Below are 144,179 nucleotides of genomic sequence, written 5' to 3'. Positions count from 1 at the left end.
GCTAGACAGGCGAGGAGGTTTCGAGTACTGTTTTCTATATAGTTATTCGGGGTACAATCAAATCTCAATCGCCCCGGAAGACCAAGAGAAAACCACTTTTACTTGCCCCTACGGTACTTTTGCATTTCGTATGATGCCTTTCGGTTTGTGTAATGCACCTGCTACCTTTCAACGATGTATGTCTATTTTTCATGATATGGTAGAAGAATTTCTTGAGGTGTTTATGGATGATTTTTCTGTGTTAGGATCGTCTTTCGATCATTTTGTGCACAATCTAGAACTTGTTTTGAAAAGATGTACAAAAGCGAACCTTGTTTTAAATTGGGAAAAATGTCATTTTAAGGTTCGTGAAGGTATTGTTCTAGGTCACAAGGTCTCGAAAAAAGGTCTTGAGGTGGATAGGGGAAAAATCGAAACTATTGAAAAATTGCCTCCACCGAAAGATGTCAAGGGGGTTAGAAGTTTTTTGCGGCATGCTGGGTTTTTTTCGTAGATTCATTAAAGATTTTTCGAAAATAGTGAAACCATTATGTCATTTGCTTGAGAAGGAAGCCATTTTTTATTTCGATTCTGCTTGTTTGCAGGATTTCACGTTTCTCAATGAGATTATGATTACTCCCAATTGGGAAGAACCATTCGAGATCATGTGCGATGCGAGCGACTATGCTGTATGTGCAGTATTGGGACAAAGGAGTGACAAAATCTTCAAAGCCATCTACTATTCCAGTCGTACACTTGACCAGGCACAAAGAACTATTCAACGACCGAAAAAGAAATGCTTGCAGTTGTTTATGCCGTTGACATGTTCAGACCATATATTTTGGGCTCTCAGGTGATCATTTACACCGACCACGCTGCTATTCGATATTTGTTCGCCAAGAAGGACGCCAAGTCCTGACTCATCAAATGGGTACTACTACTCCAGGAGTTCGACTTGGAAATCAGAGACAAAAAGGGGATCGAGAATGTGGTAGCAGATCATTTTTCCAGACTCATACTTGACGAAGTTCCAGCCGAAGAAAATATTCAGGATTCATCCCTGACGAGCAACTGCTCGCCATTAGCACTCACACTCCGTTGTATGCTGATGCGGCCAACTTCTTGGCCAGTGGAATCATTCCTGACGGTCTATCTTATCACCAAAAGAAAACATTCCTTCACGACAGTCGTTTCTTTCTATGGGACGAGCCATTGCTTTTCAGAACTGGCGCCGATCGAGTCATCCGAAGATGTGTTCTGGAAACCGAAATACGCGAAATACTCACACATTGCCACTCTTCACCTTGTGGCGGGCATCACGGGGAATCTCGCACAGCCGCCAAAGTTCTACAGTCAGGCTTCTTTTGGCCAACCCTATTCCGAGATAGTTACGAGTCGTGAAACGGTGTGATCGATGCCAATGGAACCAGAATCTATCCAATATAAGACAAATGCCATTGAACAACATGCAAGAAGTGGAGCTTTTCGATGTTTGCGGCATAGATTTCATGGGACCATTCCCTCATTCGAATCGAAAGTTGTACATTCTGCTTACCGTGGACTACGTGTCCAAATGGGTCGAAGCAATTGCACCACTGCCAATGATGTTCTTACGATCCTCAAATTCTTCCCCAAGAACATATTCTCAAGGTTCGGGACACCGAGGGCAATCATTAGGGATGAAGGATCCCACTTATGCAACAAACTGCTCACTAATCTCACGAACAAATTGGGAATCTGGCACAAAATTGCGCTAGCTTATCATCCGCAAATGAATGGCCTTGCTAAGTTATAAAACCGAGAAATCAAACAGATTCTAGAGAAGACCGTGAGCACGAACCAAAAAGATTGAGCGTTGAAGCTCGATGATGCACTTTGGGCCTATCGAACCGCATTTAAGACACCGATTGGGATGTCTCCGTACAAACGTGTGTTTGGGAAAGCGTGCCACCTGCCAGTGGAATTGGAGCACCGAGCTTATTGGGCCGTCAAAAATCTCAATTTCGATCAAACAGCTACCGGCGATCGCCGATTGCTTCAAATCAACGAATTGGAGGAGTTCAGAAACGATGCTTGCGAGAACGCCAAGGTTCACAAAGAAAAGACGAAAAAGTGACATGACAAAAGAATTACAAAGCGAGAGTTCCGGGTAGGAGACCAAGTCCTACTATTCAACTCTCGGCTACGACTATTTCCGGGAAAGCGCAACCCCACAAGAAGTTATCGAGATCCGAGGACGAGACGGTCCATCGTTCAAAGTGAATGGGCAACGAGTCAAGAATTACTACGTGAATGGTGCTCCCGAGGAAGTGGAGCGTGTTGCACTGATTTTCTCCTAGTAAATCCAAACGAAGTCGAACCGTCAACTGTAAAACAGGCACCAAACGGGAGGCACCCCATTGTTGCTCATTTTCTGTCATTTTTCTTTTGTTCATGCTTTCGTCTTTGTTTTTTAGCCTCTTTTACATTTTTATATAGGGTTCAATATCTCAATCTCACCCGTTTAAATTTCAAATTTTTTGGCAAATTACAGGACCCAAATCGCGATCCAGCCTTGTGTATCGCGATCCTAAGGGTCTTACAGTGGAAAAATTGGAGAGGACCCAGATCGCGATCCCGATATCCGTATCGCGATATGGGGGGTCTCACAGAAGCTAGAAGTTGTAGACCCAGATCGCGATCCAGATACCCGTATCGCGATCTGGGGGGTTTCACAGTAAGTAAAAAAGGGCAGACCCAGATCGCGATCCAACCTTTTCGTATCGCGATCTGGGGACGGGCACAGTTACAAATTCAAAACTCTTTTTTTTTCTCACTTCTATCTTTTCCAAACTCCAATTCCTCTTCCCCAAAACCCTAGAGCTTCAATTTTCTATCAATTTTCTCATCAAACTTGCATACTTTTAGAATTTCATCAACTATTAACGATTATTTCTTGTTGTTATTGAGAATTGTGGACGAATCTTCAAGAAAGGTATGTTCTTGACCTAAATTTTTTAGTTTTGCTTCAAAGTTCGAATTTCTTCCAATTTCTTTGTCCCTTGATTCTTCATTGTTTATGATTGTACGTATTTTTTTGCTTGATTTTGTGATTTAAAAGCTTGATTAATTGGTTGAACCAATGTTTAGACATAGGAATGGCCCTATTATGCTTAATTTCGAAAATCTTGTGGAAATTTGAGTGGGTTGAATTCTTTTATGCCTTTTTTTGTTAGTTGATATTTATTGATTGTTGTTGTTGTGTTGATCGATGTAGGAGGGTTATATTTCGAAAGAAACTAACATTCAAAGAATTTAAAGAACTTGCGCACGCCAAGTATTCGACGAACTGTCTGAACCAATCTCAAGCCTTATTTGCATCCTTCATTCACACCATGACTTCATCAGCAAACAAACTCTAAAGAACGGGTGAGAACTTCAAGAAAGCCCAACCAAAGGGCAAGGGAAAACCTCCGGAAAAGAAGTAGGGCAAGCTCCAACGCAAAAAGGGGGAAGAAGGCACTTCAACTTTGCCTTCACATTCGGATGGACCAACCGAGCAAGCCATCCCAAGAACCGGTGACGTGCCACTCAACACAGGCGCCCGTGCCATTCAACGCACACTCGTGAATGAAGTTGTACGATGAAGAGATCTATGTGAATTTCGAAGCCAAGAGCGAGTATATCGACCGCCTCCCTCGATCGATCGTCCCAGAATGTGAGTTGGATGTGCGCACGATTGGATGTCCTTCGGTTGTCAAAAACATACAGGAAAGGCATTGGAGAATCCTTGTTGACAAACCGGGCACCTACAACGAGAATTTGGTGTGGCTTTTCTACGCCAATGCCGGTCAATACAAGGGTTCAGTGGTTTTCATCCAGGGCGTGGAAGTTCGCTATGACGCAGACGCCATCAATCAAGTCTACAAGATATCCCCCAGTTATCCGAACATTCCGTCTGAGACGTTCTAAGCATTGAAGATGGAAACAACCTACCAGCATCTCATTCAGGCCCTGTGCCCCAGAGGATCTTATTGGGCACCAGGAGATAAGTGGTTCTATCGAGCAGAGCTGTCGACGGAGGCCAAGATCTGGATGTACTTCGTTTGCTCCCAACTCATGGCGACAGTTTCAAAGGCCGGACCTATGCCACTCGCCTCAAGTTGATGTACACAATCATGAAGGGCACCCTTCAGAACGTGGGTGCCATTATTCTCTCGGAGATTCGACGGTGCATGAGCGACACCTCATTGGACCCGATGTTCCATTCCCTCATCACGGCTCTGTGCAAAGCGGCTAATGTCGCGATGTTTGCTGATGACAAAGTGACAAAGGCTCTGAAGCCGATCTTCCCGTTCGATCAAGGTGATGGCAGCAACACTACAGTGCAGGACGGACGACATAGTCGAGCCACTACCGTTCCCACCACGGCCTCGATTTGATGGAGCATCTTCCTCCAACGCAGCTGCAAAAGAAGCAGCAGGAGCGGCAACCACCACACTGGTGAGGCCAGTCTGGGAGGAGCACGAGCGTGGCCTTCGGGAGGACGAGGGATGAGCTATCGAAGAAGACCATGACATCTAAGGACGTTGTGTTTTCTATGCATTTTATTTTTTATTCTGCTTTTGAGCATATGGACTATGCTAGATTTTAAGTTTGAGGGTGGTGTTTGATTAACATGTTTGTTTTGTTTTGTTTTTATTTCGTTTGTTTTGGATAAGTCTTTGGATTGGTATTTCGTTTACGATTTATCTTTGCTAGACTTTGATTTGATTTTATTTTATTTATCTTATTTTGATTTGGTCTTTTGCATGCATATCATATAATTTAGTTTCATTTATGTATTTCGATTTCCGTCATTCTGTTATGTTTGTCATATATATTTCATATAGGATCGAGTGTAAGTTGCATTTCCAGATTCTATAGAAGCAAAGCAATTAATGAATTAGTAGACTGGCTAGTTGATTTTAAAATTGAAATTGTGTATAATCGGCTATTAATAGATGAACCTTCCGACTGCGTTTCTACAACTTGTGTGGAGAGCCTTTCGAATCCTTTCCGATTAAGCATGAACGCACTTTTCTGAGGGGTATAATAGTCTGAGGTTTGGGGGGCGAGTTAGAATTGAATTATGTGTTCACAATTCAAGTTGTTGGCTAAAAGTTCAATCAATGGTCTTTACGTTTTTATTTTACGTTATCGTGTTGTTAAAAAAAACGAAAAAGAAAACAAAATGGTATTGTTGTGATTCACGCTCTGATTTCCCAGCTTTTCTGACTCGAGTTTAACCCGTTGGGTGCACTTCGTCGCCTAGTGGTATCGAGCCTTGCACGAGTCGCGAGAGATAACATGGATCAGAGAGATAACATAGTGGTATCGAGCCTTGCACGAGTCACGATTATTCCCGTTTCAAAAAAATGGAGAAAGAAAAAGTTTTGATGAAAATCACCAAAAAAATTGTTGATGTCATTTTTTTTTCTATTCAATAAATAGACCTACTTATATCCAACTCGAGTTTTTGAATTTCAGAATCAAAACTTACTTTTCATCTACATTTCTACTCAAAACTCGAGTTTCTGAATTTATTGTTTAATTACGGATTCTTGAGTTTATCTATCATTTTGGTGTAGCAACAACTAATTGCGTCGGTGGGAAAGTCGATTATCTTAAGCCGTATGTCATTCTGAGATTTTAGGTTATCTAGCTCGTTTTATCTTTGAAATTAATTGCAATGTTTTGACCAATCCGGCAACTTTGTGGGTGTGTTGTCTGAAAACCCTCACGAGACACAACTCATCCTTTGGGGGTACCCAGGGGTTCAAAGGCTTGTTGCATACGCTAAATGCAATCGTGATTCCCTACGTTAGTGGCCTAGAGTTAGTCTGTTGTTTTTTATTTTCGTTTTGATTTACTCGGGACGAGTAAAGATCTAAGTTTGGGGGTGTGATAAGTGTTCATTTTGCACGATTTTTGCTTATCGAATCTTCGAGTTTTGGTTTTCGTTCGTCCGAGTTTCGGCTTTATTTGTATATATTATTGCGTTTCTTGTTTTGTTTCTATTTTTAGGTTTTTTTAGATATTTTTGCCGAGTCGAAGCCATTTGAAAGCGAAACCGAATTTTCAAGCCAAATTTGGGGCCAAGAAGACCCAGATCGCGATACAGGAACTGCGTATCGCGATCTGGGTGATGTCGCAGAAAGAAACAGGATCAAGACCCAAATCGCGATCTGATATTCCGTATCGCGATCTGAGGGTTTCTACAAATGACTTTTTGACCAAGATTCAGATCGCGATCCAGCACTCCGTATCGGGATCTCGGGGGTCTCATAGTGCAGATTTGTTTCGGACCCAAGTCGCGATACACATCTCTGGATCACGATCTGGCATGGCGGTGGGCAGTTCCCATAGGCTGCCAGATCGCGATCCAGCCAAACCAGATCGCGATCTGGGCACGACTTTTGAGAAAAGATATTTATTTGCAAAGCTTCTTGAGGAAGCTTTCCATTTAACTATATATAAATAGGAAGGCCCTTCCATTCTTCATTTCTTGTTCGACTTTTTACGGTGTTTGACAGTTGATCGCGGGAATCGTCAACGGGGGTTTCGACTTGGGTTTTTCTAACGCAATTTTTTTAAGTTTTGTTCTTCATTTCTTGTGTACATTCTTTTGACTCTATGTTTGTTATGAACTAAGAACATTTTCTTCTAGCGTAATGAAACCTTGTAAATATTGATTTCGATCGTCATTTCTGTTATCTATTTGTCGTGTTTTGATTCCGTTTATGTTTTCTTGTATTAAATTCTTTCTCGGATACATATTAAATAGGAATGAACTCGAGAGAGAATTTCTTGTTTGAAGTTAGGAAAACATAGCTCGGGGTGTGGAAACGGATACGTGATGCACTTCAGGTAGCCCTTAAGGACTTGACTTGAATGCCCTTTTAATAGCAGGTTCCGAACGGAGACGTCGGACCTGTGGGTAGACTCTAACTACACTGGAGACTAGTGTTAGAGTACTTTAGCGTCTAGGTTAAGGAATAGGAATGTGACTTTAGATTACGGATTTGTAGATCGTTGTTGATTATGCATAGATGGATTTTACCCTAGAAGTCCCTTTAAATGGAAACCCTCATGTGTTAAGTTGTCGCTATTCTATGTACGTATATTCTATATTTGCATGTTTACGATCTTGTTATTAAACTAGGGTTTATCACTATTTCAATTATTTAAGATCGGCTAGAAAATGTAACGATAATATAATTATATCTATTCATCATGTGAATCTATAGGTCCATGTGGATAGATATCCGGAACCACTGTTCTGCAAAATGCGATACCGTATACTTGCGGTAATTTATATGTGAGGAAAATGCGTATCAGACATCACTAGCATGTAAAATTTATAAATTTGCTTAAATTTAGAAGCAAGATGCTTCGTCAAAACAAAATAAATAAATAAAGGAAGATGCATGTATTTTGAATTAGCTAAATAGCCAGAAGCTGGTCTGCGAGATTGGCATTTGTTGCAAACAAAAAAGTCTTTTTTTATAAATTCAATACGTTATTCCCTTAATTGTGTTGGCTCCAAGATTCCCTTCTTAATTCCTATGGTTCAAATCTATCCAGTGTAAATAACTACGGTTCAAAAAATTATTAAAATGGGGTTAATGTGATATATATTACTTATTTGTCATTTTTTGGCTGGCAGATAATCTGGCCAAGTAGCTTTATTCTAATTTGAAAGACTGAGCGTAGAGGGAGACACAAATCTTTAATTATAGGAATACTATATGATCTAGTTCATGTATTAGGAAGTGGTCGTGTAATAATTAACAATAAAAAAATTTAGACATCTTCTCCCCCAAAACCTTAATAAATACATGGCCAATTATGTACGCATAAAATGAAGACTGATAAAATAAATAAATTAATTAATGGCTCCGCCACCTCCAAAGAAACAAACGGTGCGGCATTTCACGGATCCGAAACACCCGCTCCACCTCGTCACCATCTCCGATGAATTCCTATGCAACGGGTGCCGTGAGCTAGGTCACGGCACCAGGTTCCGTTGCGAGGCCTGCGATGTTAACCTCCACGAGTTCTGCGCCACCTGTCCGGCCACCATCCGATCATCGGTTCTCCAGACCGAATACCCCCTAACCCTAGTCAACGAGCATCCGTTGACCGAGCGGATATGCGACCTCTGCAGGGACCCCATCGAAGGGCTCCACTACTCGTGCCCACCGTGCGCCGTCGAGCTACACCCGCTCTGCACCCAGCTGCCGCTGCACGCGCGGCTCTCGCAGCACCCGGAGCATCTTATGAAACTACAGACTGGGGAGCTTGCCACTTGTACCATGTGCTTGATAAGTTGTACGTCTTGGAGGTACCGATGCGATGTGTGCTGCATTGATATCCATCTGGAGTGCGTTTCCGGAGATCGAGCTCATGAAGCCCCGGCTGTGGCGCCGCTGATGAGTCGGAAGCATAGCTCCTCTGTTACGCCGCCACCGCCTCTTGGGATCCCGATATCCGGTGATGGTGGTGACGGTGGTGACGGTGATGGTGGTGACGGTGGTGATTGTGATGGTGACGGTGGTGACGATGATGGTGACGAGATGGAAATTCCGGAAGATGAGGTTGATGCGCTGACAAGCAGCGGAAAGAAAAAAGGGAGAAAACGGAAGATTTTTGGTATTTTGGCTAGGGTTACTTTTGCAGCGGCGACAACTGCCGTTATTGGAGTTCCTTTGACACTTTAATTCAGAGTTTAAGTATGTTCGTTCAAGGTACGTAAATAAGGATGCGATGTATTCCAATATTCATCCATGATCCATCGTTTAAATTGCGTACGTGTATAATTATATTGTGTGGTGTATGCGCTCATGGCCATACAATGGTATATAGTAAGAGCTGATGATGGAGTTAATTCCCCGCAGATTCGAACCCCGTGTGGGATTCGTACCTAAGAATCTTCTCATTCGGTGCACATCCATCGATTGGCAAATCTTCCTTTAAGGATTGATCTTTAAAAAGAAAATGATAAGTGTGTATTAATTGTGTGGTGTATTGATCATTTGTGTAACCGAATATGTTTCTCGTCCTCAATGCGGAATTTTCGTACGTATGTATACATGATTAAGCGTCCCGAAATTCTCAAATTCATCAAAGTTTTAGTATATTTGTGCGCATTTAATGAATTGATAAAACACAAATTTATTTTGAGTAAGTATTGAACGAACACTTCAACTAAAAAAGAAACGAAAAAAGTAAAATGAATAATTTAGTAGTATTTAATTATATTTTTAACACATCCCTCTCTAACTGCAAGAAAGTTTGTATTTGGCAGCGACATAAATTGTAGGTAAAAGAGTATATTTTGTTGCCAATGCAAAGCGCTACAAAAATATTTCATTGGCGTTTCACAAAGCGTTTTACATTTTAAAATCTAATATGCGGATTTTTTTTGAGATTGGCGTCAATGAGACTCTTATATATACCTGCATATCAAAATCATATGGTGGACTAAATATTTACAGGGATTCGGGGGCAGTGCTTCCGAGATTTTTCTTTTTTTTTTTATTCATTGACATAAAATATTACAAAATAACTACAAATTTATAAAATTTAATTAATAACACAAATATTTTTCTGGGTGGGCTAAACTAAATTACTTGATGGGCTAAATTAAATTATTTGGGTGGACTAATTACACATAAATATAATATGTAGTATAAATGTATAAGAATCCACTGGAGCCCACCCTTGCCAAAGGATGGCTCCTCCACTGGATGTAGGCTTATGAGATCTTACACCTGTTAAAATACACCATGTGATTTTAAATCGTAAATCTACATAAATAACTATCTACTGAGCACACATATACACATGGCTGAGTGTGTATTAATTGTGTAAAACTACATATTATATTTCACCAGGTGTAAGTTCTACAAAACCTAATATAAGAAAGGTTGGGGGATGAAAGTTGAAACCCTCTTCCTACTCCTGTACGCCTCAAGCGCTAAAATGCTGCCAATCTTCACTTTCTTTTCTATTTTCTTTTTCTTTTTTCCTTTTTTTCTTTTCCCTCATCTTTTGGTTGCTGTTTGCCTTGTTTTTTTTCTTTGTTTTTTTTTTTTGTTTTGTTTTGTGGTTTTATCTTCCGTTTTTATGGGTTTTATTTTACTCTTTTTCTTTCTTTCTTTTTTAATTTATTTTTTACGTGTTTGTCTAATATCGTTAAAATTTAAATATAAGCAACAAACATGATTTTGTTTAATTTGTTGCATTTTAATTTAAATTTTATACAACAAGATTTTAATAAAACTAAAACATTTAAAATTCATAAATAAAAATTTAAAGTAAAATAACTATTTCGTGACTTTAATTAAAAATTGTATTATTATTATTACAATTGTTCTAACTATTATTATTAAAATGAGAGTGGGGATTAAGAAAAATATAATGAAAATTTGGACGGTTGGAGGCAAGGTAGTACTTGGGGAAAGAGAGGGGATAACTAATGACAAAAATTAGAGATGCTCTTAGGGCGATGACTAATTTTTATGTACCCTTAGATATTGTCAAGTGGTGCTCCTTTTCGATTAATGACAAAAATTCTCTTTTGTTCTTCAATAACAAATAGGCTGCGGCTATATGCAAGACTAAACCTACTTGTGCAAGACCAAATTAAATTTTTCAATGTATAAATACTATAATACCCTTACTTGTTAAAAAAAATAAAAAATTCAAAATGTGCAAGACCAAAAATTCAAAAACACAAAAAACCCTATCACAAGACCACAAAACCACAAGACCAACTTTCATCTTCTCCATCTTCCAAAAACCATAAGACCTTTCTCCTTCCTCCTCCATAAACCCACAAAACCTAAACATTCAAAATCATCAAAACTCAACAAATCTAACAAAGATGGAAAGTATGGAGTCAGAAGACATCAAAATAGAAGATTCTATGGTGGAAGAACCCAAGCAAATATGCATTTATGGGTTTTTTAGCTAAAATATCGTTTTTCCAAAAAAAATCCCGCGCAAACGAATTCAACATGCACAGGTCGAATTTTATGGGTAAAAATCGACATCTAGATGTCGATTTTGAGGTATCAAATTCGACATTTGGACATGTCGAATTTGTGCTCTAAATTCGACATGTCAATGTCGATTTCTTCTTATAAAATTTGACGCTTAAATGTCGATTTGTAGCGTATTTTTTCGACACCTTGGTGTCGATTTTTACCAGTTTCAAATTTAATTTGTTTTTCCTCTTTTTTTGTAAGGTTGAACAAAATGAGGAATTAGCAATTGACTACTCTAGTGAATTCATCAACCACGATACATTTGCAACGAGGGATGAATTGCTGAAATGGGTGAGAGAAGTGGGTAGACGTCTCGGAATGGTCTTTACAATCATGTCATCAAATTCTGGACTCAATAGACGTAGAACACCTTATATGGTGCTTGTGTGTGAGCGTGCGGGTGAGTATAGTAGCACTAAGGTACCTGGTAAATTTGAAACAGCGAAACGAAAAAGAAGTACGAGGTCAAAAAAATGTAATTGCCTTTTTAAATTAAAATGCACTAAATTGGGCATGGATGATGACAATGTTGGATGGAAGCTCGAAGTTGTTTTTGGCGTTCATAATCACCCATGTTTTCCAAATTTGGAGGGCCACGCATATACGGCAAGATTAACAAGCGAAGAGATGAAAACTGTAGAAGAAATGTCAAATGCGTTGGTGCAACCAAAGGCAATACTTACAACATTGAAGAAGAGGGATGAAACAAATGTAGCTGAAATGAAGACAATTTACAATGCTCGTCATAGGCTTCAAGCGATAGAGAAAGCCGGTAGATCTCAAATGCAACCTTTGATGACGAAATTGTCCGAACATAATTACCTTGAGGATCATAGGTCGAACGAAGATGGTGAAGTCACTGATTTGTTTTGGAACAACCCTACTTGCTTGGCCTTAGGGCGTAGCTTTCCCTACGTGTTACTTATGGATTGCACATACAAAACTAACCGATACGGATTCCCATTACTGGAGATGGTGGGCATTACTTCTACGAACAAAACATTCTCCATTTCCTTTGCATACTTGCAATGTGAGAAGGCATACAACTACGAATGGGCATTGAGGACCTTGGTGAAGAAGATGGGAGGGAGTCATAGTCCTAATTGTATCGTCACTGATCGAGATTTGGCTTTGATGAAAGCTATAGCTCTTGTGTATCCAACCAGTCATCATTTGCTATGTAGGTGGCATGTTAGCAAGAATATTCTTGCTAAATGTAAAAAAATGTTCAAAAAGGAGAAAGAAAAATGGAAGCGGTTTGAGACAAGTTGGGCAAATCTTGTTGAGCAAGAATCGGAGGAGTTGTTTTATGTGGAATGGGATTTAATGAAACGAAACTTCGTTGATTTTCCGAAGGCTCTATCTTACGTAGCTGACTCGTGGTTGGACCCGTACAAACATAGGATTGTATCGGCATGGACAGACAAATGTATGCACCTCGGAACATACACTTCTAACACGTAATATTTTTATTATATGACTTGACATACACGTTTTTATTATATAATAACTCATTATATATTTATACATCTTGTAATATATGATAGGGTGGAGCTTGGCCGGCGGAGCTTAGGTGGCGGAGCTTGGGCGGCGGAATTTAACGGCGGAGAAGGTGGGTGGGTAGGGTTTGAAGGAGGGGTTGTTTTTTCAATTCACGCAAAGTTTTCTTTCTTTGTTTTTTTGTTTTTTTTTTTTTTTTTTTTTAGTTTTTTCTTTTTGTTTTTTTTTTTTTTTTGTTTTTTTTCCTCATTATTTGTATTTGGTCTTGTATGAGAAAAAAAAAAGCAATTTAACTTATGGGTATATTTGTCATTTCATCTTAATAAAATAGAATCTTTTGGAATCTTTCTTTAATTTGGTCTTGCACAAGTGGAATTAGTATTGCATATAGCCGCGGCCTAACAAATATTAGGTGGAAGATATAAATAAAACAATAAATATTGGTACAACCTTTTTTTTTTCCAAAAGAAATCCACAATCAATTGAAGCTAAGTGTATTGGATAATTTGCGATCTTGTTCGTAAATAGCATACAAATTATATGTGCTACCTGAATCAAACTAGACGAATCATATGTTTGACCTGTTCAACATGTAAAACATTGATAAGTGGATTCGAACTAAGGTCAAATAAAGGATTCGTGACACTTCTTCCATATCAGAAAATATGGGATTCCGAGTGACCTAATAATTGGAAGCCTCCTACAACTATTGGGCACCAATATATTCCATGGATTTTTAGGGTGGGCATGTGGTAGGCCCGGTGTTGTTCTGGTGCCGAGTGGGTCAGTAGGTTGGGTAGCTGATCGGATTAAAAAGTCCGGAATGTTACAAATGGTATCGAACTCTTGATACCTGTGTTTCGGACACTTTTTGTGTCCGACACTCAAGGACACCTGCCGAACACACACCTTATGGGTCATTTTGCAATTTCTAAAAAGTTAGAAACATGTTCGAATAGCAAATTTTCAAATATTTTTGTTACTTCCTTAATTATTTACATGGTTTAATAATCAATTGCAAATAGATACTTGATAATAATATTTATTTTGGATATATTAGTATGGAAATATATATATAAAATGAATTTATATATACATAAAATCTTATACATGTTTATAAAGCATAAAAATATATCCATATACTTTCAATATTAACGTGTTCCACCAAGTTTTTGTATTCTTATTTTTGGGACATGCGGTTTGTCCATTTCTGTTTTTCGTTTTACTGTATCGTCGTTACCGTGTTCGTGCTACATAGATTGTGGGTAATATTGAATAGAGTTATTAATACATTTTGTATCCTTAAAGTACTTCATATTGTCAATAATTACCTCTAAAAGTATTATTTGTATTCAATTTGTATATTAAATTTTAAAATAAACTAATACCCTTAAAATAAACTTTTCTTATTGGAGGAAATATTAAAGTAAAAATACACGACTTAGAGCAATTGGCCATTTCAATTATTTGTTTCCAATAAGTAATCTAAGGTGAATTGAGTTGAGTCGACTTGACATTTTAAATAATGGAGTGTAATTCCAAGATATTGCATTGCCCATTTCAATATATATATTTTTTAATATGTTAGTTAGGTTGATATTTTTTTAACAATTCGATTCGATGCCTTTAAAATTTAGTATAAAATTAATATACAATTTAAACGGTAGTTAAAGGATCAGTAGTGGTGAGAGTCGAAACCGAATTTTAGGTATAAAGGGTTAGGGGTAATTTTGTCATATACATGAATGTTTTATTTATTTATAATAAATATTAAAGGGATGGGTTTATTGGTGAAAGAGATATAGCCCCTAAACCTAGAATAATAAAGATGCTTGGTTAGGGACCTATGCACAAAAACTCTTATTTTATTTTTCGCAATCAGTATTTTGTTTTATGCCAATACGGCTTGGTTTCACTTTGCACCGTTATAATATGATCTTTTGACGCTTTGCACCCCAAAAATAATTAATACCACTTTGTACCTTCAAAATATATAGAGTAAAAAGCAGTTGGCCCCCTAAACAAATGCCCGTTTTCCACTTTACCCCCCAAACAAAAAAAGTTTGCACGTTCTTACCTAAACTTTTGTTTTTGTTGCACGGTGCCTCAAAATTGGAATTTTCCAGCCATTTTGACCGGAATCTTACGCACATGCTTTTCACATGAGTTTTAAAGGGGCAAAAGAGTCTATTCACTTACATTCTTCACATAATAAATAAATAAAAAAAACCCAAAAAAAAAAAGAAAGAAACATAAGGGCTGCTGATCCGCCACTTCTACACTCAAATCGGCCATTTTGGAACCGGCTTCTTCTTCATCTAGATAAACCACGGCGGCGCCGACGAGATCCCTCTACCCACATAATCGATTTTGTCTCCCCGTTCGCCGATTGTCTCTTTTCAGGAGTTTGAGAACGACTCGTTCTCTGAATTGTGGTATCGAAAGAACCCATTTTTTATGGGAACAAGAGCAAAAGATCCGATCTTGAAGCGAGGGTTGATCAATAGAAGAGCCTGAGGAACAGTTTCAACTCGTTAGGTGTGAGCCACGACGATAAATTTGAATCCGAAGAGGAAGATAGTAAAGAAGAGGGTTCATCGGGTCATGAAGAGAGGTTTCAACTCACAGTGCAGATTTATTTCGGACCCAGATCGCGATACACATCTCTTGATCGCGATCTGGCATGGCGGTAAGCAGTTCCCATAGGCTGCCAGATCGCGATCCAGCCATACCAGATCGCGATCTGGGCACGACTTTTGAGAAAATATATTTATTTGCAAAGGTTCTTGAGGAAGCTTTGCATTTAACTTTAGATAGAAAGGCCCTTTCATTCTTTATTTCTTCTTCGACTTTTTACAGTTTTCGACAGTTTTTCGCGGGAATCGTCAACGGGGGTTTCGACTTGGGTTTTTCTTACGCAATTTCTTTTTACGTTTTGTTCTTCATTTCTTGTGTGCATTCTTTTGACTCTATGTTTGTTATGAACTAAGAACATTTTCTTCTAGGGCAATGAAACCTTGTATAAATTGATTTCAATCGTCATTTATGTTATCTATTTGTCATGTTTTGATTTCGTTTATGTTTTCCTGTATTAAATGCTTCTGATTGTTTGATAAGCTCTCGGATCGATATTAAATAGGAATGAACTCGAGACAGGATTTCTTGTTTGAAGTTAGGAAAACATAGCTCGGGGTGTGGAAACGGAGACGTGATGCACTTCGGGTAGCCCTTAAGGACTTGACCTAAATGCTCTGTTAATAACAGGTTCTGAACGGAGACGTCGGACCTGTGGGTAGACTCTAACTATACCAGAGACGGGGGTTAGAGTACTTTAGCGTCTGGGTTAACGAATAGGAATGTGACTTTAGATAACGGACTTGTAGATCGTTGTTGATTATACATAGGTGGATTTTGCCTTAGAAGTCCCTTTTAAATCGAAACCCTCCCGTGTTGAGTTGTCGCTATTCTATTTACGTATATTCTATATTTGCATGTATACGATCTTGCATGTTATTAAACTAGGGTTTATTACCATTCTAATTATTTACGATCGGCTAGATAATATAACACTAATATAATTACATTATTCAGCATGTGAATTTATAGGTCCCTGTGGATCCATATTCGGAACCACTGTTATGCAAAATGCGATATTGTATGCTTAGAGTAATTTATATGTGAGGAAAACGCGTATCAGACGTCACTAGCATGTAAGAGTTATAAATTTAGAAGCAAGATGCTTCGTCAAAACAAAATAAATAAATAAAGGAAGATGCATGTATTTTGAATTAGCTAAATGGCCAGAAGCTGGTCTGCGAGATTGGCATTTGTTGTTAATCCGACTGGATTCGGGGTGGGTTAATCTAGAGAATAAGGTAGTCCTGATCTTGGACCGGAGCCCACTGATGAACCTACAAAAAAGGAAAGAACCGGACTTAGGCCGGAGTTAGCACTCTGATGGCTAAGTCAGTAGCTTCCTGAAGAAGATATTATGTTTTTATATGTAATTGATATAGAAGATTTCGTGTCTTCAAACATGTATTTACTGCCCCTATTTATACTAGAAAGGACACGGACGTGAAATATTCTCCAATTTAATTTACCTGTCCAATCGCGGTAATTAGGCATCCGGACCCCAAATTACCTTCAATGCAGTTTAATATGTCATTTCATTGGCGGCTGCAGGTGCAAAAAGTAGGGGACCGAAACGACATTCCTCTGCGCCTGTCAGTGGATTGGACATGCATTAAATACCTCCACGTGCAGCTAGCATCAACTCCCGGGCTGGTCTGGCGAGTAGTAGTGCGAGAGAGTGAGATAGCGAGAGAGCTTCTCGTTCTCGCGGGTCGCTTGGTCCCTCTCGCCTAATAAGGCGTTAGTTTAATGGGCCCTCCTCTCTTGGTGGGCTTATTGGTGCCTTTTGACCCTAGTTGGGCCTTTGGTCTTTACTGGATCTGCCAAACGATAATGGGCTGGATCATCGACTATTTTAATTTCCAAAAATTCAGAATTTATGAATACTTTTCTGCCATATATTACATAATGGGGTCATTACAAATAAGTCCATCAATGTGTACTTATTCATAAAGAGATCCAGACAAAAGACTCATTTACTTTATTAGTCCACACATGGTCCAGATTTTTGTAAATGACTAAAATAACCCCTCATACTTTAATATGCTCCAATTTTATCCTTAACTTAATTTCACCTCAATTTGACGCCAAATTTCACAAATCATTCAATTTTGACCCAAAACTTTTTTTTTCAAAAAAAAATTATTTTCAAATTTTGTTTTTCCCGCCGGATTCCGGCGTTGACTTTTCATTTTGTTTTCTTCCGGATTTTTTTGCCGGATTCCGGCGTTGACTTTTCGATTTTCTTTTTCTTTTCTTTCTTTCTGTAACTTTTTTTTTCGTTTAAACAACAATATTGCTGTGATTGACAGTAATATTAACTATATTACTGTTAAACACAGTAAAATCAACTAAACTACAGTTTAACACAGTAATATTGCTATATTAATCTCTAGCACAGTAATATTAACACAACAAAACTCATTGTTATTGTGTAATAGAGTAATATTACATATTGACCGTTCAACAAATGTAGACATAATAAAAAGCCAAAAAAATTAATATTACTGTGAGTGACAGTAATATTACTATAACAACAGTAATATTACCGTCAACCACAGTAATATTACAATAATATAAAGTAATATTATTACGTTACTCCGTGAATAACTCAAACAACAAAATATTGCAAACAAAATAATAATATTGATGTGGTTGACAACAATATTACTATAACAACAGTAATATTACCGTCAACCACAGTAATATTATTGTGTTTATAGTAATATTACAATAATAGACAGTAATATTATTACGTTACTACGTGAATAACTCAAACAAAACAAAAAACCCAAAAAAATAATAATATTGATGTTGTTGACAGTAATATTATTGTGTTTACAGTTATTTTACTGTCAACGATAGTAATATAATTACGTTGACTTGTCAACTAATCAAACAAAATAAAAAAAAAATAACAAAAAATAAAAAATAATAATATTACGTTAATTTACTGTCAACGGCAGAACAATTACATAAATGCATTGTCAACGGCAGTACAATTACGTTAATTAACTGTCATTGACAGTATAATTACTTTAATTTACTGTCAGTGACAGCACAATTACGGTCAATGTTTAGTGGCGGACGTAAAAAAAAAAAAAAAAAAAAAAAAAAAAAAAAAAAAAAAAACCCATAAAAGAACACTTAAAAAAAGTCAACGCCGGAAACCGCGGAAAAAATCCTAAAAAAAGAAAAATAAAATAATAAAAATTGAAAAGTCAACGCCGCAATCCGGCGGCAAAAAAAAAATTGGAATAAAAAGTTTTGGGTCAAAATTGAATAATTTGTGAAATTTGGGGTCAAATTGAGATTAAATTAAGTTAGGGATGAAATTGGAGCATATTAATGTATACTCCAATTTTGAAAAGTCAATGTCGAAGACCGGCGTTAACCGCCGGATTCCAGCGGCAAAACTTTTTTTTTGAAAAAAAAAGTCAAAATTGAGTTTTTATGGTCAAAATTGAATTTTTATGGACAAAATTGATTAAATTGGGGTTAAAATTAAGAATTGGGTATAAATGGTTGAGGGTAATATAGGCATTTACATGAATGTTTCCTTTATTTATAATAAATATTAAAGAGATGAGCTTATTGGTGAAAGATATATAGCCCATAAACCTAGAATAATAAAGATGTTTGGTTAGGGACTTACATATAATTGACCTTGGTGGAAAACTCATTACTCGATCGTTACTCGTGATATAATTTGGATAAAATATATTGTTTGATTTCTTTCACCACATAATTATTAGCTCAAGTCAACATAAAATCTGGAGGTTTATAGTGCCCCCAAAACATTTCGTTCGCCAAGGGTTATCGACTCCCTGGAAGCTTACCTCTGCCCCCAAAATATTTCGTTCGCCATGGGTTATCGACTCAATGGGGGCCTACCTCCATCCCCCCTCGAACGGTTCAGATAACCGAAGAGGACCTTCAGCGTATGATCGCCGAACCTTCAACAAAATCAACTTCTACTTGCTCCTCTAACGGTTCAGATAACCGAAGAGGACCTTCAGCGTATGATCGCCGAACCTTCAACAAAATCAACTTCTACTTGCTCCTCTAACGGTTCAGATAACCGATGAGGACCTTCAGAGTATGATCGCAGAAGCTTCAACTCGTGCTGCCACTGTCACTGAAGCAGTGGCACCATACATCACCATAGCAGGAGTCAACGCCCCTCATGCGGCTCCAGCCGTAGCACAACCACCACTATAAGGTAACACCCACCAAGCGAGTGTGTCGTAGGCATCTACTTCGAACCTTCAATTCTGAATACAACAACTCACTCAACCCGGAGAAGCGCGAACTGTGCAACATCGCCGAGAAGCGCAAACTGCGCAATATCGCCCATGTTCACCTCGGAGAGCCAACGCCTCTCCCTTACGAGCTCCCCATTCCAATGATGTCAAAGACACTGGAAGTTCTTCAAAACCATAACAGGGTTCATGATCGCCTCACCTAAGATGGGGGGCTATCCCACCTCAAGGTTTGGCATCTCATCCAAAGGGTTGGACATCTCGTCACAAGGGTGGTACATCCTCCCTACCTTTGAACTCCAACAAATTCACATCTCATCTCAAGAGTTGGGTATGTTCTCTCCACTCCAAGGATAACACATCCCCAACGTCGCGCCCCAAGCGACGAGCGCGCAATCCGCATCCACATTCGCATCCGCGCATGTGCTCCACATCCGCGCGCTCAGCATCCGCGCGGTCTACATCCGCATGCGCATAAGTGCTCCGCTTTCGTGTGCTCTACATCTGCATCCGCGCATGTGTTCCGCTTCCGTCCGGACGAGCTCCACATCCACGCGTTCCACTCCGCATCCGAGCATGCGTTCCCCATCCGTGCTCTTTGCATTCGCGCATGCGCTCCACATCCGCGCACTCAACATCCGCGCGGTCCACATTTGTATCTGCACATCCGCATCTGCTATGCTATGCTATGATATGCTATGCTACGATATGCTATGCTACGATATGCTATGCTATGCTATGATATGCTAGGCTACGATATGCTATGATATGCTATGCTATGCTACGATATGCTATGCTATGCTATGATATGCTATGCTTCCGCATCTGCTATGCTATGCTATGCTACGATATGCTATGCTATGCTATGATATGCTATGCTTCCGCATCTGCTATGCTATGCTACGATATGCTATGCTATGCTATGATATGCTATGCTACGATATGCTATGATATGCTATGCTTCCGCATCTGCTATGCTATGCTATGCTATGCTATGATATGCTATGCTTCCGCGCGCTCCGCATCCGCATCTGCGCATGCGTTCCAAATCCGCGCTCTCCGCATCCGCATCTGTGCATGCACTCCAAATCCGTGCGATCCGCATCCGCTTCCGCGCACGCACTCTGCATCCGCGCTCTCTACATCCGCGTGCTCAGCATTCCATTGGTTGGATATCTCATCTTAAGGGTGATACACCCTCTTACATTTCTACCCAAAAGAGTTAGACATTCCAACCTAAGAGTAGCGTATATATCATCTCTCTACCCCAAAGATAAGAAATCTCTAAATGGGGTGGATATCAACAAGCTCAAAAAAAAAAAAACGAGAAGAAACGCGCGTGCACAGCACGCACGCATGGCGTACACGCGCGCCCAGAATCGCGCGCGCGCGTCAACAGAGAAAAAAAAAAAATAAATAAATAAAAATAAAAAGTTGAAGAGCGCAACTGAAGCAATGGCACAACCGTGCGCATCCACCTCGGACCATAGGTCTCTAATATAACATCCCATCCGAAGGTTGGACATCTCATCCAAAGGTTTCGTGATCGCCTCATCCGCGTTCGCTATCAAATGGATAAATAAAATAAAATAAATTATTTCTCCACGCCATGCCAACGATTAACGCAAGACTACAGCACCGATCTACTCTCGACACGATCCGGTACCCTTTTCGACTTGGCTCCCACATCGTCTCGAAAGTGGGGGGCTTGCGAGACAACTCCCACGAGGAGCCAACTCGCTCGGAACTACTACCCACAGCGGGACAACTCCCACGAGGAGACCACTCGCTCCGTCCTATAACCCGTTGCGAGGCAACTCCCACGAGGAGCCAACTCTCTCGGGTCTCAAAATCACAGCGAGATAACTCCCACGAGGAGACCACTCGCTCCGTACTACAACCCGCAGCGAGACAACTCCCACGAGGAGCCAACTCGCTCGGTACTACGAACCCGCAGCGAGACAACTCCCACAAGGAGCCAACTCGCTCAGTACCCCAACCCGCAGCAGGACAACTCCCACGAAGAGTCAACTCGCTCGGCACGTTGCAAGGCAACTCCCACGTGCAGCCACCTCGCTCGATAATAAGACTCGCTGCGAGACAACTCCCACGAGGAGATAACTCGCTCAGAGCGACCTCAATCCGTACGCTCCTCAATCGCGCGTCATCCAATGCTCCTACAACTTCGCTGTAAGACAACTCTCTCGAGGAGACAACTCGCTTGCAATTCACTACACAATCGCAAACTCGAGTTAGCACGATTACAACCTTAGAAATACTTAGAGATATTATGGGAATCTATATAGCCTGGCCAGCTTGATTACTCAAATTTCTCTACTTGTTTTCGACGGGTCCTTCATTCAAACGTGGCCACGGTCCAAACATACTTACAACCTACGAGGTCTAACAAGGGGCACGATCCCCATAAAAAAAAATCTTGAGAGCTTGATCCCCTCCTCAAGTACATCACGCACAAGGCTATATGTAAACACATACGAGCAACGCGTCGAAACATTGACAATGTCAATAAATAACAACTCCCACGAAGAGATTACTTGATCCGTGCTACTACATTATTGCGAGACAACTCCCACGAGGAGATAACTCGATCAACTATATTACCCCGCGACGAGACAACTCCCACGAGGAGATAATTCGCTACTACATCATCGCGGAACAACATCGACGACTCAAGTAACTTTCATCGCGACAACTTGGCCGCGCAACGCGCCAACGCGCCATCACGCCCCTCCGACACACGCTCCAACACGTTTTCGCACACCATCAGGCCATATGCCAAAGAGCGACCACTACAATTTTTACTCTCGACACGATCGAGAACCCATTTCAACGTGGCTCCCACATCGACTCGAGAGTGGGGGGCTTAATGATATGCCTAATTGGCCCAACCCAATGGGCCTACAAATTATTTACCTACTGGGCCACGAGCCCAATATCGAAGACCACTATCACCGAGGCCCAATCACCTTCAAGTAAGGTTTGGGCCCGACAATCTCAACTAAGCTATAAATAAAGGTTTGAACTCATTCCTTAATGTACGCCCTATTAACTGAACAATACTATTAACTGTATTCTCTGGACTATTTCCACTATCAGCACGTCTGACTTGAGCGTCGGAGGGGTTTCCGCTGGATCAACCCCCGGCCTAGTTTACGTGTTCTGTGATCGCAGGTATCTCAATGTCATCAAGCTCGTGAGCCAGTGATTCACTCTGCTCTTCCAGCTCATCCTGATTCAACTCACTAAGGTGATCCAACTTTAGCATCATCACTTTTCTTTTAATTTTCTTTTTTAACTTTCTTTTTCATTGAGATTCACAATGAATCATTTGTGAAATTTATGCTATGATACTTATAAAAGTAGTTCTTATAATTTTCTCAAAAACCTTATGGAATGTCCAACAGATTTAAAAAATATCCGAAATTTTAAAAGTTGTGTGATTTTTTAAAATTTCAAAATATTTGATAGTTATGATGCTTATGGAATTAAAATGTATTTCTACATTCAAAAATTTTGGGAATTGAAATTGTAATTGAAAATACTGGTTTTGTAATTCCAAAAAGAAAATTAGAAAATTTTCAAAAATATCGACTATAATCTGTTATGTCCAACTATCACTCACTTTTATATATATATATATATATATATATATATATATATATATATATATATATATATATATATATATATATATATATATATATATATATATATATATATATATATATATATATATATATATATATAAGTGGTACAATATTAGTTTAGGGATGTTAGTGTTACAAAATAGGGGTTGTCTAGGGTCCGAGAGAGGTTGTACTACTCGGACCCAAACGATTGAAAATCAACCAATAAAAATGTGACACGTATGATTTGTACGAACCCCATAAAAAAAGTACGATACCTACCTTATAGGTGAAATTACATAAAAACCCCTATAACTAAAACTTAAGTAACAATTAATAATAATTAATAATTAGGGTCATCATGACAATGGACTTAAATGCACATTGGTCCCACATAAACAACAATCTTTCAAATTAACCCATCACCATGTATTTACTCTAAAATACCCTCCATAATATATTTTTTATCAATTTCATCCATTATACTCTAACTTCCTTAATATTACACATTGACCCCGAATTTAAACAAATATATCACATTAACCCCCATTTTAATATTTTTTTGAAAAAATATTTTTTTTTGAGAAAATAATTTTTTTTCTGAATTTTTTTTTCGGCCAGATTCCGGCGTTGACCGGGGGGCGGTATCCGGCGTTGACTTATTTTTTTTGAAAACATTTTTTTTATGAATTTTTTTTTCAGCCGGTCAACCGTAGTTGACTGCCGCTCTCTCGGATTGACTTTTTTTTTCGTTTTTGAAAAAAATATTCTTAGAAAAATATATTTTAATTAATATTACTATCTTGCCTACTAAATTACTGTCTCATACAATAATATTACTATTTCAGACAATAATATTATTGTTTCAAACAGTAATATTATGAATATTATTTTCCTGAACCGTAATATTACTAATATTACTGTCCCAAACAGTGATATTATTGCTTGAGACAGTAATATTACGGTCGAAGACAATAATATTACAGTCGAAAACAACAATAATGCAGGTCAAGACGATAAAATTAATTAATACAATAATATTATTGTCTCAGACAGTTAAATTACTGTTGGAGACAATAATTTTGAGCCAAGACAGTAATATTAATTAATAATTTTTTTTTAGAAAAAAAAATTCAAAAAAGAAAGTCAATTAACATTTAAATTATTGTATCCGACAGTTAAATTACTGTTGAAGACAGTTATTTAGCAGCTAAGACAGTAATATTAATTAAAATATTTTTTTAAGAAAAAAAAGTCAATTAACAGTTAAATAATTGTGGAGACGGTAATTTAGCAGTCAAGATAGTAATATTAATTAATATATTTTTTTTAAGAAAAAAAAGGTTAATTAACATTAAATTACTCTCTCCGACAGTTAAATAACTGTTGGAGACAGTAATTTAACAGTTAATACATTAATATTAGTTAAAATAGTTTTTTTTAGAAAAAACAAAATTTAAAAGAAAAAAAAAATCAAAGCCGGAGACCCTGCGATTGAGCTACCGGAAAAAAAATTCAGACAAAAAAAAAGTTTTGAAAAAAAAACGAGTCAACGCCGGAGATCGTGGTCTCTGGCGGTCTCCGGTGGTGGCGAGTCAAAATTGGGGTCAAACTTGAAATTATGGTCAAAAATTGGTTAATTGGTGAAATTTGGCTAAATTAGTTAGTCGATGTATGATCGTGCAATTTTTTTTTATTTGGGGGGCAAAGAGCAAAAATGACCAAAGTTAGGGGCAAAGTACAGTTAACCCTACTTTTAATTCTCTGGTTTAATAATGTAAGGTTAATAAAGTAATTTTACATGAAGTACGATGGAGTACGACCTTTGTACGATCTATTTTTACTGGGTTCGTACTTTAATTTATAAATTCATAGGTTCGTACTGGATCGTACTAGTTCGTACTTTAAATCAACGACTATAAATTTTTACTAAATATTTTCTACGCACCAGATTAAATCCTTTGGGTCCGAGTAGTACAACCCCTCTCGGACCCTATACAACCCCTACAAAATATAGTTTAGGAGATAGTTGTTACGCTATACATTAGGGGTGTATTTAACAGTATTGAATAATTATATATGCCTTGTGGGTTTCAAGTTCTAACCCACTCATGAGCGTCATGGATGAAATGATCTGTCATGAAAAAAACAAGGGGCCGTGATTTGCATTCGAATTTATCTGGTAAATGAATCAGAGGAAGACCTCGTACACCCAAAATTAGTCTGACAAAACTTGAACATCTAGGTTAAAAAGAAAAAGAAAAAGAAAAAAAAGTTTATCTTGTAAACGATAAACGCTATAAATTCACAAGTGAGGTGCATATAATTATGAGAGGTGCTGGAGAGAAACATTTTTTTTAGGTAAAAAATGATCAACAACGCACTAGATTAATCATGTGTGACAAGATCGATCTAGTAATAATTGTCAATCGAATTTTAACCTGGGTCAACTAATGTATGTAAGCTCATTTAGTCAAATCAGTAGACCATCCCTTACAGGATGACGTGGGAGAAAAAGATTCTCGAACGATACTCAAGTGGGAGTATACTGGAGGAAGCCGTCTAATTGTAATCAAGCTTAGAAAATATGAAAGGAGGAATTGGTCGATTGGCTAATAAATAACAATGAATTACTTACTTTATTATTCCTCCCAAAACCCTTAAATACGTGCCGAAGCCCATGTATAATTTGAAGAGCAAGAGAGAGAAAGTAATTAATCAATGGCTCCATCTCCATCAAAACCGACGACCGTACACCATTCCGCCGACCCCAAACACCCCCTCCACCTCCTCCTCAACACCCCCACCGAGTTCCTCTGCAGTGGGTGCAGTGCGCCAGGTTTCAGCACCAGGTACCGCTGCGACGACTGCGACATCGACCTCCACGACTTCTGCGCCACGTGTCCGGCCACAACCGAATCGGACCTCCACCCCACCCACCCACTAACCCTAGTCAGCAACCCGGTCGACGACCGGATATGCGACCTCTGCGGCGACACCGTCGAGGGCCTATTCCACTCGTGCGGCGACTGCGGCTTCGACGTGCACCCGATCTGCACCCAGCTGCCGCTGCACGCGCACCTCCCGCAGCACGGCCACCATCTCCTGAAGCTCCAGCCCGGAAAATCCGCCGCTTGTGCCCTCTGCTTTAAAGTTTGTATGTCCTGGAGGTACCGATACGATGCGTGCTGCCTGGATGTCCACGTGGAGTGTGTCCTCGCCGTGGATGTTTCGTCGATCGCTGTGGCGTCGCCGTATCTGAAACGTAGCGAATCTATGCCGCCGCATATTATTGGGATCCCGATAGATGAGATGGCGGTATCTCCGGCGCAGGCGGGCAAGGTAGAAGAAGGGGAGGGGAGTGGGAAAGGAAGCAAGAAAAAGAAAAATATATATTCAACTTTGGGTAGGATAACTGTGGCAGCAGTGTCAACTTCGCTTATTGGAGTTCCCATTGTCCTCAAGGATCCAAGAAAATCATGAACTTATTTATATATATATATATATATATATATATATATATATATATATATATATATATATATATATATATATATATATATATATATATATATATATATATATATATATATTCATCCATCTATATCTAAAGTGTACGTGTATTTTTGTGGTGTATTGAAGTGTGTAACAGAATAAAACTACGTGTGGCAAATTTGTAACTTTTTATCTTTTACGTCGGTGTGTGTGGGTGTGTGCATTTACAAATGCAGCAAATTTAAATTTTGTGCTCATTTTATCTATCGACAGTTTACTTCAGCAATACGTGCGCTTTGATTTTTTTCAGTTGGTTTGTTCTGGCATGTTTATCAGAATTCGGGGCCTTAGGCGAGTTTATAAGGATGCCCCATAATGGTTTTGTAGATGTTATATCCGGTAGGATACACCGAATGATTTTGCACCATTAATCGACCAGAAAAAAAAGGAAAAAAGTGGGTAGTAAAATAAAAAAAAAAAATAGTTTGGCACTTTGCACTTTAAGAGATACTACTAGTAGGACAAAAATTTCTAATTTCCACCGGTTTCTATTCGAAACCTTCCGACTCTAGAACAACTCTTTTCATTCCGATTCAAAAATTACGATTTCCGATATTTTTTGATATTTTTAAATTGGAATTATGTAAAAAATATTTGGAATTTCCAATTTACGATCCGATTTACTTTCCGAAATAATTATAAAAATTCCGAAAAAAAAATTCCGAAAAATATGCCAATAATATCTTATTTATTTTACTTAGTGTAAAATAAATGATATATTTACATATTTTTACTATAATATGCTCCATGTTGGAGAGCCAAAGTATTTTATTTGCTAGTTTCTTCATAGTTTTAACTTTTATTATTTCAAGAGGGCTTAGAATTTATGTCGTATTTGAAAATAGGTGTCTACAAACAAAAGAAAATAGATGCTTATTGCAATTGGAGTCATTATAGTTATATATTTATCATATGACTAATTTTAGATTTATAATTTTATGAAAGTAGGTGTCTTTAAATATTTATGAAAGTTTTCGAAAGTTTTAAAAATGTTAATATTCATATGATTTTCGAAAATCCAAAATTCCGATCAATATATATATATATATATATATATATATATATATATATATATATATATATATATATATATATATATATATATATATATATATAATTAGAGAAAACCCCCGATCTAGGAAATATAGTTAAGGAAACACCCCCTTCCAAAAATAACTACAGAACCCCTTAGCTGATATTCCACCCATGTGATATTTTCATAATTCCAAAACTATCATTAATTGTCTATTATACTCTTTTAAAATCATAATCTTATTTTTAAATTTATTGCGCCGCTTCTCTTCTTCTCTGCGTTTCTCTCTTCTCTTTTTCTCTGTTTTCTCTCTTCTCTGTTTTCTTTTTTTTTTCTTCGTTTTCTCCGGCAATCTTCTCCACGTCGCTGCCGTCGCCACCACCGGAAGATGGAGAAAGAAATAAGAGGAATCACTCGTCGTCGGCATGTGGTGGAGAAACACACTTCTTTCTCAACAGCATGTTCCACCCCGTCGACGTGTGGAAGAAGAAGAGGAACAAACTGTTGAGATAGAAGAAGAAGCACTCGTCGGAGGAGGAGAATCAACAGAAATTGTTGATGAAGGTATTTTTTTTTTACTTTTATTATTTTTATAGTGTTGGTTTTGTCATGTGCTCAAAAATTGTTTATGGATCTTGACCAACAATGGTTGACAAATATCTTTGAAACGTTTCTGTTTTGTTTTTGTTTTTTTTTTTTTTTTTTTTTGGACATTGAAATGCTAATTTGTGTTTTTTTTGTATGAATTATTTATTTTATTTATTTTATTCTTGTTAGGGATTGGTTGAATAGTGTGTTGTAGCGGCGGTGTGGTGACGATGGGGAGACAGATTTATGGTTCTTTGGTGGATCGGGCGAAGAACGGTGCGTGTAGAGAATTTTGCGCTGGCTAACCTTAATCGACTATATATGTACATGCTCATAGTCGATTAAGCTAATCGACTATGCTCTGGTAGTCGATTAAGGTTGATCGACTCCAAATTTTTCTTTTTTTGATTTTTTATTTATTGATTCCAATTGTATAAATTGTTTATAATATTTGTATATTTTTCGTTTTTGTGATATATAGTTGATTTTTAGCAGTTGTGATTTGTTATTTAATTTTTAGTAGCAGATTCTTAATCGACTATGTTTCACATCATAGTCGACTAATATGCTTCACTGAATCCAATTTTTTTTTTTTTTGGATTTTTTGTTTATTGATGCCAATTGTATAAATCAGTTATAATGTTTGTATATTGTTTGTTTTTGTAAAATATAATTGAGTTTGCATTTTTGAACTTGTGAGTATTTTTAGTAGACGGTTCATTAATCGACTATAGTTCATCACAGTCGATTTAATATGCTTCATAGTCGATTAATATACATGATGGGGAAAAAAAGTTTAAAAAAACAAAAATTAAAAAATTAAAAAAAAAATTAAAATTAAAAAAAAAAATTAATTACTTATAATAAATTAATAAAAATGAAAAAAAAATGAAAAAAGAAAGACACAGCTGATGGGTCATAGGGATAGTGTATTAGGTGGAGGGACATAAATGGAAAAATTGATAGCTGAAATTTGGAGTGGGTTTTTTCTCAAATGATGCAAAATAGTTTGGGCCTTTCTCATTAAAATAAATATATATATATATATATATATATATATATATATATATATATATATATATATATATATATATATATATATATATATATATATATATATATAACTTTACAATTATTTATATATACATGGACACGATCAGATTGAAATATACATACGTATTTGAACTTCGTCATCCATGTGACGCAAATTAATAATTAGTCAAATTAATTATTCATCAAACTTTTCATTGTTTAATATTTCATTCAGCCCCTCCATGAATTAAATAATTTTCATTTATTTCTTATATTCCAAAATCTGTCTCAGAGTTAAATAAGAAGAAAAAATAAATATGAGCATTTTCGTTTTTTGTGTTTTCATTTTTTTTAATTCACACTCCAAAATAGTTATGATAATTTAAAAAAAAAAAAAAAAAAAAAAAAAAAAAAAAAAAAAGACGAGCGGTGATTAAAAACGTCCAAATAACTGCAACAGTAAAAAAACAATATAAATAAGAAAGACAACATGACACGTTCACAAACAAATTAAAATATTAAAAAAAAAAAAAAAATAGCATATTTTGTATACTTTAGGGGTGTGTATTCAAAACACCCTACAAATTGATAAAAGTGATAAAACTGCGATAAACCGTGCATGAGACTTTCATCTCACACGGCTTCTAAGTGATAAAAGAAAGAAGAAATCATTTTCTTTCCCTTTTGATTACCTTCCTCGCGTATGTGTAAGGCCGGATTCGTTCTCGATTTCTACAAAAAAATACTAATTGTTGGCGCCAAATTTCAGTTAGTGAAGATTGAGGAAATTTGTCATGCTTTGGAATTAAAAGATCGGCAAAGATTTGTTTCTATATTTATTTTGAAATTAATTAGAGTCCTATTATTGTAATATTTTTATTAGGACTTAGATTTATTAACATGTATTATTTTCTAGTTAGGTATCTTTTATACTTACCTAGAATAGAAGTAGAAATCGACTAGGATTTTATTACCTAGTTAAATCGTTTTTTTAGGGTTTAAGCTAAGTTTAGGAGGCTTATTTTCGTCCCTATATAAGACAGAAGAACCAGTGAAGAACCTTGGAACTTTAATCGAAACTATCCCAGCTTGAAGGCTTTGAAGGGTACCATGTCTGCACGTCAGGTGTCAGGTGTGGCAACATGACGAGCTTCTTCTACCAGGTTATAATGAAGATCCACCGTCTGAAGGGAGTTCAGCATTGGAGGGAGTCCAAGATTGCGGATGGAGGAATTGCTTTGAATATCAACAAGTTCGACTCGTGTGCAAGAACAATATATAACATAAAGAGGGAGTCTTTAGTGTTTTTATTAATTCCAATATTGTACGTTTAAATCTGAACTAGTTTGCAAGTCATCGTGGATGTATGGTACATTTGCATCCAAACCACATTAAATTCTTGTGTTCTTTTATTCGATTTTTAGTAGATTAATTATGTATCCACACAAGATTAATTATATTACTACACCTAATGTTGTAACAAGTAATCTGTCTCAACAGAGCAAGTAGATTTTCATAAGCATATAAATCAACACGAATCCTTAATTTTTCGAGGAATCCTTCATCAGTGATTGTGAATAATGACTTATTTTATCAATCTTTTCGGCCTTGGTTCCGTAGGAGCAAGTCATAAATTTGAGATATAGAAACATCTGATGTAATCCGCTCTCAATAGCCATGAAATGATCATTTTAGGACAGCCCATGAAAATTAAAATTAGTACAATGTTTTAAAACTTGAAAAATGATTTGAAAATACATTAACGAAACCTGAAAAAATGAGATTGGATCTCTCTCTTAGAAGTTAGATGGATAAAATATAGTCTAATCCTCTATGCTTGTCCGAACACGTTAAGATTGCTTGTTCCTGGAATAATGCAAGTGACACAACATAAAACAAAAAAAAATACAATCAACTTGCTCTTCTTACAATAAGAAAAGGAAAAATAAAAAAGAAAAAAGAAGATAGGTGGTTGGATTAACTAACAAGGTCAACTGATTGTTGCATAGACAATTCATACAAATAATTATTTGTGTCTTTTTGTAAGAGATCGTGTAATAAATAAATGCAAACTTCATTGTAGCTAGCAGCTTCATGTAAGTTGACATGGACTTGGTCAGCACTCTTGACCATGTACACATTTTTATAATAATGATTATTAAATAAAGGGTAAATTACAAACACCCCTGAGGTATGGTCAAATTACAAAAACACCCCTCTTGTTTGCATAATTACAACCACCCCCTCAGCTCTTCAAATTTAGTGGAATCTTCGAGATTATATGAAATATTATCACTTTTGTACCCGTTTTATACCATTCAAACTCTACATTATGAAGTAAGATGATCATAATATGTGATTTTTAGCTTGTGTATATCAGTTTGTAGTGCATCGGAAATTGTATTTTTACACAAAACGAATACAAACTAGAGCACATTCCACGGAATCTAGATGATTATATTGAATTTGGCACAATAGGGGTGGAGGTGTAAGAAAAAAATCATAGTTGAGGGGTAGATGTAATTATCCAAACAAGAGGGGGGTTTTTGTAATTTGACCATACCTTATGGGGTGTTTGTAATTTACCCTTAAATAAATGAGATATGGATATTTATCACATCATTAAATAAATCAATATTTTTGCAACTAGTCTCAATCTTATTATACCAAATTATTAATGCATACAAATGAAATAGTAATCACATACTCCTTCCTCTCGAAATTAACATTTGCTTTGTGGATTTTTTTCTTGTTTCAAATTATATTATCTGTCATTTTAGAATTTCAATGATGCATTAATTACTATTTTCTCAATTTTACCTTTATTATTATTCATTAATTGACTGAGAATTAATAGAAATATCTATATTTTTCTCTAAAATTGACGCACATTTATTAGTTTTTTTAATATGTGCGCAACAACTCAAATCGACAAAATATATACTTTGGCATGGAGGGAGTATAAATCTATTTTTTTTAAATAAAAGTATTTATAATGTAATTAAAAAAAAATACTAATAGAAAATATGAAAGGGTGGTTGATTCTGATTGGGTATAATGAAAAAGTCAAAAAACCCTAATAAAATACATGCCCAAGTGTGCATTTTGTGTAATTTGATTTGAGGAGTTAAGAGCAGATGAGAGAGAGAGTAGAGAGAGAAACTAATTATAACAATGGCTCCACTGAACAGATCTGCTTCTTCACCGAAACCCACAATCATACGACATTTCACAGACCCCAAACACCCCCTCTACCTTGTCGACATCCCCAGCGAGTTCCTCTGCAACGGGTGCAGTGCGCTGGGGTTCGGCGCAAGGTACCGCTGCCACGCCTGCGACGTTGACCTCCACGAGTTCTGCGCCACGTGTCCCTCCGTCGCCCAATCGGCGCTCCACCCCAAACACCCCCTAACCCTGGTCAACCTTCCGGTCAACGACCGCTTCTGCGACCTCTGCGGCGACCTCGTCAACGGCCTCTTCTACGCGTGCGAGGCGTGCGAGTTCGACGTCCACCCGCTCTGCACGCAGCTGCCGCTGCACGTGCGTCTCACGCAGCACCCTCAACACCTCCTGAAGCTCCAGCCCGGAAACCCCGCCGCGTGTGCTCTCTGCCGTCAGAGCTGTACGGCCTGGAGGTACCGCTGCGATGCGTGCTCCCTTGATATCCACCTCGAGTGTGTTCTCGCCGGAGATGATGGTGATCAAACCCCGTCAGCTGCGCCGCCGGCGCCGCCATCGCATATGAACCGTAGCTCCTCCATGCTTCCGCCGCCGCCGCCGCCGCCGCAGCAGCAGCATCAGCAGTATCTGAATCATAGTGTCTCCATGCCGTCACCATCGCATCAGTACCAGCAGCAACCAATGGGTTATAGTGGTTGTGCGGTTGGGTTTCCGATGGTTGGTGGTGGTGGCGGTGGTGGTGGTTATAATATGAACGGGATGCCATCTCCAGAGATGATGATGATGATGAACAATTATCAGCAGCAGCAGCAGCAGCAACAGAAGATGATGATGATGATGAACAATCATCAACAGAATGCGACGGCGGCACCGCCACCTGAGGCGGCGGCACCTGAAGGGAAGAAGAGCGGCAGAAGCAGAAAGAGAAAGATATATTCAATCGTGGCTAGGGTTGCCATCTCAGCAGTGACTACTTCCCTCATCGGAGTTCCTCTCACCTTGTGAGTCGTTGATGCTCGGATATATCATATATATATATATATATATATATATATATATATATATATATATATATATATATATATATATTATATATTGATCCATCAATAATCTAAAGTACTAATTAAGAGATCGTTATGTTTAACGATATCCGAGTTTAATTTGATTCTCGGTATTGTGAATGTTTTTAAATCGAATTTGTCGCGCGTGACTTACTATAAGTGCATTTTACACGTCTCGTGGTGTAATTTGTGGATAGTTATACGGGAGAGTGGAGTTTTAATTGCACGTATACCGTTGCACAATTCTTTTGTTAGGAAAAAAGGGTGTGAATTGTGAGTAATAGAACATGTTATTCTTTCTCGTGTGGAAATTGGAACTTTTATGTTTTATTGTTAACTGCGTAGCACATATATTTACATTCTGAAATACTAAATCCCACACAAATTTTACCAAATCTTGCAAACAACTGAAAATATTTGTCTCTCTAAAATCTTCTCTTCTCATTCTCCACCATTCTTTTTCCATAACATTTTTTCACAAAATCACACACTAAAAACATCTCTAGCATTCCAAGTTCAAATTTGAGAAAAATCTTCACATGTTCAAACTAAAATAAAGTTAGAATTTGAGGAAAAAAATTGAATTGATATGAAATTGAATAATTAAGAAGGGGTGTTTTGCAAAAATCACCCCTGGGTAATCTAAAATTGCTGAAAAAACCTTCGTGTTAAAAAAATTAGCAATAATCCCCCTATGAAAATTAGTCAAAGGCAACAAGGGCCCTGCTAGCTTATCGTGTGCTCCACACGCGGATTGTGCGACTGTGGGTGTATTTTTTAGGGGTGAGTTCGGGACGGGATTTCGGGAATTCGGGATTTTCGGGATCGGGATTTCGGGATTCGGGATAGAAATTTTAAATCCCAATCCCGTCCCATAATATTAAATCCCGGTAATATCGGTATCCCTAAATATTTCGGGAATTCGGGATTGGGATCGGGAATCCCATATTTTGGCTAAAAACTAAGAAATATATATATTTTTTTTCATTAATATTATTTTATACATTAAACCAACTTGAATATATTATATAAATACTATTATTATTGCACTATTTATTTTTACCACAAAACTTGGAACAAATGAAATTTGAAAATTTTAAAAATAAGTTGAAACGATGTTTTATATTGTATTTCTCTATCTCCTTGACAAATATATATATATATATATATATATATATATATATATATATATATGTGTGTGTGTGTGTGTGTGTGTGTGTGTGTGTGTGTGTGTTTATTAGTTTTTTTTTCTTTTTTTTCTAATTCGGGATTAAAATATCCCGATCGGGATTGAACCAATTCCCGAATCCCGATCCCGTATTTGTTCCTAATCCGAATCCCGAATCCCGTAATCCCGAATTCCCGAAGTTTTAATCCCAAATAGTAAAATTCTAATCGGGACGGGACGGGATCCCGAATCCCGATCCCAAAGTCCCAGCCCTAGTATTTTTGACTCAAAAGGACCAAAATGCCCTTTAAATTATAAATTTCAAAAATTACAGATTCACCCCAAAATTCAATACAGCCGAAACTGAAGTTCTCAAAAAAATTCAATTCAATCCTTAAACTTTTCAAAAAAGCCATCTTCTCCAAAATAAACAAAAAATTTCACTCAACGAGCTTCACACCATCTCAGACGTCTTCCTCATAAGAAAAAATCAATCTCGATTTCTACTCCGAAACGGCATCGTCGAGCCCACTTCTGACCCGCACTCGAACTCCGAAACGGCGTCGTTTGGAAGTCGGCAACACAAAATAGATCTAAACCGGCTCCAATTCGTTCTCGGGTTCGAGGGTCGGCAGCTTACCTCCCAAACCTCGATTCTAAATTCTCTAAACCTTGATTCGTACAAGAGTGAGGTCGACTCCAAAACAACTCCACCAAAACCACCGTCATAACCACCTCCACCACAGCCGCCGCCATAACCACCGTATCTCCCTCACAATGTCAAGATCCACCGCACGCCGCCGCAATTGCAGGTAGACGATAGTTCCCGGACGTGTACGACGGTTGATGCACCATTAGAGAGCTTTCATGGATAATAGTTGTCTGGGTTCGAATTTGGGTTGGGGGTGTGGTGGTTTTACGGAGAAGAGCAATTATATTGTACAATATTTTGATTTTTTTTTAATTATTTTTTTCTTTTGATACCTTTTTTATTTTCTTTTCAACTTTTTATTTTTGGGTTGGATATTTTTATTTTGTTTAATTTTTTATTCAGGTTAAATTTGTCATTTCCTTTAAGTCAACAACTAAAAACGAAATAAGGGGCAGTGTGCTATATATAAGATAACATAAGGGGGTTTGTGTTAATTTTTTTAACACGAGAGCTTTTTTTGTCATTCGAGATTACACAGGGGGTTATATGCAATTAGCTCAATTAAGAAGACTTAATAAAATTGAATAAATATTAAATAAATAAATAAAACTAAACTCATTTTTTATGTTATTCATGTCAAAATTTAATGAATTTTGAGTGACTTGGATAAAATCATCATATGAAGAAGTAGAAAGAGATTGTTTTTTATTTATTTGTGGGATTTAGTAAATTTTAGTGTGGGATTTAGCACGCGCCCACATACAATTTGTAAGCACATTTCATGAATTGATAGAACATAATTTACTTGAGAAATATCAAATATGTGCCCTTTTATTTGGTCATGGGAAAATTTGCACGTCGAAATAATGGGAATAAACAAAATTAACTAAACTAATTAACTAGGGATAAAAATTGAACGAAATGGGTGTGAATTAGCTAAATTAATGAGTTATAAGCTCTTAATTTGTCTTATGAACATCTATAGAAATTCTAATCCTTGCACGTAAAAAAATTAGGGGCAAGTTGCTATAGGTCCTTTTACAGGACTTGATTAGGGTGAGACCACCTGTGTTCTAAACTTATATGAGATATGTGTTAATTACCATTAATTTTCTAAGATTAAATCTGGACCCTAGGAAAATAACATGGCTTATGTTCCAAAAAATGAAGTATTTTACCAAATTATCCTTCGATTATTATTTTTTTATTAAATTAATATAAAATAGATTAACATTGAATTGTCTAATTTACCTCCTACTATATTTTAATTAAATAATTAATTTAAATTCATTGTGACCGAGTCTTATTTGATAAATAATTCAAAAAAATGCATTCATTAGGGATAAAATTTGTGACATCTTAGTACAACACCCTTAACCATCCATGCACATTAACTTATTATGATATTTTTAACCATTATTGTATAACTACTGTTAAATAAAATATTAATTGCGTTATTCATTATTATTAAATGATATTAAATAATTATTAACAAATTTAATATAATAAAGTTTAAAAAATATAAAGAATTGCAGTTCAATACGCCAAACATCTATCATTAATTATATAGTATTAAAAATATTAATAAACTTCACCATTTAAAAATGTAAAGAATGCTCAATTAAATATATAAAAATGCATAATTTAATCCAAACTCACTTATGTTATTAAATTGATAGTGTGACAAATCCAAATTAAAATTAAAAATAATATGTTTATTTAGAAGAAGAAAAAATTATAACTCATTCCAATTAGTAGTTTTCTTACTTTAAAATAAAATTATATACTACAAATACTATATTACGAATTTTCTTTTAATATTTAATTTATTCAAATAGTAAGATTTGAATCGACTAAGCTCAAATCCTTTCAATTAGTAAACATTATTCAAATATTTGAATAGATTGCTTAACTATTGACATAACGTGTTACATAATTGATTTAACTATTTATAAGTAATGTATAATATCTTTTTAATTCAATTTTGTCATAAACAATAATAAATTTAATTCCTAACACATGTAAGAACCTAATCGTAAATCGTAATATTTTATCAAAACGTAATATTTGAACCAATTAAGCTCAAGTCCTTTCAATTCGTAAACATTATTCAAATATTTGAACCGATTAAGCGCGCTCAACTATTGACAAGAACGTCTTAATCAAATTAACTATTATTAATTAAAGTGGAACACATTTTTAATTCAATTTTATCATAAAACAATAATTCCTAAATTACGTAATAAGAATCAAATCATAATATTAATTAAAGCGTATTATTTGAATCAATTAAGCGCAAGTCCTCTTAATTTGTAAATATTATTCAAAATTTTGAATCAATTAAGTTCAACCACTAACAAGAACGTATTAATCGAGTTAACTATTTATAATTAAAGTCTACTATCCTTTTAATTCAATTTTAACAAAAAATAATAATTTAATTCGTAAAATCGTAAGAATCAAATTGTAAATCGTAAGATTGAATCTAACCATGAACCAATTAAATCTTACGATTTTTACTAATTAAATTTTATTATTTTTTATGATAAAATTCGATAAAAAAAAGATACTAAACTTTAACTATACATAGTTTGATTAATACGCTATTGTAAATTATGGAGTTTAACCGATTCAAGTATTTGAATATTGTCTACGAATTGAAATAAGTTGAGCTTAATCGATCAAATCTTTGAATATTGTTTTTTAATTGAAAACACACGAGTTTAATTGATTCAAATATTACGATTTATTTAAATCTTACAATTTACGATTCAATTCAAACTTCAAATTCTTTTGAAATTCATATTTAAATTACACGAGTTGATTAGCATTTCCTTAGATTTTTAAATTATATTATATAAAGATTTGTTAGTATGGGATATTTTTAATATAAAATAGTAATTATATGAGAATTAATAATTTATTTAACATTATTTATATAAGTTTTATAATCATTATACATTGTGATATATATCCGCATTGTTAGTTTATTGTCAATTATGTGTTGTGTCTTATTGGTATGTATTCTTATATGCTATTAGATGGTCACAAGTTCGATTTCTTGGGATCTCATGGTAGAAACACCCCCTTTTATATTAGATTTTATGTGAATAAAAATTCAAATCAAATTCACTTTTTAATAAATTAATTCTAGTTATTCTGGAAAAAATACCCAAGATAATATATGGAATTAATAAATTCCAATATAATTGTCCATCTTGTCGGAACCATAAATCCCTCAATTATCTCCCAAAAAATCAATGATAATAATAATTATACGTCAATCTTCTACCCGAAATATTTGTCCTCCTCCCAGAAATTTTTGCGAATTGCTAACCATGTTAACGAATTTGCAATTCGTCTTCCATAGCAAGAAGCTTCAAATGTTTTGATGTTAGTTTAGTTTCCATCTGTTGTTTGGTGTTAATCGATCTGTATATGGGATTTATTGTTTGATTTGTATGTTGTTTGGTGTTAATCGATCTGAATCTGGGATTTGTTGTTTGATTTGTACATTATCTCGTACCCGCATTACTAGAGAACATCATTTGCCAGAAAAATAGTGCAAAATCGTAACGGCCTTGGTAATTAATATTCTCGCATTTAATCCATATATTTAAAAAAAAATTGATAATGATTTAATCGTCCATTTTTATGAGCCTTTTTGTCTCAGAGAAATCGATGTCAGGTACAATTTCCCTCCACTTTTAAGGTATCGATGGGTCTTTTTTTCTTAATCATGCATGTGATCTGCATTTTGAGTTTCTTGAGTTAAAACAGCAGTGCAAATTTGGTCTACAAATTGTTATAGTTCGTATTGTTTGGCAAGTATTGTTAGTTTTTTTGAAATTCGATATAGATTGAAATCGCCGTTTGCAAAATTCTTAGTTATTAGAGTGCAACAATGTGCAAAGTGTAAAATGAAATTCCTCATATATTAGTCGATTTGGCAATTTTCTTTGTTTATTTTTCGTAATGTTTTTTTTAATGCACTTTTAATTTTGAAATCTTAATTTGTATTTACATATGACGTTTGCTACTGTCAATTAGTACCATTTTGTTTAGTTACTTCACGTGTCGTTTATTTACATATAATGCTTTTATTAGCTGTTAGCATTTCGGAGGATGCATCACTTGCATAAGTTGTTTGATATTTGATACTTGTAATAAAATTATCTGGATTATTCTTTAGTTATGCATTATATTTTCTTTTTTTCGCTTCCAACGGTCAAGCCATAAAACAGAAAAAAAAAATCACTAAATGACTTTTCAACATCATTAAAAAAGGAAGAAAAAGGAAACCAACTCACACTACAGTGGAGGCCTCGTTTTGTTATCCATGTACTGCAGTTTGCAATTATAATTTATGTTTGTTCATAAAAAGAATTCATGTTTTACACTCACGTTACAAATTCCAAGTTTGTAATTGCTAATGTAACTCCAAGTTCGTAATTGCTAATGAAAATGTTTGTTTTGCTATTACATTCTTGTTTTGTTATTGCCTTTTGCAATATTATTTCTCTCGGACTGTTGCAAATCAAAAAAAAAATTTTGATGCTTTAATGTTTGCAATTATACAACTAATATTATATAACAGTATTATACAACTAACAAAAAAGAAGAAGAAAAAAAGCATCCTGAAAAATACAAAATAAAGCATAAACGTTAATTTTCTTTTTTTTTTTTTGTCTCAAATGAATAGTAAAAGAGAGGTAAAAGATATATATGAGATTAGAGAGAGACGAGAAAGACATGAGAAAGAGGGGAAAGAGAGAGGAGAGTAACACGATAGAGAGAGAAAGAAGGAGAGATATACACGTGACAAAAGAAAGATATTTGTGATTTGTTCTGTAAGTTTCAAGAAATGACTATTTTTATATAAAATTAATTGATAGTATTTATTTCTACATACTGATAATTTAATTAAATTTATATTAAGTTTATTCGTCAAATATATATATATATATATATATATATATATATATATATATATATATATATATATATATATATATATATATATATATATATATATATATATATATATATATATATATAAAAGGTTTCATTTCCCTAAAAGAAAATGCTTAGTTCATTACAAACATAGCATCCAAATGAAGAACAAGAGAAATCATAAACTAAATGTAAAGAAAAAGCTTATGGAAAAACTCGAGTCGAAACCCTCGTCGAAGCTTCCTGCGAAGAACTGGCGAAAACCGAAGAAAATGTCGAGATAAGAGGTCTTGATATTGTCGAGATCATGAAAAATGAATAAGAGACCTTCTATTTATAGTAAGAAATCAAAGAAAAATATCTCGTCTCGAATTATGTGCCCAGATCGCGATCTGGGCTTCTTGGATCTGTCGCGAACATTGACGCACACAACGACGATACTTTTTCGATACATAACATATACTTTATATAACAATCGACGAAACTTTTTCAGTACTCTAGGCATACGTTATTTGTGCAGAATGTTTAGAATTTTTTAATTTATCAATAATTAGTAGCCATTACATGGCTCTAAAACCTGCGTAAAAACATCAATAAACTAAATATATACGAATTTATATGGTTAATAAATATGTAGAAAATTGATATATATATATATATATATATATATATATATATATATATATATATATATATATATATATATATATATATATATATATATATATATATATATATATATATATATATATATATATATATATATATATATTGAAATAATAATTGTATTAGAGTTACATAGAATTGTATGACTAGAGCACTCTAAGTGTCTATCGTACGTTCATAAATCGAGTGGTTTGGAGTCTAAAATGATCAAATAATACGATTTTAGACGTCAATGCGTCATAATGTGCGAAAATATATATATTGGGTTTATCGAATATACAGCCTTGTGCGAACATTGACACACACAACGACGATACTTTTGGGTACATAACATATGTATTATTATTATTTTTTTCGTTATTTTTTTTATTTTGTTTGATTTGTTGACAGGTCAACGTAATTATATTACTACTGCTGACAATAAAATAACTGTAAACACAATAATATTACTATCAACTACATCAATATTATTATTTTTTTGGGGTTTTTTTTTTGTTTTGTTTGAGTTATTCACGGAATAACATAATAATATTATTGTCTATTATTGTAATATTACTGTAAACACGATAATATAACTGTAGTTGACGGTAATATTATTGTTGTTACAGTAATATTACCGTCACCCACAGTAATATTAATTCTTTTGGCTTTTTATTATGTTTACCTTTGTTGAACGGTCAACGTATTAATATTACTGTATTACACAATAATAGTGACTTTTGTTGTGTTAATATTACTTTGCTAGAGATTAATATAGCAATATTACTGTGTTACATTGTAGTATAATTAATTTTACTGTGTTTAACAGTAATATAATTAATAGTACTGTCAACCACAGCAATATCGCTGTTTAAACGCAGTGGGGGGTGGGGGGCAAAAAGATGTTAAAGAAAAAACAATCGAAAAAGTCAACGCCGGACGGGCTATTTTGGGGTCAAATTGAGGTTAAATTAAAATAAATGATGCAATTGGAGCATATTAAAATGTGATGGGCTATTTTAGTCTTTTACAAACCCTCTAGGCCATGTGTGAACTTTTTTGTAAAAGAGTTTATTGTCTGAACCCCTTTATGAATAAGCACCAATTGATGAGCTTATTTGTGAAGTGCCCAAAATACAAATACCACTAAATTATTCATTTTACTATTTTTCGTTTCTTTTTTAGTTGAAGTGTTTCGTTCAATACTTGTCAAAATAATTTGCGTTTTATGAATTCATTAAATGCGCACAAATATTAAAACTTGATGAATTTATTAATTTCGGGACGCTTAATCATATATGCACACGTACAAATTTTCTGCAGTGACGACGAGAAACATATTGGGTTACACAAATGATCAATACAACACACAATACACACTTATTATTTTTTTTAAAGATCAATCCTTAAAAAGAAAAATTCCCTTACCCGTGTCAAGTGGCCGGCCCCCTTGATCGGCCAGGAAGATTGCAAATCGATGGATGTGCACCGAATGAGAAGATTCATAGGTACAAATCCCACACGGGTTCGAATCTGTGGGGAATTAACCTCCATCAGCTCTTACCATAATATACTATTCTATGGCCATGAGCGGATGCATGCGCCACACAATATAATTATACACGCAATTTAAACGATGGATCATGGATGAATGGAATACATATATCCGCATCCTTATTTACTTGAATAACTCTGAATTAACAATATGTCAAAGGAACTCCAATAACGGCAGTTGTCGCCGCTGCTAAAGCAACATTAGCCAAAATACCAAATATATACCGTTTTTTAATTCTTTCGCTTCCGCTGGTTGTCTGCATATCAACCTCATCTGCCGGAGTTTTCATAATATGCTCAGGGTGCTGCGAAAGCCGCGCGTGCAGCGGCGACTGGGTGCAGAGCGGGTGTACCTCGACGGCGCACGGGGGGCACGAGTAGTGGAGCCCTTTGACGGGGTCCCTGCAGATGTCGCATATCCGCTCGGTCGCCGGTCGCTCGTTGACTAGGGTTAAGGGGTATTTGATCTGGAGAACCGATGATCGGATGGTGGCCGGACAGGTGGCGCAGAACTCGTGGAGGTTAACATCGCAGGCCTTGCAACGGAACCTGGTGCCGGAACCTAGCTCACGGCACCCGTTGCATTGAAATTCATCGGAGATGGTGACGAGGTGGAGTGGGTGTTTCGGATCGGTGAAATGCCGCACCGTTTGTTTCTTTGAAGGTGGCGGAGCCATTACTAATTTATTTTATCAGTCTTCATTCGCCTAGTATTTATAATTAAGGTTTTGGGAAGAAGATGTCTAATTTTTTTTATTGTTAATTATTAGTTATTACACGACCACTTCCTAATACATAAACTAGATATAATATTCCTATAATTAAAGATTTGTGTCTCCCTCTACACTCAGTCTTTCAAATTAGAATAAAGCTACTTGGCCCCAGCCAAAAAATTGACAAATAAGTAATATTGGAAAAATGATAAATAAGTAACATAATTTTCATTTTAGAACATGGCTTCTAAACCATCATCATAGACTTTAAATTTCTCTAAGAAATAGAAAATCAATTATTGCATCATAAAAGAAATAAAAAATAGAACACGGGTGGTGTAAATTATATTATGAGGGATATATTTGACAAAAGACATAGGAATGGGTAAAATAATAATAATAACAATAAAACAACATCAACAACAACAATTATTATTATTATTATTATTATTATTATTATTATTATTATTGTTGTTGTTGTTGTTGTTGTTGTTGTTGTTGTTGTTGTTGTTGTTGTTGTTGTTGTTGTTGTTGTTGTTGTTGTTGTTGTTGTTGTTGTTGTTGTTGTTGTTGTTGTTGTTGTTGTTGTTGTTGTTGTTGTTGTTGTTGTTGTTGTTGTTGTTGTTGTTGTTGTTGTTGTTGTTGTTGTTGTTGTTGTTGTTGTTGTTGTTGTTGTTGTTGTTGTTGTTGTTGTTGTTGTTGTTGTTGTTGTTGTTGTTGTTGTTGTTGTTGTTGTTGTTGTTGTTGTTGTTGTTGTTGTTGTTGTTGTTGTTGTTGTTGTTGTTGTTGTTGTTGTTGTTGTTGTTGTTGTTGTTGTTGTTGTTGTTGTTGTTGTTGTTGTTGTTGTTGTTGTTGTTGTTGTTGTTGTTGTTGTTGTTGTTGTTGTTGTTGTTGTTGTTGTTGTTGTTGTTGTTGTTGTTGTTGTTGTTGTTGTTGTTGTTGTTGTTGTTGTTGTTGTTGTTGTTGTTGTTGTTGTTGTTGTTGTTGTTGTTGTTGTTGTTGTTGTTGTTGTTGTTGTTGTTGTTGTTGTTGTTGTTGTTGTTGTTGTTGTTGTTGTTGTTGTTGTTGTTGTTGTTGTTGTTGTTGTTGTTGTTGTTGTTGTTGTTGTTGTTGTTGTTGTTATTAGGGATGGCAATGGGTACGGGTTTGACGGGTCTTGGATCCGGAACCGACCCGTTTGGGGCGGGTCTGGGTCAGCTAAATGGTTCTGGGTCGGGTAATGGGTTTAAGTTTCTAGAAACGGATGGTTTTTGTTCGGGTTACGGGTCTTATTGGAACCGACCCAGGACCGACCCGTATATATATATATATATATATATATATATATATATATATATATATATATATATATTATATATATATATATATATATATATATATATATATATATATATATATATATATATATATATATATATATATATATATATCAAACTATCAATGTCCATCTTGTCTATTCTCATTTACCTACTTCACTGTTTTATTTTTCAAATCTCATTTCTCGTGAGTAATATTTATCACTTGTCGACCACCGCTAATTATCTTACATTTTGAATTTTACTTATTATCGAAGTTAAATATAATTAATTGTAATTTTATTGTTCATGTTATATCACTTGTAGAGATTTTTTAAAATATTGTATTTTAGTATTGAGATTATATCGTGAAAATACACAAGCAAAATGTTATGAAAGTTAAAAAAAATGAAACTTTTTGTATGTTAATGGGTCTAGCGGGTCTGGCGGGTCAGAACCATTTAGTTAGGGTCTGAGTTGGGGGCGGGTCTGGGTCTAAGCTAAAGCGGGTTGGGGCGGATCTTGGGTTTATATTTTTTTCGTGGATCGGGTCTTGGGTTTAGACGAACCCGGCCCATAACCGACCCGTTGCCATCCCTAATTGTTATTGAAACTTGTAGAGTTAATATTATTTTCTTGTTTTCTGTGCGTGTAGGTCTACTTTTTAGGAGGGAAAATTAGGGTGAGAATTAAGAGGGAATCTTAGAGCCAACACAATTAAGGGCATACAGTATTGAATATATAAAAAAAAAAGAATTTAGCATGCCAGATTCCGGCTATTTAGCAGCTTTCCTTCAAATTAATTCAAAATACATGTATCTTCCTTTATTTATTTATTTTGTTTTGACGAAGCATCTTGCTTTTAAATTTTGAGTTTTTGTGCATAAGTTCCCAACCAAACATTTTATTATTCTAGGTTTAGGGAAATATCTCTATCACCAATAAGCTCATCCCTTTAATATTTATTATAAGTAAGGAAACATTCATGTACATGACAATATTATACCCCCAACCCTTGATACCCAATTCTTAATTGTAACCCTAATTTAGTCAATTTTGTCCACAAAAATCCAATTTTGACCACAAAAATTTAATTTGACTTTTTCTTTTCTAAAAAAAAAAATTTTCAAAAAAATGTTTTTTGCCGCCGGTCTCCGGCGTTGACTGACCGACTTTTTTTTTTCTTCTTCCGGGTTTTCTCGCCGGTTTCCGGCATTGACTTTTTTTTTCTGGTCTGTTTTTTTCGGCCGCCGGACTCCGGCCTTGACTTTTTTCAATGTGTTTCTTTTATTTATTATTTTTTTTTACGTCAGCTGCTAAACGTTGATGTAATTGTGCTGTCACTGACAGTAAATTAACGTAATTATACTGTCAATGACAGTTAATTAACGTAATTGTACTGCCGTTGACAATACATTTATGTAATTGTTTTATCGTTGATAGTAAATTAACGTAATATTATTATTTTTTACTTTTTTGTTATTTTTTTTAATTTTTTTTGATTTGTTGAGAAGTCAACATAATTATATTACTGTCGTTGGCAGTAAAATAACTGTAAACACAATAATATTACTATCAACTACATCAATATTATTACTTTTTAACGTAATAATATTACTGTCTATTATTGTAATATTACTGTAAACACAATAATATTACTGTGGTTGACGGTAATATTGCTGTAGTTATAGTAATATTGTTGTCAACCACATCAATATTATTATTTTGTTTGAATTTTTTGTTTGTTTGAGTTATTCACGGAACGTAATAATATTACTGTCTATTATTGTCATATTACTGTTGTTATAGTAAATATTATTGTCACACACAGTAATATTAATTCTTTTGGCCTTTTATTATGTTTACATTTGTTGAACGGTCAACATAGTAATATTACTCTATTACACAATAATAATGAGTTTTGTTGTGTTTATATAAATGTTCTAGAGATTAATATAACAATATTACTATGTTAAACTGTAGTTTAGTTTATTTTACTGTGTTTAACACTAATATAGTTAATATTACTGTCAATCACAGCAATATTACTGTTTAAACGAAAAAAATTGTTACAGAAAGAAAAAAAAATTCGAAAAAGTCAACACTAGAAACCGGAGAAAAAATCCGGAAGAAAAAAAATTAAAAAGTCAACGCCGGAATCCGGCGGCAAAAAAGATTTTTTGAAAAAAAAAAATTTTGTGTCAAAATTGAATAATCTGCGAAATTTGGGGTCAAATTGAGGTTAAAATAAATTAATGATGAAATTGAAGTATATTAAAGAATGAGGGGCTATTTAAGTCTTTTACAAAAATCTGGACCATGGGTGGACTTATTTGCAAATGAGTTTATTGTCTGAATTTCTTTACGAATAATTACCCATTGATAGGCTTATTTGTAAAGACCCCTACAAGAAAATGTAAAATAGGCAACAATTTCTTTGTGGACGAAATTAATTTCGTTGCCAATAATTATATTTTAGCAACAAAATATAGTATTTGTGGCTAAAAAATAACCTTTTTGTAACAAGAAATGTTTGTTGCCTTTGAATCTCATAGGCAACGAAAACTATTGTTGTGAATAGTATCATATATATTTTGCAACGAATTTAATGTAAGACAACAATTTCATTTGTTGCAAAAGAGTGTTTCTTTTTGCTACGATATAAAATTGTCGTAGATACATATACAACGACAACAAATTTATTTTGTTGCCAATAAGTAATAAATGACAACGAAATATTTTGTTGTAAATGCTCCAAGTGATTTGGCAACAAAATATAATCGTTGCCAATTTATAAACCAACTATTTTTTCTTGATTTTAATTTATTGAATATATTATTATTATTATTATTATTATTATTATTATTATTATTATTATTATATATATATATATATATATATATATATATATATATATATATATATATATATATATATATATATATATATATATATATATATATATATATATATATATATATATATATATATATATATATATATATATATTAAAATATGATAAAAAAATATTATTTATTTATATAACTATATTAAACATTTTTCCTTGTCTATTCAGTTTTTATAAATTTATTTTCAGCCAATTTGCAGAATATAATGTTGCCCCACTGGTTTGAAGGGGCTCAAACTTCAAATTAACCAAGGTTCAATTCCTACCATTGTCATATTTTCATATATTTAACATTTATCAGCCCGTTGGGCCGGTCGTGAGTTTGACCCAACTATTCATATTCCGAAGTAGCTCGGTGGTCCAATGGATGTGGGTCGGGTTGGCGGACGTGGGTCCGGCTTCGATAAAAATCCGGACCATAATTTTGCAATGAAATAAATTCGTTGGCAGCGAAAATAAATTCGTTGTGTATAGTATTGGCGACGAAAATAAATTCGTTGTGTATACATAATACATTGGCAACGATATTTAATTGCCAACAAAGTATATTCATTGTGCATTCTAAATGTATAGGCAACGAAAAATATTTGCCAACGACATGAATTCGTTGCGCAAACTAAATGTATTGGCAACAACTTTTACTTCGTTGCCCCGAACTTTCCGTAACAAATAATAGACAACGAAGCTAGCAACGACTTATTTTCGTTGCGAATGGAATTAGCAACGAAATTATATACTTTCCTCAACGAAATTTGTTGTAGCCAAATGCAAACTTATATAACTTTTATATGCTAGTGATGTCGACGACTTATGTGGTGTATGAGGGGTAAAAAAAAAATTTTGTGCCCCCAATTTTGTTGTTTTAGTTTCTTTTTAGGGTTTCTAACTAACCCTATTTCCAATCATAATGTTGTATATATATATTAAATTTATATCACATATAATATATACATATTATGTATACATCATTGATTCTAAATACATAGAGATTGTAAAAAAAAAAAAAATTGGTGAGTTGCAAAAAACCAATTTATTTCATTAAAAAATGTTTTTGATATATGAGACTAAATTAAAAATGGATTCCCTATTTGTTGATGTTAAATGGATTCAACAAATAAACTGACATGTGGGCATCTTGTATATTGAGAGGGAAATAGCTGAAACATTGAGTATGAATTTATCATCGATAGATTTCGTGAGACATGAAAGAACGTCGTGTGCTCTTTTCAATAAAAAAAATATATTTAAGAATTTAGGGTTTTTTTTATCAAATAACAAATTTACGAATTGTGGCTTAATTCGAACAATCATTGTTGTCACTAATTGCCATTACACTACTAAAGTTAAGTAATTTAGATAATTTATTAAATATGTTGGTGTATAATATGGGCCCCATCGATGAAATCCTAGTTCCAATATTGATTCATGAATCAATCCACTAGCTCAGGAAAATGTTGCATGACCTCGATGTTTCCGTACTTCAGTATTAGGCAAAAGAAGAAAGAGAGTCTCCGAAGTTACATTAATTCGTGGCTTACGAGATGGAGAAGTTTTTTAGGTTTTGGCTCTAAAATTAATCTTCAGATAAATTCAACGACTAGTTGACAAGATCAGAGAAATTCATAAACCTCGAGGAAGCTAAACAACAAAAGTTCGAAGGGTTTGGAACACCTTCGTCTGGTCGTCCTGCCAGCTAATGATCGCCTTTCGTAGCTGTGGAAGAATTCAAGAAAAAAAAATAATGAATGACTTTAGTTAAAATAAAAATAAATTATGCTGGTTCAACTAACTACGAAAGTCAATTGATACCTGCAGATAGAGATTTCATATAAATCTTTTGCTTTATGTTTTATTTTTTTAAATGGTCATATAAATAAATAAATAATTAAAACTTCATTGTAGCTATCACCTTCATATTATAAGTTGACATGCACTTGGCCGATCACCCTTGACCACGACTTGTTATTGCAAAAGCTAGTACGATTTGCAAGTTATTATATGAGCTTGTGAGTTTATCCATATATTTATATGGTTGGCTGTGGATTCCTTCATTACCAGAAAAAAAAATAAAAAGAAAAAGCTACAGTCATGAAATATTATATGAAGTCATTAAATAAATTATATTTGACAATTCATGTGAATCGTGTAGTATATATGTTATATTTGCTACCTGCTTATTCTCCCATTACCGATTTATCAAGAGTACGTACAAAATGATAGTATTTAATTTTGGTGTTATTGCTCGAAATCTAGTATTTTGACACAGTTTGGACCTCCTATAAAAATAATAGCACTGTCAACCTCGAAAAGTAATAAATCATTCACATCGCATCCCAATTGAAATTTTAAGTTTAATGAGAATAATTTCATTTTTTAGTAGTATCTCCAAATGAAAATTTTCTTTTGTGTGATAATATCTTATATATAATAAAAAGGAGCGCAAGGACAACCTAAGAAACTCTAATGACATATTTGTAAAAAATATTATATATATATATATATATATATATATATATATATATATATATATATATATATATATATATATATATATTTTGCAATGACTTTTTTTTCTAGTTACTTCATACCAAATCTCGACTAGCACAGTCCTAATCCACAACACTATTTTTTTATAATTGTTATTATTATTTTATCTTCTATTATCCGGTCTATTTTCACTAATTCTTCTTTCCTTCATTTATTTAATGATCAACATCATATTATCACAATTAATTATATATTGTTTCGGAATGAGTTTGTATTATTCAACTTGTATAAATATTAATGTTATTACCGATGTCACTAATAAATTTTATTATAATTTTTATTGTCATGTATTAAACTAATCATTATTTTCACTTTTGAAATGTTATCTCGTGCATCGCACGGGGAAACAATGCTAGTATATATAATTCCAATAATAGAATTCTCAAAAAAAAAAAAACTCACGAAATTTATTGGATAGGTATGTCTTTTATCCGAATTGGTAACTATGATCATTATTTCATCTAATTTGGTCGTACTAGACGAATCTAGTGCAATTTATTAAAAAAAAATGTAATTTGGTGGAATAATAGTCGAAGGGTGGAAAATTTAAAAGTTCGAATACTTTGCACTAATAAGAGAAATATCTTTATATTGGTTTATTAATCAAGGGTATTTTCATCTTTACAAATATTTATTTTTTGTTGTGGAAAGTATCAATGTTCCCTAATATATAAAAAATTGCAAATTTTTTTTTTCTTTTATCAAAAAACCTACCAAACCAATATGTTACTAAGATAAAATCATTTTATTAAAATATCAACATCGGGAGTACTGCAATATGAATAATTTATAACCTTTTGGGGGTACAAAGTGCTATTAATTATTTTTGGGGTGCAAAGTCTCAAAACACTACATTCCAAGGGTGCAAAGTAAAACTAAGCCGTATTGGCATAAAACAAAATACTGATTGCGAAAAATGAAATAAATAAATAAAATTTATTTCAAATATATTATAGGAAACCAAATAGTCACAGTTAAAAAATCTATGACAATACATGATATTAGCGTATATATTATATATATTACGTATATTATTATTATTCCTATTTATTCTAGTTACATTGTATAATAGGTTACCTTGTGTAGTTAGGATTAGGGTTTCCTACATAATAACTATATATATGATCAATATACGTGAGAGATAATTCATTCTCTCTTTTCTCCAAAACCTAATTCTCCTATATGGTATCAGACACCAGGTAAAGCTAGCCGTCACCACCTCTTCTTCTCTTCTTCTCTTCTTCTTCATAGCCGTCGCCGTCGCCCCCCTTCTTCTCCATGGCCGGCGAAGCTTCTTCTCCCTCCACCGCCCCTCTCAATCCTTTTCACCTTGCTCATGCCATCTCTAATATTAAATCTCTCATCCCCGTTACTCTAGATCTAAAAAATCCTAATTATCAAAAGTGGAGCCATTTTTTCACGATTACCGTCGGTCGTTTCTGCCTCTCCGACTTTCTACATGGAAAACCCCGACCAGATTCGATTTCCGCCGACGAATGGCAATGCGCCGACTATCTCCTCCAATCTTGGATCTACGGTACCATCTCCGACGATCTGTCCAGCATGGTTCTCTAAAAAACCTCCACCGCCAGTGACCTATGGACCGCCATCTCTTCTCTCTTCACCGATAACAAAGATTATCGAGCCATTCAACTTGAAGAAAAATTCAAGTCCCTCAAGAAAGGCGCTCTCTCCATTCACGATTCTTGCCAAATAATCAAAACCACGGCGGACAACTTGGCCGATGTCGGAAATCCAATCTCCGACAAACAACTCGTCCTACAAACCCTACACGGCCTTTCGAAAAATTACGGGACCGTCGCCAACCTAATCTCCTTTCAGAATCCCCTTCCCACTTTTCTACAGACTCGATCTCTTCTTCAGATGGAAGAAACAAGAATTGCTGAACCGGAGCAGACCGCTGCTGTTCTCTACGCCTCCAACGCGAACTGTCCATCCAACAGTTGCAACGGTTCCTGCAACAGTTCCCGCGGAGGTAGTTCTTCGCGTTATCAGCGCAGGGGTGGCCGATCCAACCGTCGTGGAGGTCGCAGCACTAACCGTCACCCCATGCAGCACTACGGCTACCATAGTGCCCATGGCGCATCTCAACTCTGGCGCGCACCTTACCGACAACCGTCAATTCTGGGATCCGTTCCAAATACATCGGGCCACTCATCCACTCCAGCGGATCAAGCCTACTTTATTGGACCACCTGTACCCTACACCGGTCACTCGGCTCCTACTCAGGTTCATCCGCAGCAACAACCATGCCACAACTCTAACAGTTTCATCAACAATTGCAACAGTTCCTGCAACAGTGCCAACACACCCTCCCTGTTCCTCCTCCCTCAGACTTCGTCTTACTGTTGCAACAGTTCATCCAACTGTTCCAACAGTGAACCACCCTCTTCCAACAGTTCGTCCAATAGTCCTATAACACAGCCAACACCTGTTTCTCATGCAGCACCACCTCTCGACCACGGCCAACTCACAACCCCTTCTACTACTTCCACATATCCTTCCCCTACTCCCACACCTCCCCCACCTCCCCCTGCTCACCCTATGGTGACTCGCACTAAAGTGGGCATCCACAAACCCAAAGTCCCTTTCTCTCTCGTTGCGTCCTCTACCTCTTCCATTCCCACCAACTATCGCCAAGCTCTTCTTGACCAAAACTGGCGAAACGCCATGATTGAGGAATATACTGCTTTAATTAAAAACAATACTTGGAATGTTGTGCCCCGCCCCCCGTTCACTAATGTTATTTCTGGTAAGTGGATATACAAACAGAAACTCAAGTCTGATGGCTCTCTTGAGCGATACAAAGCACGGTGGGTTGTTCGTGGGTTTCACCAGCAGGCTGGCATCGACTTTGACGAGGTTTTTAGCCCAGTTGTCAAACCAGCCACTGTTCGAACAGTTCTCAGTATTGCTCTCTCACGATCATGGCCAATCCAGCAGCTTGATGTGAAAAATGCCTTCTTACATGGCGATCTCTCTGAAACTGTCTACTGCGAGCAACCTCCCGGATTCGTCGATCCATCTCGCCCCACCCACGTGTGTCGTCTCAACAAAGCACTCTACGGTCTCAAGCAGACACCACGTGCTTGGTACAAGCGTTTTGCATCTCACATTACTACCATGGGGTTCAGAGAATGCAAGTCCGACACTTCACTCTTTGTGTACTGTCGCAACAGTTCACGCGACTGTCGCAACAGTTGACGCCACTGTCGCAACAGTTCATGCGCCTACCTCCTGTTGTATGTCGATGACATTGTACTTACGGCCTCCACACCTGAATTGCTCCGCTCTATCATCGCTGCCCTTAATCAAGAGTTCGCAATGAAGGATCTTGGCGATCTTCACTACTTTCTCGGCATCTCAGTTACTCGCTCGTCGAATAGGCTATTTCTCTCTCAATGCAAGTACGCCGACGAGATACTAGAGCGTGCACACATGGCTTCCTGCAACCCTTGTCTTACGCCGGCTGACACAAAGAGCAAGTTGTCTTCGACCACTGGACCCCCGTTGCTGACCCTACTCTTTATCGCAGCCTCGCCGGTGCACTGCAATACCTCACGTTTACTCGTCCCGAGATCTGCTATGCTGTGTAACAAATATGTCTATTCATGCATGATCCGAGGGAACCTCATATGGCTGCTCTCAAGCGTATCATTCGCTACATTCGTGGCACTCTCGATCACGGTCTTCAGTTCTCCCCCAATCCGGACCTCTCCCTTATCGCTTAATCCGACGCCGATTGGGGTGACTGCCCTGACACTCATCGTTCGACATCGGGCTATTGTGTTTTCCTCGGCAACAACCTCATCTCTTGGTCCTCCAAACGACAGGTCAGTACTTCTCGATCGAGTGCGGAGGCCGAATATCGAGCAGTCGCAAATGCCGTCGCCGAAACGACTTGGTTACGCAACCTACTTTCTGAGTTGCTCTGCCCACTTCGAAAGCCACTATTGTCTACTGTGACAACGTCAGTGCCGTCTACCTATCCAGCAATCCTATTCAACACTCTCGTACGAAACATGTGGAGATCGATATCCACTTTGTCCGAGACAAAGTTGCTTTGGGACACGTTCGAGTTCTTCACGTCCCATCCGCCTACCAGTTTGCCGATATCTTCACGAAAGGACTCCCTACTCAACTGTTCCCACAGTTTGTCTCCAGTCTCCATGTCCTCTCCTTTCCCGTTTCGACTGTGGGGGTGTATTAGCGTATATATTATATATATTACGTATATTATTATTATTCCTATTTATTCTAGTTACCTTGTATAATAGGTTACCTTGTGTAGTTAGGATTAGGGTTTCTTACATAATAACTATATATATGATCAATATACGTGAGAGATAATTCATTCTCTCTTTTCTCCAAAACCTAATTCTCCTATACATGAAGATATATTCTTATAATAAATAAATAAAATTAGTTTTTTTCTATAGAATACTAACATTTAAGAATTTAAGACATTATTAGGGATGGATATTAGAGTCAAAATTTTGAATTACACTGATTCCGCGGTGAACATTTACAATATTGAAACAATATTTTATATTCCGAATTCCAAATTAAAGTTTTGATTATCGAGTTTTTTGAAACGAATTTGGAATATACACAGCATATTCTGATTTTTGTGATCTGCTGTTAATAATGGATTATCTGTTCGTTTGAATTTGTGTACACGTCATCAACTCGTCAAGGTTGCTTCTATGGAAGAATTCAGACGAGGAATGAAATAGTGAACTGGCTTTTGTTCGAAAATAAATAAATAAAAACAATATAATTGTTCAATTTACTATGATGGTCAATTGATTGTTGCAGATATATTTCATATAAATATTTTATTTATGTTTTTTTATTATAATATCAGAAACTAAGTTAAACTTCGTTGTAACGATCAACTTCATATATGACGTGGAGTTGATTACTCTTTCACCATGAATTTGTATTCAAAACCTATTATCATAAAATAAATTAAATGAAATGCATACATATTATCAAATACATTATTTTTTGCAACTCATGTAATCTTCTTGTAATTGTTACGTCGTCATCGTCTTCTTCTTTTCCTTCTTCTATATATTATTATTATTATTATTATTATTATTATTATTATTATTATTATTATTATTATTATTATTATTATTATTATTATTATTATTATTATTATTATTATTATTATTAAAATGAGAGTGGGGATTAAGAAAAATATAATGAAAATTTGGACGGTTGGAGGCATGGTAGTAGTACATAGGGAAAGGGAGGGGATGAGGAAGGGGAGCCCCCTCCGGATTAGAGATGCTCTTAGGGCGATGACTAATTTTCCATATCAGAAAATATGGTATTCCGTGTGACCTAATAATTGGAAGCCTCCTACAAGTATTGCGCACCAATATATTTCATGGATTTTTTGGGTGAGCATATGGTAGGCCTGTTGTTGTCCCAGTGCCGAGTGGGCCAATATGTTGGGTAACGGATCGGATTAAAAAGTCCGGAATGTTACAAATGGTATCGAACTCTTGATACCTGTGTGTCGGACACTTTTTGTGTCCGACACTCGAGGATACCTGCCGAACACACACTTTATGGGTCATTTTGTAATTTCTGAAAAGTAAGAAACATGTCCGAATAGCGAATTTCCAAATATTGTTGTTACTTCCCTAATTATTTACATGGGTTAATAATCAATTGCAAATTGATACTTGATAATAATATTTATTTGGATGTATTTGTAAGAATATATAAAATGAATTTATATATACATAAAATCTTTTATATGTTTATAAAGCATAAAAATATATCTATATACTTTCAATATCTGTTTTTCTGTTTACCGTGTTCGTGCTCTGAAAGTATTATGTGTATTCAATTTGTATATTAAATTTTAAAATAAACTAATACCCTCAAAATAAACTTTTCTTATTGGAGGAAATATTAAAGGAAAAATACATGACTTAGAGCAATTGGCCACTTCAATTATTTGTTTCTAATAAGTAATCTAAGGTGGGTCGAGTTGAGTTGAGTTGACTTTTTAAACAATGGAGTGTAATTCCAAGATATTGCATTGCCCATTTCAATATATATATTTTTAATATGTTAGTTAGATTGATATTTTTTTAACAATTCGATTCGATGCCTTTAAAATTTAGTATAAAATTAGGGGAAATTTGCTAGACACCCCTTATTTTGGACTTATATGCCTAGAGATCTTAGTTGCTAGATGAATATAGGCATAGGTCTCTTGATCCAATAAATTAATATAAATAAATTAAAACAATTAGTATATAGACCATAACACCCTCAACTAATAAGAAATCAAATCTCATATATCCTCTCTCCCCAATCTCTCGTTACTCTCTCCCTATATAATTCCTCATCTCTCTCCTTCTGCATCTCAATTTTCACGCCTCTCTCTCTCGTGCTTCTCTCTTTTTTCTTTCTTTTCTTTTTCTTTTTCGTTTTCTTTTTTTTAATGAAGAAATATTATAGAGATGAAAGAAAACAAGGATTTTTTAGATTATGAGAGGATTCCTTTGTGAGAATTAAAGAGGACGACAAACATCCCCTCCCAAAAAAATCAAAAATCCAAAATCCTAGCCAAATTCGCATTGTGTTTTCCGTATGTAGAACCTTCCATTGTTTGTTTTTAGCAATTTTCGTTTGATGTTGAGATTCGATTCCTCCGGTTTACAATTTGCAAGGTATGTCTTAAGTTACATTTTACAAACATTTTGTTTAATGTTTTTGTTGTTTGCAAATTGTTCTATAAACAATTTTTTGATTGATGTTTTTAATGATGCTGATTTTTTTTATTTTTTTTTCAGTTTGCTGTTTGCATTTGGCCGAGTCATAGGTAGTTTATTGCTTGCAATTCAATAATGCAAGTTTTGCTGAATGTTTTTCTTTAGTTTGCTGTTTGCATTTGGCGAAGTCATAGGTAATTTTTTGTTTGTAATTTAGTAATACAAATTATGAATTTTGTTTTTACAGTTTGCTGTTTGCATTTGGCGAAATCATAGTATTTTGTTGTTTGCAATTCAATAATATAAAATCTAATTGTCGCACTTCCCGGATCGTAGGCGGTGATGGGGCTGCGGTGACGTTTTTAGAGTATGAGTTTGTAAAATAAATTGTATATTTTTGTTATGAATTAATTTATTTGTTTTAGTTAATATTTGGAAGAGAGATGTTTGAGAATTTATTTTGATAAAGAGATTTTTTAGGGTTTGATTTGATTTAATTATGGGTATTTTTGCCATAATAAATATTATTAATTTATTAAAATATTAAATTTTGACTTGGATTTACACACATAAATTATAATATAAAGGGACCTATAGCAAATTGCCCCATAAAATTAATTACATGTTTGCCCTTCGATAATTGATTTTGTATTTCTTTTTTCTTCTATATATTACTATACTTGTAACCAAATACTTCATATTCCTACTTCAATCAATTATTTTAGTTCCCAAACAACTCCAAAGTTTATCCAAAAAATAAAATTTAAAAAACGCAAGCAAAAAACGAATTGTTTTTTCTCAGATTCTCATCATCTGTGCTTCTCTTCATTGCATTCTTCTTTCTCTTCCTCTTCTTCTTCCTCCAATTCCCTCCGTCCAATTACTTCCGTCCAATTCCCTTCGATCCGTCAGGAACATTGACGCACACAGCGACAATACTTTTTCGATACATAACATATACGTTATATAACAATCGACGAAACTTTTTCGGTACTCTAGGCATACGTTTGTGCAGAATGTTTAGAATTTTTTAATTTATCAATAATTAGTAGCCATTACATGGCTCTAAAACCTGTGTAAAAACATCAATAAACTCAATATATACGGATTTATATGGTTAATAAATATGTAGAAAATTGTTATAAATAGAAATATATATATATATATAGAAAATTGTTATAAATAGAAATATATATATATATATATATATATATATATATATATATATATATATATATATATATATATATATATATATATATATTGAAATAATAATTGTATTAGAGTTACAAATAATCATATGACTAGAGCACTCTAAGTGTCTATCGTACGTTCATATATAAATCGAGTGATTTGGAGTCTAAAATGATCAAATAATACGATTTTAGACGTCCATGCATCATAATGTGCGAAAATATATATATATTGGGTTTATCGAATAAATAACCTTGTGCGAACATTGACACACACAGCGACGATATTTTTTTGGTATATAGCACTTGACGATACATTTTCGGTATTCTTGGCATGCATTTGTGTAAAATGCATAATACGGCGATTTTCAGTATTTCAATTTTAAGATATTTTTTATTATGTTTAAAAACGTTAATAAACTAAATATATACGGATTTATATGGTTAACAAATACGTAGAAAATTGATATATATATATATATATATTGAGTATATAAATATGTATATATGAGTATTGGCATCATTTTGAGTCCAAGATGCTACCAAATTGAATGATTTATTCATATTGAGTTGAATGTGTTGAAGTAGGAATGGCATTGTAGATAGAAATGATCATTCTCTAAAGAACACGCAATTCGATGAACCAAATATACATATTTTTGCACATTATAAGTCATGGACGTCTAATATGATAGTTTTTTATCATTTTACACTCCAAACCATTCGATTTATGAATGTAGTATATGTAAGCGCATTGTCTACGTTTACGTGGACCAGAGGTATACAGCGTTTTCGTATCAAACCATATACATTCACATATAAACTGCGATACTGTTGTTATTTTAACATTTTAATTTATTTTGTATAATAATAACCGTAATGACCGTAACACGTGTTTCTAATGATGTTTGAATAAATTATATAAGTATTTGAATCATTTGGAGCCAGAGATACTACTAAATTGAATGATTTACTTATATTGAGTAGAAGGTGTTAAAGTAGAAGTGACATTAAAGGTAAAGTGATAAGAACCACGCCAACCATGTGACGAGACCCGATATCAATACTTCGGATTTCAAATCCCGGACCGTCCAAAGAAGGAATCAAAGGGTGGAACCGCGACCCATTGCCTATAAAGAGGCAAGAACCTTGGTATGTGAAGACGCCACAATCGATTGCGGAAGATCGATTGATAAGTCAGGGTGAACAAACGGAATCCACCGTAATGTTCGAACAGTTCTTAAAGAACCAAACGAGAATACTCTCAATTAAACCATTAAAATTCGTCCCTTAAAATCAGCCAAATTGGCTACATATTTATAAGATCTAAAAAGACTCCTTTTTCACAAGGAAAAGGACTCTTACCTAATCTATAATAAGGAAACTAATAAATAAGAAAATCCTAGCCATAACTAACTCTAAAATAATATAAATATTATAAACCTAATATAAAAACGTAATATAATAAAATCTAAACTCCAAATATCAAGTCGACGACACGAACATTCTTCATAACTCGAGTAGACATTTGGCTGTGCACGTGTCCTCACTTCAAGCTCGATTTCTGACCTCTTCCACTCCGAATCTCTCTCGGATCAAAACAGAAAAGTTTTAGATTTTTAAGTTGGCTTTCCGTAGCAATTTGAATCACCTTAATTGGACTTCAGATGAGAAAGTTATAAGCCAAATAGTGTACTCTGCCAGAATTATACGGGACTTTTCGGGATGCATGAAATTCGACTTGTCCAACGAATTTCCCTCTTCCTTGTCTTCCAATTCTTCGTCTTGGATGTAGTTAGGATCATATCATTCTCCCTTTCTTCAAAAGAATTCGTCCTCGAATTCGAATCCTTTGAATGAGCGTGTAGTATTGAAAGCGAATCCATGAGGCAGAAAGTTCTTCACTGTATTTGGAACTTTTTTTTTTTTCTTTTTTACGAACAATTAATAATGAAATTCCCCATCAAATAAACAAGATTAAATTTTCCTTGTTAGCACTCCGACCTAACGTTTATATAGAAACGCAAACCAAAAGTATGGAACAACCAACTTGACCCAATGGCTATATAGAACCACGAACCAAAGTTATAATGTTGACGCCACAAGAAACAAACTTAATAGAGTTCACGAGATTAACGAATAACAAAACTCACTCGTTCTTCCGTTTTTTTTTCTTTTTTTTTTATTCGATTTTTTTTTCTGGACTCTAGACAAAACCTAACTTAGACTCAAAGAAACTTCAAAAAAAATTTCGATTTTTTTTGTTTTTTTTTTTTTTTCTTTTTTATTTGTTTACGGACTGACTCTAAATAAACAAAACGAAAGACTAGAAGACTCAACAACAATAGACACCAAACAAAAACAAAACAAAGACACGAAAACAAAGATTGACTCAAAAATAAAGATAAAGGATAGGCGAAACCTTCTTAGGAAGATGGCTCTGAGTACCAAATGATACGAACCACGCCAACATCGTGACGAGACCCGGTATCAATACTTCGGATATCAAATCCCGGACCGTCCTGAAGAAGGAATCAAAGGGTGGAACCGCGACCCATTGCCTATAAAGAGGCAAGAACCTTGGTATGTGAAGACGCCACAATCGATTGCGGAAGATCGATTGATAAGTCGGGGTGAACAAACGGAATCCACCGAAATGTTCGAACAGTTCTTAAAGAACCAAAGAGAATAAACTCCATTAAATCATCAAAATTCGTCCCTTAAAATCAGCCAAATTGGCTACATATTTATAAGATCTAAAAAGACTCCTTTTTCACAAGGAAAAGGACTCTTACCTAATCTATAATAAGGAAACTAATAAATAAGAAAATCCTAGCCATAACTAACTCTAAAATAATATAAATATTATAAACCTAATATAAAAACGTAATATAATAAAATCTAAACTCCAAATATCAAGTCGACGACACGAACATTCTTCATAACTCGAGTAGACATTTGGCTGTGCACGTGTCCTCACTTCAAGCTCGATTTCTGACCTCTTCCACTCCGAATCTCTCTCGGATCAAAACAGAAAAGTTTTAGATTTTTAAGTTGGCTTTCCGTAGCAATTTGAATCACCTTAATTGGACTTCAGATGAGAAAGTTATAAGCCAAATAGTGTACTCTGCCAGAATTATACGGGACTTTTCGGGATGCATGAAATTCGACTTGTCCAACGAATTTCCCTCTTCCTTGTCTTCCAATTCTTCGTCTTGGATGTAGTTAGGATCATTTTTTTTTTTTTTTTTTAAACTATTAAAATTCGTCCCTTAAAATCAGCCAAATTGGCTACATAATTATAAGATCTAAAAAGACTCCTTTTTCACAAGGAAAAGGACTCTTACCTAATCTATAATAAGGAAACTAATAAATAAGAAAATCCTAGCCATAACTAACTCTAAAATAATATAAATATTATAAACCTAATATAAAAACGTAATATAATAAAATCTAAACTCCAAATATCAAGTCGACGACACGAACATTCTTCATAACTCGAGTAGACATTTGGCTGTGCACGTGTCCTCACTTCAAGCTCGATTTCTGACCTCTTCCACTCCGAATCTCTCTCGGATCAAAACAGAAAAGTTTTAGATTTTTAAGTTGGCTTTCCGTAGCAATTTGAATCACCTTAATTGGACTTCAGATGAGAAAGTTATAAGCCAAATAGTGTACTCTGCCAGAATTATACGGGACTTTTCGGGATGCATGAAATTCGACTTGTCCAACGAATTTCCCTCTTCCTTGTCTTCCAATTCTTCGTCTTGGATGTAGTTAGGATCATATCATAAAGTGACCATTCTCTAGTGATATATATATATATATATATATATATATATATATATATATATATATATATATATATATATATATATATATATATATATATATATATATATCAATTTTCTACATATTTATTAACCATATAAAAACGTATACATTTATTTTGTTGATGTTTTAAACATGTTTAAAAGCCATGTAATGGCTACTAAGTATTTATAAATTAAAAAATTCTTAAAGTTTAAATATTGAAAATCATCGTATTATATATTCTATACAAATGCATGTCTAGAGTACCGAAAAAAGTATGGTCGATATCTATATAACGTATATGCTATGTACCAAAAAATTATCGTCGTTGTGTGTGTCAATGTTCGCACAGTGTTATATATTCAATGAACCCAATATATATATATATATATTCGCACATTATGACGCATGGACGTCTAAAATCGTATTATTTGATCCTTTTAGACTTCAAACCACTCGATTTTATGAACGTCAGAAGACATTTACAGTGCTCTAATCATACGATTCTTTGAAACTCTCATACAATTATTATTTTAATATATATATATATATATATATATATATATATATATATATATATATATATATATATATATATATATATATATATATATATATATATATATATATATATATATATATATATGATTTAGGGATAATTTGACAAAACTCCCCCATTACACAAGTCTCATTACAATGAGTCCAATTTTATTTTACATTTTTAAGATAAATCCAAAACAATTTTTATTAATTAATAACACTTTATTATCACCATTGTACTCATAACTAAGAAATAATGTATATTTAAATTATAATTAAAAGATATATAATATATTTTACATATATTATATACGTTTTTCTCTCTCTTGCACACACACACAACACAGGTGCACACACACATTGCCATTATATTTCGCAAATTTCTCCATTGTTGTGGGGTCGCAAAAAACAGAGATTCAAATACGCAATTGATAAAATAGAGTGAGATTTAAATACACAATTAATAAAATAGAGAGATTCAAATATATAATTCAAAAGCACAAGTTTCTCTATTATTGTGGCGTCAAAAAACAGAGATTTCAACCCGAGGGGCAGGAGCATTGTGGACTATTTAACGGAAACGCCAATAGTACATAAACCAATCTTCTCACAAATGAATGGAATTCGACATGTATTGATTGGTCAAACAAACTCGTGTTTTTTAGTATCCCCTGAGAAGCTACTAATGATGAGTCCCCATTTATCAAGAAGTCAAAATTGTAATTAAAAAGTGGTTTTCATTAATTACATGGTGGATTTTCGTAATCGAATTAGTTAATTATACAGTATTTTCGTTAATTACAGAGTGGTTTTCATTAATTATTAAGTGATTTTTGTTAATTGATAGTGAATTTTTGTAATGGAATTTGTTAACTACATAGTGATTTTCGTTAATTACATAGTGGTTTTCATTAATTACAGAGTGAATTACGTGAATATTAATGTGAATCATGCTTATTTTATAGTAATTTTTACTCTAATTTCATAGTAGTTTTCGATAAATTTAGTGGTTTTCGATGTGTATGTAGTGGATTTCAATTTTTATTTTTAAATATAAACCATTAAAAAGGTGAAATAAAAAAAACATTTTTTTGTTTTAAATTGATATAAAAAAACTATTTAAAAAATAAAAAAGATAATAAAACTTAAACCCAAGTGGGTGACTGGGAGATAATTGGTGGATTGTGTGAGGGAGAAAATCAGGGAATTTGCATAACTACCAAAAAAATAATGGATTTTTTAAAATAATATAATATGGTAATTTTTAGTAATATTAAATTAGGGCATTTTGGATAATTCCACACATTTGGATTTATAACAAATATCAATTAAAAAAAATAGATTTATTAAGAAATAAAAATTGAATGAGGGGTGTTTGTCATATATATATATATATATAATTAAATAAAAGTGTTTTATCTAGACATTAATATTTTTAAATTTCTATTTATGAGGTTTATGATAATAAATAATTTAATTATATTATTAAAATCCGGACGTCACCCCCGAACTACCGAACAATTATATTCTCGCCCTCGACCCCCAAATACGTCGGACTGGCCCCGGCAGCGAGTGTGGCTTCGACGTGCACCCGCTCAGCACCCAGCTGCCGCTGCACGCGCAGCTCTGCTCCCGCAGCACAGCCACTATCTTATCTCCAGCCCGGAAAACCCGCCGCTTGTGCCCTCTGCTTTAAAGGTTGTATGTCTTGGAGGTACCGATGCGATGCGTGCTGCCTGGATGTCCACCTGGAGTGTGTCCTCGCTGTGGATGTTTCATCGATCACTGTAGCGGCGACGTATCTGAAGCGTAGCGAATCGATACCGCCGCATATTGGATATCCGATAGATGAGATGGCGGGCGGTATCTCCGGCGGCGGGCAAGGTTGAAGGAGGGGAGGCGAGAGTAGCAAAGGAAGCAAGAAAAAGAAAAATATGTATTCAACTTTGGGTAAGATAACTGTGGCAGCAGTGTCAACTTCGCTTATTGGAATTCTCATTGTCCTTAAGGATCTAAGAAAATCATGACCTTATATATACCTTATATATATATATATATATATATATATATATATATATATATATATATATATATATATATATATATATATATATATATATATATATATATATAGTGGCGGTACTAGGGGGGGGGCAAGGGGGGGGCAGTTGACCCCCCAAGAAAAAAAAAAAAATTTTTTTAGCTATTTTGACCTAATATTTTTTGAATATTACTTTTGGCCCCCCAAAGATTTTGTAAATATGTGTCTTAACCTTAAATTTTTTGTTTATTCTCCATAATTTTATATAAATTATAGATATATATGATATTATAGATATGTTTCGTAATTTTTTTCGCAGTATAAACATATTTTTTCAATGTCTTGTGAACCTAAAATTTTTTTCGGGCCGTTGCCCTGAACCCCAAAATTTTAGTTAGCCCCCCCTACTTTCTAATCCTGGTTCCGCCCCTGTATATATATATATATATATATATATATATATATATATATATATATATATATATATATATATATATATATATATATATTCATCCATTATATTTAAAGTGTACGTGTATTTTGTGTTGGATATATTTTGCAGAAGTATATTGATATACCTAATTGGGCCGGCCTAATGGGCCCACAAGTTTATCTAATAATTTGGCCCACTACACGAAAGCCCAAGCACCTTCAAAGTAAGGTTTGGGCCTAACACAGTAAGCCCAACTCAATCAACGACATATAAATAGATGTTTTACTCATTTTGTTAAGGTATGTTCTATTCATTCACAATCAAGCTAGAGTATTATTCTCTCTACCATATCCACTATCCGTATATCTGACTTGAGCGTCGGAGGGGTTTCCGCCGGATCAACCCCCGGTTTAGTTAACGTGTGCTCATTCCGCAGGGACCTCAGGATCTTTAAGTTGACAAGCTACGGATCCGCTTTGCTCTCCAAACTTGTTTTTTACAATACCCCAGGTGATCTACATTTTAGCATCATCATTTTGGCGCCGTCTGTAGGAACGATGCAAACCAGATCACGTAGCCAACAAGATCCTCCTGAGGCGTCTGCTCGGAGAGAAAATGACACAGCTAATAACTCCCAGTCCGTGGAGGACCTGTCTTGCCACCTCCTCCACGTGCCGCGGATCCACCTCGCGAGGTTCAGGTGATCCCTCCTCGGGACCCACCACTCGCCGATCCACCACTCCCTGCTCCTCGAACGGTTCAAATAACCGAGGATGCGCTTTAACGCATGATAGCAGAAGCCTCAACTCGCGCCGCCACGGAGGCCATAACACAGTATATCGCCACGATGGGAGCAAACGCTCCCAATGCGATACCAGTGCCAGCTCCACCTGTGGTGCAACCTATGGCACCACCACCAATCCAGAATCAAATAAGTGTCTCCTCCTCCACCTCGGACCCACAGTCCCGAGTGCAGCTATCCACAAATCACAGGGGGGCACAACCCAGACATCAACGTCAACGCTCACCCCCACGGGGGAGCGCATCCCCACAGAGTCCCTCTCTTAAATGAAGGAGAAGGCGAGGTAAACAGCAGAGTATCCCGCCATCTACTAAACAATCCAATTGGTGAAAGAATGCCCGTCCCAATAAGACGCAGTCCTTTCACCATAGACATCCTCAACGAGGTATTACCTCAAGGAGTGAAGATCTCGGGATTACCTCAATTTGAAGGGACCACCGACCCACATGAACATATAGAGAAATTCAGCGCCATGGCGGATTTATATGCCAGACGGATGCTGCGATGTGCAAAATGTTCCGCACCACTCTCTCCAAGAGGGCAATGAATTGGTTCAACTCTCTACCGATAGGGTCGATTGACACCTTCGCTCGGTTGTCAACTCGGTTCACCAACCAATTCGCCATCAACAAGCAGTATGCCAAGACCCCAGCTCACCTTTTCTCTGTAGTACAGAGAGATAACGAAACGCTCCACAACTACATCAAGCATTTTGTAGAAGCCGTCCATGAAGTTCCCAGTGTAGGGCAAGACATGCTCTCCGGGATTATGCAACAGAACCTGAAGCCGGGTAGATTCAAAGAATCTATCGCCGGAAGGCCCCCAGGCAACCTAGAGGAGTTGCTGAACCGAGCCGAAAAATACGTTCGGATAGAGGAAGCCTCTACCCATGCTCCTCCTAAAAGGAAAAGGGAAGATGATCGTCAGGACAATAGGAGGCGGGATGATCGACGTCCACCACTTCCACCTCAAAGTCAACCCTCTTCCTCCTACAATAGATTCACTCCGCTAAACACTCGCCTCACTGAAATCCTTCACGTGATAGAACAAAAAGTTTTAGCAGAGCCTCCACGTCCTATGCAGCCAAATGCAAAGCGAGAAAAGTCGGATCGCTATTGTCGATTCCATAAGGAAAGAGGACATACTACGGAGGAATGTGCACAACTCAAAGTGGCGATTGAGAGGCTGATCAAGCAGGGCCACTTAGGCGAATACGTTGATAAGTCTCGAAATAAGCGCCGTGATGATCTTCCACGCCGAGATAACAATCGAGATCAACAACAACGACGAGAGGAGGGGGGTCATCGACGAGACCCAGATAACAATGATAACCAACCTACCCGGGGCATCATCTCCTTTATCTCCGGAGGACCGACAGGTGGCGATTCACAAAATGCAAGACGCACCCTCGCTCGATCAGCACGTATGAATCAAGAACGTGCTTCTCCATCCGCGCGTATCTATCAAATACGAAGACCTGATCATAGCATAGTCTTCAACTCCTCAGACCTTGAAGGCGCAGACGAAGATCATGTCGATGCGTTGGTAGTAACAACAACGGTGGCCAACTTCTTGGTTAAGAAGATATTAGTGGACGGTGGGAGCTCAGCTGACATTATGTACCTCCACGCTTTCAAGCAACTGGGCATAGATAATGCCCGGTTTAGTCCCATCTCCACGTCCCTGAAAGGATTCACAGGAGAGGGCAGTTTGTCCATGGGAGAAGTGGAGCTGCCCGTCTCTTTAGAGGAAGACCCTTGTCGAATCACCAAGCTAATCAAATTCATCGTCGTCGACTAGCCATCCCCCTACAACATCATCCTAGGGAGGCCAGCAATCCATACATTCAAATCAGTACCTTCCTCCTACCATCAGAAGTGGTAATTCCCTACTCCCTACGGAATGGGGGAAGTACTTGGGTATAACCAGATCTTACTTGCACCAGAAGATCAAGAGAGGGCTAGTTTCATCATTAACAAAGCAATCTATTGCTATCAAGTCATGCCCTTCTGCTTAAAAAACGCAGGAGCCACCTACCAGCGTCTAGTGAACACAATGTTCGCAGATCAGATCGGTAAATATATGGAAGTGTACATCGACGACATGCTCATCAAAAGTGTCAAGGTATCAGACCACTTAACCGATTTGGATCAATGTTTCATCATCTTACGAAGATATAAGATGAAACTCAACCCCCTCAAATGTTCGTTCGGAGTTCGGGGAGGTAAATTTTTGGGATATATGATCTCACAGCGGGGAATCGAAGCTAATCCTGCTAAAATCAAAGCGATCACCTCAATGGCTCCACCAACATCCATCAAGAAAGTCCAACAGCTTAATGGCTGTTTGGCATCTCTGAATAGGTTCATTTCTAGGTCAGCAGGCAAAGCTCTCCCCTTCTTAAAGATTTTAAGGAGAGGAAAAAAGTTCGAGTGGGATGAGGCATGTCAAAAAACCTTCACTGAGCTAAAAGTCATATCTCGCATCCCCACCCTTACTCACAAAACCTCAGCCCGGAGACACCCTCCTACTATACTTAGCTACCTCAGCCGATGCCATCAGCGCAGTCCTCATCCGAGATGTAGAAAAAGGTCACCAACCCATATACTACATAAGTCGCGCTCTTCAAGGAGCCGAGCAGCGCTATTCCAATATGGAGAAACTCGCCCTCGCCCTCATCAACGCAGCCCGGAGGCTTCGACCTTACTTCCAGTCACATCAAGTGGTAGTTCACACCAATTATTCGTTGAAACAAATACTAAGGAAACCCGAAACATTCGGGCGATTAGCAAAATGGGCGATAGAGCTAAGTGAATATGGAGTGGAATTCCAACCCCGCCTAGCTATCAAAGCGCAAGTATTGGCTGGCTTTCTAGTCGAAATGACCTTAGTAGAAGAAAGCACCTCTTTACCTACTTGGTCCGTCAGCGTCGATGAATCTTCCACTGCCACAGGAGGTGGAGTGGGCATCGTATCAACGAACCCCGACGGAGACGAATTCGAGTATGCTCAACGATTCGAATTCACAGCCTCGAAAAACGTCGCTGAATATGAAACACTGATAGCCGGAATCCGCCTCGCCCTAGCTGCCGGAGCCCGTAAGCTCCTAATCCAATGTGACTCTCAGCTCGTCGTCAACCAAGTACTCGGAGCTTACGAGGCTAAAGAAGACACCATGGCCAAATACTTAGCTCTCGCGCACACTCTCTAATCTAAATTCGAGAGCTACGAGATAAGACAAGTACCTCGCTCCAATAACATCCACGCTGACAAATTAGCTAGGCTTGGAAGTTCCATGGCTAGCATCGGAAGTCGGAAGGTGATGCTCCTCACCTCACCTCAGCCGGAGATAACTTCACCCACTGAAGTACAGTACACCGAGGAGGGTGAACCATGCTCGTTCACTCCAATCCTGAAGTATCTCAAGAAGGGAGAACTTCCAACGGATCCCACCGAAGCACGAAAGCTAAAAACGAGAGCCGCTCGCTTCGTCATATTGGGAGAAGAATTGTACAAACGAGGGTTCTCATTCCCCTATCTCAAGTGCCTTGACCCGACCACAGCGGATTACGTACTTAGAGAAGTACACGAAGGCATCTAAGGGAATCACTTGGGCGGGAGAACCTTAGCTCTCAAACTATTGAGGCAAGGCTACTATTGGCCAACGATGCATGAAGACGCGAAGAGATTAATCCGGAGGTGTAAGCCTTGCCAAGAGCATGCCAATATTCCTCACCTGCCAGCAGTATCAATGCAACCAATTGACAGCCCCATCCCTTTCGCCCAATTGGGAATGGATTTAGTTGGACCATTCCCGCCCGCCACAGGAGGACGTAAATACCTCATTGTAGCAGTGGACTACTTCACCAAATGGGTGGAGGCTGAACCCTTAGCACGCATCCGAGAAGAAGAAGTCATCCAATTTCTATGGAAAAACATCGTGTGTCGCTTTGGAATCCCACGTTCCATTATCTCAGATAATGGAACCCAATTTTGTGGTGACAAAGTAAAAAATTGGTGCCTCGGCTTGGACATCAAACAGTTCTTCAAATCGGTAGCAAATCCACAAGCTAACGGCCAGACAGAGGTTACAAATCGCACCATCCTCCAACACCTTAAGACAATGCTTGGAAGTGCCAAAGCGAAATGGGTGGAAGAATTGCCTAACGCCCTATGGGCTTATCGCACAACCCCACGCGCAGCAACCGGAGAGTCGCCTTTCGATCTAACTTTCGGCACAGAGGCTATAGCACCCGTTGAAATAGGTGAACCATCTTGGAGAATCACCAATTATGATGCAGCAGCTAATGAAGAAGCTATGCGAGGAAGCCTAGACCTTGTAGATGAGTTACGAGAAATCACATACATCCGGCAACAGATGTACAAATCACGCATGGCCAAGGCATATAACTCAAAGGTTCGTCCTCGGTCCTTTCAAGTTGGAGATTTAGTCCTCTGGAAAGCTGAAGCCTCTCACCCCATTGGTAAACTCGATCCAAAGTGGGAAGGACCATATAAAATCACAAAAGTGGTCAACACTGGAGCATATCGCCTCGAGAACACTGACGAGCACCCTATACCCAGAACATGGAATATAGGGAACCTCAAACGGTTCTACGCTTAAGGTATACATTCACCTTACTTCAGATCAGTTGGAGTCACCACCCATACCCCTCATATATGAAAGTCACTCACAAATTGTCACCCCTGCAGGCTCCGCGACCTTCCACGTCACTCGTCTTGTAAAGCTGTTTCTACATGGTTGGAAATTTTCTACTACATAACTAGGTGTGTTAACATCCTACCTAGACTGGGGGGCTAGCGAATTTATTTACATTTGCAATTCATAATCACATCTCACCATCTTATTACAGATTGAGAACCAATTACGAGGGGATGCATATTACTCAATCAATGGCACAAAGAGCGAGGACCCTCCATACCACATCGCCAAGGGTAACAATACTTCCACTAGAATACACCATACGCGCGTTCTTGAGTATTCGTACTAACGTGAAAAAATAAATCCACTAGCAGGCATGATCACATAGCAACTCACAGCAACTCACGAGTCGATTTTATATCTCGGAGTGCGAGAGAGAAAAAACAACCCCCGTAGTAGGGTACGTGAAAGTGCAACACACATCACCACAGCTTCAACTACTAAATCTTCAATACAAGTGTTTAAACAAATTTTTTTTTTATCAATTATACTTGACATGCATAGAGACGCCAAAAGAAGTCAATGTACCATCAGCACAGTGAAACGAACGAGTACAAGGAAGACGTGGAAGAAGAACAAGTGTAACACAATCACTTACAAAAAAATTTATCGACAAGTTATTTGTTTTACCAGTACTTAATTACCTTCGCCTTGCGTAGACCTATCGCATTAGCTAGTTATTCACATTCGCCTCACATAGGCTTGTATCAATGCACTTTTGCTACCATTGAATTAATCAAATTTATTTTTGCTTTACTCTTTGGGATGTTACATCTACACGAATCACCTATTACCATGAGTTCAATTCAATAACCTTACAAACACTTAGAGAGATTTAGATAATCCGTATAGCCTGGCCAGCTGGATTATCTAAGTCCCTTTAGCTGTTTCACGAGGTGCTACATTTAAAACGTGGCCATAGACAAATATATTTTAGACCCAAGTGGTCCAAACAAAGGGCACGACCCTTAACAAAAACCTTGGAAGACTGATCCCCTCCTCAAGTACATCGCATACAACGCTAAATGTTAATACGCACAAGCGACGCAAAAAAAAAAATCTTGACAATGTAAAAATAAATAACTAAGTATCAAAACTTCAAATGTCAAACAAGGAAGAAATTCAAACGAAACAGTAGTGGACATACCCATCTACATCAGCGATAAAAATAAATTAAGAAATCCATAGCAACAATGAATAAAAAATGGGAGTTTCACTATCCTAGCAAATAAATCTAAACTCCCCCACCACGGGCGGAAGACGCCCCTACAGTCGGGTCATCAGCAACCATGTCATCCACGAGTTCTGTGCCCGTCTCGTTGACATCTACCTCATCCTCATCTTCATCAGATATGCCGGCTTCCATCCCACGAATAACCTCCTCAGTGATACCACCCGCCTCGCGAAGATATTTGCGACAGGCACGAACTAAGGGCTTATAGACCACAACCAAAGCATGCTCCTCAATCATAGTAGCACACTCAACACTACCTCGGAAGCTGAGCTTGGTTTCCTCCACGATAGACTCCTTATAAGGAGCAGCACCTGACGTCGTGAGAAACCTCTTCCCCGTCACCTTCTCAACCTCATATTTCTCTTTCAGTTGGTCATAGCACACGTTCAACTTCTGAACATCATCTTTATACGCCTCCACATCACCTCGGGAAACATCGAGCTCCTCTGTCCTCTGAGCAAGCTATTTGGTCCGTTAAGCAAGATCGGATCGCGCTATCTCCAACTGGCTTAGAAGTTCGTCCTCACGCGCCTGACTTCGAGCCCTCTCCTCTTCCTTCCTAGCTTCCACATTCCCATTCTGCTCCATGAGATATCTCCAAGTCGCTACCAACTATACAAAAAAAAAATTATTAAATTCATATTCCATTCAAGAAAGAGAGGAATAAACATAAAACCTTGATTTAACATAGACAAGTACTCACCCGGCATATGTCCCCACCAGCCAACTCCAACATGTGAGAAGGACCCTTACCAAACATCCGAGCACGGTCATACTCCCGAACGAATCCCTCGGTACACAACATCGGTAGATCATGGTCCGACACATCCCAATACGACTCTTTTCCTTCACGGTTCACGCCAAAGGTAAACAACTGTTTCCCTGCCCCACCATGGAAAGCATAAGTCTCCTCTGGATCTACCCGTGGACGCTTAGGCACAGCCACATACTCGGTATCTACCCTCTTTCCCTTGCCAAGGTCTCTCGTAAGTGGACGCCCCTCCACTTCACCTGCACTGCTACGGTCATCTTCGATCACTCGAGGAGTTTCTACATGGGCCGTCTCACGAGGCAAACCACCCGAAGAACCTCCCAACGTAGAGGGAACCTTCTTCGATGCCTTCTTCGACGTCCCATTCGCCTTAGCTCGAAGTGCCGCGAAGGTGATACCCCCATCTACAAAAGCAAACAACCACATAAGAGACATGAGATATATACAACCAAAGAACTACATAAAAAAAAAAAAAGACCCAACAATTCATCAAAAGGATATACAGTGCTGACCCTTCGCCTTTGGTATCAAACACCTCGGATCAAACTCCACATCACACAATCCAGACTCTTCAATCCTCTTCGCCATATTGGCGGTAATCTTGAAACTCTCACACGTAGGTCTCCACACTAGAGGGACATCGAAAGAGGGGGCCCTCACATAAAAGAAAAGCGACTTCCATTCACCCAAGGATACCTTCACACTCTTCAAAAATTGATAGGGAACGCGAGGATGAAAACAAAAGAAAGGCCACTTATTGGGCCGATGTAACGTAAATAACGCCTTGAACAAACTCACAGTAATAGGCAAACCTACTCGAGACACTCTATGGTGAAACGCCTCGAACATCAGAACTGCAGAGGGAGTTAGCTGACTATACCCTATCTTGAATTCCTCGCAAATCTTCAACAAGGTCGGATGCGGAGTAATCTGAGATGTGCACGTCACATGCGCCAAGAATACCGTATGAAACCCATCGGGTGGCGAATACAACCGGTCGCCCTTCTGAGGCAACAACAACTCGATATTTCTAGGCGCTCCAACTAGACGACGAATAGACTGCAGATGCTCTTACGTCAGTTTACTATCAAAATTAACCAAGTCCAAATTAATTGACCTAAGTTTCTTTTGCCTCCTAGAATCAATCTCAACATCACCCGGCGGAATATCATCTTCCTCCTCCTCTTCGACCATCGGCTCAACTTCACTACTTGGCACCGCATGATCACTCGCCAAAGGTGCTTGATTCGAATCATCGCTATCACTCCCAAAATCCACGACTTGACGCCCATAACGACGTCTACTAGAATCCACTTCATCAACAGTAGGGTAAATATCAACATTATTACTCGCTTCTACATCGTCACTACAAGATTCAATGATTTCTCGTCGTCCAAACTCACCCCATTTAAAGCACCAAGTGCCTCGGCGATTCGCCCATCGATTTCACCCGACCCAGCCCGAAAACGGCCTTCAAACGCGCCCTTACCCGCGCGCGTCCCCCCAAGAGGGGCTGCCTCACGCGCGCGCGCGTCACAAGCCGCAACAGGGCCACGTGCCCCCAATCCAGTCGAACACGCGCCATCACGCGCCCCGGGATAGGGCAGCGCGCGCGCGTCACCTCGGCACAGCCCCTTAGATGCACGCGCGCATCGCTCGGGAGGCGCGCCAACCACCCGGCAGTCAACGTCCACGCGCGCGCGTCCTTCGATCTCCGTACCCGAGACGCGCGCGCGTCTAACGATCTCTGCGCCCGACGCGCCTGCTACACTGAACCTCCTCTCCTCGGATGCCGTGCGAGCCTCCAGCTCAGCGGCTTCAAGGGGCTCAGCCGCCTTCTCGAGGCGCGCGCCCTCACTCAGATTAACCACTCGGCTCGAGCCTATCCCCCCAGCCGAGACCCCTCTTTTCTTCTCACATCGTGCACTGCCTACTGCGGATTCAATTTCCGCACCCAATACTAGTACCTTCTCGCGTTCCATACCCACGGAACCAAAAGTTTTCCCGCCCCCTCCAACCGGATCTCAAAGTTTAATACGCAAAGATTTCGACTTACCCGGGTTCGACATGATAAAAAAATTTTATCCGGACAAACAACCAATGAAAAACCAAAAAATAAAAATTTCTACTCTACCACAAAAAAAATTTCAAGAGAAGAAATAGCACAGAAGAAGACCTAAAGTTAAAAATACATACCCATATTTATTACCCAAGAGTTGAAGTTTAAATCTTTCCACCGCAAAAGGAGTCTATTTATGTGGCCCTGGTATATAATTGAAAACCCTTAAATATATACCTCGCTGCCAAATAATTTGATTATCCCTTATTTAATTGAGGAGATCAATTCAACGCCAACGGAAACTATTCAATCCACGACACAGTTAACTCTCGACACGAGCCGGATTCCTCTACACAAGTCTCCCGTCTCGACTCGAGCGTTGGGGGGCTTAATGATATACCTAATTGGGCCGGCCCAATGGGCCCACAAGTTTATCTAATAATTTGGCCCACTACACGAAAACCCAAGCACCTTCAAAGTAAGGTTTGGGCCCAACACAGTAAGCTCAACCCAATCAACGACATATAAATAGATGTTTTACTCATTTTGTTAAGGTACGTTCTATTCATTCACAATCAAGCTAGAGTATTATTCTCTCTACCATATCCACTATTCGTATATCTGACTTGAGCGTCGGAGGGGTTTCCGCAGGATCAACCCCCGACTTAGTTCACGTGTGCTCATTCCGCAGGGACCTCAGGATCATTAAGTTGACAAGCAACTGATCCGCTTTGCTCTCTCAGCTCGTTTTTTACAATACCCTAGGTGATCTACATTTTAGCATCATCATATATGAACAAGATTAATAAGGAAATAATCGAGGAGCACGTATCTCCCGCTATACATATTTTACTCTTTCTAATACTCTTGCTAATACATGTTGAATTACAAGTACAAACTCAAGACCTATTTATACGAGTCTAGACATATGTAATACATGTATCATATTAAATATATTCATCATGAATCCTATATATACATGTATCTAAGTGTTCATGTATTAGCTTATTCATGTATCCTATACATTGTACATGCATTTGGATAATCTAGAAAGTACATTAATATTTCAACACTCCTCCTTAATGTGCTTTCTTCTTCAGCTCAATATTCTTCGAATTTGCAGTCTTCTTCTTCTTCTTCTTCAGGAAATTGACCAGCAAAAAAAAAAAAAATCGTTTTCTTCGGAGTAATTTTCTTGGTGTTTTGTTTCTTTTAATCGACAATACTTCTCCACTTGTCCAAACCTTTTTTCTTTGTTGTACATTGGGGGTTGCCTTTGTAGTTGCAATCCTTCTCCAAGTGTTTTGACTTGCAAATACTACATGGGAGATATTTGTGTTTTTACTACTTCTCATGGAAGTTTCTTCGCTCTTTCTACTCAATCATTGCTCAAAGTTTTTATCGGCAAAGATGGGAAAGATGATGAGGGATTCCGGAACATGCCATTGAAATCTCCTTCTTTGATTCAACGAAGGATTTCGGAACTTGCCATGCAATCTCTTTCTTGATTTGATTTGGGATACGTATTCCCTTTGGATTTTTTTATTTAATCTTCCATCAATTGAATGCGTGACCAACTGATTCAATGATTTTTTTTTTTAAGTTTGGAAAGGAATTGCATTCCTTTTCTTTTTTTTGCTCGGATTTGTTTTTTCTTTTTTTTTTTTTTTTGTTTATGCCCGAGTTGATTATGATCAAACGGGCTCTGATACCATGTTGGATATATTTTGCGGAAGTATATGAACAAGAGCAACAAGGAAATAATCGAGGAGCATGTATCTCCCGCTTCATATTTCACTCTTGCTACATGTTAAATCACAAGTACAAACTCAAGACCTATTTATACTAGTCTAGGCATATGTAATACATGCATCATATTAAATATATTCATCATGAATCCTATATATACATGTATCTAAATATTCATGCATTTGCATATTCACGTATCCTATACATTGTACATGCATTTCGATAATCTAGAAAGTACATTAATATTTCAACACTCCTCTTCAATGTGCTTTCTTCTTCAGCTCAAGATTCTTCGAATTTGCAGTATTCTTCTTCTTCTTCAGGAAATTAACTAGCAAAATACAAAAACTTTTCGTTTTCTTCGGAGTAATTTTCTTGGTGTTTTGTTTTTTTTAATCGACAATACTTCTCCAAATGTCCAAATCCTTTTTTGTTTTTGTTTGTACATTGGGGTTGCCTTTGTAGTTGCAATCCTTCTCCAAGTCTTTTGACTTGCAAATACTACATGGGGGATATTTTTGTTTTACTATTCCTGATGGAAGTTTCTTCGCTCTTTCTACTCAATCCTTGCTCAAAGTTTTTACCGGCAAAGATAGGAAAGATGATGAGGGATTCCGGAACATGCCATTGAAATCTTCTTCTTTGATTCAACGAGGGATTTTGGAACTTGCCATGAAATCTCCTTCTTGGTTTGATTTGGGATACGTATTCCCTTTGGGTTTTTTCTTTAATCTTCAATCAATTGAATGCGTGATCAACTGATTCAACGATTTTTTTTTTAAGTTTTGAAAAGATTTTCATTCCTTTTCTTTCTTTTTTTTCTCTGATTTTTTTTCTTTTTTTTTTTTGTTAACGCCCCAGTCGATTATGATCAACCGGGCTCTGATACCATGTTGGATATATTTTGAGGAAGTATATGAAAAAGATTAATAAGGAAATAATCGAGTAGCACATATCTCCAGCTTCATATTTTACTCTTCATAATATATGTTGAATTACAAGTACAAACTCAAGACCTATTTAAACTAGTCTAGGCATATGTAATACATGCATCATATTAAATATATTCATCATGAATCCTATATATACATGTATCTAAGTATTCATGTATTTGCCTATTCATCTATCCTATACATTGTACATGCATTTGGATAATCTAGAAAGTACATTAATATTTCAACATTTTGGTGGTGTACGTATTGATGTGTGTAACAGAATTAAACTATGTGTGGCAAATGTGTAATTTTTTTATCTTTTACGATATGTAGGTTGGTGTGTATAGGTGTGCCTGTATCATGTATGATCGTCCTAAATTTTACAAATGCAGCAAATATGGTGTTGATTTTATCAATTGATAGAACACAGTTTATTTCAGAAATACATGTGCCCTTCGATTTTGTCAGTTGGTTTCAATAGATAACAGCTAATTTAGAGCTAATCTCAATGCTAAATATCAAAATTTAATTATCAAATATTTATTTGACATTTGAGATAATATTTTTATATTGATTAAAGTTCATCTATTACAATCATGGTTATTAAACTAATTATCAATTGAAAGTTTATGGGTGATTTTATTTGTAATTGCCACATGTCAACTTGTGATTAGAAATTTAGATAGTTACATTTTTTATAACTCAATTTTCAACACGTATATTTACATGCCAAGAATTGAATTATCAAAATAGAACCTTCATTTGATAACCCATTGGAGTTAAAAAAAATTCTATTTTTTAGTGTGGAAATGGTGGTTAATACTTAATAGTTTGAAACATGGTATTCAACTATTAGCCGATAAAAAAAATTTAGTTCGGCACTTTGCACTTTAAAGAGATACTAGTAGAAGGACAAATATGCCCCCCCATTGACCTCGAGGTGAAAGTTGGAACGAAATTTCTAATTTCCGCCGGTTTCGATCCGAAAACTTCTGACTATGGGACAACTTTTTTCATTCTAATTCAATAATTACGATTTCCAATATTTTTTGATTTTTTTAAATTGGAATTGGAATTATATAAAAAGTGTTTGGAATTTGGAATTTCTAATTTCCGAACAGATTTACTTTCCCAAATAATTCTAAAAAATCCGATTTTTTTTCCAAAAAATATGCCAATAATATCTTATTTATTTTACTTTGTGTTAATTAAATGTTATATTTACATATTTTTACTTCATGCTCCATGTTGGAGAGCCAAAGTGGTTTCTTTCATATTTTTCACTTTTATTATTTGGAGAGGGTTTAGAATTTATATTGTATTTGAAAATAGGTGTCTACAAACAAAAGAAAATAGATGTTTAGTGCAATTGGACTCATTATAATTATATAGTTATCATGAGTTGTTTTAGTTTTATGATGTTATGAAAGTATGTGTCTTTAAATATTCATGAAAGTTTAAAAAATGTTAATACTCATGATTTCCGAAACTGAAATGATTTGTGCAGGCACATATTAAACAGTCAGGCACATTTTTTACCATTCTTCAAAAAACAAAAAGTGAAAAAAATCAAAAACTCTCTTAACCTTTCGATTTTCTTTCACAAGCCCGTGCAAATCGTCAACAGATCGGAGGTAATTTTTACGTTTTTACGATCCTCTTGTTATGTAGATTACGAATCCGAAAAAAAAAACGAAAAAAATCGGACTTTGGCCTGCTCGTGTGAATTTACACGAGCGCATCCACTGCGCTCGTGTTAATCCACACGAGCAGGCCCGGATATTTTTTTTTTTAATTGCTCGTGTAAAAACACACGAGCGGTTGAAAAGGGCTCGTGTGATTTCACACGAACGCTTTTCAACCGCTCGCGTGTTTTTACACGAGCATTTTAATTTTTTTTTTTTTTTTTTTTTTTTTTTTGAATTATAAGATGCTCGTGCAAAAACATGCGAGCATTTCAACAGTGCTCGTGTGAAATCAGACGAGCACTGTTGAAATGCTCGCATGTTTTTGCACGAGCACAACAATTTAATTTTTTTTTTTTCATTTCATTATTTAAATGCTTTTTTTTATTATATGAAATATTAATAAAGTGCTTATTTTCAATTGTAGATGGCAGGAGGCCGGGGGAAAAGTCTTATGAGTCAAGTTGCCGGTAAAGGCAAGAGCATAATGAAAGCCTTGAGCGGGAAGGGGAACAATCCGGAAGATCCGGATCGCATTGGAGACCGAGATGTCCTTGCTTCCGCCCGTAGAAGAAAGCAGTTAGCTCGAGAAGCAGCGTTACAACGGGAAGAAGAGAGACTGAGACGAGAAGCTGTTGCAGCTGGAGCCGGACCCTATGGACCTACACGCGACCTCCAGCTAGCTCGTAGTACATTGCCACATGCCGACGACGATGATTACCACAACAACAATCCCGATAATGTGGATACTGACGAGGAGACGGAGGAAGATGATGAGCCAGATGTATATCAGGGTCGTAGAGGTGGTCGTGCCTTACCCTTTCCGCAGCTGCCTGGTCCGGCGTAATTGGAGGGTCCGCGCGAGGGAGGGCCACAAAATTACGAGTTTATGCGATGGTTCAAGTCGCATATAGCGATGTACATTTGGGAAGGATATGTAAGTTTTCTGTCAACACGTGCTTTACATAATTCTTATATTATTCATTTTTTTTAGCTAACAATACATGCAATATTTTTCAGGAGCGCCGTGAAACTACACGGTGCGAGTCGAGGAGCAAAGCACTCGAGGACTACAGCGGCCCGCAGGATAACACGATGATTGCGAGGCTGGAGGCAACATGTCTTTACCACTTACGAGACTGTTTTTTGAAGAGGATGAACAAGAACCTCACTGTTTTCTGAAGAGGATGAACAAGAACCTCATGCTAGCTTTCGTAGAGAGGTGGCAGCCGGAGACGAACAATTTCCACATGCCATGGGGCGAGAGGACGATCACGCTCCACGATGTCGCTTTCATCCTGACGTTGCGGCTGGACGGACTGCCAGTGTCTGAAATTCGCCCGGTAGAAGAGTGCTCACAGAGTCTTGCATCTCTATTGGGTGTCGGTCTGATGGACACCAATGAGATGTTTCGAAACAAGGGAGTTGGTTGGGTTAAGGTGAGAGATCAGTTGACCCTTCCCTCCACCACATACGAGAAGAAGATGAAGGGCTACTTGATGTTTCTGCTTGGGTATGTTTTGTTTGTAGACAAAACAGCGTGTAACATGAAGCCGTGGTGGATCCATTTTACCAACGATCTCGATAATTTCGGCAAGTATTCGTGGGCTTCGGCATGCTTAGCAAACATGTACCGCCAATTGGGTATTGCCACCCGCGCTGGGATGAACAGTCTCTGGGGATGTGTTATTCTCCTTCTAGTACGTGTACCTTTATTAGTAATTATTTATTTATTTAAACTTCGATGTAGGTAATATCAACAACGTTTCATTGGTTTTTGTTTGCAGTGCTGGATCTTTGAGTATTTCCCATGCTTTCGACCACCTCTTTCCCGTTCATATGTCGAGTTTGAGTATTTCCCCTGCTTTCGACCACCTCTTTCCGAAAATCCACACTATCCATAGCTATTGGAATTGGAATTAATGAATTTATAGATTCCGAAAATTTTGAAATTGGAATAAGTTTTGTGCTTCCAAACAAAATTGGCAATTTTCCGAAAATGTGAATTCTGAATCGTTTAAACAACAATATTACTGTGATTGACAGTAATATTAACTATATTACTGTTAAACACAGTAAAATTAACTAAACTACAGTTTAACACAAGAATATTACTATATTAATCTCTAGCACAGTAATATTAACACAACAAAACTCATTATTATTGTGTAATAGAGTCATATTACTATGTTGATCGTTCAACAAATGTAAACATAATAAAAAACCAAAAGAATTAATATTACTGTGAGTGACAGTAATATTACTATAACAACAATAATATTACCGTCAACCACAATAATATTACAATTATAGGCAGTAATATTATTACGTTACTCCGTGAATAACTCAAACAAAAAAAAAATCCAAACAAAATAATAATATTGATGTGGTTGACAGCAATATTACTATAACAACAGTAATATTACCGTCAACCACAGTAATATTATTGTGTTTACAGTAATATTACAATAATAGACAGTAATATTATTACGTTACTCCGTGAATAACTCAAACAAAACAAAAAAACCCAAAAAAATAATAATATTGATGTTGTTGACAATAATATTATTGTGTTTACAGTTATTTTACCGTCAACGACAGTAATATAATTACGTTGACTTGTCAACAAATCAAACAAAATAAAAAAAAAGAACGGAAAATTAAAAATAATAATATTAATTTAATTTACTCTCAACGGCAGAACAAATTACATAAATGTATTGTCAACTGCAGTACAATTACGTTAATTAATTGTCAGTGATAGTATTATTACGTTAATTTACTGTAGTGACAGCACAATTATGGTCAACGTTTAGCGGCGGACGTACAAAAAAAACTTATAAAGACACTAAAAAAAGTCAACGTCGGAGACCGCCGGTCAACGCCGGAAACCGGAGAAAAAAAAAAAAAATCAACGCCGAAGACCGGCGTTGACCGCTTGTCAATGCCTGAAACCGGCAAAAAATCCGGAAGAAATAAAAAAGAAGAAAACCGAAAAGTCAACGCCGGAATCCGGCGGCAAAAAAATTTTTTGTTGAAAAAAAAAGTCAAAATTAGATTTTTGTGATCAAAATTGATTTTTTGTGGACAAAATTGATTAAGTTAGGGTTACAATTAAGAATTTGGTATAAAGGGTTGGGGGTAATATTCGCATATACATGAATGCTTCCTTTATTTATAATAAATATTAATGGGATGGTATTATTGGTGAAAGAGATATAGCCCATAAACCTACAATAATAAAGATGTTTGGTTGGGGAGTTATGCACAAAAACCTCTATTTGGGCACCAGGTCCGGGTCCGCTACCTTAACGGGCCGTTGAGTTACCATGATTTACATCCTCCACCAATCCTTGTCGGGCCAAGGGATGGGGGCCCTGGGGGCGAGGGATTCGCCTTTTGGTGCAACAATTAAAAAAAAATGGCATCTATCTATATCTATCTATATATAATTATCTATATAATATATAAATTGAAACCCTCATGGTCTAGAATTACGACATGTGTCATCCATGTCATCATCCACGTAGGCATCCTAACCATGCTTCATGTGTCACTACATATTACATATATAATGTCCATTTAATTATAACTTTCCATCATAAGATATTAGAATATATTAAATATATGAGTATATATTTCCGTAATTATATAATATATAAATTACATTATTTATGAAAAATACATATTTCCTTAATATTATATAGATTATTATGGTAATCATTAATTTTGTCATCTAATACCAATTAAAATCCGTAATATATATGTAATTATATATTATAATTTGTAAACATCACACTATTTTAGTAACAATATATTTCTCAATCCATAATATATTCAATTATTATTCTTACATTCTAAAATGAAATAATTTTAATTGTATCAATTTAATGAATATAATTGATTTCCTTAAATATGTATACTATTTACCTTTTATTACATAAAACATAAGTATAAATACCTCACTCCACATCCATTATTTCTCATTCATATAACAAAGCACACGGCAAGAAAAAAGGCTGTATACCCTAATTTCATTCTTTCATTATTTTAGTTAATATTCGATTAGTTTATATCGTAATTTTCGATTGTTTATACCCTATATATATATATATATATATATATATATATATATATATATATATATATATATATATATATATATATATATATATATATATATATATATATATATATATATATATATATATATATATATATATATTTATATTGTATGGTTTTCCGTTGAATAGTTATCAATTTCCTTTATTTTTCATACTTAATTGTTAATTTTATTTTTTATTAGATGTTCGAATTAGGTCGTTTGCGGAAAGATTTATCTTCCGAAATTTATGAAGGAATACAAGATGTGGTACTACAAGGAGACATGAAAAAGTCTCATATCGAAAAACACATCAAATTGCCTTCTTCGTTTTTTGGGAACAATGTGTATGTTTTACATTTTTTTCATTATTTTGTATTCCAATTTATGAGAAAATAAAATAACACCGATATTAAATATGTTTGTTTACTCGGTACTTTTATAGATCCACGGATAGCAAGGTATGTGTCGTATGCGGCGACGTCGGCTTCAAAGTAGGATTGCGTAGTTGTATACATTGCAAGGATATGATGCACATATATTGTATGGACGGAATGTGGAATTTTTTTAATTCTAATAGTCAATCTGAAGATTATACATGTGATGATTGTAACCACATTGGTGAAGTACAAGAGATTGATGTTAATGAATTTGAGCATGTCCCATTTAATCAAGGTTTTGTTATATTTTTTTATTTTATATTTTTCGCGTTTATATTCATCTTTTATACATATTATTTAGCGTTAATCAACTTCTAAGTTTTTGTTTTTATTTTTTTGTGGTTTTGTAGCTACAGACGGATGCAATCCATGCGTTGTATGCGATGAGGTTGGTTTAAAGGAATTTCTCATAAGTTGTGTGGATTACGAGGAGTTCATGCATATTTTTTGTGTATTTAACTTTGATACAATAGATTGGAACGACTCTACCATATCTTCATGGCGGTGTTGTGAGTGTATCAAACGAGTTAGACCCAGTGATGAACTCCTATATGTTATACATATAAGTTATATGATGTTATACATATGAACTAAAGATTTATATTCTTATTTATTTTACAGTCAGCATATTATTAAATTTAAGTTCTTATTTATTTTACTATGTATTTCATGTAATCAAATTTAAGTCATATTAATATTAGTTTTTTTTTATTATCGATATAAACAAGATAGCATAAAATTAATTTTTATCCAATTTAAGAACATAACTATGTTTTTTAATTGCATTAATGACACATAACTTTGTAGAAATTATAATACAACCCCTATATAGTATTGCTAATTCAAAGAAAAGGCCCACGTAGCAGAACTGTATTTAGTTTTGCTTCATAGGTCTTAATTTGTATTCAGAGAAATATTGTAATTTTGTATTTAGCATAACTGTATTTCGATTTTTTTGGTAATTCGTATTTAGAGACACAATAGGTTTTTCTATTTGAGACAATATCCTTAATACATTTGCATACAACTTATTCAATAAAGTTACTTATGTTTTTTAACGCGGCAAACGAATTTATTCATTTATGCCAAAAATATTATCCGGATCATTAATTGGTAATTTAACATGGAAATAATATCTTATGTCATAACAATTTACCAAAATATTTAAAATATTTTCCATATTCCATGGTACCAACTTTAATCATAATCAATTAATATCAATTAAAATATTTATCATATTAATTTAATATGTAAAATATTCAATTTTTATTTTCATAGAATGTGTTTAAATAATAATTGTCATTGTTTTCGATTTATAGATTGCCGCCCATTATAGAATTTGATTTTTTTAACTATATTTTCGGATTAAAAATCCTACAATTTCAATTCAAATATAATTGAAAAATTAACCCAAAATAAAATAAATAATCCGGATTTGTGTATTAAGTGGTGTCAATTATTTCTATAGATAATTTGAATCAAATCAATTTACATTGGTTTTAAATATTTAGTAACCTCTTCAATGCACATTTCCATAATTACTAAAAATTTAAAATATTTCCTTATAAAATGAAAATCAATGAATATTTATGTATTCATACCTAATTTGGACGTTTGTAGATAATTGTAAATTATAATAATGAAATGAATGAGTGATTTAAAATTAATTAACCTCATTTTTCATAATGTTATTTATATCCTATATATTATAAATATCAAAATCAAATCTTTTTTATTACAATCAAATCTACGGAAATTATTTATTTTCAGAATGAATATCAAAGGAATTGATTATTTTGTCAATTAGTCACTATTCACTAAGTGTAATTTAAATTAATTTCCTCAATTATCTTCTAAATATATGCCATTAAATCTCTCTTTCCTTCATAACATTTTTCTTTTACTTTTTTATTCTCCGAAAATTAGTATAAAAACCCTCCATCCTAACACATTCAATCACATTCATACTCTACACCCCACTTTTTGGAATCACACGAAAACACTATAGTCAACACATTCTTTTTTAATATTTTTATTCAATTATGGAGATTTACGTTAATTTTTGTGTAATTAATATTTTAGTTTGTTCGATGCATATTGTTTTTTCTATATTATTTTTTTCTCAAAATGTTCCGTTATAAATACCAATATAATTATTTTATTTTGGTTATAATAGGAGGAACATGTTGATCAAATTTATCAACAAAATTAAATATTCCACATGCAATAGATGAGAGCGAGCGCACGACGCTTGCTATTAAATCTTCTTCTTTTGTTTTCTATTTTTTTTTTCTTACTCATTTAAGGGGACACTTTATTGATACACTTTGTTCTTATCCATTGCTAGAATTGTTTGTATTTTAGAATGCAGTGTTAGCATATGTTAATAAGGTAGAATACATTTGTAAATTGATATAAACATTTCAAAGGTATTTAATTTTAAGGTAGAATACATTTATAAATTGATATAATCAGTATTAGTATCAGTATCAGTATTAGTATAGGTATTAGTATCAATATCAGTATCATTATTATCATTACCAATATCAGTATCATTATCAGTATTAGTATCAGTATTAGTATGAGTAACAGTATGAGTATTAGTATGAGTATGAGTATGAGTATCAGTATTAGTATGAGTGTTAGTATGAGTGTCAGTATGCGTATCAGTATCAGTATTAATATTATATTAGTATTACTATTAATATGAATATTAATATTATTATAAGTATCAGTATCAGTATTAGTATCAATACGAGTATTATTATTAATATTAGCATTAGTATCAGTATGAATATGAGTATTAGTATTAGTATTAGTATTAACATTAATATTAATATCAGTATGAGTATTAGTACAAGTATCAGTATTAGTATTAGTATCACTACCAGTATCAGTATTAATATTATTATCAGTATCAGTAGCTTTATTAGTACCAATATCAGTATTAGTATTAGTATCAGTAACAATATTAATATTAGTATTAATATTAGTATTTGTATTAGTATTAGTATTAGTATTAGTATTAGTATTAGTATTAGTATTAGTATTAGTATTAGTATTAGTATTAGTATTAGTATTAGTATTAGTATTAGTATTAGTATTAGTTAGGGGCGGCAATTTTGCAACTTGGCCCGGATCCGATTCGGATCAATATGAATTGGATCCAAATGGAACTGGATCCTAAATCAACCTATATGAATGGATCTAATGTGGATCAAATTTAGACCGATCCGGATTGGATCCACATGGATCCATTCCATCTTTAATTCAACTTGTGAAGTTGAATATCTCAACTTTCACAATTACACATAATATTCACAGATTTTTCACACACACACATTTCAAACACACGCACACACTTTTTTACACACACACACTCACATACACATAGATATACATACAGATAGATATATATATGTCTAACTGTATCTATATATATATATGTGCGTGTATATATATATATATATATATATATATATATATATATATATATATATATATATATATATATATATATCCCTCTCTAGTTAGGGTTGAAAATGTTTGATCTTTTAAACTTACAATTAAAATAATATTTGATATTTTTTTAGAAAATTATTTTAGTATTTAATTTGGTTTTAGTTGGATCCAATATGACCCACTTTATTTTTAGTTCAACTTTGAATGGATGTAAAGTGGATCCAATATGACCCACTTCATTTTTAGTTGAACTTTCAATGCATCTTAAGTGGATCCACGTGGATCTAGTTTTAAAAAATATTCAACTAGATCCGGTCCGGTTTGTTTCAAGTAGATTTAATCTAAACTAGATCCTTATGGACCGAACAGGATCTAATCGGATCCATGGAACCGGATCCAAATTGCCACCCCTAGTATTAGTATTGGTATTAGTATTGGTATTGGTATTGGTATTGGTATTGGTATTGGTATTGGTATTGGTATTGGTATTGGTATTGGTATTGGTATTGGTATTGGTATTGGTATTAGTATTAGTATTATTATTCGTATTAGTAATAGTAATAGTATTAATATTAGTATTCTGTTAGCATTAATATTAGCATTAGCATTAGCATATTATGATTAATATCAATATGCATATTATTATTAGGGTTAGTTTTATGATTATAATTAGTATTAGTATTAGTATTATCATTATCATTAGAATTAGGATTAGGATTAGCAGTACCATTAGCATATTAGGATTGGTATTAAGAATAGCGTTATCATTAGCATATTTCGATTTTTATTAGGATAATAGATTAGGATCAATATTATTATTATTAGGATTATGATTTGAATTAGTATTAGGATTAAGATTAGTATTAGCATTATGATTATAATTATGATCCGGATTGTGATTAGGATTATAGTTATAATTAGAATGGGTATTAGGAGTATGATTAGGGTTAGGAGTAACATTAGCATTATGATTAGCATTAGTATATTAGCTTTGGTAATGGTAATAGTAATGGTAATAGTAATGGTAGTGGTAATGGTAATGGTAGTGGTAATGGTAATGGTAATGGTTATGATAATGGTAATGATAATGGTAATGGTAATGGTAATGGTATTGATAATGACATTAGTACTATTGGTATTGATATTCTTATTATTATTAGTATTAGTAGTAGTATTAGTATTATCATTAGCATTAGCATTAGTATTATGACTATGATTAGAATAATGATTAGTATTATGATTAACATTAGTATTACGAATAGGATTATGATTAGAATTTCAATTAGGAGTAGGATTAAGATTATTAGTAATGGTAATGGTAATAATAATTGTAATGGTATTGTAATGGTATTGTTATTGTTATTGATATTTCTATTGGTATTGGTATTAATATTGATATAACTGGTATTGACATCGGTATTAGTATTGGTATTGATATTGGTATTAACATTGGTATTGGTATTTGTGTTGATATTGGTATTGGTATTGATATTAGTATTAGTATTGATATTAGTATTAATATGTTTATTGGTATTGATAATGGTAATAGTAATGGCAATAATAATGGCAATTTTAACGGGAATGGTAAGGGATATGGTAACGGTAATGGTAATGTGATTGGTAATGATAATGGTAATGGTGTTGGTGTTGGTGTTGGTGTTGGTGTTGGTGATGGTGTTGGTTTTGGTTTTGGTTTTGGTATTGGTACTGGTATTAGTATTGATATTGGTAGTAGTATTGTTTTTGTTATTGGTATATTAATATTAGTATTAGTATTGACATTAGTATATTAAAGTTAGCATTATCATATGATATATGTAATAATATTATTAGTATTAGTATTAGTATGAGGATTATGGGTTATTTCTCTGCTACAGCCGATGAAGACTACATTGGGTGATTTTTTTACCTTGGATCCACACACCAATGTATGTGTTTGTATATTTGTGCGCATATGAATGGTAAATATCTACCTGGTGTATTTTATAGGGTGTACCATAAAATAAATTGAGAATTGTGATTAAGATTGATATTAATAAAACAGTACTGGGCTTGAAATTCCCGATGACATGCCGATTCATGATTCTTTCGATTCGTTTATCCAAATCTGGTGTGCAACCTGTTTAATTAAATAACCCATATGTTAGATTTTTATCAAGTAGGAATCTGGGGATTCGACCAACGTTACAAATAATACACCTGGAAACTTTTCATCATATATTAAGGTAACTACGTAAAGTTGTATACATTATTAAATAACAACCTTTATTTTTTTATTAATTATATGTATGGTTATTCGTAATTTGTATTGTACTATGAACTTACTATCGATTCCACTCGAGATTTTTTATCAAGATATATTTAGTGTAAAATGATTTTATTTCATTAAACATTTATATTGTTGTTGTTTTGGTAATTGTTTGTTATTTCGTATGACCACTGTACAAAATATATAGGTTACTCACACTGTTTTAGATACATGCGTTAGGGTTGTTGTTATCAAACGCAATAACAATAATTGTTTGGATCAAATTAAGAATTTGAATTAATTGGTCGTTATGGTTGTACAGTTTTGGGACCAACGGTGTATTCACTCTTTGTATACGGTAAATAAACCTTTGATTTTTATCTTTTCCACTTATTTTGGCTTAATTGATCACTTATACTATACGAAATAGTTTTTTATTTAATAGTTTTCTACTGCTTTGTATTGATATCAACCATTCATTTTATTATTTGGAGAAATTTTTTCTTATCAAATATTTGTTAGAACTCAATGGAGCAAACTATTTATTAAAAAGTGTTCGATTATATCATGGATGTTGTTACAGATGACATAGGTGGACTGTTCTTTCTTTATAGGCATAAAGGAACACGAAAGACTTTCGTATGGAAAACTTTATCGGCTGCTATCCGTTCAAAAGGCGAAATAGTTATAAATGTTGCTTCCAGTGGTTTTGCTTCGCTTCTACTTCCAGGTGGCAGAACTGCTCATTCGAGATTCGGACTGCCAATAATTGTACATGACAACTCCACATGCAGCATCAAACAACAGAGCCCACAGGAAGAATTGTTGCCTAGAGCAAAGCTAATCATATGGGACGAGGCACCGATTATGCATAGGTACTGTTTCGAAGCAGTCGACAAAACAATGAAATCTATACTTGATTAAGATATGCCATTCGGAGGCAAGGTTGTAGTGCTTGGAGGGGACTTTCGGCAAATTCTACCAGTTGTGTTGAAAGCGTTGAGACAAGACATTGTTCATGATACAATCAATTCATCACCGTTGTTGATACAATGTAACGTTATGAAGTTGAACAAGAACATGAGACTTGAGTTGTCCTCCTCTTCCGCCAATGCAGATGAAATAAGAGAATTTGCGAAATGGATATTGAGAATCGGCAATGGCGATGGTGGCGTGGTAAATGACGGTGATGCCACATTTGAAATTCCCGATGACATGCTGATTCGGAATTCTTCAGATCCCTTTTTGGATCTAATAGAATTTGTCTATCCCGATCTGGTGACCAACCTTTTCACTACCGAGTATTTCGAAGGCAGAGCAATTCTTGCACCCACTAATGAAAGTGTCGGTTTTGTGAACGATCATTTTTTTGTCTATCATAACTGGAGAGGAGAAGGTCTATTTAAGCTCTGATAGTATGTGCAAGGAGGAGTTATTGTCGGATGTCAACGCAGATATATACTCACCTGAGTTTCTCCACACCATATCATACTCCGGAATTCCACCGCATAAGTTGACATTGGAAAGAGGTATTCCCGTTATGCTCATCAGAAATATTGATCAGGCCAGAGGATTGTGCAACGGAACAAGGCTTCAGATTGTTAATATGGGAAAACACATTTTCAACTGCAGGTTCCTATCCGGTAAACATATTGGTGATTTGGTGTTCATTCCTAGAATGACTTTGGTACCGTCCAACTCTACATTGCCTATTAAATTCCAGCAACGTCAGTTTCCGCTGATGGTATCATTCGCAATGACAATCAATAAAAGTCTAGGACAGACTCTTTCTCACGTGGGTCTGTATTTGCCGAGACCTGTTTTCAGTCACATGTAACTCTATGTTGCACTCTCGAGAATTAAGAGTCGAAGTGGCATATAGATTTTGTTTAACTCGGAATCGGGTGATAGGACCAATGTTACAAATAATGTTGTATACAAGAAAGTTTTTCAGCGTATATGAAGGTAATTCTATATGCAAAAAATTACAATATTCATTGACCACCTTTATATTCTATTATTTATATGTTTTGTTATTCCTTATTTGTAGGTTTATTTTAATTGTACTAGGAACTTTCTATGGACTCCGCCACTATATATCATGAAGATAATTTTATTACAATGATTTTATGCCATTAAACAGTGATATTGGTATTGTTTTGATAACAATTTACATATTTCGTGTCACCATTGTACAACATATGCAGGTCAGTTCTATTGGTATTGTTTTGGTAATTTTTGTACAATGATTTTATATCATTAAACAGTTGCATTGTATCGGATTTGTTGCATGGGTTTAGGACGGTTGGTATCAAACAATTCAAGTTTTCAACTTTCATGTGATTATGGTTGTACAAGTTTGGGACCTACTATATATTCGCTCTTTTGTACATGGAAATTAAAACCTTCGATGTTTAGTTTTTTCACTTATATCGACTTATTTCATTACTTACACCATACAAATTAGTTTTATTTTTAATATTTTCTATTTATTTCTTTTACTTATTAACAATTAATATTATTATTTCGAGAACTTTTTTAATTATTCAATATTTGTTTTACGATGAATACCCCGTGCATAGTATTAGCGTATATATTATATATATATTACGTATATTATTATTATTCCTATTTATTCTAGTTACCTTGTATAATAGGTTACCTTGTGTAGTTAGGATTAGGGTTTCCTACATAATAACTATATATATGATTAATATACGTGAGAGATAATTCATTCTCTCTTTTCTCCAAAACCTAATTCTCCTATATGGTATCAGACACTAGGTTAACCTAGCCGTCACCACATCTTCTTCTCTTCTTCTCTTCTTCTTCATAGCCGTTTCCCCCCTTCTTCTCCATGGCCGGCGAAGCTTCTTCTCCCTCCACCGTCCCTCTCAATACTTTTCACCTTGCTCATGCCATCTCTAATATTAAATCTCTCATCCCCGTTACCCTAGATCTAAAAAATCCTAATTATCAAAAGTGGAGCCACTTTTTCACAATTACCGTCGGTCGTTTCTGCCTCTCCGACCTTCTACATGGAAAACCCCGACCGGATTCGATTTCCGCCGACGAATGGCAACGCGCCGACTATCTCCTCCAATCTTGGATCTACGGCACCATCTCCGACGATCTGTCCAGCATGGTTCTCTCAAAAACCTCCACCGCTAGTGACCTATGGACCGCCATCTCTTCTCTCTTCACCGATAACAAAGATTATCGAGCCATTCAACTTGAAGAAAAATTCAAGTCCCTCAAGAAAGGCGCTCTCTCCATTCACGATTATTGCCAAAAAATCAAAACCACGGCGGACAACTTGGCCGATGTCGGAAATCCAATCTCCGACAAACAACTCGTCCTACAAACCCTACACGGCCTTCCGAAACATTACGGGACCGTCGCCAACCTAATCTCCTTTCAGAATCCCCTTCCCACTTTTCTACAGACTCGATCTCTTCTTTAGATGGAAGAAACAAGAATCGCTGAACCGGAGCAGACCGCTGCTGTTCTCTACGCCTCCAACGCGAACTGTCCATCCAACAGTTGCAACGGTTTCTGCAACAGTTCCCGCGGAGGTAGTTCTTCGCGTTATCAGCGCGGGGGTGGCCGATCCAACCGTCGCGGAGGTCGCAACACTAACCGTCACCCTATGCAGCACTACGGCTACCATAGTGCCCATGGCGCATCTCAACTCTGGCGCGCACCTTACCGACATCCGTCTGGGATCCGCTCTAAATACATCGGGCCACTCATCCACTCCAGCGGCTCAAGTTTACACTGGCCACTCGGCTCCTACTCAGGTTCATCCGCAGCAACAACCATGCCACAGCACTAACAGTTTCATCAACAATTGCAACAGTTCCTGCAACAATGCCAACGTGGTGGATCTCGCAAACCGTTTGAATACGGTGACACTTCAGCAACCTACCGAGTCACAGTGGTTCATGGACAGCGGGGCGACCTCTCATATGGCACCGCACTCAGGTAATTTCAATTTTGTTTTTAATCCTGGCAGTCATTTCCCCAAACATGTCGTCGTCGGTAATGGTTCCACCCTCCCCATAACCCACATAGGCCACACAATTCTTCCCACCACTCCTTTCCACCTCACAAATGTCTATGTCACACCCAATATCGTCAAACACCTTATCTCTATTAGAAAGTTCACCCGCGACAACTCATGTTCGGTTGAATTTGACTCGTTTGGTTTTTCTGTGAAGGATCTTCGGAGTCGAGTCGAGATTTTTAGGTGCAATAGCTCCGGTGACCTATATCCATTTAAAATCCCTCCCCCCACCTTACCTCCCGCTGCTTTCCTCACTATCGCAACACCTTCATCTCGCACTCTTTGGCATCGGCGTCTAGGCCATCCCGGCAAACACGTCATGTCTCGTTTATTTTCTAACACTTTTCTTTCCCATAATAAAGACCCTGGGGAGTCTCTTTGTAATGCCTGTCAATTAGGCAAACATTTTCGTCTACCATTTTTTTCTCAAAAATCTACTACTGTTGCCCCATTTCAAATTATTCATGCTGATTTATGGACTTCTCCTGTTTTCAGTTTTACGGGTTTCAAATATTATCTTGTGTTAGTTGATGATTTTACCCATTATTTATGGACTTTTCCTCTTCGAAATAAATCCGATGTTTTTACAACCTTTGTAACTTTTCATACACTTCTCAAAACTCAATTCCAACATCCCCTGAAAGCCTTACAAAGTGATAATGGTCGTGAATTCAAAAATGCGGATTTTCAAAACTACTTCACTAAACACGGCATCCTAAATCGTTTTTCGTGTCCCCACACCTCCCCTCAAAACGGACACGCAGAACGAATGATCCGCACTATAACTAACATGATTCGATCCCTCATCTTTCAAGCTCATCTTCCTCCTACTTATTGGGTCGAAGCCCTTCATATGGCCACACACCTACTCAATATCTTACCTACCAAAACCACACAAAATCGAACTCCTCACGAAGCTCTTTACCTCATCAAACCTACATACTCTCATCTTCGAGTATTCGGCTGTCTCTGTTATCCCAACCTCACCGCCACCACAACACATAAACTCGCCCCCCGTTCTACTCCTTGTGTCTATCTCGGTCACCCTTCCTCTCACAAAGGTTATCGTTGCCTTGATAGATCCACTGGCCGAATCATAATTTCTCGTCATGTTACCTTCGACGAAACTAACTTTCCTTTTGCAGAGTCTACTCCCCCCAAAAACACACTTTCTCCTTCTGCCTTGGACGAACACACACCCTCCCTGTTCCTCCTCCCCCAGGCTTCGTCTAACTGTTGCAACAGTTCATCCAACTGTTTCAACAGTGAACCACCCTCTTCCAACAGTTCGTCCAACAGTCCTATAACACAGCCAACACCTGTTTCTCCTGCAGCACCACCTCTCGACCACGGCCAGCTCACAACCCCTTCTACTACTTCCACATCTCCTTCCCCTACTCCCACACCTCCCCCACCTCCCCCTTCTCACCCTATGGTGACTCGCAGTAAAGTGGGCATCCACAAACCCAAAGTCCCTTTCTCTCTCGTTGCGTGCTCTACCTCTTCCATTCCCACCAACTATCGCCAAGCTCTTCTTGACCAAAACTGGCGAAACGCCATGATTGAGGAATATACTGCTTTAATTAAAAACAATACTTGGAATGTTGTGCCCCGCCCCCCGTTCACTAATGTTATTTCTGGTAAGTGGATATACAAACAGAAACTCAAGTCTGATGGCTCTCTTGAGCGATACAAAGCACGGTGGGTTGTTCGTGGGTTTCACCAGCAGGCTGGCATCGACTTTGACGAGACTTTTAGCCCAGTTGTCAAACCAGCCACTGTTCGAACAGTTCTCAGTATTGCTCTCTCACGATCATGGCCAATCCACCAGCTTGATGTGAAAAATGCCTTCTTACATGGCGATCTCTCTGAAACTGTCTACTGCGAGCAACCTCGCCCCACCCACGTGTGTCGTCTCAACAAAGCACTTTACGGTCTCAAGCAGGCACCACGTGCTTGGTACAAGCGTTTTGCATCTCACATTACTACCATGGGGTTCAGAGAATGCAAGTTCGACACTTCACTATTTGTGTAGTGTCGCAACAGTTCACGCGATTGTCGCAACAATTCATGCGCCTACCTTCTGCTGTATGTCGATGACATTGTACTTACGGCCTCCACACCTGAATTGCTTCGCTCTATCATCTCTGCCCTTAATCAAGAGTTCGCAATGAAGGATCTTGGCGATCTTCACTACTTTCTCGGCATCTCAGTTACTCGCTCGTCGAATGGGCTATTTCTCTCTCAACGCAAGTACGCCGACGAGATACTAGAGCGTGCACACATGGCTTCCTGCAACCCTTGTCTTACGCCGGCTAACACAAAGAGCAAGTTGTCTTCGACCACTGGACCCCCCGTTGCTGACCCTACTCTTTATCGCAGCCTTGCCGGTGCACTGCAATACCTCACGTTTACTCGTCCCGACATCTGCTATGTTGTGCAACAAATATGTCTATTCATGCATGATCCGAGGGAACCTCATATGGCTGCTCTCAAGCATATCCTTCGCTACATTCGTGGCACTCTCGATCACGGCCTTCAGCTCTCCCCCAATCCGGACCTCTCCCTTATCGCTTACTCCGACGCCGATTGGGGTGGCTGCCCTGACACTCGTCGTTCGACATCGGGCTATTGTGTTTTCCTCGGCAACAACCTCATCTCTTGGTCCTCCAAACGACAGGTCACTACTTCTCGATCGAGTGCGAGGCCGAATATCGAGCTGTCGCAAATGCCGTCGCCGAAACGACTTGGTTACGCAACCTACTTTCTGAGTTGCTCTGCCCACTTTCGAAAGCCACTATTGTCTACTGTGATAACGTCAGTGCCGTCTACCTATCCAACAATCCTATTCAACACTCTCGTACGAAACATGTGGAGATCGATATCCACTTTGTCCGGGACAAAGTTGCTTTGGGACACGTTCGAGTTCTTCACGTCCCATCCGCCTACCAGTTTGCCGATATCTTCACGAAAGGACTCCCTACTCAACTGTTCCAACAGTTTGTCTCCAGTCTCCACGTCCTCTCCTTTCCCGTTTCGACTGCGGGGGTGTATTAGCGTATATATTATATATATATATTACGTATATTATTATTATTCCTATTTATTCTAGTTACCTTGTATAATAGGTTACCTTGTGTAGTTAGGATTAGGGTTTCCTACATAATAACTATATATATGATTAATATACGTGAGAGATAATTCATTCTCTCTTTTCTCCAAAACCTAATTCTCCTATACATAGCACGGGTGTATTACTAGTATATATAAAAACACAATACCTTGCCTAATATCTTGACGCGTGGCATCCTTTAGGTTTGCAAACCCTAGGGGCAGTTTATACAATTAATTGGAAGTTCCAGGACTATTTTTAGAAATCAAAAAAAAAAATTCAAGGAATCTCCTCCAACTTCCACAAAACCGACTCCTCTCTCTCTCTCATCTCTTTTCTCTTACCCCTCTGCATAAGGAATTTTCCCCTATTCTTGCGATGGGCTTCTTATTCTGTTTAATTTGAGATTTTCGTTATTTCAGATTGTAATTTTTTAGTACGACACCCACTATTTCAATATAATTTGTTTTACAATATTTACTGTCCGATGTCATGGGTATTATTATTTTTAATTTCTTTGGTGATTTTTTTGAGAAACCTTTAACGACATAATTTTGGAGTTTTTAAAAAGATCAATTTTGCTCATATGCATGTGATCTGATAAGGACTTTGCTTTATTAGTTTCTAAAATTTCGATAAAGATGACGAATATGTTATATAATATTGTGCATTTTTATGCTTAATCAGTCCCCAAATTTCAACACCCGTAATAATCTATTACAAAAAGACCCCGAAAGAGGGTTAAAAAAGCAGTAACTAACAATTCTATACTAAGAAACAACATATCGATAACACAACCCAACTCCATGTAATTGGCCATGCATCTTAACCACATACATGAATTTTAAAATATCATGGCTTCGAAAATCGATAATTCCATAGCCCACTTTTATCGCTTAGGAGAGCTTTGTGCATATAAGGAGGAAGGTCCGCGTCTAGAAACACCTCCATATGTTGTCGGTGTTGGTGAGCCCAATCCGCTAGACGATCGGCCACCACGTTCTTCTCCCGGTATACATGAGAGAGATAGAAATAGTTCTTCACCAGCTCCAAACACTCTCTAAGGTGATATTCCAACTTCCACCCGACACTTTTCTGGTTACGAAGAGCAAATATCATAATTTGAGAATCACTTTCAATATAAAGATGAGAAATATCAAGGGAATGGCACAAGCTAAGACCATCTCTGATATCTAATAACTCCGCAATATAATTGGAGCCATCTCCATAGTACGACGAAAACAGGCCACAAGATTACCTAAATAATCACGAATAATACTTCCTCCAGTACAAACTCCGTCTCTAGACGAACCATCCCTATTTAGTTTATACCAACCCTGACTAGGCGGTTCCCAGCGATACCATCCTCCGCTCAAACGAGCAATAGGAACAACGGGAACACCAATCGTTTCTAAAATTGGAATCTGATATTTTTTCAAAGGCTTTCGAGGAACACTAATTAAGCTTAGGGTTTGTTGTTAGTATTTAAACCAATTAATAATCATTCTGCTGTCCATGTCCACTTCCTCAAAAACCGCCCTGCATCGAGCCACCCAAATCTCCCGCAATATATAAAGAACAACCCCCGATCGACAAATTTCATATTGAGAGATAGAGGATAGATTTATTGCCCACACTGCCAAGGCTTACTTGACCGAATGGAAGCAGTAAGGCAGGTGAAATATTTGCCCGAAAAACTTCTAAACAGATAATGCAATATCAGAGGTGAGAAAAAGATGTTGGATCGTCTCTTCTGTGGGCTTGTTACAACATCAGCAATAAGCTTCCATGCAAACGCTCCTACAACTTGAGGAATATGAGTAGCCCAAATTTTCCTTGACCAAAGTACTTTCACGCCTTTTTGATGAATATACTCCCAATATGTCTTCGTATTGAAACTTTCAGACTCCGATAAAGTATAGACCAGTTTATCGGCCTTATCACTATATATATGAATTTTTCTCAACTTATTGACAACCACATCGCTGAGGAGATGGGAAAACTGATCAATGTTTGCTTTAACTTCAGTTAGCAAAAGATTATTATCAATCGGGCTAGGCCCATGAAGCACCTCCGCCGACCAATTATCCGTCCAGCAACAAACATGCCCACCCCAATAATCCATTTGGATATATCTTTAAGGCGACCTTCATGGGTATTTATCGACTTCCAAATCAACGAAGCACTGGGTCAAAGAACTTGAGCACTCATATATTTACTACGAGCGTATGTAGCCCAAAGTGAGTCACAACTCATCACTGTCCACATAAGTTTGACGTGGAGACATTGCATAATTTGTCTCAAGCTTTGAACTCCTAAACCGCCTTTAGTGGAATGCAAATCGTAGACAATCTTTAGTGGTAATTACCCAATGTATTCTAGATTCACCCGTCGAACTCCAGATAAACGCCGCCATTAATTTTTCAATACGATCCGAAACACCTTTAGGGACGACGAAACTAGCCAGGGTATAAACCGGAATACTAGCAAATACCGATTTTATAAGAGAGATCTTGCCTCCAAACGAGAGCCTTTTAGCTTTCCATCCCTAAAGTTTACCGTGGATTTTGGAAACCAAATGTTCAAAATGAATTGCTTTTGACCGATCGTTAACAATTTGGACTCCCAAGTACAGGAAAGGAAATTCCTTACGACCCATTCCACTAATCCGTTCAATTAATGCTTGTCGGTGAGCTACCACCCCCTTTGCAAGATACAACCCACTTTTAGCCGTACTAATTATTTGGCCCGGGGATTTCTCGTAGGCTCTTAACACATCCATGAGATTGGCTAGAGATCTTTTCGCCCCATTCGTAAATAACAAAATATCGTCCACATAAAACAAATGAGAAATAGCCATCTCCTGCCGCCCCACTCTATACTCCATTATTTGATTTCCATAGATTTTCTTCTTGATATTCGTAGAGAGGATTTGTTGAGCTAAACAAAAAGTAACGGGAGAGCGAGTCACCTTGCCTCACACCACGAAACGAACGAAAAGCGCCAACCATTTCCCCATTAATACGGAGCTTATACCAGATGTTGCAGATAGATCGATAGATTAAATCACAAGCACCATGGGAAAAACCAAACGCCTGCATGGATTTTAGCAAAAATCTCCATTCCAGGCGGTCGTATGCCTAAGCCATGTCGAGCTTAAAAACAACATTCCCTCTCAAACTTTTACGGTCTAAATCCCTAATTAGCTCGTGTGCCAACATAATGTGCTCCGATATAGATCTACTTTGGACAAAGCTTGTCTGTTCTTCATCCACCAATGAATGAAGATGTTTGGCCATGCGAGTAGCCAAAATCCGAGAGATAATCTTCCCGAGAAGTTCCCCAAGCTAATCGATCGATACTCAGAAATCGTGCGAGCTCCGTCCACTTTAGAAATTAACACCAACGTAGTTGTATTAATATCCTTAGAAATATACCCTCCCTTCGGCAACAAATGCATGGATATCCAACTTGCTTATATCCCAGCATGGTACGTTGAAAAAACTAGTGTAACCGTCTTCACCGGGGGAGTTGCGTGGGTTAAGTTGTTTTATGGCTGCCCACATTTCTTCGAGGGAAGGGATGGCACAAAAACTTATGTTTATATCGTCGGTTATAATGGTTGGAATATCCGCGAAGAGCTGCTCATCAATAAAGTAATCGCTCGTTTTGAAGAGGTCCTAAAAAAACGAATAGGCAATTTGGCCTATCAAATGTCGTCAATTAAGCATTCTGACGACGCTGCCGGTCTTTAATAACCGCATGATAGGATTTAGAATTTCAATGACCTTCCTTTGCCCAGTCCAGACGAGCTTTGCCACAAAGCATCTCCAAATCCCAAGCCTCCATTTGCTGGAGCTCATTCTTTTGAGTCAGCCATAACTCATGAATCTGCTCGTCCCATCTGGATTGTAGTTTATGTTCGAGAGTTTGAACCTGGACCTCTGCGATTTTAAGTTTAGAGTTAATTTTCCCAAACGTCTCCCAATTCCATTGCTTGAGAATATATTTGAGATGGGTCAGCTTTTTGTAAAGAACGTTGCCTGGAGAACCATGGTATTGTTTTATCCACGCTTGTGCTACCACATCATAAAAGGAAGAATGATCCATCCATATGCGCTGGAAAATAAAACTATTCCTCCGAGGGGCAGCCGAACCACTAAATTGAACACAAAGCGGAGTGTGGTCAGATCACACCCGCTCCAGGCGAGTCACTTTAATATGGACGAATAACTGCTAGAGATCCACCGTATTCATAGCTCTATCTATACGTTCCCAAATCCTCTCAGTGTTACGTGGTCATTTAGCAAAAAAACATAATTTCAAGAATTAAAAGAATATTTTGTGAGATATGAATTAGGATAAAATAAAGAGGAGAATTAAGAGAAGAAAAGGGAGATCATATCACGTAACATTCTAATTACCCTATTTATAATACTCATAAATATTAATTAAACTACCATCCCACTAACCTCTTAACTGCGCTATCCCACTAATTTAATTCATGCCAAGTTGCCAACTAATAAAAAACTACCCACTAACATATAATTTGACTAATTCTAATTAACTTAAATAATAAAACATATAATTCCCGCCCGCTCAAAATATCCTTGTCTTCAAGGATATAGTCTTGATACGTGTATGTGATCATTTTGCGAATTCAGTTGGTCGGGTGATCCATCAATTATTTGAGAGAGTTGCTCAAACTCTTCATGATAAATGGCATCAATGAGTGTTTGTTTCATGAAACAAGTGAGGGCTTCGGAAGGATCATCAAATTCGGTAGGGCTAAAACGGTAGAGCAACGCCTTAGTAAAATTTTCACCAGCTGACGAGCCCTTGAACCCAATTAACCAGCGATTCCGTTCCAAAGTGAATCCTTCCAAACAAAATGAATCGAGGTGCACCTGCTGATCTTGGGAAATATACTTTGAAATTCAAAATTTTGTTTGGCTTGGAAAATCCATTCCGTTGCGTTTTCCGCGACGACTTTTGGAATTTGTTGTTTGAGGTTGTATTTGGGGAAGGGTTTGGAGTTGAGTGTGTTTTAGGTATATTTATTTTTTGCTTAACCGGTAGTGATGTTTCTCCCACAACAAAGGGGTTGACATCATTTTGGGGTTTGGAAGAGGCTCTTAGAGCTTGAAGTTCGGTGAGAACAACTTGGAGGGTATTGTGTATTTCGTTGAAATTTGATTCGTGTCAAGCTAGGGTTTCAATAACCTCAGTGTTAGAGAATATTATATTATAGAACTCTTGTAATATTAGGATTCTAGTATGATTTGGTTACGTGCCTCCATAGAACGTAACGGCTCTGATACCATTGTTACATGGTAATTTGAGCAAAGAAACATAATTTCAAGAATTAAAAATAATATTTTGTGAAATATGAATTATGAAAGAATAAAGAGGAGAATTAAGAGAAGACAAAGAGAGTTTAATTGATTCTTAAACTTCATATCACGTAACATTCTAATTATCATATTTATAATACTCATAAATAATAAGGGAAAATTGGCTAGACACCCCTAATTTTGAACTTATAAAGGTGGAGATCCATTCTATTAGATGAATATAGGTGTAGGTCCCTTAACCAATAAAATAAAATAAAATTATTAGTGTATAGACATAAATAACCTTCAATTAATATTTATATATAAATAGTTATTTTGGAAATTGAGGGAACAAATCCCACAAATCTCTCTCTCTTTCTAACACATACGTAGGGTTGGGACTGGGTTGGGTCGGTCGATTACCAGCCTAAAAACCGATCCATCCATCAAACCAATTCTGCTCAAATTCTAAAACCGTTGACCTTTCTGGGTCGGTTGATGGTTGGCAACCGAATATTTGGTTCCGGAATGGATTGGTTGATGGTTTATACCCGTCACCTAATTCACTTAAAAAAAAATAAAAATTTGGAGTAAAAATATTCACATTCAGCGTGATGCCACGGTGCGATCATCATTTATCAGTTGAAAATAATAAATAACAATTTAACGAAAAAATATAATTAGAAAATTCAAAGTAGTTTCAAACATGCACTAGAGTTTTTTAGTGGAGTTTTGTGGCCTTTTTTTATAAGCTTAGGCATAAAGAAACCGGTGGAAGATTTATGTCAATTTATTTTTTCCTTTGTCGATTGTTTTTAAAATTTAAAATACTGATTATTTTCACAATTTCAATAATCATTTAAGAAAACACGGCTTTTATTTTATATTTTTAATAAGATTTTAATAATATAGTTGGATGACCGATAATTATCGGTCAACCAACTTTTGATAATATTAGAAACCACCAACCGACCCATTATAGATGGGTTGGTTGAAATTTCCGACCCGATCCAGTGGGTCGGTTAAAAATTGATCATCCACCTAAAAATATGATCGGTAATGGGTCGGTTGGTGGATAAAAACCAACCCAGTCCCAGCCCTACACATACGTATATAATATATATTTCTCTCTCCCCCAACCCCCCACACCCCACGCCTCTTCTCTCTTTCTCTCTCTCTCATATTTTTTTCTCTCTCTTAAGCCTCTAGTTATTGTGAAACTTAGTTTTCAGTTCTTGTAAAACAAATTTATTTTATTTCCATAAATATCTTATAGCACTCTTCACTAATCAACTTTCTTGAAACCATATAGTTTTTAATATTAATTGTTATTTCGTATTTTTCGACGGTATTGCATTTTTTTTACGTTTGCATTTTCTAACTGTTTTAACTTCAGCAAAAAAAAAATTAACAATCAAAATAAATTTGCAATATATAATAGAAAACTGCAAATTGCAATTTATAACTTAAAATAACATAAACAATAAATAACAACGCAAATAATAAACAGTAAATGTAACGGCAAACACAAACAATAAACAACAAACATATATAGTAGGCACAAACAATAAACAACACTGCCCCTAGTGCATTTTTTACTCGAGCAATATGAAATAGTTTCAAAACACAAAATACAAATAAAATATGTTATAACAAACACCAAAAAGCTAATTTTTGTATATACTTCAAGATACAACTTTTCTGAACAAATTTAAATGTGGTGTTCTTTGAATTTATGTCGGTTTAAGATGTGAACAAATGAAACGAGGTTTGAGCGAATATTGTGGCATTTGTGGATCTTCTGTAACAACTTGTTCTGCGAGGACTTTGTTTGAAATCTAATTTGCTCTTGTTTTTTCTCATTTGGAAGACGTCGAAGAGTCATTTAATGCCTTGTTTCTTTTTCTTCTTTGACGTAGCTATTTTAGTACACACAAAATAAAACTAAATAAGACTTTCAATTGCAAACAATAAATTGCAAAAATGAACAAAAAATAGCAAATTAAAAACAATAACTGCAAATACAAACAAAGAATTCAAAGTGTAAACAAGTAACTGCAAACAAGAAAATTTCAAATAGAAAATTACAAATAAGAAATTCAAAGTGTAACATGCCACTGCAAACAAGAAAATGATGGTTCAATTGCAAACAAGTAACAAACTGCAAACAAATAGCAGGCCACATGAACATCCACAAAATAAAGAAAACAAGAACAACAAAATACATACCACAAGAACAACAAAAAAACAAAAACACGATGGTTCAACAATACACAATAAAATGCAAATATCAAATAACAACGCAAACGACAACAAATAAACATCAACAACCGACTGAAAAAAAAATGCAAACAAGAATGTAAAAAATACGGTAAACAATCATACAAAATATAAATCGAAACCTTTAAATGTGTGAATAATTACCTCAGATCGATGGTCCAATATCAACATTTTTTTCCCCTGAGATAAACATACCAACAATGGGTCATTAAATCATCATCAAAACATCTAAAAAATTGGAAAAATAAAAAAGAATTAATTACCCAGATTTTTACGTCTGCGCACCATGTTGTTTGATATTGAAGTTCTTCGATTTGGCGTTACGAGGATGACGAACAACAAACAAACAAATCTAGGGTTTTTTATTTCAATTAAAAAACGACAAAACATCAAAGGAATGATAAACAAACTGCAAACGAACACAATTTTTGTTGTTTTCTGCTTTTGCGTTGGAGAAGATGAAAGAAATATAAAATCGTATTTTGGGATTCGAAGATTTGCAACGATGTTTTCTCGGGAGAAAAAAATGGAATTAAAACGTCTATAAAATTGACTATTATTTGGAGATTTTTATGTTCCATATTTTATTAAGGGTATCTTAGACACTATAAAAATAATAAATATAATAAATATAATAAACATAGGAAATTAGTAGTTGGATTTATACATATAAAATCTCTTATAGAGGGACCCATAGCAAATTGCCCCAAATAATAATTTAACTACCATCCCACTAACCGCTTAACTACATTATTCCACTAATTTAATTCATGCCAACTAATAAAAAACTACTCAGTAACATATAATTTGACTAATTCTAATTAACTTAAATAATAAAACATATCATCTCGGTCCTTGTCCGATTATTGCACCAAGTAAAAGGGGTACCCGAAAACCCTAAATCCATAAGGTCGGATTGAATGACGCAGGTATTGAATTCATCCATGCCATGAATATTCATCCTTGACCCTCCTCGCTTTTCGAATGCATGAACAATCACATTAAAGTCTTCACCCATCAACCAAGGTTTGGTAATAGAGGAAGAAATCGACCCCAGGTGTCCCCAAAGCTCACGACGGGTCCGATTATGAACGCTAGCATAGACGAAAGTTGCGACAAATTCTTGATGGTGTTCGATAGAAACCTCAACCGTCAAAGATTGGCTAGTAACAAGCAAAGATTGACATTTAACATTGAGAAGATGAAATTGAACAGTGGGTTTCCATAAAACCCAAATATATTTATTATCTTCGCCCCCATGGAGAAATAAAGTAAATTCTAATCGGAATGCCAACCGTTGCAGAAACGAATGTGGTAATTTAGGTTTAAGAAGTACCAACACTAGAACCATTTGTTGACGAATAATGATCTAATTAAGATGATATATGGATTCTTTATTTTTAGTACCACAGATATTCCAAAAAATCCACGACATATTAACAGTTGGTTCGGTCATCCGCACTTATGGTAATGTCGTTGATAGTACAATAACTATAAACATAATAATATTATTATGGTTGGCGGTAATATTACATACTGTAATATTACTCTGTCGTTACAGTGATATTACTGTGGTTGACAATAATATTACTGTCTACCACATCATTCTTTTGGCTTTTTATTATGTTTGCCTCTGTTGAATGGTAAACATATTAATATTACACTATTACACAACAATAAAGATTTTTGTTGTGTTAATATTAATTTGCTACAAAGTAATATAACAATATTACTGTAAACTGCAATATAGTTAATAATATTGTGTTGAACCGTAATATAGTTAATATTACTGTATTATACTGTAATAAAGTTAATATGATTGTAAACCACAACAATATAACTGTTTAGACGGGCCAAAAAATATTGAAAAAAAAAATCAAAAACAGAAAACAATTCAACGTCGCCGGATACCGGTGTTGACCGCCGGTCGGCGGCGGCAGAAAGAAGAAAACAAAAGAATTATTGTTTGAAAAAAGTCAATGCCAGAAACCGGCCGAAAAAAGTAGACAAAAAATAAAGACGACGGCGGCGATGGACAAAATTGTAGTCAAAGTAGGTTAAGGGTCAAAATTAAATAATTGGTGAATTAAGGATCAAATTGAGGTTAAATTGAATTAAATGATGAAATTTGAGCATATAAAAATGTGACGGGGGTATTTTAGTCTTTTACATATCTCTGGACATGTTTTGATTTTTTTTTAAAAAGACTTCTTTCTTGAACCTCGTTATGAATAAGTAGCCCATGATGGAGTTATTTGTAATTTACCCTAATTTTTATAATGTTTGAATAACGAGCTTATTTGCTATATTTATTTATTATATGATCTTAAATAAAAGGGTTTATTTTATATACACCCCTTAGTGCCTGGTAAAATAGAGATAAACCCAAGTCAAAATCATCATTTGGCATACCCTCTGGAAAGGCGAAAGTACTATAATGTCCTTATATGCAATTTTCGATCAAATTGCATTCAACATTTCTCGTCATGCTTTTAGCATTTTAATTGATTTTTTTTATTTTTTTCTAAAACTTGTTTGTTTAATTTATTATTTTTTATTTATAAATTTTTTATTAATAGTTTTTTTTTTAAATCAGTAGTTTTACTGTACTGAAAATAACTACATGTAATTGTAGTAAACTGTAGTCATTCATAATTATATTCTTTCTTTTTACCCCAAATTTTTAGTCAACCAATTATTTACACACAAATATTCGCTTATATAAAAAAAATCATAAATCCCAAAAAAAAATTAATAATTTCAATATTTTATATTATAAAACACATCACAATCAACAAATAAAAATTGAAAATAAACAAATATATGGATATATAACTACATGTGACTATATGTAACCATTAATATATAGTAATGTACAGTAATGTATCTGTAGAACACCGTAATTGAAGCATATGTAACTTCAACCAAATTTTTAGACACCTTCAAAGAGACGATCAATGGCTTTCATTAAACTACAATTGCAAAATCAAAACAAAAAATAATAATATTTTAGTGCAAATCAACAAAAAATGAAGAAAAATCAAAACCTTGCCGAGAGAAATCCAACGGTGGGTAGCTGCGAAATGCTACGAACTTGAGACCATACAAAATCGAACGAAATTACCTTCGAAAAATAGATCTCGACGAGAGAAATACAACGGTGGGTAGCCCATCAAATCCCGACTGCAAGAACACAAATTACTCATCCGGCAAGATCCACCGCCGTTGATATATGTGCGGACTGTAAAACAGTAAGAAACATATCCAACATTCCAAACTGAATGAAATCACCACCGAAAGAAAGAGCTCGGCGAGGGGAATCCAACGGCAGTTAAACCATCGAATTTCGACCACCAGAGAGAGTTATGACTTCGGAAAGCAACATCGCCGGTTGGAGACCTTGAGGGGGCGAGATTTGGATATATGTGTTGAGAGAGGAAGAGAGAAACGGTTGTGAGATTGATAGGGTTCAAAACTGATTTAAAAGGGTATTTTAGGTACTTCAAATTGGTCAGGGGTATGTCAAATTATTATAGAAAAGGAGAGGGTTTTCACGAGGGAGTAATCTCCTTAATGGTTGGTTATATATAATTTCCATATGAGAGGAATCTCTAAATTAATCCCTAAATAAAAAGGTGGAGTACAGGTACATACTAAAAAATAATATTTGCTCTCCAACAACTTATTTTTAAAAAGTTTAAGATATTTTTAAATAAAATTACCAAACACTTTAAAAAAACTTATAAGCCCTTAAACATTTGTAAGTTGTTTTTAACATCTATAAAGTCAAACACCCTCTTACTTTTCTTGACCCAAGCTTAATTAGACAGGTGGGATGCTAATCTTGATAAAGTTTAGAACTTTTAAAATGATTTAAAAATACATTAATGAAACCTGAAAAAATGAGATCAGATCTCTCTTACAAGTTAGATGGATAAAATATTGTCTAACCCTTTGTGCGTGTCCGAACACGTTAAGATTGCTTATTAATGGAAGAATGCAAGTTCACTGTAGCTATCAGCTTCATATAAGTTTACATGGACTTGGTCACCCCTGATCATGATTTTCTTTTCATAATGAAATGCATATTTATGACATCATCAAATAAATTAATATTGGGCTAATTTCATTTAGATCCTCTGTATTAATGGGAAATCTTCACATACCCCTCGGGAATCGGGATTATATATTGTACTATTAATCGACCAAGATACTAAGACATGGAGGGTCCAACTCATTGACAAGGTTTTTTGGCAAGTGGACATGGAGAGGATTATGTCCGTCCCAATTGGTAGTAGAATTGCACGGGATAGATGGATATGGCATTACACTCAATCTGGGCATTTCACAGTCCGATCATGCTACCACAATATATTATCGAACGACCGTTATTTGAGTAGAGCTGGGTCTGGAGGAGATGGTTCAAGTAGTGGCGAAAATGTTCGGCGATGGAATCTTATTTGGGAGATTCCTCTTCCTCAGAGAATTCGTATTTTCTTATGGCGGGCATGTTCGGAGATACTACCCACTGGCGCTGAATTGTGGCGGCGAAAGGTGGCATCATCTCCAATATGCTCTCGATGCGGAGCAACTGTGGAGACAATTATCCATGCTCTCCAAAACTGCGGCGGCATGGGGGTGGTTTGGAACTCATATCCTTTCCACTTGAAACCTCTTGAGCAGACATGTTCTATGTGGGAGTGGGTCAATCACATGCACAACAATCTTAATGGAAACAATTTTCTCCTCGCTCTTATTGTTACTTGGAAAGCATGGGAGGTAAGGAATAGGGCTCTACATGGAGAGGAAGGGATTATGGGGGAAGCATTGGTTCAATGGTGTTTGACTTATCTCTCCGCTTACCAGCACGCACAACTGTCAAAGTTTGCTTCTCCAAGGGCTCGATCGTTTTAGAGGGGGTTGCTTAAATGTCATCAATGCCTTGAAAGCCGGAGTTCTTTCTTCCTCCTCATTTGGAGCATATATTGAGGAAACCTTAACTATTGCTTTGATTCATGTAACTTTCTTTTTATTAAGCGTAATGGCAATTCTTTGGCACATGTTCTTGCCACAAAGTTAAATTTTACTTCAAGTGAAGGGACTTCTCTTCTCCAGACTTTGGCGATTTATGCCCAATAAAATCATCATTTTCTAAAAAAAAAAATTTAAATATCTCCCTTTTATTTCCATAATATATTTTTTCAACTTTCATCATTTTACATATTCATTTAATCATTATTTTTTTTAATTTCTATTTCTGTTTATTTTTGTTCGATTTTATAAGGCAACAAATATTTTTCTCTTAAAGATAAATTAAAACAAGAAGCCGCAATAAAAATATTTTTATTGTCTGTATCATAAACTTGAAAATATAAATTATTTTAAATTTCAATCTAATTTAATTTGAAAATATAAATTATTGGTAAATTTTATCATAAATTATAAATTAAAAATTATTTTAAATATAAATATTTAAATTTTATTGGCTGTGAGGTTGCTAGGTAAATTTTATCATAAATCATAAATTATTGATAAATTTTATCTTAAATTTAAATTAAAAATAATTTCTATTTTAAATTATTCATAAATCCTTAATTTGTAATTGATATTTAACATAAATTTATTGGGCCTAAAAAACCCGTATATGTCCCCACTAATTAGTATAATTATTTTAAATTAAAAATATGGTGAATTAAATGCAGAATCTCTCCCAAAATCGCATTACCTAAAATTCATCCCAGTATATCTCCCCCCAAAATCACGCTCGAAATCCATTCCGGTAAAATTACATTACTTAATTATTATGTTAATTTTTTTATCACATCTAATCTTTCTCCATCTCTCCAAAAATCTCGCCCCCAACTTCCTCAGTATCTCGAAAATCCATTTCATCTTTTTTCTCTTGATCTCCAAAAATTGCGACAATGGTTTCATGTTTACTGTAAGAAAAATCTACTATTATTTTCGGATAAAAACTTCTTCTCTTTAGGGAAAACAACATACATATATTGGTTCAACGTCACACAAGTTTTTCCGGTAAAAACATTGACGTATGACAAAATTAACTTTGCACAATAGCGGATTTAATAAAATGGGAAGGTCAAAATCCAAGGATTTAATAAGGGAAGGGCATAAACCACTCTTCGCTTGAAAACAACTTTGTGCGCGGAAACCACTCTTCGCTTCAAAACAACTTTGTGCGCGGAAACCACTCTGCATGCAAAAATCACTATGCATGCAAAAATAACTTTTACATTTATTTAAGCATCAACAAAACGTGTAAAGTGCACCAGACACATACAAGTCTTATATACATCAACAAAACGTGCACATGCACATACAAATTACTGTCCAACGTAATCAATGAAAAACCTCACATGTAATTCACCTTAAATTCTCATGTGAGCCGAAAACCACCATGTGAATCTGCACTGCCACCGCTTATCCAATGACACAAACATAATATTATTTATGTGAGTTATACAATTCCGATTTCATATAAACGGAAATGTCCAGTCAATAAGCGTTAATGGTGGAATTAGTTGAGAAAATGCTATTTAAAATATTTATATATAAGATATTATGTATCTTCTAATAACACATATAAAAAACACGTGTATTAATTAGTTATGAGTATAATAGTGATAATTAAGAATTTTTAATTAATAAAACTTGTTTTGAATTTATCTTAAAAATGAAAAATAAAATTGGACCTAATGTAACGACCCTTGTACAATTGGGGGTTTTGTCAAAATTTTCCTTATAAAATTGAAAAAAAATAAATTTGTAAAATAATGAAAGAGGGTGACTAGTCTTAAAAGAACTAAAAAGGGTATATATTATGGTGTAACATGTAATATGAGGTAATTGAAGAATTTTAAAATACATGAGAGCTTGATAAGTGCTCGTTTTGCACGATTTTTGCTTATCAAATCTTCGAGTTTTGGTCTTCGTTCGTCCGAGTTTCGGCTTTATTTGTATATATTATTGTGTTTCTTGTTTTATTTCTTTTTTTAGGTTTTGTTAGCTTTTGTTGCCAAGTCGAAGCCATTTGGAAGCGAAACCGATTTTTCAAGCCGAGAAAGTGATCATTAAGACCCAGATCGCGATCCAGGAAAGTCGGATCGCGATCTGGATGCAAATTCCAGTAGCAAGCAAGATTCAGACCCAGATCGCGATCCAGGAAAGTCGGATCGCGATCTGGTGACAAATTCCAGTAGCATCGTGATTTTGGGGCGGATCGCGATCTGGGTGGCGGTTCACGTTTTTTCGAGAAGCCAGATCGCGATCCGACTTTATGGGATCGCGATCTGGCACGATTTTCGAGGGCAGATATTTTAGAAAGCAAAACTTCTTGAGGAATATTTGCAATTTACTATAAATAGAAGCAAGCCCTCATTCTTCGTTCTTCTTCGACTTTTTACGGTTTTCGACAGTTCTTCGCGGGAATCGTCAACGGGGATTCCGACTTGGGTTTTTCTTACGCAATTTCTTTACATTTTGTTCTTCATTTCCTTTGTACATTCTTTTGATACTATGTTTGTTATGAACTAAGAACATTTTCTTCTAGGGCAATGAAGCCTTGTATATATTGATTTCGATCGTCATTTCTGTTATCTATTTGTCGTGTTTTGATTTCGTTTATGTTTTCCTGTATTAAATGCTTCTGATTGTGTTGATCAGCTCTCAGATTGATATTAAATAGGAATGAACTCGAGAGAGGATTTCTTGTTTGAAGTTAGGAAAACATAGCTCGGGGTGTGGAAACGGAGACGTGATGCACTTCGGGTAGCCCTTAAGGACTTGGCCTAAATGCTCTCTTAATAGCAGGTTCTGAACGGAGACGTCGGACCTGTGGGTAGACTCTAACTACACTGGAGACGGGGGTTAGAGTACTTTAGCGTCTGGGTTAACGAATAGGAATGTGGCGTTAGATAACGGATTTGTAGATCGTTGTTGATTATATATAGGTGGATTTGGCCCTAGAAGTCCCCTTTAAATCGAATTCCCCCGCGTTGAGTTGTCGTTGCTTTATTTACGTACATTCTATATTTGCATGTTTACGATCTTGCATGCTTTTAAATTAGGGTTTCTCACATTTCCAATTATTTACGATCGGCTAGATAATATAACGATAATATAATTACACTACTCAGCATGTGAATCTACAAGGTCCCTGTGGATCGATATCCGGAACCACTGTTCTGCAAAATGCGATACCGTATACTTGCGGTAATTTATACGTGAGGAAAATGCGTATCAAGTTTTTGGCGCCGTTGCCGGGGACCAATTTGATTTTATCTTTGTTGATAGTGTTACCAATTATCTGACTATTACTTTAGCTTTTTACCTGCTTTATTTTTCGATTTGTACCTTGATATTAACCGATCACTTTGTTTATGCCCAGGCGTCGAAATTTGGAAATCATACCTTACGATCCCGAGATTGAAAGGACACTTCGTAGACTAAGGGCCACGCGCAACCAACAAAGTGAACCAATGGCCGAAGATCAAGGAAATCCAGAGCACCTGGCTTTTGAGTACGATCGAGAGCCAGGACGAGATCACGAGCAGCCAAGACCGAACCTGCCACCCGAGCGAACAATGCGAGAATACCGAACTCCAGCTGTGAATGAGAACTATTCGGGAATCAGGAAACCGACGATAGCCGCAAACAACTTCGAGCTAAAGACGGGGCTAATCAACATGGTCATGGCGAACCAATTCTCCGGAGCAGCCACTGCAGATCCAAATCTCCATCTTGCCAATTTCTTGGAGATTTGTGACACAATCAAAGTTAACGGTGTTTCTGACGATGCCATTCGGTTGAAGCTATTCTCATTTTCTGTCAGAGATAAAGCGAAGAGTTGGCTTCTGAGTCTTAATCCAGGATCACTCACCTGTTGGGAAGAATTATCACAAGCCTTTCTGGCACGATTCTTTCCACCCTCGAAGACCGCACAATTACGAAGAGATGTAGGCAACTTCAGACAGATGAGCCAAGAGCCGATGCACGAGTCTTGGGAGAGATTCAAGGACTTATTACGACAATGCCCTCAACACGGATTCAACCCGTGGGATCAAATGGAGTTATTCTACAATGGGCTCGATCAACCAGCCCGATCTTTAGTCGACGCTGCTTCAGGTGGATCATTGCAAAACAAGACTCCCACAGACGCTCGAGACATTGTCGAGCGAATGTGTGAGAATGCTTACCATTGGCAGTCCGAACGGAGTGGTATACAAAAGGTGGCCGGAGTCCACCAACTCGATCCTTTAGCCGCGGTTTCAGCACAATTAGCGATCCTATCAAATCAGGTCGCCCAAATTTCAGTTCGAGGGCCACAGATCGAACGAGTAGCAACAGCAAGTACTTCACAAGCCACAAACGACGATTGGGAGCAGGCACACTTTATGAACCACCGATTCAACAATTTCCGGGGAACCCACAATCAGAACCAAAACCCTACTCATTATCACCCGGGAATTCGGAATCACGAGAACTTCTCCTATGCCAATCCGAAGAATGCTCTACAACCACCTCCCGATCTCAACCATCAAAGAGAGCAACGAGGGCCAACGTATGACGAGAGTCTTCACCGACAAGAACAGGAAATGGAGGGCCTGAAATCAACAATGAAGAACATGGAGAAGCAAATAGGGCAAATCGCCCAATCCATGTCCACAATGGCCAAGGGTGGATTTCCGAGCAATACCGAAGTCAATCCAAAGGAAAGCTGTCAAGCCATAACCACCCGAAGTGGTTTGCAAATGACTGATCCTCCTTATCCGACAGACGAATCACCAAGGCCAGCTGTACAACCGACCCCGGTCGAGCCGGAAATCACCATTTCAGGAAGTAGTACAAAAGAGGCTAGTAAGCCCAATAACATTTCTTTTCCTGATAATCCCCCTCTTATGGTAACTCGTATTCCTTTTCCAGAAAGACAGAAGAAGAAGAAGTTCAAGGATCAATTGAAGAAGTTCATTGAAAAGATCAAGCAGATTCGAATCAACATCCCTTTTGCAGAAGCCTTGGAGGTAATGCCAAACTACACAAAGTTCATGAAGGAAGTCCTATCCAAGAAAATTCGGATCGAAGAAGACATACCAGTGACACTCACGGCAACTTGCAGTGCCATTCTTCAGTCGAATCTACCACCGAAAATGAAAGATCCAGAGAGTTACACTATTCCTTGTATTATTGGCAATTCTACTTTCGATAAAGCTTTATGTGATTTGGGGGCAAGTATTAATTTGATGCCTATGTCTGTGTTTCTAAAACTGGGCTTAGGAAATTTGAACCGCACTCGCATGACTCTACAGCTAGCTGATCGTTCATTGAAATATCCCGATGGGATTGTAGAAGATGTGCTAGTTAAAGTAGATAAATTCATTTTGCCTGTTGATTTTGTGGTACTTGAAATGCCTGAAGATGATGAAGCACCAATCATTTTAGGTCGTCCATTCTTAGCCACTAGTAAGGCGATGATTGATATGGAATTAGGATCCTTAATGCTTAGGGTAAATGGGGAAGAAGTTGTTTTTAATTTGACAGATGCATTTAAACACTCTGAGCATGTTGAGCATTGCAGTAGAATAGACGTGATCGAGGACTGTGTTTCCTCCTTTTTTGATTTGTATGAATTATGTGATTCTGTTGAGCACTGCATTGTTAACTCTATTGATTTGCATTCTGCCTCCCCTGAAACCCCTATTGAAAATGATGTGCTTGATTGTGTGTTGTTTCTTGAGTGTGCCGAGATTTTAGGCATAGACGAGGTAGGGATCGTCCCCGAGATACCAGTTAGTGTGAAAACGGCCCCCGTACTGGAATTGAAGCAATTACCGGATTATCTTTGTTATGCTTTTCTTGGAGCAGACAAGACTTATCCGGTGATTATTTCTTCTAGTTTGAGCGAGGCCGAAACAAACACACTGCTGGAGGTCCTTAGAGAATATAGGTCAGCTATAGGTTGGTCTATTGAGGATATTAAGGGAATTAGCCCATCTATTGTTCAACACAAAATTCTAATGGAAGACGTCTATAAACCGAGAGTCCAACCTCAGAGGCGGTTAAACCCGTCAATGAAAGAGGTAGTCAAAAAAGAAGTCTTGAAATTGTTAGGCGCTGGTATGATTTATGCAATTTCTGACAGTCCGTGGGTCAGTCCGGTGCAGGTTGTGCCAAAAAGAGGTGGGATGACGGTTATTGTGAATGATAAAAATGAACTTATTCCGTCTAGAACAGTCACTGGGTGGCGTGTGTGTTTCGATTACCGATTATTGAATGCAGCCACTAGAAAATACCATTTCCCCCTTCCCTTTATCGATCAAATGCTAGACAGGCTAGGAGGTTTCGATTATTACTGTTTTCTTGATGGTTATTCGGGGTACAATCAAATTTCAATCGCCCCGGAAGACCAAGAGAAAACTACTTTTACTTGCCCCTACGGTACTTTTGCATTTCGTAGGATGCCTTTCGGTTTGTGTAATGCGCCTGCTACCTTTCAACGTTGTATGATGTCTATATTTCACGATATGGTAGAAGAGTTTCTTGAGGTGTTTATGGATGATTTTTCTGTGTTTGGATCGTCTTTCGATCATTGTGTGCACAATCTAGAACTTGTTTTGAAAAGATGTACAGAAACGAACCTTGTTTTAAATTGGGAAAAATGTCATTTTATGGTTCGTGAAGGTATTGTTCTAGGTCACAAGGTCTCGAAAAAGGGTCTTGAGGTGGACAAGGCAAAAATCGAAACGATTGAAAAATTGCCTCCACCGAAGGATGTCAAGGGGGTTAGAAGTTTTTTAGGGCATGCTGGGTTTTACCGTAGATTCATAAAAGATTTTTCGAAAATAGTAAAACCATTATGTCATTTACTTGAGAAGGAAGCTGTCTTTGATTTTGATCCTGCTTGTTTGCAGGCTTTCACGTTTCTCAAGGAGAAGCTAACCCAATCACCGATCATGATTACTCCCAATTGGGAGGAACCATTCGAGATCATGTGCGATGCGAGCGACTATGCTGTAGGTGCGGTATTGGGACAAAGGAGGGACAAAATCTTCAAAGCCATCTACTATTCGAGTCGTACACTTGACCAGGCACAGAAGAACTATTCAACGACCGAAAAGGAAATGCTTGCTGTCGTTTATGCTGTTGACAAGTTCAGACCGTATATTTTGGGGTCTCAGGTGATCATTTACACCGACCACGCAGCTATTCGATACTTGTTCGCAAAGAAGGACGCCAAGCCCAGACTCATCAGATGGGTACTCCTACTCCAGGAGTTCGACTTGGAAATCAGAGACAAAAAGGGGAGCGAGAATGTGGTAGCAGATCATCTTTCCTGACTCATACTAGAAGAAGTTCCAGCCGAAGGAAATATTCAGGAATCGTTCCCAGACGAGCAACTGCTCGCCATTAGTACCCACACTCCGTGGTATGCTGATGTGGCCAACTTCTTGGCCAGTTGAATCATTCCTGACGACCTTTCTTATCATCAAAAGAAAAAATTCCTTCACGACAGTCGTTTCTATCTATGGGACGAGCCGTTACTTTTCAGAACCGGCCCCGATCGTGTCATCCGAAGATGTGTTCCGGAAACAGAAGTACGTGAGATTCTCACACATTGCCACTCTTCACCTTGTGGCGGGCATCACGGGGAATCTCGCACAACCGCCAAGGTTCTGCAGTCAGGCTTCTTTTGGCCAACCCTATTCCGAGATAGTTACGAGTTCGTGAAACGATGTGATCGATGCCAACGAACAGGGAACCTATCCAACAAAAGCCAAATGCCTTTGAACAGCATGCAAGAGGTGGAGCTTTTCGATGTTTGGGGCATAGACTTCATGGGACCATTCCCTTCTTCGAACGTGAAGTTATACATTCTGCTTGCCGTGGACTACGTGTCCAAATGGGTCGAAGCAATTGCCACCACAGCCAACGACGCTCGTACGGTCCTCAAATTCTTTCACAAGAATATATTCTCAAGGTTTGGAACACCCAGGGCGATCATTAGCGATGAAGGATCTCACTTCTGCAACAAACTGCTCACTAATCTCACGAATAAGTTGGGGATCCGACACAAAATTGCGCTAGCCTATCATCCACAGACGAATGGCCTTGCTGAGTTGTCAAACCGAGAAATCAAACAGATTCTGGAAAAGACCGTGAGCACGAACCGAAAAGATTGGGCATTGAAGCTCGATGATGCACTTTGGGCCTATCGAACTGCATTCAAGACACCGATTGGGATGTCTCTGTACAAACTCGTGTATGGGAAAGCGTGCCACCTGCCAGTGGAATTGGAGCACCGAGCTTATTGGGCAGTCAAAAAACTCAATTTCGATCAAACAGCTACCGGTGATCGTCGATTGCTTCAACTCAACGAAATGGAGGAGTTCAGAAATGATGCTTACGAAAATGCCAAGATTTACAAAGAAAAGACGAAAAAGTGGCATGACAAAAGAATTACAAAGCGAGAGTTCCGGGCAGGTGACCAGGTCCTGTTGTTCAATTCTCGGCTACGACTATTTCCGGGAAAGCTCAAGTCCCGTTGGTCGGGACCATTCGTAGTCCTGAGCGCAACCCCACAAGGAGTAATCGAAATACGAGGACGAGACGGTCCGTCGTTCAAAGTGAATGGGCAACGAGTTAAGCATTACTACCCGAATGGTGCTCCCGAGGAAGTGGAGCGTGTCGCACTAATTTTCTCCCAATAAATCCAAAAGAAGTCGAGCCGTCGACTGTAAAACAGGCGCTAAATGGGAGGCAACCCATTGTTGCCCATTTTCTGTCATTTTCCTTTTGTTCTTGTTTTCGTTTTTATTTTTTAGCTTTTTCGTGGATTTTTATGTTTTTAGGGTTCAACATCTCTATCTCACCCATTTAAAATTTCCGTTTTGGCAGGTTTTAGGTGTCCCAGATCGCGATCCAGGTAAGTCGGATCGCGATCTGGGGTGTTTTTCCAGTAGCAGCGAATTTGGGGCCCGGATCGCGATCCAGGTAAGTCGGATCGCGATCTGGGGTGTTTTTCCAGTAGCAGCGAATTTGGGGCCCGGATCGCGATCCAGGTAAGTCGGATCGCGATCTGGGGCCTTTTTCCAGAAGCTGCAAGGTAAGCCTCCAGATCGCGATCCGGGTATTGTGGATCGCGATCTGGGGTCGAAAAGCAGTTCAAAATTCACAAACCCCTTTCATTTTCTTATTCTCCCTTTTCTAATTCCAAACCCTAACCCCTCCCCAACTTCAAAATCTTCAATTTCTTTCATCAAAAGCACATCAATCACACACTTGATCATCACAATTCACGATTTGCACATTTACTCCAAGAATTTGTGGGTGAATCTTCAAGAAAAGGAGGGATAGGTACCGAACAACCGGTGGAAATCAAAAGGCTTACCAAGTTGGGCACGCCAAGTGTTCGACAAAATTCCCGAACGAACTTCCAAAAGCTTTCGACCTTCCATCTCGCACAAATTCGAGCGAAATGACGTCGCCGGCCAAGAAACTCTTAAAGACGGGCGAAACGACCAAAAAAGCCCAACCCAAGGAGAAGGCTCCGGCAAAAGGAAAAGCCGCACCGAAGAAAAAGGCAGCTTCTCGAGGCACGGGAAGCCAAGAAGGCACTTCGAGTCCACCACCACCATCTCAGGTGCCGGAAGAGCAACAAACCCCACGCACGGGAAACGTGCAACTTGAGATGGGATCCCGTGCTAATCAACACACCATCCTTGACCACGTAGTCCTCGAACCGGGAGATGAGTTTTTGTACGTGAACGTCGAGGCCAAAAGAGAATTCATACGTCGCCATAGCCGACCGTTTGTTCCAGAAAGGGAATTAGATATCTATGGCATGGAAAAAGAATCGATCATAGCAAACTTTGATCGTCGACAATGGAAGTACTTGGCCAAACGACCGGAGGACTACAACGAGAATCTAGTGAGGCTCTTCTATGCCAATGCCGGTTTTCACGCGGGGTCGGTGGTCATTCTTCGAGACAAAGAGGTGCGCTATGACGCTGCTACAATCAACAAGTATTTCCACCTACCCGAAGTCTCGACCGAGCCGTTTCAACAACTGAAGATGGCAACGACCTATGAGGAGCTGATTCAGACTCTTTGCCCTAGGGGTTCGAAGTGGCAAAAAGGAGAGCACTGGTTCCGTCGGGGGGAACTTTCAAGGGAAGCAAAGGTATGGATGTACTTCGTCAGTAGCAGGCTCATGCCCACAAAATCGACGGCCAAGACCTATGCCCCACGTCTTACACTGATGTATGCCGTTATGAAGAGGACACCTGTGAATGTGGGCGCGATCATACACGCTGAGATCCGACGATGCTTAGGTGATACCTCTCTAGGTCTGATGTTCCCTTCCCTCATCACTACACTGTGTGATCGTGCAGGGGTCCCCACATACGCGGATGACCGGCTCACCAGGTCACCACAGCCTATCTTCCCTTACCACAAGCTCCAGCCAGCGAGTGGACCCCTAGGCGAGGGCGACTCAGACTTACCAGATGCTGGTCCCTCAGGTGTTCATGCGGCTCGACCAGAACAAAGGGCCAGAAGAGGCAGACAAGAAGCAGAACCACAGCTCCCGGAGTATGTCGGCCAATGGATGGATGTTATGGAGGAAAATGTGGGATGGTTCAAGAAAATGATGAAGGCCATGGCTCCAGCGCTTCAGTGCAGGACCGATGACATTGTCGAGCCACGGCCGTTCCCACCACGGCCTCGATATGATGGAGCATCAACCTCCGCCGCCGACGAACGAGCACAAGCGGCAGCCACTACACTGGTGGCACAGGCCTGGGAGGAGTACGAGCGGGGACGACAGGAAGAGGAGGGAGGAGCCCACGAGGACGATCAAGACAACTAGGGGACGTTGTGTTTTCTATCCCTTTTATTTTTTATTCTGCTTTTGAGCATAGGGACTATGCTAGAATTTAAGTTTGAGGGTGGTGTGTGTTGAACCTGTTTGTTTGTTTTTGTTCGTTTTTTTTTTTGGGATAAGTCGTTGGATTGATATTTCGTTTACGATGTATCTTTGCTAGACTTTGTTTTTATTTTATTTTATTTATCTTATTTTGATTTGGTCTTTTGCATGCATATCATATAATTTAGTTTCGTTTATGTATTTCAATTTCCGTTATTGTGTTATGTTTGTCACATGCATTTCATTTAGGATCGAGTGTAATTTGCATTTCCGGGTTCTTTTGAAGCAAAGCAATTAATGAATTAGTAGATGGGCTAGTCGATTTTAAAATTCAAATTTTGGATCACCGGCTAATTATAGATGAACCTTCCGATTGCGTTTTTGCAACTTGTGTGGATAGCCTTTCGAATCCTTTCCGATTAAGCTTGAGCGCATTGTTCTGAGGGGTATAATAGCCTGAGGTTTGGGGGGGCAGGTTAGAATTGAATTATGTGTTCACAATTTCGAGTTGTTGGCTAGAAGTTCTATCAATGGTCTTTACGTTTTTATTCGATATATATGTTAAAAAAAAAAAAAAAAAAAAAAAAAAAAAAGAAAGTTGTGATGAAAATCACAATATATCGTTGTTGTCATTTCTTATTGAATAAAAAAGACCTACTTATGCCCAACTCGAGTTTTTGAATTTCATAATCAAAACTTACTTTTCACCCACATTTCTACTCAAAACCCTCGATGATTGTGTTTATTGTTTAATTACGGATTCTTGAGTCCATCTTTCATTTTGGTGTAGAAACAACTAATTGCGTCGGTAGGAAAGTCGAATACCTTAAAGCCATGGGCCATTATGAGATTTTAGGTTATCTAGCTCGTTTTATCTTTCGAATTAATTGCAATGCTTTGACCAATCCGGCAACTTTGTGGGTGTGTTGTCTGAAAACCCTCACGAGACACAACTCGTCCTTTGGGGGTACCCAGGGGTTCAAAGGCTTGTTGCATACGCTAAATGCAATCGTGATTCCCTACGTTAGTGGCCTAGTTTAGTTTGTTGTTTTTATTTCATTTTTGTTGTAGTTTCGTTTTGATTTACTCGGGACGAGTAAAGATCTAAGTTTGAGGGTGTGATAAGTGGTCGTTTTGCACGATTTTTGCTTATCAAATCTTCGAGTTTTGGTCTTCGTTCGTCCGAGTTTCGGCTTTATTTGTATATATTATTGCGTTTCTTGTTTTATTTCTTTTTTTAGGTTTTGTTAGCTTTTGTTGCCAAGTCGAAGCCATTTGGAAGCGAAACCGATTTTTCAAGCCGAGAAAGTGATCATTAAGACCCAGATCGCGATCCAGGAAAGTCGGATCGCGATCAGGATGCAAATTCCAGTAGCAAGCAAGATTCAGACCCAGATCGCGATCCAGGAAAGTCGGATCGCGATCTGGTGACAAATTCCAGTAGCATCGTGATTTTGGGGCAGATCGCGATCCGCACTTCCTGGATCGCGATCTGGGTGGCGGTTCACGTTTTTTCGAGAAGCCAGATCGCGATCCGACTTTATGGGATCGCGATCTGGCACGATTTTCGAGGGCAGATATTTTAGAAAGCAAAGCTTCTTGAGGAAGCTTTGCAATTTACTATAAATAGAAGCAAGCCCTCATTCTTCGTTCTTCTTCGACTTTTTTACGGTTTTCGACAGTTCTTCGCGGGAATCGTCAACGGGGATTCCGACTTGGGTTTTTCTTACGCAATTTCTTTACGTTTTGTTCTTCATTTCCTTTGTACATTCTTTTGATACTATGTTTGTTATGAACTAAGAACATTTTCTTCTAGGGCAATGAAGCCTTGTATATATTGATTTCGATCGTCATTTTTGTTATCTATTTGTCGTGTTTTGATTTCGTTTATGTTTTCCTGTATTAAATGCTTCTGATTGTGTTGATCAGCTCTCAGATTGATATTAAATTAGGAATGAACTCGAGAGAGGATTTCTTGTTTGAAGTTAGGAAAACATAGCTCGGGGTGTGGAAACGGAGACGTGATGCACTTCGGGTAGCCCTTAAGGACTTGGCCTAAATGCTCTCTTAATAGCAGGTTCTGAACGGAGACGTCGGACCTGTGGGTAGACTCTAACTACACTGGAGACGGGGGTTAGAGTACTTTAGCGTCTGGGTTAACGAATAGGAATGTGGCGTTAGATAACGGATTTGTAGATCGTTGTTGATTATATATAGGTGGATTTGGCCCTAGAAGTCCCCTTTAAATCGAAGTCCCCCGCGTTGAGTTGTCGTTGCTTTATTTACGTACATTCTATATTTGCATGTTTACGATCTTGCATGCTTTTAAATTAGGGTTTCTCACCTTTCCAATTATTTACGATCGGCTAGATAATATAACGATAATATAATTACGCTACTCAGCATGTGAATCTACAAGGTCCCTGTGGATCGATATCCGGAACCACTGTTCTGCAAAATGCGATACCGTATACTTGCGGTAAGTTATACGTGAGGAAAACACGTATCAGAGCTAAACGAATGTTTCTATTCATTAGGATTTATTTCGTCCAAATATTAGTTATTTGCGTCAAATTCAGTTTTTTTGTTAATGTTGCGTGAAGTGATGCACAGTTTGTAAAAACAGAAATAAACGAGACACAAATTCAAAGTGGTTCGGATACAATTGTAACCCACATCCAGAGGATCTGCAAAAACGAATATTCACTATTTTAGTTGAAAGAATTTATGGTCCCGAATTCGTTTAATACAGAGATGTTATCTGAAGTGTTATGACACTTGAGAAAACATGCAGCGGAAATATAAAGATAAAAGAACAATACTCAGAATTAAAAATGTTCACAAGTAAGGACTTGTGAACTTGCCCTTTACAGGACGGAAAAAATATATTAAAAACAGTATTCCAAGAATACAAATGGAAGAGGTGCGAAAACTTCTACCTTACAAATGAATCATTCTCATGATCATTCTTACAATCAAATCTAGATACTAAAAGAAAAATATTAAAAATTCTAGATTTCAAAGAATGTACTCGTGAGGAGTACGTAAAGAACTTATGAATGAATCACTATCTTGATCATTCTTACAACCAAGTCTAGAAACATATATACTGAAAAATCTAGACTACAAAGAATGTACTTATGAGAAGTACGTAAAGAATGTACTCATGAGGAGTACGTAAAGAATGTAATCATGAGGAGTACAAACGACCGATTCTAAAACCACTCTAAAATACTCATGTTTTCTTTTCAGCTCTCGGTTTTTATTTCGTGGAATCCATTAATTTCCTTGAGTATTGAAATCGGTATTTATAAACATTTCAAGCTTCCACTACTCAGCCCATGATCTGCAAGAAAACCAACCACAAGAGCACTCAAGAAAATGGGTTAGTGGGTTAGTTAAGAAGTTAGAATAATATCCATAATTAAACCACTAAGCACTACTTAACCCACTAAGTACTATACTTAACCCACTAAGCACTACTTATTCAATAACTAAAATTTAGTTAGAAAATAAGAAAGTTAAAAACAAAATGTGGAAATAATCCACGTGTTTCATTAGTTTTACAAGCACAATATTAGGACTTAAACTATAAATTAAAGACTCCCTCTTTATCTTGACACCGTTCTTATGCAGTACTCAAAACTAGTAACTCCAATTATGCCAGCCTCCTCTCCGCTCGGTTGAACTCCATTCAACGCTGAATCCCTTCAGTCGGCGGATCGATCTCCTCCCGAAATCTGTCTAAGCCCCTCTCCCGAAGAACCGATCTTCATTTTGTATAGAAGAAGCAAACTTGTGAATAATCCTTGAACGTATCTTCTCCACAAAGCATTGGAGCCGATTTATTTTCTATGAAAAGAAAGTTTCTCACAGAGCAATAAAAACGAGAGCAAAAGATATTTTCTTTTCATATTTCTCTCAATTAAAAAGACGTTGCGGGAGCAGCAAAAATAAGAGCAGAAAAATGTAATTTGTCTCTCCAACAAAAGGCGTACAGTATGAGGAAATAGAGTCCATTAGGGTTAGGAAACTCTTAATCACGTAGGAAATACTATTTTCAAAAGAAGGAAACTCTTTAGAAGAATAATTTCTATTATAAATCAATTAATTATGACAAATTAGAAAAATTAAAAGATACAAAGGCAATGTTTTGTAGTGTTTCTATTTTGTTTTCATTGATTCCCCAAAACTAAATTATATTTATTACACTTCTCAAATAATTTTCTCAAAAGTTTCTCTATCCTTCAGACATGATGTGACTGCTACAGTAAAATAATTTGACTGTTACAATAAAAAATGTCTTCACTAAAAAACAAATAAATATCACTTCATCTTTCAATTTTTTTCTTCTAAATACTTTTTTCTAACACTTTTAAACATGATATGACTGCTACAGTGTATTTTGTCTCCTTCCAAAATATAAACAAACCTTACTTTCATTCTCAAATTCTTCCCCCAAAACACATTTCCTCAAAATAAAATCAAAATAAGTTCCAAAATGCTTCCAAACATAGCCAAAAACTCTTCCCTTCTTTAGCTCACGGTATATGCAAACTTGTGGCACAAGTTTTATTTAATTCTCGTATAATTAGAATCCAAGGGATTCTAACAATCTCCCCATTTGTCGTTTATTGATTATAATCATTTTCTCCCGCTGAGTAAAAAACCTGAAAATAAAATAATCAGAGGACAGACGGAAGCAAAAAAACTAAAGATCATCCTGAGCATTAAAGGAACACCTCATCATGATCATCTCTTTCAGCAACAAGAGTGGCATCAACTGCTGCAATAGTAAGTGCCACAGTTTCAACAATTGTTCCCACAGTAGTGTCTTCGGCAGGTGGTTCACAACGGAGTCAGCTCCCCCGACATGTGTTTCTCCTAAATCATCCTTAGGCAGCTCCTCTTGTAAATTACTTCATTCTTCCCCTTTGCTTACTTGGCTTGGTAGACTTGGAGACCGGTGCAGAGCGACGTGGTAAATCATCCACTTGATAAAAGACTCAGCAAATAACGCCAGCATTAGCTCCTCCTTTTATATTTTTGTGAAGACCTAAACCAATTAATGACAATAAACACATTGTTAAAAATGTGAAATTTCTTCTATTTTGGAGATACACGTTCAGGTCATTAATATGAAGAGATAATTTATTTCTTCTCAAATTATCTAATGAGATAACTAAGGAAAATATGTTTCTCATATTAATACACATCTCCATAGAATTCCACTTGGTGTCGTGGACTTGAATCCCACCGACATTCTAACACTCTCCCCCTTTGGCATTGATTGGTCAGAACATTTACTCCCCCTAAATATATGGTACCTACATGAGCAAGGGTTAGCAAATTCAGAATAACATCTGCAAATAATTAAACTATAGCAACAGTTTATGAAACAGTTCAACCGATAATGTAAACTGTAAATAAGCCATAGTTCCAAAATTAAAGCAGATAATTCGTTCAGATAAGCACGAGATAAAAGGATATGCACTAGCATCAACAACTTCTCATCACAATGCTCATTATTTGTCCTGTATTTTTGCACTATTCCAGCAACTGTATGATGCACTGTCTCAACAGTTGTATGAACTCCCCCTGCATTCCTGCACTGTTCCAGCAACTGTTTGATGCACTGTAGCAACAGTTGTCGGAACTCCCCCTGTGTCTATGCCGTTTCATTGTTCTTTTCTCCCCCTTTCTGGGCAATCACAATGCATAGATAAATCTACATGGACTAATGATCTCGATGATTCGAGCAATCTGTTTAAACACTTAACAAAAAGATCAAACGAATAGAGAATCTTAAAAGCAAATGAGAAGAATCACCATACATAACATGCACACAAACTCACAAACTCAATACCACACGACAATTGTAACGCGGAAATCAAAGGACAATGAAATCAAATCCAACATATTGTAATGCGGAAATCAAAGGACAATGAAATCAAATCCAACATTAAATAGCCAAGAACACTAACTCGCCAAAATTTCGTAAGAAACGTGGGAACGTGAGTAGTAGGCCCAATAGATCCGGTTGCAACAAAAAAATCAAATTTAACCGGCACATAAACAAAAATCACGTCTCTCTCTCTCTCTCTCTCTCTCTCTCTCTCTCTCTCTCTCTCTCTCTCTCTCTCTCTCTCTCTCTCTCTCTCTCTCTCTCTCTCTCTTAAATAATACCTAATGCAAGACAAGAAGGAAACATGAGTAAAGAGACATATGTGAATAGGAATCTGCATTGACAAACAAAACATATGGGATCTATCTCCACATTTACGATAAGCGCAATCCCAAAAAATCCGACTGCCAATGCAACCAATAAACTTAATAATCTCAAGTCAAACACAAAGATGTTCTTATTAGGTAGAGTACACACACGCCTAGTGGTAGTTGTTTCCCATAAATAACAGAGCAATTATAGAAACAAGATTACATTGGTCGTGCAATGTGTACTCCCCTGGGCTTTCTAATTGAGCCTTGTAATGAGTGTTCGGTCAAATGGTTTATTGACTTGACTCAACTAGGTTTTGAACTATTCACTGACCATATATATAGAATTTATATTGGCCATGCAATGTGAGTCCCCTGGTTTTTCTAATTGAGCCTTGTAGCGAGCTGTCGGCCAAGTTATTTACTGACTCGACTCAAAAGGGGTGACCAAATTGAGGTAAATTGATGTTGATATATATAGATAATAGCAATGCAAGAGTATCTTTCACTCTCTGAAAGAGGTAGTTTTTCCCTATAAAAACATCCAACCAAGACAAGACTATTCAGATAAATAAATAAGTTGGAGCCTTTTAAATAATCATTTTGGGAATTGGTGAAGTTCTACCCCCACAAAGTTTAGAAGTACACGAAGTATCAAATTCACATTTGTCTCAATCATATGCAGTATGCTTAATGCAGATCCTATATGAGATGCAAAAACATATGAAGTGTCCTACCACTAAAAGTTGCAAGTCTGGAGACTCTGGACATAAAGACTGTTGCAACAGTTCATGCAACTGCATAAGATTAAACAACATAAATTCCCGGCGATTTTCACAAGGAATAAAATCTCTGTGCATCAAGGGTTTTTGCAAAGGCATCAGTTAATTCATTCTCTTTTGCAACATCATCAATTGAGACAACCCCCTATTCAACCAAACCCCTTATGAAACGATGACAAATATCAGTAATCTTAGTTCTCGAATGCTGAATTCGATTCATCGAATTATTTTTCGCACACAAATTATCAAAATTCAGAAGACCAAGTTTCTTATGCCCCAATCCAATTTTGTCAACAGAACTGTTGGAACAGTTAGTACTATCATCACATGATTTTAAATAAGTAATGGCAGATAAAAAATTAAGATCAGATTTCTTTACCCAACTTTTTTGTTGAGATTTATTTACTAAATCAACATTTATCTTGGGTTTTTGAAACGACACAAAAGTGTTATCAATTTTAGCGGAAAGTGCTGAGCGGGCCATTATTCTTTTCACCATTTTCAAGTACTTAAAACACTTGGGTCGTATATGACCAGGAACATGACAAAAATGACAAATAGGGACAAAACGTTTTCTTTTAGATGAATGTTTAGACGCAACTATCGCAACAGTGTGTGAAACACTAGATTGTTTAAAAAAATTGATTTTTCTTTTAGAATTTTCTTTCTATTGCAATGCATCAGTAGATAGCTGATTACCCCCTATACCTAGACGGCCATAGTTCGGCTGATTTTTGTTCAAAATTTCATTCAAAGTTACCTACCAGTAATAAACTTAGAAATAGCATCTTGGGTTTGAGCAAATTTAGCCTTCAAACTATCTGTTTCTCTACTAGTAGAAATAACATTTTGTTCAAGAGTAGAAATTCTTACCTTCAACACTTTATTTTCCTCTATGAGAACATGCTTATCCTTTTCAAGGCACTTATTTTTCATATACATCTTTAACCTCTTCTAGGGTTGGCTCTTCATCATCACTACTGCTCTCAGAGTCACCTGCAAAATTAAATGGTAAAGTCAGGCTATTGTTCTTATTTGAAGATAATTCATCATACCTGAAATCTGTCGGACAGACTGTTGCAACAGTTCCATCGGTTCTCCTCATCGAAGTAGTACCACTGAATGCCATAAATTTAGTGGTTTGATATATCTTCTATGTTGTTCTCATCCTCAACACTGTCCTCTTTATCAGTCCAAACAGTGGTGAGTGACATCCTGTTTTTCTTCAAAGTATTCGCACACTCTGCCTGAATATGTCCAAACCCCCCCCCCCCCCCCCCCCCCCCCCCCACACTCTCGAAATTTCATTCTCCTAGACTTTGCATCATCAGAATAACCATTATTAGAAAAAAATTTAATTTTTTTTAAGGTTAACAGACTTACCTGATTGAGAAGAACTTCCTCAAGTTTCAATTTTTTGACGCAGCTTTTCGAGGTTATTTGACATAATTGCTAAGGATTCTACAATGTCATACTTATGAAATGTTTGGCCTTGTGAGATGCCATGGGAAGCTTCAGCTTGGAATGCCACATTCTTCACCTTTTTCTTTTATCGAATATTTGCTTTAAAATTCATCTCTTGGGTTTGCAGTTTACCCATGAGTTCATCTAGCTTTAACGTATTGATATCCTCACTTCTTCGATTGTTGCAACTCTGTAAGCGAATCTTTCTGGTAATGAACGTAGTGCTTTTCTTACCAACTTTGTTTCCAAGTATTTTTCACCTAGAGCATAAGATTCATTTGAAATATCACACGGTTTAGCGTGAAAATCAGCAATCGTCTTGTCCTCCTCCATATGAAGACTCTCAAATTTTGTGGATAGCATCTGCAACTTAGATGTTTTAACAGTTGATGTGTCTTCATACGTCACTTGTAGGATCTCCCATGCCCTTTTTGCTGATTCACAAGATGATATCAGTTTGAACTGATTGTCACTATCGCCACTGAAAATTGAGTTTATCGCCCTTGAGTTGTAATTGGCAAGTAATATCTCTTCATTAGTCCATGCTTCTTCTGGTTTTACCGTCTGCATACCATCTGTTCCTTTAGCCATGGGCGGTGTCCAACCAGTTACGATAGCACGCCAGGCTCGTGTTAGAGTAGGTGACCAACAAGCCAACCTGTGGCTGTGGTCTTTCGTATTTATTATTGTAATAAACGAACCTTTATTCGTATTAATGATAAAACACCTTGGCATTCTATATCTTTGTCCCTTTGTCACAAGCATAGATATAGTCCTTACAGTTATTACAAGTACTAGTAATTGATCGTTAGGATCGTGAGATATTTACTTAAGTATTATAACTGTTAAACGTGTTCCTAATCGAAGGGTTACGCCACTAATGAGGATATCGGCCTTTCCCATTAAGACTAGCACTTAGTGTATGTGTACTGCATCTCATCAGTAAACGGTATTGTGATATCGGCATGCATAAGTGGGTGCTCGTAAGTTGACGAGTTCACTGAACTCCCTCACCCTAGAAATCTCTAAGTGGTTCCCAATAATCGAGTAGAGATATCTATGGTATAGTTGTACACCATTAGTCCTTATGACCTAGACATCACCGTGACTTCACTAGAGGACCAGCTGTATCGTGACCTGTCCCTGAGTTCCACCGAGGACCATCCCAAGGGCCAGTGTTCGTGCAGTCCGAAATCTAGTGGGAGGTCTGTGCATTGTAGTCGGGGATTCGATCGCTAGAATAGTCTTGGATGTCTTGTGTGTTCTGAAAGTTTGTAATCATTCTAAGTCTCTGGCTAGAGCTGACTAAGTGATGATTAGAGAATTCGATTCTCTAAGTCATGCACGTAAGGATTACAACACTTAGAACGATCGCACCGTCATTGAACATATAAAGAGGTCTCGATGAACCAATGCCTCTAGTTCGATCGGGACATATGAATCGAAGGGACCGTACTGTACGTTAACTATATCTGAAGGTTCTTGCAGGCACTTCATTTGTATCTAGGGAATCATGACGCGTAGTTGCTAGACGCCAATCTTGATTCGTTGGGTGATTAAGGTGAAACGAGTTTCATCATAATCGTAACTCTAAAGGGGACGAGTTTTGACCACAAAGGGTTGTGGGCCCACGGCTAGCTTACACCTGAACCATCGAGGGTCACACTGCTCGTGCACATGAGATCTTTGAATAAACGGTCAGAGATAAAATAGTTTATCTTTGCATGATTGGAAGTCAATATGATTGAGTCCAACATTCGTAATTTGGAATTATGAATGAGAATAAGAAAAGGAAAAGAATAGGCGAACGTATTAGTGAACTTTCTAAATCGGGAAGTTTCCAAATTTAGAAAGTGCACTGAACTAGGGTTTCCACTTTTGGAAAGTTGGAAAATGAGAGATGGCACTCGTAATGACGAGGAAGTTATGATGATTCCGAAAATGTAATCGTTGCAATTTTTCGGTCATTGAATTAAGAGAGACGAGCGAGTAAAGATACTAACGGACTTAAGCTGTTGGGCCCAGTCCAACTTAAGCCCGCTAGGGTTTTATGCAAGGGACTATAAATACATGATTTATAGGCCTTGCACAAAAACACAAGACCTAACCCTAACCCTAGCCGCTCAGCCCCTCTCTCTCTCGGCCCTCTCTCCTCGGCCACCGCGCCGCCGTCGCCGGAGCTCCACCGGAATCGGCCATTCGTTGGCCGATTGTTTCGGTATTGTCATTCCTTCTCTTTTTCTTCCGTTTTATTCTAACTACTTCGTGTCTAGTGCCACGTTTTAGTAGATCGAAGTATACGAGGTGAAATCCGAGAGGAGGAAGACTGTAGATCGAAGAATCGAGGAGCAACGCACGAGCCGAAGCCGCACGCTGCCCCACGCGCCGCCCCGGAAGTCAGCGCGTGAAGCTCACGCGCCGCCGTGGTCGATCTCCCGCTGCTGCCGCTGCACTCCATTGCTGCCCCGATTGTACGGATTGGTTTCCGTAGCAATCTCGACGTGCTATACACTCCTACCTCACGCTTCAACAGGTAAACACGTGAAACCCTAGTTTCGATTTGAGTTTTGTTTAAACCTATGTATTCATGTTTGTTTCGTATGATTTTATGTGATTATGTGTAATCGATTAAATCGTTGCAAGCATGTTATTTGGTTTAAACGCGAGCATGTTAATTGATTTAAATTCGATAGAAATCATTAGCATGCAAATTGTTTTTTAATTTTCGCTGGAAGCGCAAAGGTACGCAATTAATTGAATTTAATTTGTCGGGCATGTGCATATGTGTTTTAAAGTCGTTTAAATCGCATAAAATTTTTGTTTTCCGCTGCGTACGCGTGCCCGAAACCCAACAGTGGTATCAGAGCTCGTTGCGCAATTAATTGCGTTCGTATTTATATGCTATGATTTTATGCATGTTCGATTTATTAAAGTAGTGATTGTCGTATTATGTAATTGGGAGTTTTCGTAAGTTTAAAATATTTTTGAAATATTGTTTAGAATTTTTCCAGCTTTAAAATTGTTTAAAATTGGAAAATCGGATCTGAAATTGTTTTTAAAATGTCGGTTTTTAAATGTTCGGATCGAACCGGTCGAACCGGCCGGTTCGATGGTTGTGTGCGATCTAGTTGACCGAATCCACGTGGATTCGGGTCGGTCAGACCGGTTCTCGGTCCGACTGACCCGGCCCACTGATTTGGGTCAGCTGGACCGGGCAGAACCGGACCGCTTCAGTCCGAACCGGTCAGACCGGTTGGGCCGAACCGGTCCACTGAAAAAAAAAAAAAAAAAAAAAAAAAATCAGATTTCTAAAATTAAACTTAAAACAAATTGATTTTAATTTTTGGAAAATTATTTTCAATTAATCCCAATTAGATAATTGGATCGACAATCATCTATTTTAGTAAATAGGTGTTAGATTAATTAATTAATTTAAATTGTTAAATTGATTTCAATTAATAGAACACATATATAATATTGATTATAAGTTCAACTTAATTAATAGTACCTCAACATTATTTGAATGATTTATGCTAGTTGAGGTTCTATAATTATTTTGAAAATCCAATAATTAATTAATGTAATTAATTATGAAATTAGGTCGTATGTTCCTCTTAGGACAATATGCGCTTCCATATACCTTTAGAGAACATAGATGTAGGAATCACATAGACCAATCCAAAACCTTCTGATGAGATAAAACTTTTTAATAAAAATCCCTCATTCTTAATTTAATTAAGAATCATTTCAAGCTATAAAGAAAAACCCAATCTGTTGAGTTATTTCTTTCCTTCTGCCAACGGTTGGATTATGTGTAGCCCTTCACTGTAGTGCATTAAGCCGTGTTAGCGGGGAGTGCTATGGTGGAGTAAGCTGTAATTCAATTGACATAACGATGAGGGTAGCCATAGAAAAGGGTTATGTTGGATTAACGTGGTCGGCTAGATTAACTAGGGACTGCATTAGTTTGGCATAATCAAGTTCTATGAGCATCCTTGATTGGTAGGTTAGACTTGACACACAACGATTTTGATATTCGCGAGATTAACTTAGGTCATTATCAAGTGTGAGGAAAATTAATTTAGGGTCATATTGTGGATATGATTGATTGTGATCTACCTTTGGGCAAATATAATCGGGCTAGATTAACTACGGGTTATATTTGTCTATTGGACCTAAAGCCCATTAAGAAAAATCAGTTTTCTCGTTTGTCTACTAGAGGGAAGTGGAACTCGATAAAATTAGTGGGAGAACAATTAAATAACACAAGTCCAAACATTTAATTGTAACAATCATTTAACGCGAATCTCTAATAATCCTCTTCTCTATATGTCTCAGATAATTATGTCTAAGAATCCCATAATGTCAATCCTCGACAATAAACTCAATGGCCCTAATTACCTAGATTGGTTGCGTAGTCTTAAGCTTGTGCTAACTGTTGAGGGGCATCTCTATGTTTTGAACGAGAGGCTTCCCGCCACTTTACCTGCCACAGCGACTGATGCTGAAAAGGAAACTTATGAAGTTTGGAAGAAAGATGACAGTCATGCTAGGTGCTATATGATAGCCGCCATGGAGCCCGCGCTTGCGAGGAAATATGAGTCTCACTTGCATGCTTTCGATATAAAGGCTCATCTCGATAGCATGTATAGTGAGAATATTAGGGCATCGAGGTACGCTGCTACAAAGGAGTTGATCACAGCGAGACTGCGCGAAGGGACTTCGGTCCACGAGCACTGTCTCAAAATGATCACTCTCCTTGAAAAGCTAGTGAATCTTGATGTCACCCTCCCGGCCGAGCTCTCGTTGGATTTGATCCTGTTGTCTCTTCCTAGTTCCTATGAATCGTTCATAGTGAACTTCAACATGAACAAACTAGATCCTCCCTTGGATGAGTTAATGAACATGTTAGTCAGCTTCGAGTCCACCATTAAGAAAGAGAAGTCTGTTCTCATTGCTGCTACTTCTGGAAAGAAGAGTTCTTTCCAAAAGAAGAGAAAGGAAAGAGTTCCCTTCCCAAACAGCAAGTTCGAAGTGGGTGAAGGCAGTGGGGGCCCCAAAGCAAAGGTTAGCAAACAAGTTGATGATGCTTGCCATCACTGTGGAAAGAAAGGACATTGGCGCCGCAACTGCAAGGCTTACCTGAAGCAGAAAGGTTCTGAAAAGGGTACGTATTTCATTGACGTAAATTTGTCTGTCAACTCTTCTTCTTGGGTATTGGATACGGGCTGTGGCTCACATTTGTGCAATGATTTGCAGCTAATGACAAGAAGTCGAAGACTTAGAGTGGGTGAGACCTTCCTAAGGATGGGGAATGGAGCAAGAGTTGCTGCTGAAGCCATTGGCACAATTTACTTAAATGTTTTGGATTCTAGTTTTCCTATTGTTTTAAACGATTGTTTATTTGTTCCGTCGCTCATTAGAAACCTTATTTCTATTCCTGTATTAGATATTGAAGGTTTTACTTTTGTTTTTGGAAATTCGATTTGCATTATACAAAAGAATGAGAATCTGATTTGCAAAGGACGACTATTAAACAACTTGTATGAACTAAATCCAAGTGAAATACCTATTAATGTTATATCAGCAAAACGTAAAGAGATAGATCAAAACCCCGCACAACTTTGGCACGCTAGATTAGGTCATGTCTCTTTAAGAAGGATGAACGATTTTGTTAGTGAAGGATTGTTCTCTTTGGAGGACGTGAAATCACTACAAACTTGTGAATCTTGCCTTAAAGGGAAAATGACCAAATCACCCTACAAAGGGAAAATGGAACGAGCCGAGGGTCTTTTGGATTTGATCCATACAGACGTATGTGGTCCACTAAGTGTTAGTGCGAAGGGTGGATACAACTACTTCGCCACCTTTACCGACGATTATTCTAGGTATGGGTATGTGTACTTGATGAAGTACAAGTCTGAAACATTTGAAAAGTTCAAAGATTTTAGACATGAAGTAGAAAAGCAACTCGGACGAAGTATTAAGAAGCTGCGATCCGATCGTGGTGGAGAATACTTGAGCATCGAGTTCATTGACTATCTAAAAGAAAATGGGATACAGTCCCAATGGACTCCACCGGGAACTCCTCAACTTAATGGAGTATCCGAACGTCGGAATCGAACTTTATTAGATATGGTTCGATCAATGATGGGGTTCACAAACTTACTGGCATACTTATGGGGTCATGCACTTCGTACTGCCGCGTATTTGCTGAATAGAGTTAACACCAAAGCAGTTAAATCCACACCGTATGAACTTTGGCATTCCCGGAAACCCAATTACAAACATATTAGGATATGGGGTTGTCCCGCTTATGTGAAGCGATTAGTGGGAGATAAGTTGGATAGTAAATCCGACTTGTGCTATTTTGTGGGGTATCCCGAAGATTCGATGGGATACGAGTTCTACTATGTCAAGGAAGCAAAGACGTTTGTTTCGAGAAATGCCACCTTTTTGGAAAGGGAGTTTCTATCCGATAGAAAGGGCAGCATGATAGAACTTGAAGTAGTTCAAGAACCACAAAGTGAAGTTCAAACGCAAGAACAAGTAAACGAACCAATACAACAAACCACTAATATACCTCCTGAGCCTACGGTACGTAGATCCGAAAGAGTTCGGAAAATGCCGGATAGGTTATTCCTCCTCGAAAATGATGAAGATCATGTTGATCTTGGACGAGATCCAAGAACATACAATGAGGCCGTATCGGATGCGGACATGGGACATTGGCTAACCGCCATGAAATCCGAAATGGACTCCATGTACTCCAACAAGGTATGGACCTTGGTAGATCCACCCAAAGGAATTGTTCCTATAGGCTGCAAGTGGATCTATAAGAAGAAAATTGGAGTTGATGGAAAGGTGTCGACCTATAAAGCTAGATTGGTAGCGAAAGGATACACTCAAAGGCAAGGCGTTGACTATGAGGAAACTTTTTCGCCAGTCGCGATGCTGAAGTACATTAGGATTTTGCTGGCCATAGCTGCGTGGTACGACTACGAGATATGGCAAATGGATGTGAAGACCGCCTTCCTTAATGGAGACATTGAGGAAGAAATTTACATGGCGCAGCCGGAAGGCTTCATATCTTCTGGAAGTGAGCAAAAGGTTTGCAAGCTCCAGCGATCCATTTATGGATTGAAGCAATCATCCCGTAGTTGGAACATTAGGTTCGACTCAACTATCAAAGAGTTTGATTTTGAGAAGAATCCGGAGGAACCTTGTGTATACAAGAAGGTTAGTGGGAGGGCAGTGATATTTTTAGTGCTTTACGTTGATGACATTCTGCTCATTGGGAATGATGTAGGAATGTTGCAGCAAACGAAAGCATGGTTGTCCACACGTTTCTCAATGAAGGATTTGGGAATAGCATCTTATGTATTAGGAATACGCATCTATAGAGATAGAGCAAGGAAGATGCTTGGCTTATCCCAAAGCCTGTACATAGACACCGTTATGAAACGGTTTAGCATGGAAGAATCCAAGAAGGGATTCTTGCCAATGTCCCATGGGGTTCGTCTCTCGAAATCTATGTGTCCGCAAACACCTAGTGAAATCGAGGAGATGAAGAGGACGCCCTATGCTTCTGCTATAGGAAGCATAATGTATGGCATGCTATGTACGAGACCCGATATTGCGTATGCTGTGAGTGTCACAAGCAGATATCAGTCTAACCCCGGCCCGGCTCACTGGAAAGCCGTGAAAGATATCCTCAAGTACTTGCGAAGGACTAAGGATATATTTTGGTCTATGGGGGTGCCGAATTGAAATTAGAGGGTTTCACTGACTCTAGTTTTCAATCGGACGTGGACGACTCAAAGTCGAATTCTGGATTTATATTCACGCTTAATGGTGGTGCCGTGTGTTGGAAGAGTTCCAAGCAAAGCACGACGGCCGATTCCACTACCGAAGCGGAATACATTGCAGCGTCTGAAGCTGCAAAAGAGGGACTTGGATAAGGAAATTCATCCAAGAGTTGGGTGTCATTCCTGATGCTAGTGATCCAGTACCATTGTAGTGTGATAACACCGGAGCCGTGGCGCAAGCTAAGGAGCCACGATCTCATCAGAAGTCGAAGCATATTCTGAGGAAGTATCACGTGATCCGAGAGATCATTGATAGAGGTGAAGTTAAGGTAGAACGAGTCACCTCGGAAGAGAACGTTGCAGACCCCTTCACGAAGCCTTTACCAAGATCGGTCCATGAGAAACATCGAGAGTCGATGGGATTGCGGTTTATGGGTAGTTGGCTTTAGGTCAAGTGGGAGATTGTTAGAGTAGGTGACCAACAAGCCAACCTGTGGCTGTGGTCTTTCGTATTTATTATTGTAATAAACGAACCTTTATTCGTATTAATGATAAAACACCTTGGCATTCTATATCTTTGTCCCTTTGTCACAAGCATAGATATAGTCCTTACAGTTATTACAAGTACTAGTAATTGATCGTTAGGATCGTGAGATATTTACTTAAGTATTATAACTGTTAAACGTGTTCCTAGTCGAAGGGTTACGCCACTAATGAGGATATCGGCCTTTCCCATTAAGACTAGCACTTAGTGTATGTGTACTGCATCTCATCAGTAAACGGTATTGTGATATCGGCATGCATAAGTGGGTGCTCATAAGTTGACGAGTTCACTGAACTCCCTCACCCTAGAAATCTCTAAGTGGTTCCCAATAATCGAGTAGAGATATCTATGGTATAGTTGTACACCATTAGTCCTTATGACCTAGACATCACCGTGACTTCACTAGACGACCAGCTGTATCGTGACCTGTCCCTGAGTTCCACCGAGGACCATCCCAAGGGCCAGTGTTCGTGCAGTCCGAAATCTAGTGGGAGGTCTGTGCATTGTAGTCGTGGATTCGATCGCTAGAATAGTCTTGGATGTCCTGTGTGTTCTGAAAGTTTGTAATCATTCTAAGTCTCTGGGCAGAGCTGACTAAGTGATGATTAGAGAATTCGATTCTCTAAGTCATGCACGTAAGGATTACAACACTTAGAACGATCGCACCGTCATTGAACATATAAAGAGGTCTCGATGAACCAATGCCTCTAGTTCGATCGGGACATATGAATCGAAGGGACCGTACTGTACGTTAACTATATCTGAAGGTTCTTGCAGGCACTTCATTTGTATCTAGGGAATCATGACGCGTAGTTGCTAGACGCCAATCTTGATTCGTTGGGTGATTAAGGTGAAACGAGTTTCATCATAATCGTAACTCTAAAGGGGACGAGTTTTGACCACAAAGGGTTGTGGGCCCACGGCTAGCTTACACCTGAACCATCGAGGGTCACACTGCTCGTGCACATGAGATCTTTGAATAAACGGTCAGAGATAAAATAGTTTATCTTTGCATGATTGGAAGTCAATATGATTGAGTCCAACATTCGTAATTTGGAATTATGAATGAGAATAAGAAAAGGAAAAGAATAGGCGAACGTATTAGTGAACTTTCTAAATCGGGAAGTTTCCAAATTTAGAAAGTGCACTGAACTAGGGTTTCCACTTTTGGAAAGTTGGAAAATGAGAGATGGCACTCGTAATGACGAGGAAGTTATGATGATTCCGAAAATGTAATCGTTGCAATTTTTCGGTCATTGAATTAAGAGAGACGAGCGAGTAAAGATACTAACGGACTTAAGCTGTTGGGCCCAGTCCAACTTAAGCCCGCTAGGGTTTTATGCAAGGGACTATAAATACATGATTTATAGGCCTTGCACAAAAACACAAGACCTAACCCTAACCCTAGCCGCTCAGCCCCTCTCTCTCTCGGCCCTCTCTCCTCGGCCACCGCGCCGCCGTCGCCGGAGCTCCACCGGAATCGGCCATTCGTTGGCCGATTGTTTCGGTATTGTCATTCCTTCTCTTTTTCTTCCGTTTTATGCTAACTACTTCGTGTCTAGTGCCACGTTTTAGTAGATCGAAGTATACGAGGTGAAATCCGAGAGGAGGAAGACTGTAGATCGAAGAATCGAGGAGCAACGCACGAGCCGAAGCCGCACGCTGCCCCACGCGCCGCCCCGGAAGTCAGCGCGTGAAGCTCACGCGCCGCCGTGGTCGATCTCCCGCTGCTGCCGCTGCACTCCATTGCTGCCCCGATTGTACGGATTGGTTTCCGTAGCAATCTCGACGTGCTATACACTCCTACCTCACGCTTCAACAGGTAAACACGCGAAACCCTAGTTTCGATTTGAGTTTTGTTTAAACCTATGTATTCATGTTTGTTTCGTATGATTTTATGTGATTATGTGTAATCGATTAAATCGTTGCAAGCATGTTATTTGGTTTAAACGCGAGCATGTTAATTGATTTAAATTCGATAGAAATCATTAGCATGCAAATTGTTTTTTTAATTTTCGCTGGAAGCGCAAAGGTACGCAATTAATTGAATTTAATTTGTCGGGCATGTGCATATGTGTTTTAAAGTCGTTTAAATCGCATAAAATTTTTGTTTTCCGCTGCGTACGCGTGCCCGAAACCCAACAGCTCGTTCATCAACGGACTTGATGAACATCTTCATCTTCGATTTCCAGTAAGAGTAATTTGATTCATCCAAGAGAGGTGGTCGTACTGTAAACGCTCATTCACGATGAAGCATATCTGCAGGTAACAAAATAAATAAATTTATTAATTCCCAAAATCTCACTAAGTATATCTAGTGACAGGCTCTTGATGCCAATTGTTAGAATTTATTTCGTGCAAATATTAATTATTCGTGTCAGATTCAGTTTTTTCGTTACTGTTGCGTGAAGTGATGCAACAGTTCGTGAAACATTTTGTAAAAACAGAAATAAATGAGACACAAATTTAATGTGGTTTAGATACAATTGTAACCTACATCCACGAGAATCTGCAAAAACGAATATTCACTATTTTAGTTTTACAAGAACAATAGTAGGACTTAAACAATAAAAGGCGTACATTATGAGGCGCCGTGATGCTCTCTCTCTCTCTCTCTCTCTCTCTCTCTCTCTCTCTCTCTCTCTCTCTCTCTCTCTCTCTCTCTCTCTCTCTCTCTCTCTCTCTCTCTCTCTCTCTCTCTCTCTCTCTCTCTCTCTCTCTCTCTCTCTCTCTCTCTCTCTCTATATATATATATATATATATATATATATATAAGGGTTAAATACAAAAATCCCCTTATCATTACCCCTGCTAAAGCATATATATAATTGTTTGTTTGAGCCATTTTCCACTATATATTTTACTATTTTTCAGTCAATTTTACCTGGGAAATTTTGGTATTTATATATTTTTTTCTCCAAAACATTTAATTACTTAGATTTTTTTAATAATCTAAATAAAACATTTTATTGTTGTCATTTTGAGTTTCTTATGATTACAAACATCTTTACAATCCAATCCTATGATTGTTGAGAATTTGAACTATTGGAAGACATTTAAGAAAAAATGATAAAAATAAAAGGTTTTATTCAGAAAATTAAAAGAAATCTAAACAATTAGATGTTTAGGAGGAAAAAAAATACCAAAATTTCTCAAGTAAAATTGACCGAAAATGTTAGAAATATAGTGGAAAATAGCTCAAACAAACCCTAATATTTATAGGCTTAGCATAGGTATTTACGTGTTACATTGGGGGGGGGGAGGCCAGGGGTTTGTATTTAGTATATTGCATGGGGAATATGATACAAATTCACAGTACAAGGTGTTTTTTTATTTAACTCTATATATTATAAATACATATGAAGAGTATAAAATGGTCTAAATTATAAAATTTATTGTGGCCTGTATTGCAATATGAAATGGAAAGAGAAGTCTCATAAAAAAATCTATTTTTTTTAAATTTGTTTAACAATCAATGGAATATACATATATCATGAAATGCGATATTTATGTGGTGTAGTAACAGAAAATACGAAGGGGTGGTTGATTATTGGCAATAATGATAGGTGCTCCTCCTCAAAGTAAAAAAAAAACCCTAATAAAATACATGCTCAACAAGAGTACATTTTCTGTAATTTGATTGATTTGAGGAGTTAAAGAGTTAAAGATGAGATGAGAGAGCGAGTAGAAAGATAAACAAATTATAACAATGGGTCCAGTGAACAGATCTCCATCTTCATCGAAACACACCAACATACTACATTTCATCCACCCGAAACACCCCCTCCACCTTGTCAACATCCCCAGCGAGTTCCTCTGCAACGGGTGCAGTGCGCTAGGGTTCGGCATCAGGTACCGCTGACCTCCACGAGTTCTGCGCCACGTGTCCCTCCGTCGCCCAATCAGCGCTCCACCCCAAACACCCCCTAACCCTGGTCAACCAGCCGGTCAACGACCGCTTCTGCGACCTCTGCCGCGACCTCGTCCACGGCCTCTTCTGCGCGTGCGAAGGGTGCGAGTTCGACGTGCACCTGCTCTGCAAGCAGCTGCCGCTGCACGTGTGTCTGCCGCAGCACCCTCAACACCTCCTGAAGCTCCAGCCTGGAAACCCCGCCGCGTGTGCTCTCTGCCGTCAGATTTGTACTTCCTGGAGGTACGACTGCGATGCGTGCTCCTTAATATCCACCTGGAGTCCACCTGGAGTGCGTTCTAGCCAGAGATGATGATCAAACCCCGTCCGCACCGCCGCCACAACCGCATCTGAACCGTAGCTTCTCCACGCTGCCGTCACACCCGCAACCACATCTGAACCGTAGCCTCTCCACGCCGCCTGGCCTGCAGCAGCAGCAGCAGATGGGATATGGTGGCTCTACTGTTGGAATTTCGATGGGCGGTGGTGGTGGTGGTGGTGGTTATAATATGAATTATGGGATGCCATCTCCAGAGATGATGATGATGATGAACAATCAATCTCAGGCACAGATGATGACGATGATGATGATGATCATCATCATAAGCAGCCGCAGATGATGATGATGATAAACAATCATTATCGGCCGCCGCCGCCGCCGCCACTGGTGGAGGGGAAGGCTGAGGAGAAGAAGAGCGGGGGAAGCAAAAGGAGAAAGATATATTCGGTTGTGGCTAGGCTTGCTATCTCGGCGGTCACAACTTCCCTTATCGGGGTTCCTTTGGGTGGTCTCGTTGTATAGAGAAAGCGTGACTTTTAACGACTCCCGATTCAATTCTCTTATTTTCCAGACGAGTTTGTCGAACATGGATTGTTCACTACGGCTTACACCTCTCATATTATATTGCGGATTGTCGTAGATATATAGCCAAGTTTACCTTGCACATGTATTATTCATGTATTATTGTAAGGTTTTATGGCTTAAAAGACAGAAAAAGTGTGCATTATGTGTGTGGTAATGTGTGTGAAAATTGTAACTTTTATGCTATATGCTAAGTGAGCAGCATATCTATTTAGAAATATGAGCCCTTCGATTTGGTACCTCAATTGGTGAAAAAAAATTGCACTTGAAATCGCTTAGAATAAAAAGTCCAAGCTTGCGAATGTAGTAATGCATACAAAATTAAAGCTAGATACGATTCTAGGATTCTATTGTGTTAGCTTGAGTTTGGCAGCAACCGTGCATAAAGGGAGACTTGGGTTTGGGCGGCGCAAATTAAATGCAGTTGCGCTAATATGTGTTGAATGCACTATAAGGTGGTTTTAGGACAACTAATAGTGTTTGATGTCCTATAGCTGGTATCAGAGTCAAGGTCACGAGTTCGACCGATTCGCCCTGCACCAGTTCAAATCAATTGGGTGGCTTCCGAAATGGGTTTCGTATAGGATCCATGCGTCGCGTGTCGGTCAAATTTCTATGTTTTAGCCTAGAATATTAAATATAATACTTGGGCCCAAGCCCAAATCAAACTCATTTGATCCAAGTCGAGTCAACCGTTCAGACATATCACGCGTGGGCAGAAGTCGAAATTCACAACATATAGGTTATTCCCCAAATAAAATTTGGATGCCCAAAGGGAACATCCGGTCTATTTAGCTCAATGTCGAGCTATTTAAATAGTTTATTACTCTTTCAAAGTGGGATGGCACAAATAGCTCAAAATTCCCTATAAGTTCTTGATTTAATCAACATACTTTGGACAAAGATTTTTCATTTATCACAAATTGGGTTATAAATGCATTTTTTATGTCTATTCATCACATAGATTAACTTAATCCAAAGTTTGGTTTCAATAACCAACTAGACCATACATTAATTTTGAACAAGAAAAAGTTAATGAGTCAACTTTTAACCAACTTTTCTCAATACTTTATAAACTTAAAATACATCTGAAAATAACGATTGTTCGAGGGATTTTTGTGTAATTGCCACTTGGATTGAAGTTAGGGTTTTAAGACCTACGGGTGTTAACAACATGCTTAAAAGATTAGGAATTAAACTTAGGTTGCGGCTATATGCAATACTAATTAGTAATTTCACTTGTGCAAGATCAAATTAAAAAAATATTCCAAAAGATTCCATTTTATTAAGATGAAATGATAAACATACCCATAAATTGGCTTTTGTTTGCTCATGCAAGACCAAATAACAAATAATGAAAAAAAACAAAAAAATAAAACGTGAAATCCCACCCCCCCCCCCCCCCCCCCCCCCCCCCCGCCGCGCGTGAAACCCTACCCCACGCCCAAGCTCCGCCGCCGACCGCCGCTCTTGATGCGACGTTCTTGATTTGTTGTATATATTTTTTAAATTTTGGATGAATTTGGACAATAAACTGCGTCTTCGCATTCGCCTTTTGCTATAAAAAATAAATGAATATTGAAAAAAAAGTAATTGAAAAATAGAAAGTTAAAAAAAAATATGAAACAATTAAATTTCGACATTAAGGTGTCGAATATATGTCCATAAATTCGACACCTTAATGTCGAAATTTAGTATATTTGGACTTATTTGCTAACAGTTAAATTTCGACACTAAGGTGTCGATTTTGTACTCCAAAATCGACATATCAATGTCGATTTTTACCTATAAAATTCGACATGTACATGTCGACCGCGTCTGCGCAAAATTTTTTTTTTTTTTAAATATGAAACAACTAAATTTCGACATTAAGGTGTCGAATATATGTCCATAAATTCGACACCTTGATGTCGAAATTTAGTATATTTGGACTAATTTGCTAACAGTTAAATTTCGACACTAAGGTGTCGATTTTGTACTCCAAAATCGACATCTCAATGTCGATTTTTACCTATAAAATTCGACATGTACATGTCGACTGCGTCTGCGCGGGATGTTGGAAAAACGATATTTTAGCTAAAAAAAACACAAAATGCATATATTCTTGGGTTCTTCCATAGTAGAATCTTCTATTTTGATGTCTTCTGACTCCATACTTACCATCTTTGTAAGATTTGTCGAGTTTTGATGATTTTGAATGTTTAGGTTTTGTGGGTTTATGGAGGAGGAAGGAGAAAAATTTTGTGGGTTTTGGAAGATGGAGAAGATGATAGTTGGTCTTGTGGTTTTGTGCTAGGGTTTTTTGTGTTTTTTAGTTTTTGGTATTGCACGTTTGGAATTTTCTATTTTTTTTAACAAGTACGGTATTATAGTATTTATACATTGAAAATTTTAATTCGATCTTACACAAGTGGAATTAGTCTTGCATATAACCACAGCCTTAAACTTATATAAAAATAAAATGATAAAATGAGGAACTAATAGCTAATTAAAATGTTTATCTATACTCAACCTAGGGGTGGAATGAAATAGGAATGATGATATCTAATTTCCCCGATTCGGATTTGTCCTTTTTTTTTTATTTGGAGCAATATTTTCATTCCTATTTCTGGTAGTTCCGATACATTGGGTAGGGATGGTAATGGGTATGGGTTTGGTGGGTCTTGAACCCGGAACCGACCCGTTTGGGGCGGGTTTGGGTCAGCTAAATGGTTCTGGATTAGATTATGGGTTTAAGTTTCTAGAATCGGATGGTTCTGGGTCGGGTTATGGGTTTTATTGGAACCGACTCAGAACCGAACGACCCGTATATATATATATATATATATATATATATATATATATATATATATATATATATATATATATATATATATATATATATATATATAT

At 36.9% G+C, this 144,179-nt stretch overlaps 8 protein-coding genes, 1 long non-coding RNA gene and 1 pseudogene across 9 annotated transcripts; 6 read left to right on the top strand and 4 right to left on the bottom strand.

The window, feature by feature from the left end:
- The first annotated feature begins 1,891 nt into the window (after positions 1-1,891).
- Positions 1,892-2,318, top strand: LOC148770047 (uncharacterized). The gene is made up of 2 exons (XM_088818960.1): positions 1,892-2,068; positions 2,133-2,318. The coding sequence occupies exons 1-2, from the start codon at positions 1,892-1,894 to the stop codon at positions 2,316-2,318; spliced, it is 363 nt and encodes a 120-aa protein (XP_088675086.1).
- A 30,026-nt stretch (positions 2,319-32,344) lies between these two features.
- LOC105960304 (protein VACUOLELESS GAMETOPHYTES) lies at positions 32,345-33,487 on the top strand. Its single transcript, XM_012984469.2, has 2 exons — positions 32,345-33,199; positions 33,338-33,487. Exons 1-2 carry the CDS (start codon positions 32,477-32,479, stop codon positions 33,485-33,487), a joined length of 873 nt encoding a protein of 290 aa, XP_012839923.2. The 5' UTR covers positions 32,345-32,476.
- A 9,148-nt stretch (positions 33,488-42,635) lies between these two features.
- On the bottom strand, positions 42,636-43,208 carry LOC105960303 (protein VACUOLELESS GAMETOPHYTES). The gene has a single exon (XM_012984468.2). It carries the CDS (start codon positions 43,190-43,192, stop codon positions 42,659-42,661), a length of 534 nt encoding a protein of 177 aa, XP_012839922.1. The 5' UTR covers positions 43,193-43,208; the 3' UTR covers positions 42,636-42,658.
- A 22,896-nt stretch (positions 43,209-66,104) lies between these two features.
- On the top strand, positions 66,105-67,361 carry LOC105960302 (uncharacterized). Its single transcript, XM_012984467.1, has one exon. The coding sequence runs from the start codon at positions 66,105-66,107 to the stop codon at positions 67,359-67,361; it is 1,257 nt and encodes a 418-aa protein (XP_012839921.1).
- A 22,536-nt stretch (positions 67,362-89,897) lies between these two features.
- Positions 89,898-90,383, top strand: LOC105960301 (uncharacterized). Its single transcript, XM_012984465.1, has one exon. It carries the CDS (start codon positions 89,898-89,900, stop codon positions 90,381-90,383), a length of 486 nt encoding a protein of 161 aa, XP_012839919.1.
- A 4-nt stretch (positions 90,384-90,387) lies between these two features.
- Positions 90,388-91,031, top strand: LOC105960300 (uncharacterized). The gene is made up of 3 exons (XM_012984464.1): positions 90,388-90,769; positions 90,882-90,935; positions 91,021-91,031. Exons 1-3 carry the CDS (start codon positions 90,388-90,390, stop codon positions 91,029-91,031), a joined length of 447 nt encoding a protein of 148 aa, XP_012839918.1.
- Positions 91,032-99,288: 8,257 nt separating this feature from the next.
- LOC148770046 (uncharacterized) lies at positions 99,289-100,258 on the bottom strand. Its single transcript, XM_088818958.1, has 3 exons — positions 99,947-100,258; positions 99,586-99,828; positions 99,289-99,495 (listed from the first exon to the last, which is right to left on the bottom strand). The coding sequence occupies exons 1-3, from the start codon at positions 100,256-100,258 to the stop codon at positions 99,289-99,291; spliced, it is 762 nt and encodes a 253-aa protein (XP_088675084.1).
- Positions 100,259-103,272: 3,014 nt separating this feature from the next.
- On the bottom strand, positions 103,273-104,267 carry LOC148770045 (uncharacterized). Its single transcript, XR_016031537.1, has 3 exons — positions 104,025-104,267; positions 103,906-103,941; positions 103,273-103,400 (listed from the first exon to the last, which is right to left on the bottom strand). It is a non-coding gene; the product is annotated as an uncharacterized LOC148770045 (long non-coding RNA).
- Positions 104,268-112,259: 7,992 nt separating this feature from the next.
- LOC148770044 (uncharacterized) lies at positions 112,260-117,838 on the top strand (annotated as a pseudogene).
- Positions 117,839-128,313: 10,475 nt separating this feature from the next.
- LOC148770043 (uncharacterized) lies at positions 128,314-128,754 on the bottom strand. Its single transcript, XM_088818957.1, has one exon. It carries the CDS (start codon positions 128,752-128,754, stop codon positions 128,314-128,316), a length of 441 nt encoding a protein of 146 aa, XP_088675083.1.
- Positions 128,755-144,179: the final 15,425 nt, after the last annotated feature.

This window comes from Erythranthe guttata, chromosome 6 (assembly GCF_056151865.1).
Source record: "Erythranthe guttata isolate IM_541 chromosome 6, IM_541, whole genome shotgun sequence".
In the NCBI taxonomy this organism is placed as follows: domain Eukaryota; kingdom Viridiplantae; phylum Streptophyta; class Magnoliopsida; order Lamiales; family Phrymaceae; genus Erythranthe; species Erythranthe guttata.
This window is presented reverse-complemented; position numbering and strand designations above follow the sequence as displayed.

What these genes read in the sequence shown, in the direction of transcription:
- LOC105960301 (XM_012984465.1), top strand. Translation starts at nt 89,898, where the DNA reads ATGCCATTCGGAGGCAAGGTTGTAGTGCTTGGAGGGGACTTTCGGCAA.
- LOC105960300 (XM_012984464.1), top strand. Translation starts at nt 90,388, where the DNA reads ATGTGCAAGGAGGAGTTATTGTCGGATGTCAACGCAGATATATACTCA. An exon ending in ACAGACTCTTTCTCACGTGG is followed by an intron (nt 90,770 to 90,881) that starts GTCTGTATTTGC and finishes ATCGGGTGATAG; the next exon opens with GACCAATGTTACAAATAATG.
- LOC105960302 (XM_012984467.1), top strand. Translation starts at nt 66,105, where the DNA reads ATGAATTGGTTCAACTCTCTACCGATAGGGTCGATTGACACCTTCGCT.
- LOC148770043 (XM_088818957.1), bottom strand. Translation starts at nt 128,754, where the DNA reads ATGGCTAAAGGAACAGATGGTATGCAGACGGTAAAACCAGAAGAAGCA.
- LOC105960303 (XM_012984468.2), bottom strand. Translation starts at nt 43,192, where the DNA reads ATGGCTCCGCCACCTTCAAAGAAACAAACGGTGCGGCATTTCACCGAT.
- LOC148770047 (XM_088818960.1), top strand. Translation starts at nt 1,892, where the DNA reads ATGTCTCCGTACAAACGTGTGTTTGGGAAAGCGTGCCACCTGCCAGTG. An exon ending in ATGCTTGCGAGAACGCCAAG is followed by an intron (nt 2,069 to 2,132) that starts GTTCACAAAGAA and finishes AGTTCCGGGTAG; the next exon opens with GAGACCAAGTCCTACTATTC.
- LOC148770046 (XM_088818958.1), bottom strand. Translation starts at nt 100,258, where the DNA reads ATGGATCATTCTTCCTTTTATGATGTGGTAGCACAAGCGTGGATAAAA. An exon ending in GCAAAGCTCGTCTGGACTGG is followed by an intron (nt 99,829 to 99,946) that starts GCAAAGGAAGGT and finishes TCGTTTTTTTAG; the next exon opens with GACCTCTTCAAAACGAGCGA. An exon ending in CATTTGTTGCCGAAGGGAGG is followed by an intron (nt 99,496 to 99,585) that starts GTATATTTCTAA and finishes TCGATCGATTAG; the next exon opens with CTTGGGGAACTTCTCGGGAA.
- LOC105960304 (XM_012984469.2), top strand. Translation starts at nt 32,477, where the DNA reads ATGGCTCCACTGAACAGATCTGCTTCTTCACCGAAACCCACAATCATA. An exon ending in GTGCGGTTGGGTTTCCGATG is followed by an intron (nt 33,200 to 33,337) that starts GTTGGTGGTGGT and finishes AATCATCAACAG; the next exon opens with AATGCGACGGCGGCACCGCC.